This window comes from Gymnogyps californianus, chromosome 1 (assembly GCF_018139145.2).
Source record: "Gymnogyps californianus isolate 813 chromosome 1, ASM1813914v2, whole genome shotgun sequence".
NCBI classification, from domain to species: Eukaryota; Metazoa; Chordata; class Aves; order Accipitriformes; family Cathartidae; genus Gymnogyps; species Gymnogyps californianus.
In genome coordinates this window covers 72,513,304-72,633,213 of record NC_059471.1, presented here as the reverse complement: position 1 = coordinate 72,633,213, position 119,910 = coordinate 72,513,304, and the positions used below count along the sequence as shown (strand labels likewise).

Here is a 119,910-nt window from a genome sequence, read left to right as displayed (position 1 = left end):
CTGTTTCCCTTCATTAACAATAAGGTAAGCCCCAGTGACTACATATATTCATCTGAGCTAAAGCCAGGTAAAAATGAACCCTTCCATTACAAGAAAGCATTAACAGACACTAGCAACATAAATTTACTTATGACTCAGTGGCACTGCTTAAAATTTGCAGCAGCAGATTTTTATCAGAATCCATCCTTTAAAAGAATAAGAACTCTATATTTTAGTTAAAACCTTTATGCTACAAGGAATATTGTTTGCAACAAAATATGAGGGTTAAATAAATAATTGAGACTTAAGTGACCACTTTTGCAGCTTGCATTATGTAAACAAAATCTCTACAGTTGTCACATTTCTGTCTTCTTGCTGCCACCAGCAGAAGCTTGAAGATACAGATCTCTGAAATAGGAACCTGCTGGAACTCCTTTGTTCTTAAAATTTCTAGAACCAAGCAAGGTCATGAAATGTTCAACTTGGATTTGTATGCAATTTCCTTCTGAGTAACTGGGCAAACAAGTCTCTTCCTGCATGCAAACTAAAGAATAAGTAGTTAAGCTACTGACATGCCAGGGCCTGCTTCTTGGTAAATGGAACTTGGGAAGATAACTAGCAGTAACTTCAAGGTGAAAGGAGCTGCTTAAGGTACTGTGCCACCTCTTTTTCCCAGCAGGTGTTTGTATTAGAATTGGTTCCCTGGAGGATAGAAGCAGAAACAAATTCTGAGATACTAATAGTCCTCAGTGGTTTAAGCAGTTGTGAGGACAGGAAAAGTTTTCTGCTTTAAAAACATTTCCCTTTGAACAAGACAAGGCAACACACAAGTAATTTAGACTTTTTTCCCCCAAAATGCGAGCCATTCCCTTCTGTTAATGCAAATAACCTCTGCTGCCTTTAGAATATTGTCAGTTCTTGCTTTCGAAGTGTTTCCTCTTGAGCACGAATTAAATATTACTTAAGTTCCAGGGGTGAAACAACCTGAACTATCAAGATCTTTGACACACAGTTTTCAGTTTCCTAAGAGAGGAAAAAGCATGTCCTTTTCCCCAAATTTATAAGGAAAATGTCCTAGGCCTAAAGACTTTGTACTTCTGAGTGTCCTGTCTTCATTCCCTCTACTCAAAAGTTATTTTGGAGAGCACTTTGTTCTGCCTAGTTAAAGAAAGCAAAAGAGCTGCCTTAAAAAGAAGTCCTAATTGTAATTGACAGAATTTATGTGAAATAAAAGCTGGGCAAAAGTTAAGTATTTCTAAAGAAACCTCTGTGTATGGTAGGTACATGTACAACATGAGTTTTGCTGCCTTCTTCCTGAGGTGTCTACTTGCCAGCTTTTATGGTATAGTGACTCTTTACATGCATTGAAAATGCTTTTAAAATAGCTGAAAATTGGGGGGTGAGGGGTGGGGGGTGATGAGCCAGAAGCATCTGCAGACATCGCAGAGTAATAGGACAGGTCTCTTATGATGAGGTAAAAATAAAAGAAAGCAAGAGTTTTGGCAAAGCACATGTAAAGTCTTACATAAAAATCTAGATGGGGTTGAAAATGTTGCAGCCTGCTGGAAGGACAACTTAAGATAAAAGAACATGGGGAGAAGTAAGGTCAAAAGCTCGGAAGCAAGGGTGGACTGTGTTTTCAAAAGCAGAATGAACAAGACTGAAGCTCACACCACGAGGGAAGTTCCATCTTGAGTAAAAAGATCAGAGGAAAAAACAGCTTAAAGCACTCAGAAGATGGACTGTCCTGGAAACCGGGAAGCTCACAGCCCTTGGGATAATTTAAAACATTTCTTCAGAGCAGCATCAGGGCCAAACTACCATGAGTCAGCTCTTCTCTTCCAGACCTGGAAGCTACTGGGAATACAAAGTTCCCAGCAAGGAAGAGAAACAATTATTGTTAATTTTTGTAATTATTTTGGTGCTCCTAAAGGGCAGTTCTATTCTGCCAACTCTAACAAATAGACTTTAAAAGCCTGGAAAGTTTCTGGCCTGTTACTATAATCAGAAAGCCTGAAGTAGGTAAGTATGGCCCTAACATGTGAAATCAGTTTAATTAGCATGAGCTCTATTTCAAAAAGCTCTTGAAGGGCATTAGATATTTTGTTAAAGTATAAGACTGTATCAGAACAGGATATAAAATTCCAGCCAAAGGTCGGTTAGTGTTTATTTCAGGGATACAGACACTTGGAATGAACCAACATACCAATGAACAGGTCTGGGCCCAGCCCTGGCCACAGCTCTGTCAGCAGCAGTATGTACTGTAGCTTGGCCACTGCCCTGCGAGAGAAGTACCAAGCTGGGGAAAACTCTAGGACCGTGTAGGATGCAGAATATGAGTAAACAGCAGATTCTCAACACTGGAGCATCACAGTCAAATCGTACTGAAGTTGTCCACTGCACTCTAGCTGACCATGAACTGTCTGCCTGACCCAATGAGAGGTAAAATTAAGAGTGCACAAGTGTTTTACCTTCATGAGGTAAGAAGCTATCTTTCACTGAAACAATTTCACCCGGGGTGGTGTTTTACACTAAATACAGCTTTGACTGGGCCTTGTCTGTTTTCCCAAGCTGTAATTATGAGCAAGTTTTCTGAGCTTCAGTGTTTTGGCCTCATGAAACAATGACAACTTCAGCTCACGATGAGTCAGTTCGTTAGAAGAGAGCCACGCGCTGGGATTGGAAATAACCCAGCTTCTACTGTACGGTTGCTGCAACTGGAAGAGCGTTCAGTCACCTCATTTTAAACAGGTTCTGCTTCAAAACCGAGTCTTTTGCCCAGTGCCTGTTTTCATCTAACACCAGTCAAGGATGGACTTTATGTTCAACCGGTACTTTAGTCACATCAATACTAAAGCAGTCTTCAGGATGACTGGATGAGCACGCTCTTCAGCAGCCCTCTGAACATAACTGCTAGCCATACTTACTACTACTAGTTTGCTACTTAGATGTTGTGTGATCCAGCAGCAAGTGGAGCACGACTTTCTTTTTTATATATAGCAAAGAAGAAATCAAACAACTAGAAAGCAAAGCCACAAGCATCTGCAGGAGCCAGAGAAAATAGAATAAAGTGCTAGCCTAAACTCTGGGGGACTAATAAAAATTGAGAGTCTTAAGAAGCAACGAAAACCCTAATATCACTATATTTGCTGGAACATGAGGACTGTCCTGAACAAAACTTTTTTCAAGCAGAACTGTGTAAAGGTAGCTGCTAAGATCCAAAAGCATCAGTTGGCTCAGTTGACCTTAAACAGCAGATTACGTTGTACCAAGAGAAATGCAGAAAGTGGAAGGAAGTGTCAAGAAAGATTTTATGGCCACTTCCTAAGGAAACCCCCTTGAGATGTTTTTGTCAAGCTAGGATCACCAAATAGTGGTCCTTCAGGAAGGACCCTGTATCTGAGACCTGACTTCACTCTCTATCTGCCTACTGTGAAGCAAATGTTTGAGTGTCATTAACACTGGATAATATGGGATCTTCAGGAAGTATGCTCAGTCTCCCCTGAAGTGTTACAAGATAACACTCAAGTAGTCCTTGAGTGGCAGTGGGAAGTGAGTGGGCCCTTCTAGCACTGCGATAATGGGATTCACATGGGATACATGCCAGAGAGTACTTACAGGAGGTGAAGCAAACAGACTGTCCTGGAGTCTGAGCTGGACTCTCTTGCAAGCTGTGAAAAATCGCGGTTCAATTACTTGCCCTAAACAAGACAGGGGATCTGGAGTCTGGCATCCTACAAGAGACAAAAGGTACTGACTGGGGAGGAGGCGGGGGGGGGGGGGGGGGGGGGGGGGGGGGGGGGGGGGGGGGGGGGGAGGGGGGCAGGGAGAGATACCTCTAGGAAGGAGGTACAGGCTGTCCACTGTAACTCTGGGGCTAATAAAATATTCCCAAGGAAAAAAAATAACTTAGCTATTCTGGAAAGTTTCCTGGGCGTTTTTTGGTATGGGTCCATGGCAGGATGAAGTCACTTGTGGTGTTTTGGCTTAGTTACAAGGAACTTGCTGGGAAGCAAGTGTACCAGGAAAGCGAGCACCTGGAGCAGCTTCTGCCTTGCCCAGTATCACTCACGGGCCCATTCTGGAGTTATTGTCAGGGAAGACAATACTGGAGAGATGACGTTAACCTGCTTTATGGCAATGTAGAAGACAACAGAAGCTAGGGAGGATGGCTAACTTCCTCTCAAGAGGGAAATACACAGAAGCTGAAATCAGTCGAGAGACTAAAATGCTCCTTGGTATGCTCCTTCACTGGCTGCTGTTGGCTTTCTGAAAGGAAGGGGAAAGGACTTTTAGCCCCTTCAGCTTTACATCGCCCATCCTCCTGGTATAGCCTGTCCTTAGCAGTCAAGTTAGTTACCAGCAAAATTCTGCCAACACTGAAGAGTCTGGCAACAAAGAATGAAGAAAGTCCTGAAAAACTATGCAACATTCTGCATTAAACGAGTATGACAGCTTACGGCTTGCAGGGAAACTCCTGTTGTGCTGTATAAACTAGGAATCTTTCCGGACAACAGTAATTTCAAGGAATAATCACTTATGTCTCGTTCCAAACCAGCAACACAGAAGTTTCTTCCTATGAGCTTCTGGTGCAGGTCTAACTGCCAGACCTTGCTCACATTTGCCTGCCTGTCAAATTCTATTCTGTGGCTGAAGACTTGGCCTCCAATTCAAGGGAGAGGTGGGGTGTAAAAATCAACAGAGCTTAAGAAAACATCAATAATGCCTTAATGCGTCAGTCAGTTAGTTAAACTAAGCAAAGGCCATGGCAGAATGGCATATCTTAATACTTTGAAATACTGCAGGGGGGGGAAGACGCAAGGAATAAAACAGTTCAGCTACATTTAGAAAGTTAGTGACAAATTCAGATTTCATGTATGTGTGAGGAAGGGAGGGAGGAAAGGCAGGATAAAAGAGGGTTCCTTTCTTTGAAGCAGCTGAACTCAACGGTCTAAAGAAATGCTCCAAAAGGGTAACTCATCACAGCTCAAACAGAAAGCAAACATCCGTGCTACAAGCAGCACACAGAATGTCTCACTGTTATGCAGAGCTTAATTTCAGGTGTGCAAATGTGGGACCTGGGCACTGGCCATGAGTTTAACCCATGGTTCCAGGTACGTGGAATGAGACTGAGGCATGCTGTGTGCTGACTTAGTGTCCTTGCATCGATCAACTGCATGCAAAAATCCATATGATGCAGTTATTAGAACAATAAAAACTGAATATTGCTGAAGTCAGCAGGTTCAGCACCAGAGAGCTTCAGAAAATGGACAAGTATTTAACTGTGCTGGCTTTGTTTTTAAATGAAGCCTCCTTGTGAAAGAAGTCACTGATTTGGTCTATACAGCAATATTAACTCATGGGAAAAAAATCCCAGTAGGCTTTCAGGAATGCTGATTAAATCAGCAAACTGGAAAACACTTTCCCTAACTCAATAAATTTGAGTAATGCAATTTCCTCTCTCTGCACAGTGAATAATAAGAGTCCTACTACTTAGATAAACAGCACCCCTCTGTGGCTACAAACAGCATTCAGGTCATCACAGTGGTGCCAGCTGGCCATAAAATTTCCTCTCTGATTTCTCCTGAAACGTTGACAAAAAATCTCAGCTATAATAGTAGCATCTTGCTTTAACAAGTTGTACATTGGCAAAATTAACACTACTTTCTCCACCGCCAGTCTATACAACTATCATTCTCCAACAGGAATTTGCCAAAAATCCTAAACCAAGAGGAACTGGAAATTCTTGCAGTTCAATGGTGAAAGTCCACAAATTGGGGCACCCTGTTAGCCACATCAGGCTTTTACTTCCCTTCAAGCATAGTATAACAACATGCCAGACAAACCTAATGCAATCAAACTATTTATTTCCTACATTTAATATTGCTTTCATCAAACTATCAACAAATGAACCACTTTTCTTTCTTTCCCCTTCTACACGCTTTCAGTATCTTTTTTTCTCTATCATCATCTGTTCACCTAACAAAATTTTATTTCCCCAATATTGAGTCCTTTTAACCTGTGATGTTCTGTGTATGTTCAAGGCACTCAGCTCCTTCAATTCGAACAGAACTTTTTTTTACAACTCATTTCTACACCCCTACTTGAAGAATTCTATGCAGTTATTTTGTATTTTTGTTCAAATCCCCAACACATTGATTTCTGCCCTCTCCCCCGAGTCTTTCAGTCCAATTTATCCCTGTGAAAGACCTTAGCTGAGCTTTTTTCAAGGGCTCTGCGTTCTCTCCCCTTTTTGAGTATTATTTCAGTTCTTATTGTTCGTTCTGTCCCACTAACTAGTTCCAATATCAAAGCCCTGCCACAGCCCTGCTCTCTTCCAGGTTGTATTGGGAGCCTTGCAGAAGACGTTGTATTCGAGGAGTTAGTGATCTCGGGCAAGCCATGCCTGCCCTGCTGGGCCTCCTACTTCAGGCTTGAGAAGCCAGTACATTAGCACGAGTAACCGCTGTGTAACCCCAGGTACGCAGCACTGTAAGGGGACGTGCTGGAATGCCCTGTGCCCAACAGTGCTGCACTCTGGTGAACATCATGAAAGAGAGAACAGGACACTCCTACCTGTCAGGAGGAGATAGATGGGCCTGTTCCCTACACAAGACAAAAGGCACCACGGTGCGGGAGGGGACTGAACCTCGTCAGAGAAGGGATCTGCACAGCCTGCCATGGGAATCCATCTGGAGTCTGTCCGATGCTGCACGAAAGCAGGGTTCCCAGCACCTGACAGGACATGAGATTTACTTACTATCTGTATTCCTCTTTTTACTCTACATTATTAAAACCAGCAATGTTATTACACTATATGTGCCGTTGTGCCTTTCTTACTGAGATCCAAAAGACTCCCATGCAGAACTCAGGTCACCATAGGTCACCTACATATCAAGACTCATGAATAAATATTGATTAAAGAAAAGAGCAAATGTTTTAAAGCAAAACCCACCCTAGGTCTAAACGCCTTCAAAGCTTCCGCCCTTCTAAGTACCACTTCTGTACTCGGTTTTAGCCCTGACTCCCGGCTTAGCTCTTCAACCAACCGACAGCATTAACAGTGCTCTGCGTCTGCGAGACACTGAAGTGGCACTCGAGTATTAATACTGTGGATGACCCTGAACCGCCCCTGCATGCCCTCACATGGCCGTTCTCAAACTCTGCAAGTACAGACTTTGGGCTGCCACTGAATCTTTCATCAGGTTGGTAGAGTAAGTGGTGGGACCAGAACAGCAGTTGATTCCTCTCAGTCTTTTGAAACTACCACGAGTTCAAAAGTTTTCCTTCCTTGGAAAAGCTGCCCACTTTTTTAGTGTTGTGCTTTAGGCCCAGCTGGCAACAAAGCACCACGCAGCCACTCACTCACTCCTCCCCCCCCGGTGGGATGGGGAGGAGAAAATACAACGAAAGGCTCATGAGTCAAGACAAGGACAGGGAGGGATCACTCACCAATTATGGTCACAGGCAAAACAGACTCGACTTGGGAAAAAAAAAGAACTCCATTTAATTTTGTTACCAATAAAATCAGAGTAGGATAATGAGAAATAGAACCATACCTTAACAACGCACCTTCCTCCCACCCCTCCCTTCTTCCTGGGCTCAGCTTTGCTCCTGATTCCTCTACCTCCTCCCCCTCAGCAGTGCAGGGGGATGGGAATGGGGGTTGCCGTCAGTTCATCACACGCTGTTTCTACCACTCCTTCCTCCTTGGGGGGAGGACTCCTTACACTCTTCCCCTGCCCCAGCGTGGGGTCCCTCTCACGGGGGTCAGCCCTCCGCGATCTTCTCCAGTGCGAGTCCTTTCCACGGGCTGCAGTCCTCCATGAACTGCCCCAGTGTGGGCTTTCCCACAGAGTCACAGCCTTCTCCAGGCCCAGCCACCTGCTCCGGTGTGGGGTCCTCCATGGGCTGCAGGGGAATCCCTGCTCCGCCATTAACCTCCATGGGCTGCAGGGGGACAGCCTGCCGCCTCACCACGGGCTGCAGGGGAATCTCTGCTCCGGCGCACCTCCTCCCTCTCCTTCTTCACCGACCTCGGGGTCTGCATGGCTGTTTCTCTCACATCCCACCCCCCTCTTCGCTGCAGGTTTTTCAGCAGTTTTTCCCCCTTCTTAAATATGTTATCCCAGAGGCACTACCACCGTCGCTGATGGGCTCGGCCTTGGCCAGTGGTGGGTCCGTCTTGGAGCCAGGGAAGCTTCTAGCAGCTTTTCACAGGAGCCACCCCTGTAGCCCCTCTCCAGCTACCAAAACCCCGCCACACAAACCCAACACATTTAGTAACACTATTCAACAGTTCTGTATTCTTTAAATAACTATCAATCTTGATTTCCAATATGAAAACAAAAATAATGATCAGATTACTGTCTATCTAGATCCATAGTCTGACAGTAGACAGGAATGTATCAGTAAAATGCAAAAAAAAAAAAAAACCAGCTACAGTTTGTTGACAAGCCATCAACTTTCTAGTTAACTACCTCCACCATAAAGACAAACTCGTATTATAGGTTAATTCAGGTACTCCATGCACAACGTGCGTAAACCTCATAATCCTCATAATCCTCATTCTCTGAGGACTCAAATGATGAGAGCCCAAAAAGAAATAAAGAAATGAATACCCAGAGAAGGGGAAGTAGAGACGATGTGACACAATGGAAAGCACCATAACGGCACTATATAAATCGATTCAGAGCTAACACTTCTGACACAGACACTTCCGAAAATGCAAGTTGTAAAAAAAATTGTACAAACACACTTGGAAATCCCACACTATGTTTATTCTGTCCTTTCACAGTTACAAGGTTGAAGCCACTGTCAAAGACAGGACGAGGCTGGGCTGGTTTCTCCTATCACAAAGTACAGATGTTTTGAGGTTCCTAATTTAGGTTGGTAAGCCTCGAATCTTGCTTGCTGCCCAATCTTACCTATTAACTGCCTGTTTAATTAAGTAATTCTCAAGACACCTAGAACTACTTCTGTGTCTGCCCAAGCCCAAGCAGGACCCAGAAAACGCGCTTTTCTCTGGCCCCTGGGGAGCCCCACCAGTATGAGCATTCCCAGAGCAGACAAAACACCCGCAGAATGGCACTGCTCATGAAATGTAAGCCTAACTGTGAGAGCCCTGTACCCGGGGAACATTTGGGCCGTGGAATTACAAACAAGAGGCTGCTTCTTGCATTCACCCCAAACCGTGAAAAACAGGTAGCTAACCTAGGTTAAGTTCACTCCAGGAAACAGTTTGCACCTGGAAATGCCCCATGGCACTCGGCCTGCCTGCCACAGTGACAATCCCTCCTGGCGAGATGAGAAATCACTTTCCCATCTCTCCACTCAGTAAAATCCCCACCGAGTTGCCACAACCTAAACTAGCAGCACTTCACCACCTTACTGGAAAGGGCCATGCTGGATAACAACTCATGCACCAAAAAAACCATTTGGTGCTTCTGGAGTTGTCTTCTGAGGATGACTGGGGGAAAGGGAGAGAGGCACAGAAGAGAAAAAGAAGAAGAGCTCAGTTTCCAGCATCCTGTGCAACCAGCTTATGCAGTGGAGCTGCAACAGGGATCTGGAGGGGAAGAGCGGCGCACGCTGGTGACTGGGTTCCTCAGGGCTGCAAAGCAATGGAGAGCAGAGGGTGCAGGTGACAAACGAGGACCTTATCTACAAGCTGTGTTACTTAACTGGGTGTGACAAATGCAGCTGGGGTAAGGCTGTGGCTGTGCCTGCGAGGCTAGAGGTATAAAGCCCTGTCTCTTCTCCCAGCACTGGGGTAGGAGAAGGAGGCTCAGGCTGAGGTGAGTCTCAGTAGCAATTCCTACTATAGAAAGCCTCAGGAAGCTCAACACTGCATCAGGCAACAAAGAAGGATCCCTACAAGTTAGGCAAGCTATGGGTGGCAAGCATCCTTTGTAGAGTTAGTCTAAGTGGCTCTTGCAAAGCTTTGCTGATGGCAGCAGTGGAGACAGAATCTGTAATGTGTAACTCACTGCAGAACCAGCACACACAGCTGAGGATGAAATGTGGATTTTGCGTGCTGAGTCAGCCCACATTACAGTACAGAACCAATTTAGATACACATAGTAAAACCCAACATTGTCTGTTTTCCTTTTTTGCTCATGAGGGAAGAAGGCAGGACAAACAAATCTTCCATCCTCCTTTGACATGTCTTCCTCTTCCCCTTTGTAACATCTGATAGTTCTCATTTCCCTGCACTTGGCAGAGCGTCTTAAGACAAGTGTTCTCAAGTGCACAGGTACAAACACCTGGAGCTGAGTCACACTAGCCTGACACAGGGGGAAAACAAATCCCACACCTTCTCTTTGCATCAGCTCCTGGGGGCAAAAGTTGCAATCAATCAATATCAGCTCTGCAGGCAGCCTCTGACACTGTTGCCATGGACGAAGACAACTAAGGGGATGTCACTTTTCATGGTGACTTGGGAAATTCAACCAGTGCCTCGAGAAGCGGCTGCCAGTTGGCTGCACCACGCTGCTTTGCACCATGCCACAGGCTGCTCCTTCACGCTGACCTCCGGCAAGCGCTGCGGTGCTCACTGCCCCCCCCGGCAGATGAGGGAGTACGCCTGCGTTTTCTGAATTACTGCTGAGCTGATGAACCTTCTTAGAGGAAAGGGGCTGGGACTGAGGAAAATAAGCCAAATGAATTTTTAGTAGCACTGCTATATTTCAACTCAATAATTAAGCACTTCTACTGGCTGATATTTCTCAATAAGCTTTATTCTAGCTCCTGCCATGAGCCATGTCTCACAGTGGTGTTGCAGAGTTATCTACTTCCAGAGACTACTCCCACATAGGTATTGTAAAGCCTTATTTTTCATACAGAAAGTTCACTTTTTTGGAAGATCTAGAAGTTTCATGAAAGTATTCTAAATCTGACAAGGAACTGAGAAAAGTCAAAGATAGATACTCGTCTTCAGCCTTTTGCCTACAGATGATGAAGTTGTGGATACTGCCACGGCATTTCAAGGAATATCCACTCTCTCGTACAACATTTAAACTAAAGTTGATGATTGAAAATGTAACTTCGTGTGCTGTAACTGAAAGTCCTGTCAAGCTTAAGGGAAATTTGGTCAAAACACAATGTGAAGAACATGCAATAAAATCTCACAGTTAGAGGAACAAAATGGGGCAAGAATAACCCTGAATCAGAAAGTTCTGCAGTCAGAAAGAATTTCAGCGGCAATTTAATAAACAACACCTTGAAATATCTAAAAAAAGAGTAAATTATTTCAATCTTGCTTTTCAGGTCTGCTCAAATCTGCACTATTTGTGAACAGCAGTATTTCAAGACATGGCTACAATTTAAGCAATTTGTAGTCAAATATTAAAGGCACTAAGCTATCTTTCCTTCATATAAACATGTTTCATTGCTACAGTATTTTATGAACTCTAAAGATCAACTTGCCTCTATTTCAAAATGGAAGTTGCAAGTGTCACTAATATGCCAAGTCAATAGAAATCTAAAAGATAAGCATGCCTGACTATGATTTTTAGGAAGTTTCATTTAAGTGCAGGATCTAACAAATACTACAACAGGATTCTCAATCCTGCTGGATTAAAGAATACTACATTACTAGCATGTTTCTAAAAGAGATGCTGCAAACTGGGGAGAGGGGATCGTCCACACTGACGAGCAGTCCTTGCTTATGAGGAACAATAATTTGGAGTAACACGTATGTGAGGGGGGGACTCTACAACACCCGGCCGAAGGGATCAGCCAGGCTGCACCTTTCACAGCGGCCTCCCTCACTGGTGTCCTTCCCGAAAGGAAGACGGCAGCCACCACTGCGGGTCCCTTCGCTGGCTCTACCAACCGCCACCGCGGCCCAGCGGGGTATTTATTACCGCGCCGCAAACCAGCCGCCTCCGGCGACCCGCCCGCTGCTGCCTCCCGCTTAGCTCGGTCCCTTCGGGCCGCCCGTGGGGTCGCTCCCGCCGCCAACCCCACCTGAGGTAACTTCCTCCCTCCGCCCGGCTTCGGCCTCCTCGGGCGGGGAGTTACGAGCGGCCCCGGTACTGGGGTCTACCCCGCAGATGTCGGGAGAGCGTTCCCGTGAGGGCAGGGCCGCCGCCCCCGGGGCTCGCTGGGGCGCCAGGCGGCGGCCGTTGGGGCAGGGGGCTGACGCGCGCCCCTCCCGCCCCGTTCTAACCGGCCGCCGCGCGGGGGGAGGGTGGCGGTTGGGCGGGCGGGGCGCCTCGGGGGGCCGCGGCTGCTCTCGGGGCCCCCCCGTGGGGTGCGAGCGTGGCGGGGGTTGATGTACGTGGAAACGGGTGGCTGCGGGCGGAGCGGGCCCGGGAGGGGGCGGTTAGAAGGCCGCTGGCAGGGTAACGGCTCCTTCCACATGTTGAGTGCCACGGTGCTCCCAAACCTCCTGCGTGTGCCTGCCCGCACGCACACGCAGTTCCAGGGGAGTTTTCTGTGACTAACAGCGTTATGGTCGTTCCTGGCTTTGGGGAGGTGTAAAATACCCGCCAGGCCTCCCTGCTGCAGAAACTGCCTTTGGTCCCGGTTAATCATTTTGGTTATGTTAATCACTCCAGTTCTTGTTACTTACTCTTGTTATGCATGGATGGCTGGCTAATTACGTTATGAATAAATGGATAAGCTGGATCCATCCTGACTTGATTTAAATCATACGAGTTGGGCAGGCTTTCTCTGCATCATACTGGTACGTAAGCACAACTCGCGTAGGGCCTCGGCAGCAGCGAGGTTTTTATTGAGGCTTTGATGTGCATATTGAAAAAGCTTTATGAGCTTCTGTGAAGCAGCAGACTGAAGCAATTAAGCACACATTGTAGTTACCAGAATCAGGGCTGATCTGGAGGTCCTGTGGATAAGTAACTGCTTTATATTCCAGTTCTATATTCCTTATCATTAAAACTTCTATTTTAAATTAGGTTGAGAATTTTCTAAAACTTCCCCCCTTTTCCCCCCACCATCTGATTGGGACATACTTCCAAACTCCCTCCCAAAGTTTTTTGCCAGGAATCCCTGTGCAGTTTCAGCAGGAAAGGTTTCTAACGACCCCTGATGGGAGCCCTAAGCAAACAAAACCCTTCCCACCCCAGATCACTGACATCAGCCACAGTGTAATCCATTCATGTTCCAGGTAATGCCTTTCCCATTGGCCATTGTAATCTCTCTTCTTTTAACTTTTCAACTTTATGAATAATCAAACGGTCAGTGAGCCTGATGGGCAGTGACTGACTCCAGGCCTAGTGATCCAGTCTGGGGTTACAGCTGCTGTTACTGGTGGGGACGCTGGGAAGGCTTCTCCACCCTGCTCCCTCAGGAACAGTCAACAAGCATAGTGATTTGGGGTTAGGTACAAAATGATACACGTAAGTAATAAACAGCACATTATCACAAGTATTTTGACTGCAAGGACCAAAACTTGACAATAAATTACATAAGGGGATGTACAGTACCTTCCTTATGCTGTAAAATCTGTAAAATAGAGATTTGCAGAACTTTACATTCAGAATACTTTGGGTATATGCGCAAATACAATAGCCACCACAAAAACTAAGAACTTCTTCATGCTGAAGTCTGTGCGGAATACAGAAAACATCAGAAATTATAGGACCACACTGGCAAATAACATACAACTTAATATTGGCATGACTTAAGAAAAAAATGGTATGCTTGGCAGGGATACCAGGCTCTTAGAAACTGTGTTTTCATGCCATCAACCGATCATGTTGGACACTACTGAATAAAGTAGGACACAGCTCCACATGTCACCATCACACTGCCAAAGGGAGTCAGTTGCAACAGGAACTGTTTCATTAACTGGGAGCAGAAATTTTGCCTGACATTTAAAATAATGCGAGAAAGAGGTTGCTGTTAAGCCTTCCCATTCATAGCCTGAAAGTCTTGTCATTCATTAGGGAGAGCTATTTTAAACCCATATGCAGCTGGCAACAATAGATAGATACAAAATTTCTCAAGTGGGTCTTAGAAATGTTTAGGAATTCACAAACTGAAAAACACTGAAAAAGCTTACTCTTGGTCACCAAAATTACCTACAATTTCTTCTGATGAGGACTCTCTCTCTGGTTTGAACAAGTGTTTTGCTATTTTTTGTTGTATTCTTCTTGGTTTTCTATTTTCTCATGCATTTTTTGCGTTGCATCTATTAAAATTTCCCCTCTCTTGTCAGAGGACGTGTTTCAAACTTTACAACGTTACATTTGCGACATCAGGAAAGCCTTTCTGAGGCGCAGTTAGTGCCCGTACACAGAAGGGCTCTGTACCAGAGCTTCAAGTCCCGCCTGAAGGCTGTCGTACAGCAAAAGTCATGGCAAAGAGATGGAACGAGTTCTGGTTCCGCACCAAAGCCCGCAGTCATTGCTGCTCCCAGCAGCTCCCCGTAGCATCGTTTACAACCCGTGGACACGCGTATGCCCTTCATACGGCCACAGTTCCACAGGCAACCGGGGTTCATGGCCGCCTTGGGTTTTGCGTGCAGCAATCTTTATGGAGACATGTACGTCAGCTTCAAACAGGTGACGATTTCTCTAATAGCTCAGAATGCCTTTTAAAGATGTTAAACTTTCAACCATCTTTTAAACACCTCACCTTTTAAAATTAAAAAGAACACTGGTAGGTACTTTTTTGACACCAATTTAAAAATTTTGAAATACAGATATGCATATATACGCACATGTATGTATATGTATTTTGCATTTGCAATTTAGGAACTCCCACCTGTCAAGCATCTTCTCTTTCTGCATTTTGAATGAAAGCAGCATGGTTTTTTTCTGGTACTGTTTTTCTTTCTGTGTAACTAGAAAAACTAATTCATTGAGCTCCACCTGTGCTCCTCAATCTTCTTTCATGCAAATAAAATTGTATTTGGCAGTTCTCAAACATCCAGTGACAGCAGAATTACATTTCTATGTTCTATTCTTCGTATTTTATAGAAATCAGAATGCTCTGGATTATTGTCTGTTACACTATTATATAAAATTTATTTAATCTGAACTCAAAATGACAATCAACAATGACAACCTATCCCTGCTGAAAAGTAGCACAACTACTAAAGCTGCTGGAGGGATGAGTTGGCTGAAGGGGAAACAGCAGCAGAGAAGGAATTCTGTTAATGAAAGGAAGAGTGAAAAACAGAGAACAAAGCTCAGGAAGGTCTTACAGAAGATTCATGGAGAAGGTATATAAAATTAAGAAAAAAAAAAGATCCCATACTGCTGCTTTAACTGTTGTTGCTGAATGTATAGCACGTGGGACAAACTGGTGCCTGACTTAACTACAGAAAATTGATAGCAGCTGTACTTTAGCAGGGTTCAGGCATAACTACTTCCTGACTTGCATATCTGTGTAAAATATCTCCATCCACAACTTAGCTCCAACAGATAAAGCGTATCAAGTCAAGGAACCTGAAAATGTTTATTTTAATTTACCACAAACGCACTGAAAGTAAGCCAGCATTTGTTATTCTTGTCAGTTCTTTATTGGTTTTCATCCTAAAGACTAGCACATTTACAGCATACATGGATTGGATGAACTAGAATATATAAAAGAGTAGCCATATGTTTATGATATATTAATACTGCCCAAAAACAAATAAATAAAAATATTTCAATGCACAAAGCTTGGCAAATACAGTTGTGTTGGGACAAAACAGTGTTGTATTATACAATAATTTTACATGTATAAATGAAACAAAAGGCAACTGTGCTGTAGGTACTTTCACAGAACATACACAGAACATACTTGGCAACAGTTTTCTTTTTTCACCTCTGTATGTTTTATAATTTAAAAAATGTACTCAAAAAAGAACATTAGACAGAACTTCATTTTACAGTAATCCTTAAATTCGCCCCTCCTGTGCAACAGAAAAGCTTACTCCACCCTTGTGAAGCGTCCTATGTGGATTTCAAGTTTCACAGTTTTTCTTTTTTGATGAACTCCTCGAGATCTTACTGTTCATTACGCCCTTTAAACAAGCCTGTCGACGTGCATGTACTGACAATGGCGTATATATAAAATGTTAGCTGGACAACGATGTCTTACATGTAAGCATACTGAAATCAGAGTATTTTAAACAAAACAATGCAGTACTTGAGACCGGTATTCCACCACTTTAAAAAGGTGAGCAAAAACCATGCACATACAAAATTCGGCAATTTTTTCTGATTACATCGGTATACAAAATAAATAAAGGATTGCTAAGCTCTACAGTAGATCTAATGATTGTTGGCCACAGTCTAAGAGAGTGGCTCTGCTAATTGTTACAATAGACCTCTTGATATCTTCTTCTGAAGCTGAACATTGGAAGATTTTTAGTGTAACAATACAGGACTTAAAATATAATTAACTATGTTTGAAATATACAAAATAAAATTATCAACTCATAAAAACTAAGGGATATAAAGAGTATAGTTTATACAAAAATAAATGTAGCATTTAACAATGGGCCAGGGACTGAAGGTTGAGCAGAACTAATGGAATAACATGTCTAAAGAGATCCCATTGAAAAATTTTTCACCATACATTTGTTTACATATTAGCAATAAAATAAAAACAACACTAATTTATGAATTGGCGAACAGGGTTTGTAAAGTTTCCAAGGGACTGTTCTACTGTGGATGATTTGTTCAGACCTAGGATAGGTACTACAATACATTGATTTTGCACAGAATTCAGTGTTTTGTTATCCTAGAGAGACTGAAAGAATGGTAACAACCTAGTGCAGCAGAACTCTCTGACCTGGCTTTGTGACATGCTGCTCAGTGTTAAACTGCAAAAAGCAAAATGCAAAAACTGCTAGACCTGGAACCCCCAAACCTACATGGGAGCAGAATGAACATGACTGATTGATAGAGCAGTGACAGCACAGACAAACATCAGTGAGAGGGAGAAAGAAATCAGAAAACAGCCATATACTTACCTGGCTGTTGCTACTCTCACAAGAATAAATGAGCAGATTTTTCTATTCTAAAGCTTATATCCTTAGAAACCAAGAAGGAAAGGACATAGTGTGCTGAACGAAGCTAGCTAGAGATGACTTAATCCTGTTAAAATTTGGAAATTAATGTTTAGCTGCTTTATAAAAAGGTATCTTAGCTTCAAAGGCATTCTTTGGGAGATTATTTCTGAGGAGATCTGTTGAACATTTTTTCTCAAGTGCTATCAAACTGATCACCTTAGTCATAAGCTAGAACACATCTGCGATTCTCACACATCAGCAGTAGCACATGAGCAGTTCCTTTCTATCAGCATGGGGCATCGCTACCTTCCTCAGAAATACCCTGAAAACAGTCATACTTCCCCCCCACACACCCCCCCCGCCCCGGATTCTGAACATCTGCTCAGGTAAAATGCAAAGGTAAACAGAAACCAGTTTTGGTTATGGAGCAACGGGGATGCGTTGGGCACTTTGAGCATTTTTGTATTGACATACAAAATTGATATGGGAAAAAAAATCAAACACCAATCAAAAAAATGTAACCCCCCCCCCCGCGATGCTAATGCTTACAATCCAGAAGTGATATAAAAAGCCATGGGTAAAAATGTGTTAATTAATATACAATACCATGGAACATACTGAACATGTCACGTGCAACATCAGCAACTTGCTTGTTGCACTTGCCTTATAGTGGGGAAGGGCAGGGGGAACTGTTCCTGGCATTAATGGTTAGGCACCATTATGTTTCTGAAACACTTTTTAAAATCAGTTAAGATGTGTGCCCAAGTTCTTATCTGCCGAAGACGACAGGAATTCGTTTTATTTGGACAGAACTAGAAACTAGACCTCATATGCCTGGCCTTTTCTGTATTGTTAATTTCATATATGAAGATGGCATCCTATATGCAGTAAAACAATTTATACTCCTGGCTTTTATTGTGCTGATTTTTTTTTTAAAGTTAAACTTCTGTTTCTTGATTGTAACAATGCATTCTACAGTTATTAGACTGTCTAGGATCCATCCCTTTTTATTTACAACTTTTGAGTTTTACTCTCAGTTTTAAAAAGTTTATGAAAAGCTCAATCTCAAGTCAACTCAGTATAAAAAGATGTTATGTGAAACAGCTGCCTAAATGCCGTTCCTCGAGTCCTTGCCCATCCAGGAGGTACCTAGCTATTTGCATATAGGTAATTATTACGTAGCACAATATCTGTTCATCTTACATACACTGACGGCTATTTAAACGGGCAGAGAGTCATCACACTATTCTCAAGCTAAGGTGTCAGAATAATTGTTACTATAGATTCCAATTCTGTAAGTAACATGCTCTGTATAACCTAGCGAAACGTACAAAAAGGTTATTTATCTCTTCTGGATGACAAAATCATGTATTAATCTAGAGTGTATCCACATGTTTTAATGGAACAGCAATTAAAGGACATAGTATGCTTATGTTTCAACTTTTCCATAAGTTCCTTCTGGAGGCCTGTAATACTTTGGGAAAGCCTTCAGTTGCAGGGAATTAAATGCATACTTGCGACATCCAACATTCTTCATTGTATTTTCTCGCCGACAACCCTCACTGGGGAAAAAAAACAAGCACAAAAAATGACAGCAGTAAAAAGGAAAAAAAAAAAAAAAAGACTTAAACTAAGATGAAATGAACTGGTTACTTTATAGCATTAACAAAAAGTTGGTTATATTTAATGAGCGTTTAATTAATTTGCCACTGCAAATATTAAAAATGATGACTCATCATACAATGCTAGTAAGAAGCACACAGAATGGACACATGCTATGTCTGATTGCTAGTTTTGCATTTCTAAAAAGCAGCAGTGCATCTATTGAAAAAGTTCTTTCACGATGGTTTCATGTATTTCAGGGTACACTGTTGCGGAGTTCACATGCCGCTTCATTGCACAAGGGATCCCAAGAGATTGCTTAGAAGCAGTTCTGCTAATTTATTAGTATATTAAGCTGAAAAAGAAAAACTGCTGTTCTCTCAGTAAGAGCTTTAAAGTAATTTTATTGTTCCCTGTATGTCAGTATTATCAGTACTTACTTGAAGATTAGAGCTGATACAAAAATAATGACTTTCCAGTTATCTCTGCATGCATAAATTGACTTGAAAACCAACATAGTCTAAAAAAAAATCTTAATCATGAAATAGCAGCTTTGTGTGGGTGCAAAAAAGATTGGCTGCATTGACAGTCGTCACCCCAATGAACCAAAGCTGTGCAGAATTTAATTTTTACCCAATGTTTTGGTGCAACTGCCCCACATTACAAAGAGGTTCTGTGCTACAATAAAAAACTACTCCAGTTATAAGGCTTCTTTACACTTGTAAATCTACTTCAGAGTTCCTTTGATTATATCCAAAAACAGGCGTACAAAGAGGAAGCACTATCATTTAAATATATGTTATAAATCAATTTAGGCTTGCAGGAGAGTGTCTTTCCCTGATAGAGAACTGAAACCTAAACAACGAATACTAGAACTTCATGGCAAAGTGTACAGTACACCATCCTATGGTGGAAATGTCACGTTATTCCTGTCTTGGAGATGGCTGCAGCATTTACCAGGTAAACTGTGGTCATCTGATTCAAAAGGAGGGTTTGGATTCTGGTTCAGTTTGAAAGCTCTCTTGCTCTTACTGACCTCACCGTTCTTCTAATTTTTGTTAATTTGACTGTAACTGTGTTCTGTATATACCACCTAGTTTGACTTCATAAAACATTGCAACTTTTTGCTTTAAGAAACAGTTTAAGTAAGTTTGAAATTTGTCTCCAGAGCACATTCTGTGCCTGCCTTTTATAGAATGGATCATACATGATGACACTCTTTATGGCATTGGTTTGTATTTTACAGAACCCCCCCAAAGGCTGTTGCAGTCAAATAGATTCATCAAAAATTTGCACAAATTATAGTTCAGAGTACTAATAAAAACAATAACTTTAACTAGCAAATATGGGATGCCGGATGAGCATTTTCACTCCAAAGTGAATCATTCTCTTCATAATTCATTCCACTGCATCTGGTTATTGCACGTGTCCCTCTATGGCACAGGTGGGCCACAGAGATGGTGACAAAGGTGTATTTCACACACCATTTCATGTGCCATGTTTTCTTCTTCTGGAGGCACATAAGCAGTACGCACTACAGCATTTTAAATCTGAATGCCTGAACGAAAGCACAGACCAAGCGAAAAAAGGAAAAAAAGAAGAAAACTTGTCCCCACCAAAGTTTTAGGAAAAAAGAAAAAACCACCATCGTTTTCAAAGAACCTAGGCTTTCATTCTAGATGAATTTAAGGGTGGTCTTACTGCAACCCTAATGATAGTCATGAGCAAAGCCTTCACACTTTATTTAAACAGACTAATAATCTCAGGGAGTTCAGTGGAGATACACCTACTAAAGTTACTTTCACATCTTGTTAGACTGAACCCAGGACACTCATCACATTGCAAGAACAAGGCCACAGTCCAACCTGACATTTGTTCGCTCTGTAAAAAGGCAGATTTTGGTACCCATAGCAAATGAACCAGTGTTAATCGGAAAGAAGAGATGATTTGTACGGAGACACAGTGGTACTAGATATCAGCACAGGACATGGATATGTCCAATACCATCATACCATGATTTTAAATCTCATCAGCAGTAAGCATTTACCTAAATTCATTGCAACTAAAAATAAATAGGATATATGCTTAAATACATATATATCTATTAAAAATATATATATATATCTGTCTTTCTAGGTTCTTTTTCTTTTAAAAACAAAATTGGAAGAATAGTGAGGAAAAATACCAGGAGATAGTGTACTGTACAGTCTGATTTCATGAAGACACAAATATAACTACATACTTTTTTTTTAGTTAGAATATTCACCAAATTTAGGATTTTATTCTGATTTTTATTCTAACTGTGCTTTTTTCTTTTTTTAAGCTTACCTCTCTCAGAAGCTTTCAAATTCCATTAAAACTGATAATAAAAGCTATAGCTACCTATATTTTTTGAGCAAGTTAATAATAGTAGAAAATAGAAATCACAGTACTAGAAGAGTTCTCCTCATAAGCCCAATTTTCTGTCATCTCAGGCACCAAGCGAAGTAAATCCCTTCATGAATTTAGCAAACTACATTAAATGAGGTTAGGTTTTTTGATCAGCTATTGCTATTGACAAGCTCTGCCAGACCACTCCATCAACAAAATCGTTCAGTTTAAATAGGCCTCTCCCAGTTTGATGTTATATATAAATGATAAAATTTCATTTGCAATTATTCTGCGTGACTAAACTAGGCAAGACGCTTTAGTCTTACCATTTAAATAAATGTTAACTTACCATCATTCGTTTATCTCTAAGTCACTATCAACATCGTAATTTATTAAAGCTGTCCAACACTTAAAAATGCAAATAACAGTAATATTTAGTCTAGTGTAATTAAAACAAAGCCCAATGGAAAAACCTCAAACCCACCTACTAAAGGAGCTAACTGATACCTCCCTCTTCTTGCCTGAAATATTAAAGACCAATATCTTTAACTTCTCGGATGATAATGACCCTGTTTCAGAATAAGTTCTATAACAGAGCACCTGAAACAGATAATGGATCATTAGCAGGCTAATGCCAATTGCTTCTTCTTCCTACCCACAAGCCATTCTCTTTACGTCTTTAATACATTACAAAATGCAGATCTACAAATAGAATGAAATAATTCTGCATGCAGCGCACCGCAAGTTGTTTTCTGAGTGGGTACACTAGTCTATTAGAACATACTTAACCATGAGAAAGGAACAAGACTATGGTTCTACAAACTGTTCAGTAATGTAATTTGGATATTATGCTTTGAAATGAAGGTAGAAATTTGTTTATTTCTTTAAATAAATTTCTTACAATTTCTTATAAACCCCACCCGTGTTTTTATTTTTCTCTTCATACCTCGTAAAAATGAAAGGCAAGATTAGCATACACCTTAAATATACAAAAAGATACAAATTCTTTTCAGACAGAGTTCCTTTCTCTGGAATACACGAAACAAGTAACACAAAACTATATTTGGTAAGAGATCTTCAGGCCAGCTAAAGTAACGAGGTAACAGGCCAATGTCAGACTATGTTACAAGCACTGAAAGCAGAACAATAATTTAAAGTTTCAATACAATTCTTTTTGATAAAATAATTTGATGTATATTTACAGTTTAGTACAATAGAAACGTAAAATTGTAAGGCATAATAATAATTCTTGGCAGACAATGCTATGACACATTCCTTTGTCCAGCAGGTACCAAGTGGCAATACACATTCAAGCACGTTTTTGTTTTTTTTTAACCTTATCTTCACTTGCAACGTAATCTGGCCACCAGGTATGCTATGCTCAGAAACAGCCACACAATCAGTAAATTGGGGCTGAGAGCTAGTAAAGGAATAGAGTAGAGGAGGCTGGGATCTAGTCTGAAATCTCGGATGGGCACCAAGCCACTCAAGTTCTTCTGGGTGACTACCTCCCGTGTTCCAATGCTGTGAAAAGGAAGAAGGTTGGGAGGAGGGAAAATAAAACAGAAAGGAAGACGACATGCAAATGAATGTATAAAAAGAGATGGCAACACAAGGTGGTCAAGAAAATGAAAAAACATGGAAGAAAGCACAACAAAACCAGAAGATGAAGTAAAGAAAGAGTGGAAAAACATCTCAAAAATATGTATCAGCACAATTACAGAAATAAGGAGAGGGAAAGAGAATAAAAGAGAAAAATAAGAAAGAAGTACTGTAGTCTACTGAAAATAAACACATGTAGGTTGAACACAAATGGTTTTCCATGTTCATTCTTTCAGATTACCAAGCAATAATATCCCATGCAGCTCTGCCATGCTTCCGCATGCTGCAAAGAAGTGGAGCTCTGAAAAGCAAGCTGAACATGAATAACCATTGTAGTATTTGACCCTTTCAAACATCTTTCCATGTAGGCTGCAGTGAAATAATTTAACCTCTTAACTACCTGCTCAATATGTAAACAAAAAACCCCAAACCACCCACTTATTTTTCTGCTTCAACATGAATTCAAGTGTGTATCAATATACTTTCCAAAATGCATGTTTCTGAAGTGCCTCAAGAAATGCATGTGAGGGCAAGACATGCTGCACAGCCCATATCATTATGCCCCTGCTTCCTACATTGCTTTGAGCACCAAAGGCCTACAGTGGAGAACACCTCTTCAGGTAACCGGAGGCTTTGTAGTATGGTGTTTCATTTTGAATCACTTATACCCTGTGCAGTTCAACTCTATCTTTAGTTTACAAAGCAACAACTAAATGCAACCTGTGAGCCCGATCCTGTTAGAACAAGTGCACTCACTCCATCCATAAAAGGTGATACATAACCTTGCTGGTTGCGTAGCAAGGTTAGGTAACCAACAGACAATGTCTTGGAAGACATCAGAGATACCCTGGAGGTCGTGAAAGAGAAAAATAGCCTTCAGATGCTGGTGACACTTCAAGTCAAATGGAATTAGGCGGGCAGGGAACTAAACCAACTGTATTTCTGATCTAGATTAACACATCCAAATTGGTGATCAAAATATGTTTTCACTCCTGGTGGCTGCACTGGATAAGGGCAGATTGAATCTGTGATGCCTACAAATCCCAATTATCTTTGTAGCAGTTGGGAGGTGTGTATGTGTGATCAGGAGAATCAGTAAGTGGAAAGCTAATGTTGACTGGAAAGTGGTGGATAAAGGCTCAACAGAACAGTCTGGAGGAAGAAGTGTTTTAGGATATAGATAAGGAAGTAAAACAATGGGGGAGGTAAAGAAGGAAGAAAGGCTCAAAATGACAAGATGACGTTATGAACATCACATGCCACATCTCTACCATTAAAAATTAGTATCAAGCTACTCAATTTTACGCAAAGACATATGCACAGACACATACAGTGGAAAGGCAGGCAAGAGCTGGAAAGTGCTTTCCTTGTCACTGTTGGCCCATGTAGATGCTTCCACCCAAGGGGTGAAAAGTCACATTTTGGAAATACCAAATATACCAAATTGTACAGTGTCTTAAATCAAAACAGTCATCAGTAGACTACCTCTAGGAGAGGACCAGGGTAAAGAGACAAAGCAAATCCCCTGCTAATCCAGATTGCATATGGGAATCCTCTCTGTGAGGAGAGGCCAGGGCTGCTCTGTGCTGGACACAGCCGGTTCCAGCCGGCTCAAATGGACCCACTGCAGGCACAGCTGAGCCCCTCAGCCACGCTGGTGCTGCCTCGGGGAAAGCGCGTGTAACAAAGGGCAAAACACTGCATGTCAGTGAGGAGTGATGAGAAACGATGTGAGAAACAGCCCTGTGAACACCAAAGTCAGGGAAGGAGCGGAGGAGGTGCCCCAGGTGCTGGAGCAGGGATTCCCCTGCAGCTGTGGAGACGATCACGGTGGAGCAGATATCCACACTGCAGCCCATGGAGGACCCCATGGTGGAGCAGGTGAATACTTCCTGAAGGAAACTGAGCCCGTGGAAAGCCCATGCAGGAGCAGGTTTATCCTGAAGGACTGCAGCCCGTGGGAAGGACCCACGCTGGAGTTGGGGAAGAGTGCAAGGAGGAAGGAGCAGCAGAGAGGAGCTGTTATGGACTGACTGCAAACCCCTGTTCCCTATCCCCTGTGCACTGCTCAGTGTGGGGAGAAGGTAGAGGAACTGGGAACAAAGAAGTGAAGTACTTGGGCCTGGGACAAAAGGGGTTGTGGAAGGAAGGTGTTTTAATTTTTGTCTTTGTTTCTTACCATCCAAATCTACTGGCAATAAATTAATTTTCTCTAAGTTGAGTCTGTTTTGCATGTAACAGTAACTGGCAAGGGATCTCCCTGTCTTTATCTCAACCCATGAGCTTTTTCATCATATTTTCTCCCCCTGTCCTACTGAGGAGGGGGAGTGAGAGAGCAGCTGGGTGGGCGTCTGGCAGGTGGCTATGGTCAACTCACCATAATTTTATTCTTAAAGCAGGTTAACCAGTGAAGAAATCCAATCAAGCTTTTTATCATGGCTGTTTTATTGCAGTGAGTGGTCATATCTAAATGTGACCGTCAGGGCTTTATTATGTAGTCTTTTTAGTCAACACCGTGGCAACAGGAAGAGATTATTTCCCTCACCCCATTTCCAGCTGCTTCTCAAGAGCCCCTGTCAGAGACAGCTCTTCTCTGTTGGCTGAACTGCTTGTGTTGCAACTTCCTAATTAGTCTTACGAAAATGAGCTGGGCTACCTTAAACATGTAAAGAATTTTGCTACCCAGACTGATTTTGACTGAAACTGGATTGGAGCGTATTCACACAAAGAGCTCCGCTGGCGTATCTGACAGGACAGTAATCTGGCAGGGGGAGGGAGGGCAGGGAGTCATAGGTCTAGTGGGGAGTGTTGGCACTGCTGCGGATGGAAGAGGCTACGTGATCCAGTTGGACTTTGACTCTTGAGCTGCCTTTACTGGCCAGGTAGTCATTTCCTCTGTAACTGGATTTCCAGACATATCATCATGATTTTACTATTTGCAGGCTGTGAGTTACCATATATCTGATTTGGGACTGGAAAAGCTGCGACTTATTTACAGAAAAGTGAGTTTATTCTAACAGGATATTTGTTTCTAAGGTGAAAACCACGAACTTGTATCTGTGAATTTCTACAAGAATCTTCAATGAGCACCCAATGTTCTCTCCCTGATGTCCATGCTCACCGAACATAATTATCATGGATACATAATTATCACAGATACATAATTATCACAAGACGAGGAAGGAAAGGAAGTCCCTGAAGATGGGTAAGTGGGAACTAACACCTCTGAAGACCAACATCACATGGAAGAAGAGGGTGCTTTCTTAATTCTTCAAGAACAGTGTAAGCACAGATGCTTTTCTTCTCTGGAAAGTCACCAGTAGAGAAGAGATGAAATACTTTCTTTGAGTCCCACAACTTAATAGTACTTCCTACCCGTCCTTCCAACTGCCCCAGAAACTTCAGAAGTCTTCAAGACTGAACCAAGCCTTCCTTTTCCAGTACAGTTACACAAATAAAGGATCCAAGTTAAAAGAAAAAGCAAGTTTTCTGAATGCCCTGGAAGTAAGTTGCTACCCTTTCACTTCCTATGTCTGCCATCTAGGTCAGGTCATCCTGTCCAGGCTGAAATGGGTTTGGGCGGAGTTGGATTCCTACATATTTGTTCCATAATCCTATCTCTCTTGTTAAGCTTTGTTAACTCTGTGCCATTGTTCCTGAGCACAACTGGCAAATAATTTTAAAAAACACAACCACCTACCCCAAAGAACAATGAGATGTGAGGAAGAAAGAGTGATGGGCTTGAAGAATGGCCTAATCTTAGTATTCATTCAGGACTAGTCAGTATTTGTTCTGCACAATCTCTCTTAGTCAAAGATTTAACAGAAGAAGAGAAAGTCACGTTTTTCACCTGTCAGAGCAAGTCCCTGATGTTGCTAGAACACACGAGCCAAAGGTTTTGATTAAATTGGCCCTCTTTCAATAATCCTGTGTAGGTCAATATAAAGCAATGCGTTTCTTGGGTCAATTTTTTATCTGATTCTGTGTTATATTAAATTGATAGTCTGAAGGTCCAAAACAATGTTATTATTAACCTCTGTCTCTACTGTGTCCACAACTGCATTAAAAAAACCCATTAACTCAGTAACTAATTTAAAGAAAGTAACAAGATTCCTATATTATACTCGCTCAGTTTTTATTCTTACTAAATAAACTGTGCAACAAAGCTTTTTTTTCTTTCAGATGTCTAAGGTGACAAGTTGCATAATTTAAATAAAGATATTTGAGAGCCACTTTGCTCCATTTTAAGTTAATAACTTCTCCCTCACAAAGCTGTTCCAAGTTTTGTTTCTAATACCAAGGTTTAATTAGTCTCTGAGTGCAGTTTTCATGTACTGTACTAACTCTGTAACAAAGCAGCAAAAAGCGCAGCAAAAAAGTGAAAATAAAGAAGTCCAGTGACATCCAATTAGATGTAGATATAAAAACCAAATCATTAGTGTAAGAGGCTGCAAGTGTTATTTTCCTTCTAGGTAACTGAAGAGTAAGAAAGGGTCAAACAGCAAAAACATACAGAAAGGATAAGAGAATTGAACACTCTAGAGAATTTGGTGAGAAGACACACAGTACAGTACATTCAGTAAGAGTGAATGTTGAAAAACAGGACTGAACAGCATTGTTGAACTACATCGATAAAGACTAAAACTAGATTTCTTATCCTTTCTTTTGGTATGTGAGTTACGGAGTTTTCCAGCAGTGCTTGAAACAAGGCATTGAACAACAGTAAACAGATTTTCTTTTTTTTTTTTTTTTTTTTAGTACAGTATTTAAATCTGCAAACATCTCTGCTGCTTCAGAATACAGAACATCATTTTATTGATACGACAACAGCACACTGACACGTTGTGATGAAATTTGGTTGCTGTATTGTGAAACACTCATACTGACATTTCGCCCAGTGAGCAGTGTTTGACTGCTAAAGAATACACGTGGCACACCAGTGCAAACTGCAGGTGTCTATGTTTCCAAGAACAAAAGACACGTCATCCCTGAGAAATCTGCCTGATCTAGAACTAAGAAACCCAGTGCTATGACAGTTCAGGTAACCTCATCATTGAACAACTTTCAAAGAAGCACCAGTTTTCTGTTCTGTAAGCTCAGCATTAATTGAAAACACGTTTTTACATGCTTCTCTGAAAACTCCCGAGTCACTACTGAAAACTGAAGCCCATCAGATGCAAATCTGGTAACAATCAGCTTTAGCATATGCAACTCACTAATACATGCAAGGGAGGGATGAATTCTAGCAGTCAGTTTTGCAGTTTTCTGACTTTATTTTACTTTTTTTTTTCCTTTTGATAGAAACAGAGACCACTGCTCCTCTGCAGTTTGCATGGTTCCTCATTTAGGAATAAGTGACACAGTCAAACTCTTACCTCCTCATACACTCCAGAGCCTGGGTGAAGACCTGTGGAGCCATTCCATGTTCATGCTGTAGGATCAAACACTGCTCTAGGGTGACCGACATGGCAGTCCTATCCTTGGCACTTTTACAGCTTGTAAATCGAACACCATTTAGTCTGCGGCATATCTAGAAATGAGATATACAATTCATCATTCCTTCCTCATGCATAACCTTCTGTCAGAGAACACACCCGTACTTGTCCTTAGAGAGACACAAATGTTGTGTAGGACTTTGATGTCAAAAGTTGTCATCTTTGAGAGAGCAGAACTTCATTGCATGAGTTGTAGCGAAAATACTGACGTGGAAAATACATTTTATCTCCCCATGTCTCATTCTAGAGGAGGTTTAACCTGGCAGCATTTCCAAGTTACATGCAAGCAAATGAAGAAATTCGAACATATCAGTAATAAAAAAGGAGAAAACACATATGGATACAGAAAATCAGCTGAACTATGCGGAGATGCTTAGATTAATAAATACCTCAGCAGCTTGCCAAAGGATATCAACATTCTTATTTTTCCTTGCGTGTACATTTTGTCCCAGAAATCTTAACAGTTCAGGCAGGCACGTCTGACTACGAGATCGAGGTAGACCTATAAAACAGACAAATTCAACTCCACTTATTTATCTGTATTCAACACTTTTACAAAGATAAATTATGTGGAAAGTGTTCCTATATGCCTGTTGCAAACACAATCATGTTTTCTTGAAACTATCAAAGCTTACAACAATCCAATTCTTAATTACTTAGTACCACCAACAAAACAAATTCAAGTTTAATTAAACTCAACTGGAAATATACATTCAGGTTATTTAAAACTTCAGGGGCTCAGAATCTGACAGCAATATAAGAACAGAGTGAACAAAGGGAGCAAGACTGGTATAGTATCTTGGTTTGTGTGTCACAGATGTACTATCTTTCACACACTGTTCAGAACTGTATATAAACATGTAACCGCCTGTATTATCACCCCTCAGAGGTGACAGGATATCATGCATGTCTCCACAGAAACTCTGAAGATATTTTATATTCTGCTCACATGTTCAATTTTACATTTGCAAGCTGGCCAGTTTTCAGTTACAAGAAACACCCTCTGTGACAGGACACCCCACTGCCACTATCTGTTTATTAATACTTCACTAAGTGGAAATAAATCAGTTGAAATTTTTCAGTATTTCAGAATGCTTTCAGTAGTCATATGTTCAAAGTGTTACACATCATCTCTTACACATGTAGCAAGATACTCAAGACAATCAATGACAAGTATTAAATAGGTCATCTTTTTTGTTTTTTTTTTTTTTTAAAGGGGTAACTACAGAGGACACCAACTAAAGCTGTGACTGGATAAGTAAGGAGGTATGCACTGTTACAAAATGACTCTGTGACAAAAAGAACCCCACATGGGTGATATATGAGGTTTTATTTTTGGACCACATATCTTCTCACACCAAATAGTATGTTACACTAACCTGATTCCTTCTATGACAAGGTGACCCACTTAGTGGATGAGAGAAAGGCTGTGGATGTTGTTTACCTGGACTTTAGTAAAGCCTTTGACACCATTTCCCACAGCATGCTCCTGGAGAAACTGGCGGCTCATGGCTTGGACAGGCGTACTCTTTGCTGGGTAAAAAACTGGCTGGATGGCCAAGCCCAAAGAGTTGTGGTGAATGGAGTTAAATCCAGTTGGTGGCCGGTCACAAGTGGTATTCCCCAGGGCTCAGTATTGGGGCCAGTTCTGTTTAATATCTTTATCAACGATCTGGATGAGGGGATCGAGTGCACCCTCAGTAAGTTTGCAGATGACACCAAGTTGGGCGGGAGTGTTGATCTGCTTGAGGGTAGGAAGGCTCTACAGAGGGATCCGGACAGGCTGGATCGATGGGCCGAGGCCAACTGTATGAGATTTAACAAGGCTAAGTGCCGGGTCCTGCACTTGGGTCATAACAAGCCCATGCAACGCTACAGGCTTGGGGAAGAGTGGCTGGAAAGCTGCCTGGCGGAAAAGGACCTGGGGGTGTTGGTTGACAGCCGGCTGAATATGAGCCAGCAGAGTGCCCAGGTGGCCAAGAAGGTGACCAACAGCATCCTAGCTTGTATCAGAAATGGTGTGGCCAGCAGGACTAGGGAAGTGATCGTCCCCCTGTAATTGGCACTGGTGAGGCCGCACCTCGAATACTGTGTTCAGTTTTGGGCCCCTCACTACGAGAGAGACACTGAGGTGCTGGAGTGTGTCCAAAGAAGAGCAACGAAGCTGGTGAAGGGTCTGAAGAACAAGTCTTATGAGGAGCGGCTGAGGGAACTGGGGTTGTTTAGTCTGGAGAAAAGGAGGCTCAGGAGAGACCTTATCGCTCCCTACAAGTACCTGAAAGGAGGTTGTAGCGAGGTGGGTGTCAGTGTCTTCTCCCAAGTAACAAGTGATAGGATGACAGGAAATGGCCTCAAGTTGCACCAGGGGAGGTTTAGATTGGATATTAGGAAAAATTTCTTCACCGAAAGGGTTGTCAATCATTGGAACAGGCTGCCCAGGGAAGTGGTTGAGTCACCATCCCTGGAGGTATTTAAAAGATGTGTAGATGTGGCACTTAGGGACATGGTTTAGTGGTGGACTTGGCAGTGGTAGGTTTATGGTTGGACTCTATGATCTTAAAGGTCTTTTCCAACCTACATGATTCTATGGTTCTGTTTTATGATTAGCAATATTGTGCCTATCCTGGTCTGCTCTGCTTGAACTCTACACCTAGAAAGAAAGTAATAGCTGTAAACAAAAAGAGGGCACTAACCATCTCCCCAAGTATTTCTAAAGACAAAGAGAGCTAATGGAACAAGGACAAGGAGCTAATGAAGCTAAGACAGTAATTCACTTAGAAATTCTGCAGTGCTTCGAATTAAGAGCACAGGGACAAGGACAGTGGATCAGGAATCAACTTTCCTTGTGTATTGTTTTTGAAGGGAACATTTCCTACAAGCTCCCAGCAGATACTTCACTGGGCCTCTTGTCCCCTAGAATGACCTGTTTGGTTTTCCTTTTGCCTCTACTTACAACAGACTACACCACTGGCTGGCCATAACCACCACCTGGTTTACAGTTAAATGTAAAATGTTATTCTCTCTTGACAAGGGTTCATGGAAAAGTATGTTTCACTTTGTACATCCTAAATATCACCACAGAGGAGGTACAAAACACACCCTCAGACCCTCTTATGACAAGCACAGTCCCAGGTTTGTCCATATAGTCTCAGCTTTTCACAGAGCATCTCTAACACACCTGCTGGGACACCCGCAATATTTTTTTCACACTTCTAATAAAAACTTTTGCTTAATGTTTATAACCACAAACCATTTGTCCAAGCTGGATTGCAAAACCAGGTACAATATGTCTGCATTTACCCAGGACAAACAGTGAAGCAGAAGGAAGTTTTGGCAGAGGGCAGATTTTCCCCCTTTGTGGTATTCACTTCATGTGGCAGGAATCAATGTAATGACACGTAACCAGAGAAAGGGAGAAAAGGCAGGTGGACACAAGACTATTTCGCTTTCTTTCACTGTTAAGGTGCATGTTAATGCCACCTGTCCAACACTGCACACCAGCCTTATTCACAGCTTCAAGTTACTTGAAGAAAAACCTCTGGTATAAGGCATAAGTGTTACTGCTAAATAAGAAACTCAAGGTCGTGGCACTGGTGCTCTTTAAAAATAGAGAAGAATAAGTATAAAGTTAAAACAGAGTTCAAAAAACATGAAAAGAGAAGGAACAAATGACAGAACAGAAAACAGATTGCAGGATAAAAAAAAGTGTCAGGAAAAAAGGCAAAAGCTAAAAGATGATTGGATCAACATAAGAGGTTTGGGGATGAGGGAAGAGACTGAAGTAGTAAAAAAAGGAAGCAAAATCAAAGAGGAGAGGAAAGAGCTGAAAGGGAACTACTATGGAAGACTAGACAAAGACATGAAATAATAGGGAGAAAAGCAGAACAAAAATCACTTTAAATTGATTAACTTTTGAACTTTACAAGAAAGTCTGATGCTAGACTACTATATAACAAAAAATTAAAATTTTGCAGCTAAAATTCCAGAGAATTAATTATGCAGGATTATGAATGCCTGGAAGGAGGGAAACAGCTTCTGCTCTCAGCTGCATAAAAAAAAAAATCCAGGGTAACTAAAGTACCATAATGTACTTTAACAGACAGAATTCTTACTATCCTGTTACATGTTGCTGCATTTGTATTTCTGCAATAAAACTGCAATTGTGGGACCCATGAAATTAGCTTACAAGAGGTCTGATACTACTAATAATGAATCAATGAATTTTCACCATTTTTGTGGTCACATGTAAATAACATTTATGCCACTGCCTCCCCAAAAAACAGTAAAGCAAGAAATTTTCCTATACAACCAGTAAAATTCAAGCTTGTAGCTATTGTCTCTCTTCCAGGTGCTAGAATTCTTTGTTGGTGGCTGCAGATGCAACAATTATAGGAAAGTGCCAAAGGATAAACAGAGGGAAAGTGATGAAGTTCCTAAAAACTGGCAGTTGCTCTCTGTGCAGGTTATCATAAGTGCAGAGAACGTGACCAAAAACTGCACATAAAAGTGCTGCTGCTATAACCTGCCACTTTTATGCCTTCCCCTCATGGCAATCTAACTTCCTAGCTGCATGTTTATACAGTACATAAGGCCACTTAGAAAGAGATGTAAAGTAAAAGTAAATTAGAAAAGGAAAGTTAATCAGACTGACCTTTAAACCTCTTGAATCTGCTCTGCTTAGTAATAATGTATTAAAATAGAGTTGCATCATTTCTTGGAGGTTATTAATGCTGGTGTATCATCAACATTTAAAGAACTAACATGAAGCAAACACATGAAAAAATCAGCCTGAATTGTGCTGTTCAACCAAATTTGCTATTAATTACCAAATACTTACAATCATCAGGCAAAACTTCCTTGAACTGCTCAAAATACGAATTCAACCGCACTAAGCTTTCCATGTTAATTACTTCTTGCAGTGAGGTGTCTCCAAACCTTTAAAAGGTGAAGAAGGGAACAGTTAAGCCCAAGGTAAAAGGTTTCTCCTTTTCTTCAAAACAAGTGCACTTGGCAATATGACTACCAGAAAACAGTTTAAAGATTCATCCCATGAAATTCCTAACCACTCAAATGCAGAGTGAAGTGTAACCGAGAAGTGCTGTAGTGATTCATTACAGAAAAAGAAAATATATGTGAGGGGAACAGTGGGAAGGAAGGTGAAAGAAAAATCTTGTAGGAAATAGGATTTAAAATTTTTTGGCTTTTGTGTCTCTCTTTCAATATTAAATACCCATCTGGTAAATCATTTTGCCTGAATTCAAACTTTTAATAATGGATTTACTAGTTGAGTTCATAAGGTAATAATAACCATAACATCAGTAGATAGGCATTGAGAACTTTGACTTCAGATATGTAAATGAGAAATATGGATTTAGGAGTAACAAACCATGAATGTAATAAATATTGTCAACAATGCCATGATTCATCTCATCTAACTATATCTACATACATAGATACACACACACAGTGTTGACATCTGTAACTATGCTAGTCACCTTGGGCTTCCTTTATAGGCAACAGAGGACAACAGTAACTGCTGGAATGCCTTTGTTAGACTTTTTCTATCCACCATCATACTGTACACTCCAGTGTACTGTACACCCGGTACCAAGGCTGCTGTCACAACATGGATGTGCCTGACTCACTAGAGTTCTCTGTTACAGCAGTGCTTTGTCAAAGTATTCTTTACAGGATATGGCCATAACAGAGGGAAGCTCTGGTGGCTCTTCCAAAACTGAACAGTTTCCCTAGCAAATATAATTACATCATTATATTTTTCAGCTTTAGAAGAACAGTGTTGCATTACGGAAGTACTGCAAGGATACGTTAAAATGAAGGTCCGTCTAGCCCATTATCCTGGTTTTTGACAGTAGCCAGAAGAGGGAGTCTAGGGGACAGTGCAAAACCAAGAGGGCAAATACACAGCAATACTCAGAATGATCTCTCAGCCTCTAGTGATCTGTCACTCACAGAGGTCTCGAGTTACAAGCAGCACCTCTGTGTTAAATAGCCCATGACAGATTTCCTCTTCTGTAAATTCACTTCTGAACCACATAAACCTGCACTAGACTCAAACCCATGAGGTAAAGAGCTCCACAGCTACATGCCATATAAAGAAGGACCTCTTTTTTTGTTGTTTTGCATTTGACGGCTTCATTTAGTATTCCCTTGTCCGTGTTATTGGAGAAACTGAATCACTGTTAGTAATGCAACAGTGCAACTCCATAGAGACATACTTCCATCAGAACAGGAGATTGCTGAACTGCCATTAAGGTTGAGCTTGCATGACTGAATACATACTTCTCTGCTAGGGTTTGCTGCTCATTGATTCCCACATTGAAAAGAACAGGCTGAACCCTCAGTAACATGCCACTTTGAATCTCTCGCGGCAACAAATCAAACAAGGCGCTTGGCAAAGGTATTCTCACATTAAATCCATCACTGCAAAAAAATAAACAGCTATTAGACATAAAGATCAAAAAGCTACATTTCAAGAATGTGTTATTTATGTAAAGAGGGATAACATCTAGAACATAATACGACTATTAAAAAATAAGTATCAGTCAAAACTGAGGACTTTAAGGAACTGCCACAGCTTGCTCCTAATCAGAAAAGCTATTCCAGTTCAAAAAAAAAAACCTGCAGCAGCCTGTAATGTTGATTTTACATCCTTATGGACATTTCAATCAGATCTGCCAATTTCCTGACAAAAGCTGATTTTGCTCCAGTCATTAATACTGCAGCTCTTGTACAACTTGGGTAGAAAAAGCCAAATTTTGGCATGCCCCCATCTGATCAAGAGTAAAGTATATTTGATTTTAAAGTGATAAAGGCTAGTGATGATGCACATGCATAAAAGGATACATTTTTGGATACAGTAAGTAGTATTGACATATCTGAGCAGAATGATAGAGGCAATGACAGTAGCGACCCAAGCATAAATTGAAGGGGGACCTAACAAAAGCGCTTATACAGAAACTTATGACTCAGACCTACAAGCTGTTCCTGCAGCACAACAGGTTACCTTGGGTCAGCTGAGCTACAGCAAAGAGCACTGTGTATGCTTTATCTCATGGCAAATGTGAGGTAACGCAACTTATCTTATCCCCTAACATCAGTGCAGACTAAGGTATGTCATATTACCCTATGTTGGAACTGCCAAGACACAAGTTACTGTGGTTTGTGTGCTGTGCGTTAGCCTATTAGTAGCAATACCTTGGTGTTACATGCAAGTCTTTACAGTGCAGAACTCTCAAACACAGCATATACTCTCAAGTATAGCAAAAGAGCTCTGAGAAGTATATAATAAGGTAATCAAAATTGATCTGTCCCATATTTACATTGGATGGACATACAAATCCTATGCTATTTCTGGAAGCAAAAAACCTATTTTCACCTCTAAATGTAAAACTTCCAATAGTTTGCACCAAAATAAATACGCGTGACTCCTTTCTTCTCTTTCTTGACTAAAATCTAGACAGCAAAATAATAAGTAACACTATCAGACCCGAAGCTAATGAAAATTGGTTTCCTGCTGATTAGTGTCCTATAGCTGATTGGAATTTTCAACTAAAGATTTTCTTTTAAAGGAATTTTCTGTCAGCTGTCAGCCATTTCCAGAAGTCTCAGCAATTTCCATAACATACATGATTGTACTGCAGACCTCTTTCAGCCAAGGCACTTTTCATTGCATGTGAACTTTAACTTAACAAAGTTCCTCTAAATGTTTTTATCTTTGAGAATTCTAGCTCTTTTTCAGATGTAGATGAAGCTGGGGAAAGCTCCAGTGGAGCTTGGTACAGCACACTGTAATTGAATAAGACTTATCTCCTCCAGAAATCAGATTCGAAACGAAAAGATTCTAAAGACTCTGGAATACAGAAACATTAAAACACTGACTTTCGTGAGGCCTCTGTCCTTCCACAGCTTCATCCCCATCTGTGACCTGGCTCCCTCTGGGCAAGAACTCTAGTGCAGGGGCCCATCAGCCCCATGTCAGAAACCAGCGCAAGGCCAGCTGATAAGCAGGCTGAGGCACTGAAATTGAAGTGTGACTCTGTTGTAAATGCTTCCCATCGTAATAAAGCTGTAACAGATCACTCCCACTCCACTTTATGTGAGGATGTGAATGTTTGTTACTTCAGACTTTTAAAACAAAAATTGCTTTTAAGCTCAAACTTGAAAATATCTCTTTTCAGACAAGTGGCCAAACGACCAGCAGTCTGGTGTTTCACAAGCATCCATAAGTTAAAGCCAGCTTGGCCCTGATAGTTTGGAAATTGATCCTAAATAGGCCTCACCTCAGCAGCAGCCCAACTGCCTGATACATGTTCCGTGTCCCGTTGTGCTAACGGCGGCCCATTAGTCAATGGCATACAGTAAAGCACTGACCAACTGATCAGCAGCAGTGAATTTCAGACAATGAGATCAGCCTCAAAAGTCAGTCTGAGATTTAAAAAGAGCAGAAGTGCTTAAGAAAAGATTGAATACTTCTGGCTTATGATTGTGGAAGGCTAGGTCAAGATGATATTTATTCATAAACCAATACTGCCATGGTTTGAGCCTTGCCATATATCCCTTTTCAACTTAGCTCCCTGTAAAATGAAACATCATAAAAATGAGTAACTCCAAAACATTTCTTTGAAGCTCTGAGGAGAAAAACAGCACAGTACAAAAGCACATAATTCATTTCAAGTGCTGTATCACTGCTTCTCCCATCTGCAGTCCCACCCTAGTTCCTGCTCCCTCCCCTGCCTTTTTTTTTTTACCGATTTCCAGTGATGACTGGCAGCATGTCAGGAGATGTATTTGATGTGGCCTGAGTTACTTTAAAGGTTACATTCCTTAAGTCCATGATTCCCAAACTCATGTCCTCCAGCATTGCCAGCTCCTCACCTAAATCAAGGAGGAAAAAGTGAATCATAATTACTACTTGTTAGGTACGACTTCCCTTTATCAATTTGATGACAACCGTAGATCATTGCTCTCGTAAAGAAGTTCTATGGACGAAGAGAGTTTGGAGCCCAGGCCTTCACCTTGACCTACAGACCGCAGACAATGTCATGATTGACTTTATGAGTTTAGCAAGTTTAGAAAACACCAATTATCTAGCACAGTCCAAACTACTGTTCTTCAAGTAGATTATATGCTGATTTTCCAATTTAGACAATGCTAGTAAGTACTTCTCAGCATTGTCACAGCCATGATATCCTTTGTGTTGGAAAAGTGTGTTGGAAAAGTTACAAGGTATTCTGGATTTGTTCAGTAAAGCATTCTCTAACTGGCATCCAGATGGCTGTTCAGACAGAGGAGTGATACGCTTTCGAGTGAAGTACTTTCCCTTTTTGTATTCTCTCTTCAATCTCACTTTGTACTGTAGGATCACAGGAGGTCAAGAAAATTCAAAAAGCGTATTTTGGGCACAGTTTCTCCCAGCTTACCAGAACTTTAATCCATTTCTTTTCCGAAAAAATGATTGCTATGATACGTTTTGGCTTTTTTTAAACCTTTGACATTACATTATAAGGCAAGTACACTTTATATTTTAGAAGTAATTCAATTAAATGCGAAGAAATTCAGAGTTGTTAGCTAATTAAGTACTCCAGATATAATGTGGTTTTGCATTTCAGTTTTCAAAATCATTTTGTAGCTGTGCTGCAGATTGTCCCAAACACTCGTATTCTGCTGTAGTCAATTTAATGCAGAATTTGCTGACTCAACAGCTAATACCACCCACTTGTCCTGTGCTTTTACCGTAAGTGCTCAGCAGGCTCTCAAACTGCGCCAGCAAGCCAATGGTGTAGAGTTGTCTTAGAAATCCATCATCATGCAGGCAGTTCCTCAGCTTGATAATGAAACCACAAATGAGAGCTGTCAGCTGTGGGAGAGAAAACAGACAAGAGTGAAATGATTCAAGACAAAAAAGGCTCTTCAGCCCCAAACGGAAACAGTATCACATATAAAAGGTGCCATAAAATCTGTCAGACTGATGTTCTTTTCCCTTAAATGTCACTCTTTTTTTCCTTGCAGCTGAAGAGAGACAACCAACCAACAAAACCCCAAAACATTCACAAAATCAGATTTAGGGCACACTGCCTTCATCTTGCAAGCTCTTCCAAAATGGGACTGCTGTTGATCTTGCATCTATTTATTTTCTGGACACAATCACTTGTATTAGGGTCTACAACTTACGTATTACAAAAGAGTCTCCTTGGAGAATTGTTTTCCTTACAGATGGAAAAGCAACACAGCTAGTTCCAGCCCATGAATTTTGATAGTATGAATAAATGATTTTTTAAAAAACCCCAACATTTTAAGAAAGCTTAAAAATGCAATATCTGTTTGCATTATGCAAAGATTCAAACTCTAGTGTTACAAGATATTCAGGACAAGGTCCTGAAGACCTAGTACTAAGATCAGTACTAGTCTTAACTCACTCTGTCAACAAAGGAATTTCCCAGGTGATTGCCATATGCTATGTACACAGGTGTATGACTTACAGAATTAAACAGAAGGGAATAAAGTTCTGTTTATAATGGGTAAACATATTCAAAGCATTGAGTTTAAAAATTATCTGCAATATGAAGTGGGTTTTGTGAAGATAAATTCTCTGAATTTATCTCTATGAGATACTACATTTTGGTACAACAGCCCTACCAAGCAGTGTCCATGAGATAAGCTGTATGAAATAAATGAACGAGATACTGATTTCACAGGGAAGTAGACACACTACAGAAGTGTAGTGGACAGAAGAAATGTGGAAGGTTTTTTAGTGCAGACACCTGCTAGTCAGTGGCTGACACAAGCGACCCCAGCAGGCCCAGAAACAGAACTTCTGGGAAAAAAAACAGCACTCATTTCTCCCCCTGTAGCTGGACTTCTCTCCTTAGGTACCGCAGGTCCTGCTGGTTTTCTCAATGCAGAAAACAACAGAAGGTAACCGAGGGAGTACACTTTCTGCTCATGGGCTTTTTTTCCCCCCTCTTTCACATCCTTCTTCTGGTTTTATTTTGGTAGCATTGGAAGGCAAAGGTGGTTTCTGTAGACAGCAGTATATTTTCACTAATTCTGGAATATTTTTTTCTAAATAGTAAAATAATTTTTTTTTTTAAATAGTGAATGTATATCCAAGGGGACACTTATATATTGTCAAATGCATGTAAGTGACCAGTAAGGACAGGATAGCACAGCCTGTAAGAAGAGATCACAGTATTAAACCCGACAGTAGAATAGATCTGAAAAATTCTGAAAACAGTAATCTTTCATATTTCATATAAACCCCACCACATGTTGAAGTGCAATCAAATCACACATATTTGCTTGCTTACAGTTTGGCAGAAGACAACATCCCTGCGATACTGAAGGCTCAGGCAGAGCCCTATTGTCGGGGCGCTGTCCTGCATTAATAAAAACACCATGGCTTTCTTTGCCTTGTCACTCATCATGGCTACGCAGTCTGTGAGTGTTGTCAGCAAGGGATAAAGAGCTTCGCTCCATTCACCTGGTTAAAAGAAAAAAAATTAGCAGCACTGTAAGTACTTTATTTGAAACAAACAAACATGTATTAAGAAGAAACTTCTTGTTGCAAGTCAAAGTTGTTGATAATTCACATTTAGGGCTTGTTTTATTTTGGCTGGCTGGTTACTCCCTTCGTGTTATTAATTAAGTAATCTTACAGAGTGGTTATTGCATGAGAAAAATATGGAGAATTTTACTCTGTAAAGCTGTTATGACTTTCCCGACCATGTAATAGCTCCCAGATTTGTGCCCACAGAACACGCTATACAATAGCTGATTTGGAAAGTATAACAGAAAGACGAATATCTATATACACCACTGCACATATCACTGCATGTGCATGTTCAAACACACCCATTCACGGTGCATACATGGACAGACAGTATGGAGTCCGTATAACAGAAATAGTGAACATCTGCTTAGCCATTTCTGTCAATGAGATTTCTCCCAAATATCTTGCCTTTGAATCTTTTGTGGACTCATAGGTGTACCATTCAACTGCCTCACCATCTTATTGATCCTTGTTGCACCTCAGTGAGGTAAGACGATGCTTATCTCCCATTTGCAGCATAGGAATAACAAGGCAGAGAGGTGAAAAATTCATGTAGGTTTTTAAGTGTCCTCTGTCTGCTGAGTGGCTTTGAAGGCTTAGAGCTAGCTAGCAAGAAACAGTAAGTATAGTGATTTAGATGGGAGTCAGCCAGATCCTTGGAAGCAGTTCGGAGCTTCACTTCCACTGAAATACAGAAGATTTGTCCCAGAGGGACTCTGTTCAAGGTCCTACTCAGGAAGCACAAAAATGAAACTGGGTTGCCAAAGTCCTATTTTAGTAACCCAAACATTGTGCCTTCCTTCTCCCTAAGAGATTGCTCTGCCTTAAAATGGCCCATAAGCTCAGTTTCTTTTCTTTCCTTCTTCCATCTTTTGTCTTAATCAACCACCAATTTCAAAAACCCATTTCCATGACTGTATGAAAAATTATTCAGATGCTATACCAAAATCCATTCTCTCTGCAATATAAAAATAAAATAGAACAGTGCTTTGGTTTTGCCCTCCTTAATGTAAGGTTGAAACAGAAGAACACCCCTCTTTTTAAAGGGAAGGACAATGTGTTTTACTTTTAAAAAGCACGAGAGCTCACAAACGGAACACACACAACCTCCAGCCCAGTTGGCTGTATGGACAAGGCAACATACAGATCAGAATCTGCATGAATAGGGCACTTCAAGCCCCTGAAAGGAAGTTGTTTGGGATTTTGACTCAAAGGCAGGACTGAGAGCTAGTAGTAGTAAATGTTTCTTTGATAATCAGCCAAAGAGGGGAACTTTGGAATTCTGCTAACAGAAACATAACTGACAAGATTAACAGAACTATCCTTTTTGCTTTTGTTCTATGCGGTAGACAGATAACCTAATAAACTGCACAAAGGGGAAGTTGTTTGGCTCTGTTCCATTGCCATAAAAAAAGCAGGAAATGTCAAAAGAACAGGCAAGGAATTACAGCTTGTCTTTTATATTCCATTAAGTATTTTCTCTCAAAATAAATCAGATGCCATAACTGGCCCCGTGAACACTTAAAAAGCAAAACACAAATGATACTAACAGTGTTTCTCTTACTGCATTTAAGAGCTTTTCTATAAACAAATGAGAATGACAAAAAGAACTGAAAAGATCTTCCAGCACATCATCATCTCATTGCCTGGAAATACATACATGTATACAGTTATTAACTCAGCGGAGATTTAAAATTGTAGTGTGTCTGGCAGCACTTCATTTGAAAGATATGTTTATCTGTGGTAATCACAAAGTACACTTGTGGTATACCAGCCTGCCTGAAGATAAAGCAATTGTTAGATTTTTTTTTTTTTTTCTCCCAACACTCACATGCAATGCAGTGGCTTATCCAGGGTAATGAGCAAAAATCCTCCATGCTGTGTATTCTCTTGGTTTAAAATTTTGGCCATGAAAAAACAAACCCTTGTCAGTCTGCAAAATTCTAAAGGCTTTTTGCTACGTACTTCACAGAGGTGTCACCTGTGTTCTTTTAATTTTTTAGTAATGGTAGTTACTATTAACAGTAAACAGGAATAAAAGGAATTGCACTTCCAGGCTCAAATCAGGTTGGAATATTTCACTGGCAGCATTTAAATAAATGTGAAAGGACTGTAAGTGTTCAACTTTCACCTGGATTTTCCTGTCCTTCTGTCTTCCCCTCATTAATTTTCCTAACAGAACTTTATTACTGAAAGTATATTTTCTATCAAATCAATCAATGGCACCTTCAAACACCACGAGGCACTAATTCTAATGTGAAATCTACTCTGAGCTCTGCTGTTACCTTCTATGAGATGACCAGAACTTTTTAAAACTATTATAGACTGTTACAGATTTACAACAGCCGGAGACATAGTCCATCCTAGCTGTTGGTACGTCTGGGACACAAATCCCGCTTTTTAATCAGAGGTTTCTAGTTCATGTTAAAAGTTATTCCATTTAAAAACTGGCATTGTACAAACCAGCAGGATGCCTGGCATTTGCTTTAGGCGCTCTATATTGTACAGCAAGAGACAAATCCTGCAGTCTCCGCTCAGACAGCTACAACTGAATTCTGGCTGGTAAATAAGGGCCAGACTTGGCCCCATAAGTCTTTGCTATTTTACTTATGACTGCTGCCGACCAAAGTCATACCTTAATGTATGCTTTGAAATGTGTCATTTTGGAAGGGGGAGGGGGGAGAGGGGAACAGGGGGGAGGGAAGGGGGGAAGGAGGGAAGGATGCTGGGAAGGCCTATGAGTTCACATAGTGGATCTTCTCCGACTATACACTACCGACTATTTTATAAAAAAATAATGTCTTATTAAGAGAGCCTAATACATAAAGCCTGTATAAATCAAGGATGTAATGTCAGGTGGGAAAAGTTTTTGCTTTTTCCCCCCTAAGATTCTCTTTTCTCCAGAGCAATAAAAATATTATTAAAATAACTGTCATCCAGAGCCTTGAAAAGATATTTTTAGTCTTTTCATATTAAAAAACCCCTACCATCCATAAATCAAAGTACTGGGCACCCGCAGTTGCCCTTGGTTTAGGTCAGGGTTGCAAGGACTCATGATCTCTAAAAAAGAGATATATTAAATAAGTGGTAGTTGCTTAGCCCTGATCCAGTAAAGTATAATTGGCAACCCACTTAAGCACACAGCCATGTCACATTTGGCTTCAGAGGGAAGCAAGCATTAAGTGCTTCACTAAACTGCAGCTTCAGCCACTTAAGTTTAAGATGCAGTTTTGGGTATATCTGGGTACCCAGCTGGGGTGATCTGACTGCTGTTAATTACTCCCATCTTAAAAATAAATAAATAGCATTCATTTATGTACCACATCCATATTTTGCAAAAACTAAAGGGATGTTCCAAGAATTAAAAACTTGTGGAGTCTTCTATTGATTGAAAACATTTTCTCAGTGATAGAAGGAAACAGGGTGGATAGCTGAGAAAAACATTAATATATTTCTTGAATATGAAAATCAGACCTGCACTGGGGCTTTATTTCCCATTGGTTTCACTAAACCCAGGAGCCCATGCTGTAACAGTTCAAAGACTGAACCTTCACTGAACTCAGATTAAACTTCTCTCAAATGGGAGAAATTACAGCCATCTAGCTGGGAGAGAGTGGTATTACAGAGGCATATTATTCAGACTTTGTAAATGCAACACAAGTGCGCAGAAGTACAAGGACAAAGGAAAGAAGGCTAACAGTGGGATGAAAGTCTCCTAAATTCTGCATTCTGAAACATTAGATTTGCAGTGCCCAACACTGCTTGGTGTGTACCCACAACAGAGATTTTCCATCAGCCTTGTTGACTGCTCCATGTTCTGCTCGAGTTCTCATTCAGAAAGGCCAGCTCAACAGCACATATGAAAGGGCATGTCTGAAACGTCTGAAATGTCAGACTCCCACAGACTTCAACGACATTTGGAACAGGCCTCAAATCATTGTCACCTACAACAGTTTGCTAAAACACATCAACCGGAGAAACCAAAGAGACCATGAACAAGTGCTCTCCCATACCTGGACATGAGAAGTTACCAGATACCCCCTTGCACTATTATTTAGGAAATCGTAACTTCTTAATACGCTTGCGTAACTCACGTGATATTGCAGAGCATTACCATTTCAAAATCGTCAATCTTAACAGCAAGGCACTTGTTCAGTTGTTAATTATGAACAAACCCCTGCAATTTTCAGAAGAAGCAGAAGCCATGAATGCACATACCTGGGCCAGATTCTTCCGGAGCGGGGCTGCAATCTGCACAGAAATGGAGGGGCAACATGCATGATTAAGGAGCAGCAACACAGTCTAAACATAAGCAACTCAAATGCTCAATGCCAGGGTTCTCAAACACTTCCACTGAGAGAACAGGAGCTCAGCAGAGATACTCCTTTGCACCAAGGCCATGGGCCGTCTCCTCCACTCCACTGTTTCCGATCAGAGGAACACCTGGATGGGGACTTGGAGGAAAGCCAGTACCTGCTAGCTCAGGGGCTCTCTGTGGATTACCAGCGAGTGCACTGTCAATCCCCAGTGATCCACAGGGCACAATTTGAGAACCACTAGTTTAATGCAATTATAGATTAAGCTGGCAGTAAGGCTGCTAAACAGAATAGCAAAAGACTAGCAGTAAGTTCAATGCACTTAACAGAAAATGACATTAAGGCACCCACAAGGCAAGAGTAATAAAGAAACAGTACATTGCTATCTTAGACAAATTTCTGTTATATAATTTCTGAGATAGTTAACACAAGCATTAGGTTGTATATTAAGGGCTGAAACCTCACCAGTGAAGGCTGTGAGTGTTCCACACTCACTTCAGTGGGAGGAACAAGCTGTCAGATGAAAATACACTACAGTGCAGTGCAAACAGTAAAAAAATAATATACACCCTGTTATAGCAAGTCTTGCATTAATGAAAAGTAGTTTATTAAGCTAACAGGATTTAAACTTCTGTTGTTTATATCTAGATTCACTAGTCAATAAATTACAAATTTGAAAATAACAACAGAAAATATCAATTGTATGCATTAGGACAATCAGCTGAGCTAGACAATCCGAGATAAAAACCTCTCAGTAAATTGAAACTCATCATGTTCATTAAAGAAGCTATATGCCCCCATGCAATTTTAGTAATGAACACCTAAGTCTATAACAAAAATAAATTTTAAAATAATTTCTTAAGTCTCCCTCCTACTATTTCAGGCAGTATTTTCTTTCACAAACATTCATTTCTAGAGAGATTCTCTGAAGTCCTTCAATAACATTCTACTGTCTCTCTCTTACCAATTCTGGAACTATCTCGGTTTGCTGGGTTTTACATTGCTTTCAAAAAAATTTCTGGCCGCTGTCTGCTCAGTGTCATTTATTCAAAACTCAGAATTACTAACAGAAAAAGTACTAGTTCTTTGAATACATGACAAGGAAAAACTTTAAGATGTTGTGACTCTGAACTTAGAGAAAGGATCTTCTTTGTCCCTCAATTATTCCCGTGATCAGTTGCGGAAAGTGACAGTGAAAGGGAATTAATAGAATCATAGAATAGTTTGGGTTGGAAGGGACCTTTAAAGGTCATCTAGGCCAACCCCCCTGCAATGAGCAGGGACATCTTCAACTAGATCAGGTTGCTCAGAGCCCCATCCAACCTGACCTTGAATGTTTCCAGGGATGGGGCGTCTACCACCTCTCTGGGTAACCTGTTCCAGTGTTTTACCACCCTCAGCGTAAAAAATTTCTTCCTTATATGTAGTCTAAATCTACCCTCTTTTAGTTTGAAACCATTTAACAGGCCAGGTTTGGTGTGGAGTCAGGGAAAGTAACTCAATGGGAAAATTCCCACTGACTTCAGTAAGACCAGGTTTTTTTCATGGTATTGAACCTGTTCCTCTGTCAAAAATACTGACCATTACTTAGGAACTACATCTGATGAGAATGTGATCAAGTACTCAGCTTGCCCTGGCTTACAATAAATTTCCCAAGTGCAATTCAAATTGCTCATTAAGACCTACGAACAATGTTTGCACCAGATACCTAAGAAACAGGATTCCCTCTCCAGGATTTTTTAAGTTAAATTCACCCAACGCAACACTTCTTGATTTAATGTTTCTGTCCCAGGTTCTGTGGATTAAATGGAAAGATTTTTTTCCTATTTTGGAGGAACAGTAGGGAAAGGTTACAGAAACTCTTGGCACAACAAACCCTTTGGTAGGTAAATGAAGCTAATTCCTCTTTTATATGGCACAAGTGTCAAGATCCAGAGTAGATTCAAAAGATTGACTGAAAATGAAAAAAAATGATTGTTCTAAGATGCTTTCAGCATCAAATTGTCTTGGGAAAAGCTTCTGATATCACCCACCACAGATTTTTCCTATTCTTTTTAATATTAAAAATCCACAACTTTTAATCATTGATATGAAGGTGCATTGAATTTTACTGATAAAACTTTCATGTAAATACATATAAAAGTTCATGTAAACTAGCTAGCAAATAAAAACATTTAAAGGTATCAAACTGGTAGAAGAAATTTAGTCAAAGATCAATAGAGAACACATTCTGAAACAAGAACCAACTCTCCTGTTCCTTTATAATACACAAAAATGTCAGTCTAATCTAGAAAAACATGGTCATTTAAGATACTAAGCAAATCATATGTAACATGTACAAAGCTACACAAAAATATATTAACGTTTATTTTAAATTCCTTCTTGCTTTCTTTTTCTTAAGGTACTGCCTTCCACTGCAACATTAACAATGGGATGGACATGAAGTCACAGACACACGTAAGGGACAAAGGGCCATCAAACGATAAGACGGAACAGGAAAAAGGAAATGGAAACACAAATCAATCTTTCTAGAGCTTAGCTTGGCACACCTGCTCTACTAAGTGGCCAAATCATAGTGACCACATGTAAAGAATGTGAGAATAAGCCAAATAAGTACACATGTAAATGAAATAATTCTGAAATTTAATGCACAGCTGCAAAACTGTCAACCTAAACTGATAAGGATATCTTTCATTCACATGCTCATGGCATTATGCTGGATTCAATCCAGCACCCACTTTACCTCAAATTTTGATAGGATTATTCCACTGAGAGCTTGCACTGCCAATTCCTACCTTCCAGCTACAAGTCTAACTAATTGAGTGCCTCAGCACCACAGCTTTTGACAATTTGGATTAAAATTTGCTTTTAACTCCAGTAGGCTCATCCAAGTTCAGCTCAGTCTAATGGGACTGCTTGGCTCCCCTCCTATGCTTTGGCAGCCCAGCTGGGACCATTAGTGTTGCAGTAGTGCCTGCACTTCTCCCATGTTTTATTTATCTTTTATAGAGGTTCACTGTAATAAGTTTTGATTGCTGCAAAGAAGCTGAAGCCAACAGAAAAGCTACCAGAGGTGGTGTTTCACATATGCTAACCCAAACACCTGTTTTACCAGCTTAAAACACCCAGCGTGAAAACCAAATGCCACTGCCATCAATGGATTTGGCAATGATTTCAGTGGGAACAGGATTTCAAAATAAGTAATGGGCTTAGCAGCTCCCAGTACACCACCAGCCCTTTCTGCCTGACATCAGTGCTTAACACCACCACTGAACTAAAAACACATGGAAGGATGTAACGGAGGCTTAGGAATGATGCCAGCGCACAGCAAGAGAGCAGCAGTGAGAAGCAGTGTCTGGCATACGCACTTGTCCTTCTGAGAGAATGGCATGTACAGGATGGTGTGGATGAAGGTGGTGGTGAGGATGATGAAGGTGGTGAGGATGATGAGGTCTCATTTAAATCTTCTGGATTTATCCAGTAGGCACGAGTGTCTCGATTACCTTTCTTACTAGTACAGCTGATGTCGCACTGGAAAACATCTTCACAGCTGTCACTTTGCAAGCGCTCCTTCTGGAGAAGTTTGTCCACTCTCTGTATAATACACTCCAGACTTTTGTCAACATTCAACCAAACTTTCTCCTTAAAAGAAAACATTTCTTTCTCAATTTAAAAAGAAAAGAGACATTGGGTAACAAATCCCTTGGCAATATATTTCCTCCTGTGATTCTAGTCACAATTCCTCTGCAAAGTTTCCTCTGGGCTATGGCGTTTACATTTGTGCACACACAAACTCTGGATATATAAATAATGTATACCAGCATGTCAACAATATGTAGCCACATGACTTGTGTGGTAAATTGCAAAGCTATTTTCTAAGTAAATTTGCTGAACAATTTTAAGTGCCTCTTCCTGCACTATTATTCCAATTTCCAGTTGACACTATTGTTTATTCTTGACACTCATGTTTGACATAATAATTGTATACAATCACACATCTTTTTTCCTATATATCTCAGTGAATAACAGATAAAATTACTGTATTGTATTACTATCTAGATAACTGAATTGGCTTTATTCATATCTCATTACTGTGAGTTTGACTGTAAGCCAAAGTATGCCAAAACAGTTAAAACTACCAAGGATCCATTTCCAAAACGAATTGGATCTCATTTCTAAATTGATATTTCACAATATTAGTAATGGTTGTAATTAATCTTGACTATTTTTGAGATTTAATTCACTTCTGTTTATATTACACAATGACAGAATTTATACAGCCCAATTCTCATTTCAATTGGCTGTGTGGTAAGGAAAATCATTTAAATTCTTTGTGCAAACAGTTTTAAAATGCTGTTCATAATCAAAACAGAGATGAACTGCAAGTTCTAAATATTTAGATGAGAATAAAAGCCAGGAAGGCTGAATTGTATAGCTAACACATGCAAAATAAGCTTTATCTTGGAGAAGTGTAAGAGCCCTTCGTAGTATGGTCAGGTTTTTTACTTTAAAAGGTATTTACTTTCTGTTGGAACCAACTTCAGAAAAGCCATGCACCTACTGTAACGATCTCCGCTGTTTAGGAGATCTAGAAATATTTGTTAAGGCCCGTGTGTATCCCCATGCCAAGGAGTAACTGAGCATAGGATGGAGGGAGTGTCTTTGCTAGTTGACCAATACCTCTAAAATAGTCATCCTATGCATATATGGCAAGCAGTTACGGAGCTTATAAACAAAAGAACACAGCAAACAAAAACTAAAAAGAAAATATTCATTACTCCACTAAGCAAACGTACCCATTCCTCTTCATGCCAATCCACCTGCAGAGAAGATCGGCTATTTCTTCCTGTCCATCTAGCCACAAGTGTATCTTGATCATTCCTCAGCATCACTTGCTCGCCTTCTCCAGACGTTGGAGATGCTTTTGAAGCTATATAGTCTGGCCTTGCAGCATTCAGTCCATGTATTGAATTTGCCAACAGCTTGCAGTCACAGACTGTGACAAGTTGCCGGGTCTAAAAAGCAATAAACCCCCCACATTTTAACACCTTTTCATTATTCTGTACACAATTTATACTATATTCTTTCTCAGAAAGAACAAAAAACTAGTATTCTGTAAAAGAAACTAACCATTGTTTAGGAGTCTCTAAGGTGTCTTTAAAATCATTTTACAGAATGGCCTTAAAAAGCAATATAAGATACCAAAACACAAATGGTACATTTCCAAAGTCTGTACTACCATATTAGCCTTGCAGTTGTTGAAAACTTCACTAATATTTGTGTGATCCACCTTTATTTGCACTTCACTTTCCATTTGATGAAAGCTTAGAACAATGTGCAGAGATATTTATACCCAAAACAATAGCTGCCACACCAGAGAGACCATGCTTAACCTCCACCATCCTGTCTGAAATCGTAACAAGATTTAAAAGGACCGCTGAAGATACAATCCACTAATCAATGCAACTTGTCTTAGTTAGCGGTGTTGTAGTAAAGGATTTCTGTAAGTTATGTGAATATGGAAAGTATCTGGGCTGCGCGTCTATTAAAAAAAAAACCCAACAAACAAGCCCTTACTACATTCTATATATATGTTGTCCAGCTGTAGAAAATCCCACACATCAGTTATACACACTGTACTCATTTAGAGTGAATATTGTAATAAATAATACATTTATATGGGGTCACGTTATTTTTTGCACTCTACAAAGTTGTATGCATATCCCCTCTAGTGGGACAATTTATGGCAAGCTGATTGGCCATTACTGACATTTACAACCTTCAGATCTGCTTCAGGGACAGAAGAGGTCAGTAAAACTGTATTTGTTCTTTTGTCTGTAAATAAGATTGTGTTCAGCTGTGGGTCCAGTCTGGTTTCTGTTAGCACCCATCAAGAAATAACTGATTCACATCACTATAATTCAAGCAAAGGCTGTGGCACCATTATTGCTTATTTCACTAGTGCAAAAATACAGAATTGTTTCATTAACTGTTGCCCATTTGCTGCTATTGACAGATGACTCAGAGGAACATTAAAAAAACCCAGGTTGTTATGGAGAAAAGGGTAGAAAAGAAAGTGAAGAATGCACATTTCTGGAATATGATGAATGAATAGAGGGAACCAGAGGACATTGCTCTCCACTGCACTCTCAAGAGGAGGTGAAGGCAAGAATGTGAAAAGTATGAGACAACCTAAACAAAAAGCAGCAAATTTTAAAGGCTGGTCTGATTTTGCTTTTTCTTTAGGACTGTACACATTACAACACACTACTGAACAAGGTAAAATAGATGTTTCAAGAAAATCTGCTAAAGACAGAGACAGAGAAAAAAAAAATACACTGTGCTTCAGTGGGGAAATGTATTATTCTCCTACCTTGTCTGCTAGGATGGCAAGGGTTCTTTCAAGGCCATTAGCTGATCTATCCTTCGCAGCTCTTGAGAGCCTTTCTGCATAGTAACTGACTTGCGTTTTCAGAGTGTTGATTTGTGCAATAATTTCCTTTGCTCTAACAATGTCCTGTGGGATGTATATTATAGACTGGGAACTTGTTGAAGTGCTGCAAAAGAAAGACCGATTTTAGGGGGAGAATTGACCTAGAGGTACCTGCATTATAGTGGCATGCTGGGGAATTAATGACAGACAACAAAAATTTACCTAAGCTAGCAATCAACAGTGAAAGGCCAGTGGGCAATTGCACAGCAGGAACATGATCCTAGAGCCTTCTCTGCCTTTACTGAAAGCATTCAGTTGCAGATTTACTAATCCCTTATGGCAAGGGGCTGTGGGGAGAGCTTGTATACCAGAGGGACAGTTTTGCTGAGGAAAATGTGGGTGACAGATTTTGCCGTCAGATACAGAACCACTGTTTGCAGAGACAGCTTGCCCCTCTCTCCCTCTCCTTACGACACAGACACTTCACTGAGGCCTGGTTTACAAACCTGTTTTATCACATAGCTACCAGCACCATGAAAAGAAAATCTGCACTCCTAACACAGAAATGCCACCCAGATCGGTAATGCAAACACTGTGGTATTAACAAAAAAATCCTTCTGCTAGTATATCCTTTCCTCTATTGCAGGCCTGATTGTTCAAGTTACACCAGCAAAAGCAATCTTATTATATATAAAACCCACAATATATCTCCAGGCTAATCCAAGGACTCTGTCCTTGGTGTAGCTTCTGTTAGCATACACTTACTATACTGAACTAGGGACATGATGCAACTCTCCCTATTATAAACTCAGCTGTAACAATATAAAGCAATACAAAATTTTGGCCTTTTCCAAATAGTCATGGAAATAAACTATACCAATAAAACATATCTTTATATTGGGCTACTGCAGCTCCACTAAGACTGCTTACTTGGCAGTGGAGGAGAACAGTTTATGTCCTCTAAGTTTAGATGTCTACAGAACTTGCTTATCCAGTCCAAGACAGATGCCTGGACTCCCTCTGCAACTGCTGGAGAGAGTATACCACTTCTAAAGGGTGATTTAATCCTACCTGAGAAGAGCCATTCACAAAAGCTGCCTTTTAGCTTAGAAAAATACTTTAAGCTGAAGTTGTGCTCTCAGTTAACTATTTGGAACCAACCTACCGCTACTCCCTTTGCCAGGCAATATGCTGTTTTTAACTCCCAGCAGGAAAGCTATACAAAGATCAGGCCTTTACATCAGCTCCAGCTGTGACAAGTGTGATACTTGTTCATGACGTGGCATCAAGCATGAGGTGACACCAATTGTATATTATCTTAATTTTATTCATTTTTTCCAGTCATGAATGGCTTCAGCATAGTAACAACACAGAAGAACCTACTGTTTGCATCAATCTCAGCACCGTTTGATGGACATAGCTATGCTGAGAGACTACAGAGAGATGAGTTTCTTTTCCAGGCACAGTTACCGCAGATCATGACCTCCGAGGAGTGTGAATTCCTCTGCTAGAGCAATGCTGTTAATTTCTGCACCGTGTCTGTGAGGTAAGACAGGAGGGTTGCATGGGGTGTACTTTAAAATCATTGCCACAAATACCAATTCTTGTCCCTTAACTGATATTAAGGCAAGGGGGGAGCTTAATCACAGTATCTGTCTGAGCTCCATTACAAGAAAAGATGGGGAATTTGTTTTCAAAGGATATAATGCAGAAGTGATTCTTGAACGAGTTTCCTTATTTGTGTCCCTCTGGTCACCCACCTGAGTGGAGCAGAGAACAACCACTCCCCAGTAGTGCTACGCCATATAGTAAATTAATCTCAGCTTTTAGGACTTTCCCTGTACATGATTTGTGCTCTCTATTGACCGATGATCTTAGTGACAATTCCTCTGAGCAATTTCTTTCCACGACAGTGTGGTTAACATGCATAAAGACGTATTTGGCAGGAAAGGCCATGCAGCATATTGAGATCTGATTCAGAATTATTACATTTTTAATCACAAACATTTGCTGGGATGATTGGGGGAAAAATTTATGGTGTAAAGTTCACATATATTTACTTTCCAACCTGCAATTGCTTTTTCAAATGAACAGCTCTCATTGTACTATATTAGCAAACTGTAACACAGCCTTAAACTCTCAGTGAATTAGGGGTTCAACCTTTACTATGAGTAATTTAGAGCAGAACTTCTGCGCTGTTGAACCATCAAGTATTGTTTCCTTTTCATAGCACTGAGCACCACAACATGAAGAGAAATAAACAAAAGTTAAGTGAAAATGTTTAAATGAAGACATGGGTTACAAAAATATAAACCATGCCCAATCTATCACCATAAAGATTTAAAAACACATAGAGTTATCTTAATTATCTTCCACCTCTGGCAGAAAGTTTCTCTCTCCAGGCCGTTTTCACTGGAAATAACAGAGGAAAAGATATAAAATTCTTGTGTTCTGATCCTCAGGTTTCTAACTTCTCATGATCAGAGAGAGCCAGGAAGCTAGCTGTTCATTACAAACAAACATTGCAGATGAAATGAAATTAATTCACACATCATGTTCTACAAAGCAGCTACGATTACTTAGAGCACAATTAGGGATGCCATGATGCATGACATTAAAAAGCCCTGCACACTTTAAAACGCACCAGATCTTTGCCAAAGAAAAGAAAGAAAAGAAAAATAAAACAACCCAAAGAACAGAAACCCTCTCTACAGAACTCTCAGAAACAGAAAACTCACCAACACTCCTCATAACTGCTAAAAAAACAAAAAACCAAAATAAAATTAGCAGATTGTTAGCAAATACCAAAAGCAGAAAACAAAACAAAGGATGTTTGGGGAAATAACTTATTTGAGTCATCTTTTCAACAAGGCGGGTACATAACGATTAAACTTGTAAGCAAAAAACCACAGATTGCCAGATGCCCATGTGTTGTTCTGGGGAAACGTTGTGGATGCACCAAGCACAGTTTTGCCAATGAAAGGAGAAAGAATTGAATGATATCTATGTAACAGTGAAACTGAGGAGATGGATCTCAGTTCTACTATACTGGCTTTTATGATAACAGAAGTACTTAAAAGGAAAGTTATTCTTCAAATGTTGAACCTGCAGTTTTCATGGACCCAGAAGGAACAGTTCTGTAAAGTTTAGAGGAAAAGTACCGGATAGAAATTAAGCTCTCCGATCAGCTTAACTATTGGGGGTGGGGTGGGGTGGGGGTGTGTGGAGGGGGCGGGGGGGGGGCGGGGGAAGACACAGGAACTTGGATATTGCAGGAGTGAGGCCCACTTCAGTAGCTAAGCTGACAGAAGGAGGTTATTTCAGAGAGCAATAGTGGTATCAAAAGAACAGAAAGGGTGAGCCTAGCATACCAGTGTTTCCAGGTTTACAGTATCCTCTAGTCCCATCCTAGTGCACTCTGTAAGTCAGCAATAATTACACTAGGCATATTTTTGCACCAATCTTTTTATCAGTACATATCTGACTGATGTTCACAGGATGCTGCTATTCACTTCTCCACTGCCAAAATTAATTCCGCAGTTGGCAGAGCCTGGTTCCCACATCACTCCCTCCTCCCATCAGCTCCAAATCCTACAAATCCTTTCTTTGGAAGGGCATTATCAAGGTCTCTTTTTCCCTGGCTACAATCACTCCTTGTCCTGTTGCCCTCATTGTTCCTTAAATTCTCCATACTGCAGCAAAAGTAATGCAGACCCAGACAGCATTATCTCTTCCTTGGGAGCTGGAGTAGGTGCCATGCAGGTCTCTCCCTTTAGCATATGTGACCTTCCCAATTTCTGCCCCTTCCTCTAGTACATATGGTTGCACTTCCAGAGAGGTCACTAGACAGTCCCTGAAGATAGGACTGTGGAGGTCAAGTACCCTGCCTGTAGAGCAGAATGAGGCCAGATTCAGAAGCCTAATCTGTGCATAAACCTTCAGGCAATGCAGAAAAGCCTCCAGCAATAGTCCCAGAACTAAACCCAAGTTGTCAACAAGGAATTTGCCTATCAGGCACAGCTGTTCTGTACTAAAGAGAGTTCAGCAACAGGACCTGGAAGCTATGAGAGGAGTGAAAGTCTCCTGAAAATAATGGGTTGAAAGCATGACGTAGTGCAGCTGAGGAGGTTCTACAGACAAATTTTCTAATCCACACTTAGGCAGAACCCAAACCCAACACCTAAAACAGCTAAACTAAATGAACCAACAAGTATTCAGGAAAATTAAAGATTTCACTAAAAAGACTATTAGAAAGGGCCCATCAGTAAACAAACAAATATGGTAATATAAAGGGGAAACTGGTTTCCCTCTCCTTCTTTGGAAAAAAACACAGAATAATCTTCACATTGTATAGTAGAACTATTGAATGAAGAGCAACAAAAACATAGAATGGAGCGATTTTTCAAATCACTGAGCATGGACCAGGAGGAAAAGGCACAACAACAGCTGACACAACAACATTTCTACTTACTGTTTCTTTGCCTCTTCAAATTTATGCAGCTTTTTCCGCAAGCCACCTGATTTAAAGCCTTGACAATGAGCTGCTGGTGCTCCTATGGTGACTATGTCGTAGTTCTGATCTGGGATGGACAAAAAGGACTTACAAATGAAAGCCTGTCATCTTTAATGTGGACAAACAATTGTGGAAATTCAAAAACTACTCTGAAAGTAATTTTTGTAAAACTTTGTGCCAGTGTTTTGAAGGACATGGAAAACTGAATTGTTTTAGAGGCCCTGGAAATCCATCAAGTACTTTCGAGGTGAAAGAACCATACTTGAATGTAGGTCCTCTGTTTCTTAATCTGGAAGACTGACAGTGAAAAAGAAGCCTTGAACATTGGTCTTTACACAAAACCTGCCATTACTGGAATCCCTCACATGGATACATGGGACAAGTGTGTGTCCATGGTTAGTGGGAATTACTGTTAAAAGAAGGGAAAGCCTAGGTTATTTATGAAGAAACAAGCTTGATGAGAACAAACTGGTGTGATTTTGCATAACCATACACGATGGTTCCAGAGAAAAAGCACACAAGCTTAACAACAAACAACAGTCAGAACCTTTGCTATTCTGCTACAATTCAAAATGACTGGAAAGGACATAGCAGCTTAATTCAATATATTCCCTAGTACAAAGGCTGACTTGTGTCACCTAGGGTACAGTTAACTCCAGAACCTAGTTTTGCCACCTGTAGAATAGTGATAATTATACTTACACCTCTTCTTTTGCAAAGAGATTTAGAATCTGAGGACAGAAGGTGCTACAAAAATGCCAAGGAGCACTAGTACTACAGAGCCGTAGTTTGTAGAAACTTGGCTATATGGTTGAGGATGGAAACCAAAAAATGGAGAGAAAAGTAACAGAATAAGGTGAAGAAAGAGAGAAAGAAACAAATACCTGATCCTCCATCATCCTGGACTCTCATTCTCTGTATATGTAAATTCGTAGGAACAAATTCCAATTTTTTATCAGCTTTCAAGCTACTGGCTTTAAATGAAGGACCTGAGAAATGCAGGAGAAAAGTAAGCATAAAACCCCTCTGCTTCTGCTTATGCTAAAACATTCAAGGAGCTTCATTCATCATTTGCTATGTGCTGAAAGTAGAGCAGAGGAAAGAAAAAAAAAAAGATATATCTTTCTGTTACTTTTCATAATTGTTCTCTACTTTCAGGGTGAAATGAATAAAGCAGACAAATATTCCCAGATCATTAGCAAACTCACAATAAATGTTAATAAAGAAATCTAATAATAGTATTTTTTTACTCAACAAACTAAAACATTCTGGGTTCCCAATTTCAGAGAAGCACTAACAATCACAGTTGAGAAGTATCACATTATTATGAAAAAGAAATCACCTTTATACTGGTGCAGGTCAGTTAGATTTTCCTGATAAGTTAAAATAATTGTTTGGTACTGAGTAACTATTTGTCGACGAAGGCTTTCCCAACAAGGAGACAGTTCTCCCAGTTCTTCTAGTTCACAAACCCTGGCGGGGGGGGGGGGGGGGAGGAAAAAAGAGAGGTGTTTAGCTCCATTGTCCACTTGACCAAGAATGAGTTTCACATTGCATCAATGTAGCACCATCCTCAGCTGACGCATTCTCAATTCACTCTGGTCTAACCTACTCACTAGACTGGGAATGCTTCCAAACATTCGTCCCAAAGCACAGCTGTTGAGCTCTACTCCAAGGTACATAGGCTCCTCACAGGCAGAATATACTGTGTTCTCCCCAGGAGCCTCAGGTGTTGGTCAAAACCAAAGCTTCCCACCTTTCTGCAGGAGCTCTCAAACTATATGACGATTTACAAATGATGGGCACTGTCATCATGTCAGGTGACTTGGGACAATGAGGACCTTTTTAGGCCACTCCACTGAACTTTGGTGGCTCTCAAATTAAATCAGGACTGTGACAGAGGTTAGGTGGAAGATTAGCACCTATCTGACATTAGGTACAAGGAGTATCTGCGCTGGCCAGGTATCTACACAACAGTTTTCGAGGCCAGGCAGGGAAGGCCTAAGAAGCGTAAGCATTAATAAGGGTTTGGAGAGACAAAAGATGAGCCAACAAAACCTTCATCTGAGATTCAGGATTTTAGGCACTCAAGTTTCACTGTACGTGGAATAAAGGATGACTGGATATCCCTAGATATGAACAGGAAAAACCCTGGCTTTCCCATTGCACCCTGACTGCTAGGTTTTCAGTCACACATGGCAATCCTGTGTTACATACTGTTCCCCAACAGCGCTGCTGAGAAAATATTCAGTGTATTTCATGTCATGCTTGCACTACTGTCTTCTTGGATTACGATATTATTTGGAATAAAGGAAGAAGGGGAAAAGTAAACAAGCCAACACCAGACACAATTCAACAACACACTACCCTAGAAAAGGTAGAACAATCATCTGTCAAAAGGATCCAGCAGTTCTTTTTGCAGTTCTCTCAATATCCCTAATCCATAGTTTTAATCAATTGTCTGTATATATGTTAAGACAGCATTTCACAGAACAATTCCCACTCCACAGTATTTAGGATATTATCAAAAGGAAGCAAATTTCCAAGAAAAACATCAGACTGATTTGCCAATAGGCAACAGCGTAAACTATATTTATCAGTAACTTGGAAAAAGACGCTTCCAATTCCATCTTGTAAACTGCTTTACGTAAGATGCTATTATGACTACCTTGTCAAACTCCCTGCTCAAAACTAGCCATGCATCTGAGCCCAGGTCTTCCTGAAGTAAATTCACAGCTTAACACTTCAATTTTATTTGTTTGTCCCATAGGGCTAAGACAGCAGGGGATGTGCATGCCATAAATAATTAGGTAATCAAAATATCCCCCCGGTTAGATGTTTCCTTTCAAAGAGCTCTGGCCCAGAAGAGCTTTATGTAAAAGACAGCAGTTGTGATTATCCAAGGACATTTTAAAAGTCACCAGGATGTTAAGACAGAAGCAGCTGTGCTTGTGTCGCTGTCCGGCATTCCTCTGGGCTGCAGCACATGGAACGGAGAAAAAAGCACTTGGCCAAATCTGAGAGATCCTATGAATACGAAGCGTGATTGTGCATATCACAATGCGAGAGAAGGGAGTCTTTCTCGCTAATTACACAAAAGTCTTATTTACCTTTGAGCCACGCAATTCAGAGCATACAAAATCGTATTAGCAATCACCTGGGCTGTTATTAACCCGTAACTGTATACAATATGTATCCATCGATCTCTATATGATTTTAGCAAGAGCCTCTGAACAGTCACATTTCATGGATAACACCTTAAGAAATTTCACTGTGCACAGACTTACAGAAAGCCACATCTTTTTTCCCCATTCACCCTAAATTCTCCTCTTATTATCTTCAAGTCCTTAAACTACACCCATCACAGATGGCACCTTATGGGTAAGCTTGCCAACTCTTTACATTATTATGGCTGTACCTCATAATGAATAGGTGCTTTTAAATGTATTGTGAGGAAAGCTGTAGAGAAACAAAGATATAAAATAAACAATTAATAACCCATGTCTAAATGTGTAATGGCATATCCCAAGCCCCCTCCATCATGGTTGTAGCAGGACAGCTAGGCAAGATACAGCATTCACTCTCTAGAATCTAAGATCTGACTACTCTTATTACGTGCATGTCACTAAAAAACAAAACTCAACAGCAGAAAAAAAAAAATCAATGTGAACTTTGGAAACTCAGTCATGTCATGCATTAGTTTTTCCATACGTTACAAAAAGTCACTGCCATCTTCCTGTGAGAATTTATCATTTTTGCAAAATATGAAAATACTTGAAAGCACCATACACTACTTCTGCCTGCTTATATGGATTAATACATGATTTTCTTTCACAATATCCCAAAGGAATTGAAAGGTATTAATATAAGATAATGAGAGCACTAGATAGTTTTGCTTTTAATTAAGGTCAGGCTTAGTTAGGTCTCTAGGAGTGGATTCAAACACAGCCAAAATAAAAACCCAATACTCAAAAATACAGCTAAAATTCTTTTACCATTGCAATATTGGCTTTTATAAAGAATACACAAACCATTACGTTTGCAAACCACAGCCTACAAATGTAGGGAAGTAAAGCTCATAAATGGGTATGTTGCCTCGAAAAGAGTTAATTGCTTCAAAAAGAAGCAAATTCAGAATAAACCTACAAAATGCTTAACAGATTTCCTTCTCCCTCCCACCTCCTAAAATGAGAAAGTCATTACTGTCCTACAGTGTCTCATTTTACTTGCTTTTATTCTGTTTGTTTTCCATTCAAAGCTACTCTTCTGACTCTCAAAGCCATCTCTTAACTCACTGAGTGGAGTCAGTGCTCCTGTCATCTATCTTTGCTTTGCCTTCATAGCACAGAAGTCAACTGACTTTTTCAAAGTTCACCTTCAAAGTGATTTGGATTTTTCTTCTCTGTCTGCTACTCTAATTACTCATTCCACTCAGCTGGTTTCTCTGTTGTCTCTGTTCCTTACTCAAAATTCTCAGCAGTTGGAGTTATTACGCTTTCATTTATGCTGTCTCATCTATCCAGACTTCCCCCCATCTATGAAGCATTGAGATATGTTTTATTTTTAATTCAACTTCATTTTTCTCTTTATATTAAAAACAAACTATGTTTAAAAAACAAAGTGTATTGAAGTGTATAAATGTTTATATATATAAAAATATAATGTATTCTAATGTGCTGGTCCTAATACGGTCACACGACTATGGAATAATATATTCTGTGGCCTTATCAATACTTTTGTGAGACGAATAGATAACCCCTAAGTGCAGCTAACTGCACTATGATCCTAAGTATTCACTATGGCAACAGTTCTCTCCCATCAGCACCTCTGCATGTCCATGTTAGCATACACTCAAGCCCAAACTCTATACTCCAACATGAAATCTTATTCACCGTAACTGTACAGTCAGCAACTTGCCACTTTTACTATTTTTTCTTCAGTGCCTCTGTGCATTAACACAGATACATTCCTTGGTAACTCAGTAACAGCCGTATCACTGCTGTATTACTGCACATGTAAACCGGCCCGAACTCACCTTGCTGCATCTTCTTCTAGAAGAAGCTTCACAAATTGCCTAGGGATGTGCAGCGACAGGACGCTCTCAGCCATCTGCTCCAAGATTCTCAAGTGGTTTCCATCAGTGGTTGGGAAGCGATACATTCGGCAAATGGCGCCACCAAACACTAAAGAATTAAAATCATGTTATTTAAGCATAGGGTTTGAGTTAAAAGTGTACAAAGTCTCTCCTTTTTTAAAGTAAATGGCTTCAATTCACTAACGTGCTGTAACACACTGCTGTAAAGATCTGGTTTAACCAGGCATCAGTCTAGCTTTTCCAAGCACGGTCATTCTGCAATGACCATTCTTCCATTGTTTGCAGGAAAAGCCTCCAAATTATTTAAAACACTGCTAAGGAGATGAAATACATATTCAACTTTTGAAATACTTTTTTTTTTTTTTAAATGTACTGTGCATTTTCCTCTCATGCAATCATTTGCTGGAAAACTAACCTTTCTTCAAGAAATTTTTTTTTAAAGCAACTGCTTTCCTCTGTCCCTCCCCTCACCCCCCAACAATTGCTTAGGAATAGACTAGCAAATTGCATGGAAAATTTTATACTACAGTCAACTTAATGACAAAAGTTCGCTTCTGCTGTTTTTACTATACAAAATAGTGCAGATGATAAAATTATTCTTGTATGACCCTCAAAGGGCTGCTCAATCAGCAGCCTGTTCCTATTCAAATGAAACATCTGCTTAAATGCCCTGGGGCCAGAAGCAGACAGCAAGAGATTAGCTTTTACTGATGCCTAAAGCTTACTTGTTACAGCCCACAGCAGCTTACCAGATTTCAGTAGTGCATCTTTCCGTAATGAAGCATATTTGGATCTGATTCCTAAAGATTCTGTTAAACTTTCATCAACTGGCAACACAGTCTAAAGAAAACAAAAACCACAAATAGTAAAGAATAAAACCTCAGTGCCAGGGCAGTATGCAGTGATGACCCTATTACACAGGCTTGAAAGGAATATTCAACACAACGCATGGTTAAAATAAATATTTCAAATATGTTTACTGTGGACAAAAAATACTGCAGGCTGAAATAATAAATTCACTTAAACCCTCTAATCTAAGCATTCCTGTTTACTTCTACTGCACAGTTCAAAATGCTGTAAAAATTTTCATCCAGCCCTTCAACTACTTTATGTTAGCACAGCTCCAGAGTCCTTAAACGTACTGCACCAATATGTGGCAGCTACAGGTGTGGCTGGATACAAAGTGGTACTAATCCACATTGTGACTGTGATACACAGATATGAGTGCAATTATTACCAGGATATTCAGAACACAAGGTTTACAGAATTAAACATATGTCTAGGCTGAGAAAGCACTATAAATATCTGCTCTCAGACAAATATTTGGGGATCAGAAAAAAAAATAAAATCCAGTATTCAAGTAACCTGTTCAGTTTTATTAAAATCTTTTAAATTGCCTGTGAAAATTCTGGAAATTCCCTGAGCATCCCCATTACAGCTTTGCTTAATGCCACCTTCCAATTCACAATGTGAACTGGAATACCACATCTTTGTGAAACTGGTTATCAATGCACCAAGTGCACCAACGTACAGTACTGCAAGCCTGTTCTGATGAAGGGCATGAGCACTTGAAGCTAAAGCTTAATCACTGTAAACTAAAATTTTCCCCAAGACTTTTAACCCCAAACATGAGCATCAGGAGCTCTGCAAAATACGAAACTGTTTCATCATCATTAGGCTGCTCTTTACAGTATTTTGAAATTGTAAAGCACTACTAAATATCAAGATGGACAGGAAAGTTGACAGCAGATGTCAACCTAGCTTATTTCAATGGTGGCAATAAATCTGCGTTTTTCTGAATTTGATACAATGCTCATACTCACCCTTCCATTAATTGTATCAGGTGACCTTGTCACTGGAGGCCTTTGGTCAGTTTTTTCCTCCATTTGCCATCCAATAACTGTAATGTTACCTACACGGTCACTTTCAGCCGACCTGCAACAAACACTCTGCGTTGAGATTTTTTTGGAGGTGGACCTGTTTATCAACAAGGGAACACTTATAAAAGGCTATTAATCTTCAAACTTAATGAACATTTTAAATAGGAAGCTTTTCGACTTCATTTTACATATTTTTATAATGCATTATTCCAACAGGAAAACGCCCCCCTCATTCTGCAGGGATGCTGTACAGACCTCCTAATTGAAGGCAACCTAAAACCATGCATGTGTTTCAATACTTCTGAAAAACCAGAAAGAGTTCAGATTTTACAATTAGCCTGTTGTAGGCAAAAGCAGCTAAAATTGTGAACGTTAACAGGGAGAAGATAATTGGATGTACGTGCACACACGTGTGTGTGCCTGTGCGTGTGAATGTCTGAAACTGAACTTTTTAACTCTCAATCAGAAGTCTGCTACTTGCTAGCTACAACTGGTACAGTTGCAACTGGTAAATTTTGATAATACATGGACCAAACAGAAGTAGCACATCCCAAATCTTCCACTTAATAGAGAAGTCAGTCAAGGCCACCAGTTAGGAGGCTGATCACATCTTGTGCTTCTGCAGATAGACTACTTAGATTGGGAAAACTGGGGGCCTGACATTCCAGAAAGAAAAGCTGATGCTAAAAAGAAGGATCTTGAAAAGAAGTAGTCTAGGGAAGAAGAAGGTGAAGATTCTCACTGGAGGAAAGATCCCTGAGGTGGAGGAAGATCCTGGAGATCAGGGAGTTGCATGGAAACAAATGCCAGAGGTCCCCAGGGACCTGGCCACTAACAGCTGAGACAGGTCACTAACAGCTGAGGAGCTGCACAGCACAGCTGCCACAACTTTCTGTCCCACCTTCCCAGACCAGCAGCCATCTCCTTGCTGGGGAGGGAAGCTGACATTGCATGAACACATGACTGAGGAGGGAGGAAGGGAGAGAGAGACAGAGAATCAAGCGGGATAAAAGCTCTAATCTTGCTGGTTTTTAAATACACACCAGTACCCAGATCTACCATGGCTGTCTTTTATTCTGTCTCACCCATGACACACGGTAATTTTGGCAGAGACTTTATTTTATTATTTTAAGATAGATTCTAAATGGTATTTTAAGATTGTTGTTTACATGTAAAAATATGCTGGGACAATGAAGACAAAAAAAAAAGTCTCTGGAACAGACAATACTGGGGAGGCAAAAGAAATAAGCACACAAGATGACCACAAGAAAAGGTTTAAGTATCCAAATCATGCAGCATGTTTATAGACATTGCTCAGCATCCAGCTTATACATCCGAGGGGTAACATGACAATGAGAAGACATGCATGTATTCACACACTTTGACAATCAGAATATACTTGATATCAAAACAAGAGAGTTTAATAAAATCCATTTTCAACTTAGTCATAAAAGAATAAACCTAACAGTGCCCATTGTGTGTGTCTAACACACAACCATGGAACTCCTGCCATCACATTCCTCCTCTTTTTCATCTCCCTCAAAACACCCTCATCTTCACACCCATGATAAATTAGACTATTTTACCCACCATCAATGTCATACCTTTGGTGCCTTTTCTGACTCATTTCCCTCATCTGCTCCTCCCTGTTAAATCATGTCAATTTTTTCTTTACAACACATTGTGGAAAAGCCAAAAACCTTACCCATCTCTTCTCTTAGCATGAAAAGCTTTGCCCATGTTTTGTTAGTTGTGTCTGGGCTAAGAAATTTCTGCAAGTTTATCACAGTCACTGTTTCTAGTGCTGATTATGCCAATACTACCAACACCATCTTCCTCAGTCTCTCTGATTATGCTTCCCCCCTTCAACTGACTTCCCCTTGCCTTCTCTGACAGGGATGCCTGTCCTACATACTACTACAATGTGCATTTACACATCAGAGCTCTCTTTCCTTAATCTCACTTTGCTTTCTTCATTCTTCCCCAACCCTCTACTTTACTTTGTCCCACACTGGCTTTCAAGAGTGTGGTTTGATTGGTATGATTAGAACTACTACCTTAACGATTGGTATTAGACTCACACCGTCTTTTTAATTCCCTCCTGAGTCACATTCCTTCCACGAAAGTTTCCAATATGAATTAAACTAGAAAACTACATCAATCAATGTTGCTGTAATGTGACTCCTCCTACTCCTAGTGCATTATATTGATAAACACACTATTTGGCAAAAAATACACAATTTAGCAACAGGTAGGTGTTGAAATAGTAAATAGAGCCTAGATTTATCTAAGCCAAGGTATTCCAAACAGCTAAGATAACCCTCTGTTTCAATGGGTTTCACTCTCCCCATCACAGGCTCTTTACACACCAGCACAGTTAAAAATACTTTATTTTGCCACTCTCCACAGACACGCTGAGGTGATAGGATGAAATGCACAAAAATGAAATTGGTCTTGACGATACTTTCTTGACTTGTACAACTAGAACCAACGTCTAATATTATTCACCACGTTGGAAAGGTCTTGTTCTACACGCTTTAATTATCATGCAATATAAAATAGTTTTTCCTTAATAGTGGCCTGGAACTAAAAAAAACCAACCAACCAAACAAAAGGTTTTTCATCACATCTCACAGGCAGTTTTCATCACATCTTAAGCATTCTTTCAAGAATTAAGAATTAATTCCTAAATGGAGGAGAATATTACAAACCTTAGTGTTAAGTGCAACCTGTGATTCTTCTCCTGAAGAAGTTCTTTTACAGTGAACATCCCGGAACCCAACAAATACATCTGAAAGAAGATGAGTACCAGAATTGTAATTATTTACCTTTACAACGAACAAAGGCTTTGTCAACAGCACTAAAGCCCAAAATACAATTATTATGCACAAAAGTCTGAGAACAAAAATATAATTACATATGGCCATATATAACTAATTAAAACCCTTTAGAATTTAATAGATTCGGTAATTTATCAAAAACCCTTTTTCTACTGGAGGACAATAAGCATTTTTCTTTCTCTAGGATTTGAGTGGAGGCACCTCAATACATAAAAGCTTAGGCCCAGCAATATAGGAACACTGAAACCAATGACTGAATGTGGCTCAGACTGACTAGGTCAACACTTCATAGTCCCTCCCTGACCCAAACTTAGCTCCTCCTGAAGAACTTACCCCCTCCAGAGGTATTCCTTTTTCCCCAGAGCCTCCCCATGAAGCACTGTACAGAGAGGGACAGCTCTGCTGCCCCTGAATAAGCCATGGAAAAGCAGACACGTGGGGCTGGAAACAGCATTCTGGGCAACAGTTTGAGAACAAATGGCCTGAGCTGCCCACAGATCCAAGTAGTTACATGGGAGGGCTGGCACTTAAACTTTTTTCAGTAAGGGAACAAATCTTACCCCTGAACAAAATCACTAAGGTATCAGGGCAGGGTGATTTCTGGAATTTAGCAGCTCTGTTCAAAAGGACTGTTTCATTATGGACCCAACAGGCCCAACATTTTGGCACAGGTTAGAGGCCTCAGTTAGGGGTGTTGGATCCCGTTCATTATCTAGTTCAGTAAAGAGGTCCACAACGTAAGAGAACAAGTGACAGGACCTCTTAATTTAAATCAGTAGTTCCCAAACTTGCTGCAGACAAGCCTTATTTCAGAAAACTGGCAATGCTCCCTACTCTGCCAAATCCATCTCATGGTATTTGTCCCTCCTTCCCCTACCCATCTTGCCTTCTCTAGGATCAATGCTGCTACCCCTTTGCTTTCTTCCACAAAAGTTAGTAGTTTTATCTCCTTGCCTCTCGTTTCCTTGCTCCATACTGACTGGGCAGGCAAGAGAATAAAGAAAACTTACTGTTCCCTGAGATCTATCTTTGACGTCGTACACGGAGAGTTTGATTTGTGTCATTTGATTGATCAGAGAGTCTTGGAAAAAGGCAATGCTGCTTAGAAAGATAGGATTACTTGTTCCCTGCAATCATAAACAAAAAAGGCAAAAATTAATGCAAGGTGATATTTGTTAGGAAGAAATGCTTCCAGTATTAGCTTCGATTTTAAATCTAATCCAGGAGTACCTCACCACTTACCTCAATAATTTCTGTCTGTGCATGCTTCGTCCAGAATGCCTGAGGAGGTGTAGTTACACTCACTGCTACAAAACTATTTGGTTTTCGATCTAGCGATGGAGTTAGCAGCTCACTGCAAGCTTTAGGTATGCAACAGATAAATAAATTTAGATTCAGGATCTTTTTCATATTGCTGTAAGAATCTACGTTTTTATAAAAGCATATTACATACCCTGAGCAATAAAGCCATGAAGGGCCTAATACTCATTCTACCGCCACACTATAAAGGCAGACATCACTCACCTTTGTGCATGCAAACAGTAAATGTGCAATCAGATCAGTTTGGCTCCAAGCTGTAGAGTTGTAATTTAAACTTGTTCTCTTCTAACACCTGCCTATCCACCCCCCCCGGCACAGCTCATTAGAACAGCATACATGTGTAGGTTTTCCTCTGGGAATCTCATGAGCATGGCTGCATTTGATTTGAAGTCACGCTCCATTAAGCCCATAACCAAACGGCATTTTGCCATGGAGAACCAATAAAAATGCTTGAATGTTGATCAAGCAGCACTACTATGAGAACTAGCTTGTAATTGTAAAAGGACAGCAATTTATTTCCTCCAAAATGCTATTGTGAGTTTAACTGCTGGGAAGGGACTATGGTGAGTAGGAAACAACTACCAAAAATTTCAGTGAGTGACTCTACACAACTACATTAAACTTCAGAGCCAAATTCTATCTAGCTAGATACAGGTAACTACAGTGTGGTCCAACTCTGCTTCAGCTAGATGCAGAAAGTTAATTCTGAAATTTACCTGGGCAAGCAAAATGTTCAAATGTACACTAAACAGCTTTGCAGTTCTAGATATTTTTAATTTATCTGAAAATATTTGAAGTACTTTATTCAGCTCTAAGGAGTTCTTAACATCATTATTCATAATACAATTACATACATGTGAGAAAATTTTCTGATTTTTCATTTCAAACATATTGTTAGGAGCATAACCTTCCAAACATTAGTCCACTATTAAGCCAAGAAAATTATGCTGCAGTTGAAAATGTGGACTGAATTTTCATGAAGAAAATATTTTTTTACTTGTTCAAGTGAGGTCACAAGCTTCTTGTCCAAATTTAAGCATCCCAGAAACTAGGTCACTTCCATTTCACATTATCACTTGACAGCAAAGACCACAGGAAAGAAGGTATGTGTAATAGTTAGTAACTCTTAGAAAATATTCTGTCCTAAAATGGTGTTTCCAGCAAATCTTCAGTTTGCTTGAAGTCCTGAACTGCTGGTATACTGAGACTGAAGACAGTTTCACTGTATCTTCACATAAACAAACATTTAAAAATAACATTCACATAGTAAACATTTAAAATTTTATAGGACAGATGTTTTAATTACAGACTTTTAAAAACATGGCAAAATCAAACTGCTGGCTGGTTATCAAAAGATACTGTACAGGCAGCAAGAAAACTGTACCACATCTCTACAAAAATCAAAGCAAAGTTTCAATCCTTACTATATGAAAGGCACTTCAAAATCAACAATTAAAAAAACGCACATACTCAATAGCATGTATCATCAAAATCAGCATAAAAATCACTAAGCCTACCTAAACTGAACTCTAAAATCGGCTCATCTGGATCCTGAATGTTTCCTGTAAATCAGAAAAATTAACACAAGATTAGCCAAACATTGCTGTCACGTGAATCCCTTCCTGAAACTGCAGTCATACAGAGAAAGAAATTAAATTTTATAGAAAAAATCAGTATTTTTAATTCAATGAGCCATGACTGGTATTTAAAATATTTATTAGCTAATCTTTGGTATCTAAAAATTATTTGAAAAACCTGAGATGATCTCATTTCATAGAACACGTTAAAATATGTAGAACTATGCAAGATTATATAGAATATGGGGATATAAAATGCCCAATCTCAGTAGAAAACAACAGGATTAAAGCCACTGAGTGTCTGAGCCACTATTAACCCTAAATTATTAAATCAGATAAGTCTCATCTGTGATCAGTAAATAGGGAGAAGTTTGAAAGTACCTGTCTCTCACTAATCAAAGAAAGCCTCTGGGGGTTACAATCCTAATTTATTCACCATAAAAGATGAACGAGATAATTCTCAGCTCCCTGAACTCTCTTGAAAATTTTATACAATGTCAAACAAGGAGGTTGCCAAGACTCTTCCTAGACCTTGACATTCTTTTGTTGTTTTCTCCCCCTCTTGCTTATTTTTGACTGATAAACATAACTGCACAAAATCTAGTTTAACTTCTTTTTCTTCTTCTGTCTCCATTTTTAATGTTTTGTCTATTTTAAAAATAGTAAGTTTAAGATTTTTTAATTTTTTAGTATAATTCCTTTATCTCATTCCCTCCAGACAACCAGACACATCTAAATCTTCTAGCAACTAAAAGAAAGAAACAATGTTAGTACAAGGTAGATTCCGAAAGGAGCAACAGAGCAACAGCTGACATGAAGGTACATACCTGCTAGAGAAAGGCCTAGCATGTCAGAGGTGACATCAATTGTGGAGGCCCGTTGCACGGTGCGGGATTTTGCACCATGGCGGGGACTGTGTTCTCTTGCTGTCATTTTGTCATGAAGAACCCTTCTTTCCTTGCTGCTTGGTTTTACTGATGTTTGTCTTACAGAGTAGCTGCGTGCAGCAGGTTGTCTCCAATTGCTATTCCTCTAACATTACCACGCTAAGCAATAAAGAGAGCAAAAACATACACCAAAAATTTAGGCCACTGTCAGCTACTGTTCTTTTTAACAGCAGCAAATCTACTGCCATAAAATTGCCTCAGGTCATACAAATAAAACGCTCAAGGCAGATCCAATGCACAGTAACTCAATTTGCATGAACCGTACATCTGTAGCATTTTACTGTAAATTGTTGAAGACTGTACCACATGCAAGAAAGGCTCTTCTGTCAGAGAATGGGGGTTGAGACTCGTTAACAGACCAGCTGCTCTTCTCCTTTGTCTAAGTTATTAAACCGTCCTTAATGAAGTTTCCTGGTTTTCATAATCCCTGGGGAGCACAAGTAAATTTGTCAGATGGGGCCTCTGTCTGCAGAGGTAGGACAAGGGATAAGGACAAAGGGACAATGGGTCAGCAGAACGCAGAACAAAAGGGCAGGAAATGTTGTTAGTGTCAGCACACCATGTCATTCCAGGCTCTACTGCTATGTGAAAGGCATATTGAAAACTATAAATAAAACCTACTGAGCCAGAGCGAGGCTGAAATTCTGGGATGGTGATGGAAAGAAAAAACGAAAGGGGATGCCTGCTGATGTGGCACATGGCAGCGTCTGTGCTTTTCCTTCACCCTACACTTTATTGGTCTACAGACATCCATGACAGTTGTTCTTCCCCTCACAATGCCTACAAAGTGAAACATTATGGTAGGAAAGAAACACACAGCCTATAGAAAATTTGGTTACATTGTCAAATGTGGTGCTTTTGGTTTGGCTGATAAATTTGAATGTTCCTTCCGTCAGCCACGTTAGCACTGCAGTTATGGAACTTTTGCATTCATTTCAACTATTATGACAAACTCCATTCATTTAGGAAGTGAGATGAGGAGTAAAATCTGATAAACCTGAAAGGTAGTAATACAGTGACTAATACCTTCACAGCAGCCCCTCATTCATTTTACAAAACATTTGAACCACATTGCATAATGAGAGCATATTTTTTTTCCTTTTAGGTTGACGGACCTAACAATGGGCAAGATGCATTCTAATTAAATAAAGCACCTAGCTTTTACTTGTGCTTTAAATAGGCATTTTAAAGCTGTCTGAAGGCCTCCAAAGGAACATTCAACCTGCCTAACTTAAGTCTCTGAATTTAACTAGTCAGCGTCTCCCTCTGAAGGATTTCAAAAGAATCTCCGTCTCTCCACAGGGAATGCAAGCATCTTCTTAACTAGCACTGGTTCACTGGACATCTAAAATTCAGATGCAAGTTAAGCATCTAAGACAACTGAATTGAACACAACCCTGGCCATCTACATGAACTTAGGAATGAGATTTTAAATGGGGAGCTCATTCTAGGCAGGAAGGAATTTCGGTCGTGTCCACCAGATGGGCCAGTCTGTTGCCACTCAGAACTAATAATTTGCCTTGGCGATTCAACTCAGGTTTATACAATATAATGTCATAAGCCAATTTCAAATAGGAAAAAAGGGAATTCTTGAGTAGAAGAAGCAGAAATTGAGAGCTCTGAACATCCCATCCCCAAAACCTTTGAAACTCAGTGACAGCATACAAAACAACACTCTGCTTATAATTTATGACAGCCAAAAATTAAAGCAGGTAGTTTTCCAATTCATACAGAATCACAGAATAGTTGAGGTTGGAAGGGATCTCTGGAGTTCATTTAATCCAACCCCTCTGCTCAAAAGCAGGGTCACCTAGAGCAAGTTGCTCAGGACTGTGTCCAGTTGGTTTTGGACAAGAATAGACCTCTCTGGCCAACCTGCTTGTTCCAAAGTTTGATCACTCACAGTAAAAAAGCTTTTTTTTTTTCCCCCCTTCCTTTTTTTTTTTTTTTTATGTTTAAGTGGTTAAGTGGCTAGTGAACCACCAGTCTTTCTCAAATAGTACTGAATGTCCTAAGATTTGGTCACATAAAACTTCCATCAAAATTCTTTCCCAGTTTCCAAGTCTTTCCATTCTCCTAATTTTTTTTCCCGTCTTTCAGCAATAGGTTTTCCTTGGTTTGTTCTTTATGTAATGTGACGTTTAATGGTTTATAAGTCCATTAAACCTAACTGCCTAATGAAACACACCACCTACAAAATGTGCTTGCAGAGATTTAGACAGGATGCCATAGCCCCTTCCCCCAAATCTTGCAAATACCTTATTAGAGAGTAACTAACATGTTCGCATAGGTACAGGTCAGACAGCAGTTAGGTTAAAGAGTCCAGTTGTTTTTCACATAAAATCTCTGTAGTTGCTGACATTCTTAAAAAGGACCAATCCTTGAGAAGTTTAAATAGGGTCAGGTATTTTCTTTGTTTTGAAACTATTTCTATTGAAATATTACTGAGCATAATAATTTTCCAAGGCTAAGTTCTCAAATATTCATTTAAATTGCAATATTAATTTCTCACCTAATGATACATTTTTAATTTACTTACTTACACTGATCATACTTATAGAGGGCTCTTTTCCTCATGTGTGGAGGGATTTTGCATATTGTAACATCAGTTAAGTCCACATCTAAAAAATTAACAAAATAATCAGCATAAATAATCCTTTTATATAGCATAAATCACAACCAACAAGCAGGTACCATTCTCAGATTAACTGTAAATTTAACTTCTGATTACTAGCTCTCACATTAAAGTTTACTGAAAATAGAAAAAGAGTATGATCCTCTGCTGGACCTCACCCAGCACTAGTCATAGCAATAGCCAGTCAGAGCAGGAGCACAAAGAAATAAGCTTATGCTGAAAAGGACTGACTTCAGGTCAGCATTTGGTGAGTGGGCAGAATAGTTGAAGAAACATATGTTAACATGTTTATTGAAAGGTTTGGTGCTATTAAGAAAAAGGTATGTATATGATATGTTGAGTACGAGACAGCATTTGTTACTACGCTTGCTTTTCTATAGTTAAACTTTGAAAATTTTGCTGTTTGGAAGAGTTATAACTGCCACTATCAGGAGAAAAGATCCTGTGTCAAAACACAGAACTTCAAAAGATCAGGACATAGGGCTCTTTTTCCATTGGGTGAAATGACTATGCAAGGTAGGCTTCTATGAACAGCTAGCAAAAAGCATATAGGAAAAGTGAATTGTTTTTAAAACTGCTACAGGTTAACTGAAGGTTTGTATTTGCTAGTGATACCATCTCATTCAAGTACATTTGCATTAACAGGATATGCCTTTTAAGACCTCCCATGTATGCCATACTACAATAAAAGAGATGGGGAAGGCCAGTCTAAGCTTTTTGATTTAATCGCCAGCCCTACCAATTACCCAAGACTGCTTAAGAACATAGGTATGAGCTCTTACCACTTATGGAAAGGGTTTTGTCTCACCTAAACTGCATAGGAGACATGTATCTGACCTCAACTCACTGTCCAGGTTCTCTACATAGTCAATGGTGAGACACAGGCACTTCCAGAGAATGAGTCACCATTTTCCAAGGTAGGTGGGATGAATCACCCTATGAAGATACCTCTCTCTCTCTCTCTCTCTCTAATTATAGAAAGAATTTAGATGACTAGCTTAGGCCTGATGCTGCAGCTGGGCAAACTGGATCCCTCCCACAGTTGTGCTAGCTCAGGCAGGGATGACTTCCCTCTATTCACTGCATAGCCTGACAGACCCAAATGACAGCTGCTCTGATCACTCTCTTTACAACCGTTTCAACAATTACAACTTTGCAATCATGTTTTTGATAAAAATCAATGGAGGTAGGATTCCTACCAAATTAAAGGTAGTATTAACACACCAGATAGTTTCCTTAGATGGTACCAAAGACTGGTACCACTCCTGCAGCCAGCAATCCCAAAGGCTGATGTAATTCATTTCCAAGCAGACCCTATCCTGAAGGTGGCATGATGCATCTACACATAGCCTTGGCTTTGCCCTTACTAATACTGCAGACAGTGGATGTTGGCAATACATGCAGCTTTGCATTTCATGAAGTTTTGCTGCAAGCCCAGTTTTCAACTGTGGCTTCAATAGAAGTATTAAAAGCTATTGTTGACCCCCAATACCAGCAATGGTCATTTCCACCATGCAGAAAAGGCTTCTGAACAAGCCTCCCTTCTGTTATGGGAATATTTATTTGGTGCTCTATTAGCACAAAAGCACATGACCAGAAGAAAAGATCTTCATCAGATGCCACTTCTGGCCTGCTGCCTTCAGTCCTGGCAGTTGGCCGTGGGACGCAAATGCCACTCTGCTGAGCTGCATGGCCTCACATCCTGTGGGCTTGAAACTTTCGGACATTTGGTCTCACTCTGACTGCTTGCAAGATCCCAAGCAAAAACGATGATCATCTCAGCCCCAAAGTAATCCTTTGATGATTAGCTTGTACAACTACAAGCTAATATTCTCCTTATCTCCACAATTGTTTTGGCAAAGTGCTTTGGTCTGTTCCCTTCTTGGGGAAAAAAAAAAAAAAAAATTGCCTACCAAACTACCCCTTGAAACAAACACGTGTCAGGTGAGATCAAGCCTTCTTTCACCCTAACACCTACTTTTTCACACTCATTACACAACTGTAAGAAACAGGATTTTTCCAATTCACACATCAATAAGCAGGAGAAAGAGGCTACTCCAATTATAGACTAAATCAAAATCTACTTTGAGACTGTACTTTTCTACAGCCGTAGTGCTCTGGGCTTATGGCATTTGATCGGGTAAAGAGGCGTGTAAGGCTAAATGTTACTGATATATCTACATGAAGAGAATAATAGAGAAGGGGAGAGTGTGACAGCTTCTTTAATGCTTTAAAAAAATGAGGATGCAATCCTACTAAAAGTTTACCACCATCTCCAAGAGGGAGTGAAAAAGTAGTTGTGGGGTAGTTACTGAACTGCAGTTAGTTCTACCACTCTCTGGAGTCTCTGCACTGTAAGGTCGACTCTCTGAACCTTACAAATTTGGGTTCATGTTCCTGAACAATCCGTTTTGAAACATGAAGAGGGCTCCTTCAGCCAACTGCATTCTTCAGATAACATCTTAGTAAAAAGTTTCTCTGGTTGAAAATGTTTTAGCAATACACAAAAAAGTGGAAATGAATACTGCCTGAAACAGTAAGTATTTTGGATCTGCAACATGGCCAGGTTTCCAAGTAACATCCTATTAACTGTATCATTATGGAAAAAATAATGGAAAGGATGAAATGCCAGACTATGCTAAGTTATGACTATGTTGCCTTCCATGTAAGAGCACCATCTCTAGTATAACTAGCATACAGAGAGATTTTTTATTTTTTTTTTTTTTTTTTTTACCTCCAACCATAGAAAACCTTGGTAGTGCAACAAGATTTGCCATGTTGGCTCAAGACCAATCTTCCAGCAACTCCAGCATTCCATCTCCAACAGCTGTTTCAAAGAAGATGCAAGGAACTTTATTAACCATGCTTCAGGGTCTGAGGTGAAGGTCTGGATCAACCCCATCACTCATGGCTGCAGAGGGAGCCCAAGAGCAGAACATCGGCTCCAAGGACAGCAGCTCCCAGTGAAAGCCTGCTAAGACCGACACCGACTAAGGGCTCTTTTTTTTTACAGTCTCACAAGCACTTCGCTCTTCTGTCTCATTTAATGAGACACTGAATGTCCTGAATCTCACACAGATCACAACAACAGGAAAAGTCAGAGCCATGAGCTTGACACCTTGAGTCAGATCCTCCCGTCTGGACAAATTTGTGGGGGCGGCAACACAGACTATGTCTATTGCAGATCCACAGGTTGACAACAGTTTCACTCCACTCACTCCATGATCTAGGACATCCCCCTTACCATGCTCCTTGGGAAGGCAAAAGAAAGCAAGTGGTGCCAGCATCCAATATGGACCTTTGCCTCCCACTGAAATTACTTCCCCACCAAAAACATACTCAGCAGGTGCTAGTCTGTCAGCTCCACAAAGAGGTTGTATTTCCCCCTCTCAGTCTACTCCTTAAGTCTAGGTTCCCATCACAAGCTGGTTCAATGTCCTCCTCTCCCACTGACCAGAATCTTGATTACCAAGGACAAAAAAATAAGTTTGCCCTGAAGAGTCTTCTTGTCACTCTCTGAAGCTCTCCTGAGGATTCTGAGCAAGTGGGTGACCTCAGCAAGAACAGGGAAAAGTCTTCCACAAGAAAATTAAATAAACGACTGCAAGATACAATGAATGCATTTGTGCAGTGTGGAAACCCCCCAAAATGCAACCTTTCAGTGATACTTAGATAAAAGGCCATTTCAGCAGCAGAAAGTAGTTTGCTTTCTCTTTGCTTTCCTGTCCACCCTCTCCCACTTACTTACAGGCAAATCTGTAAGTCACAAACTTTCTTCTTGATCCTTCCCCGCTATGAACTTCAGCAAACTCAATTAATCTAAAAACCTAATTTTATATCTTTAATATATTTGAGTACTTTTAATAGAAAACTGCAATTTAGGCCACTTAGTTCTTTGTGCAAATTAAGGCTATTTGTCTATATTCACAACTGAAATACAATTAGCAGTCTTCTTAACTTAATGAGATATTGTTTTAATTTCACTTGTCATCACAACACTTCTATTTCTTCAGTACTCCTTCTATGAGCCCAAAAATATGCACACCCACAGGTGGAAGTGAGCACTTGTAACACACACGTTTGCTAACTAAAAAGGAAAAAGCACAGCTCTGTTTCACTTTGCAGAACAGCTTTTATCAAGCTGAGCACAGCACAATGCCATGGAAAATGATGAGTCTTGCTACAGAGCAGTTTGAAGTCCAACCCTCTCAGCCTCCTCCGTTGTTTTACCAACAGAAACTGAAACGGCTTACATACGGTCTTTACCCTAAATTAGTCTTTACCCTCTTCACAAGAAATGTGCTGGGTACATTGTGGTCAAATTTCCTGTGCATGGGATGACTTCTCTCCTCATGACCCGGGGTTCTCGCACTACCTATACAGGCATGGAAAAGCCCATGAGAACAGGGGACATATTTTCTGTTGAGGAGTTTGGACTGGAAACACATTTCTGAATTTGATGGTCCTTTGGACACCCTCCTAAAGCCTGCCTCTTCTAAAGCAGTCTTTCATCATAACCATGACGCTCACAATGCAGAAGCAGCATTGCTCTAACTGGAAAAAACAAAGAGCTTAACCCCCTCTCTGAGCTCCTCCTGCTGCAGGAAAGGGTAGGGTAGGGGAACAAAGTCAGAAAAAAAACAAAAAAACCCCAACAGTTTATGACCTGAAATGGAGATGAACCAGACACACCTTAACATTTGCTTAGAGATTTCATATTGCTGTTGATTACAGACAGATGGCAGTAAAATATCCTCCAACTAACAGGCAATGAGAGGGGGGGACCGCAGAAGACACAGAGGGATAATAGCACTGAAACTAGATCTGTAATCAGAAGTTTTGGTCAAGCTTATCCAAGCTTATACAACAAAAAGTCTAGGGAACTATCTGATCTATCTGCCTATAATACTCATCCACTTCACAGACTAAAGTAGCACTAATTAAAGCTAGTGTATTCTGGTCAAAACAACCCAGGAATCACAGGCTACTGTTAGCACTGTCCTCTACGTGTTTGATGGGATCTCACATTCTGCTCTGAAACCATTGAGCTTCACCTGTGCAATGGGACTGCACTCCAGGGTCACAGTCTAAATGTCTGTTTACTTTCCCGACACTACGTTTTCCCACATGGAAGGAATGCTCCGTTAGGTCACAGGCACACAAGAAAAATCTCCCAAGCACTCTTCATTTTTACATGGCATTGCTCTGACTTGCTGTGACTCCTACGCTTACTGTTTAAAACATTTATATAAATTAAAAATACATAGCAGCATCCGAGGACAAACCAGAAATGCATGAATTCTTTCGCTAACATACAAGTTTTCAATAAGGCATAACTAATTGACTCAGGAAATGAAACAGTGGCAAGTATTTAGAAAATTTAAAATAAAGGTTAGTGTGGGAGTAATATTCTACAAAGGTTATTACCAGGATTTAGGCAGCATAGCAAAACCGGAGTCTTATGCTACTAATACAAATCTGCTGATGCATATTTTTCCATCAACATTTGTTTTGCACTCCTGAACTGTGTTTTGTGCGTGTATTTCTGATCCATGTATCTTTTTTTCTTGCACAGTGAATGCCTAGTCTATGCCTAATGGCCACGATACTGGATGTCTTTTCAAATGAAATAATTATTTTTTGGTTCCAGATATCTGATTCCTTTGTGCTGCTTTCATTTCTTCTTCCTGGAAAATAAAATGATTTGTTTGTTTACACTGATCTTTCTAAATCAATGGGAGAGAGGGTTGTTGTGGACCAAGATGCTGACTGCAAGGCTCTTTCCTGGATTCCTTTCTGGAGTCATGTAAACAAGTGGTGGGATGCTGGCAGTTTGGAAGCATAAGCATCCAACTCCACACAGGCCAACAACAGTCTATGCTTCCCACCACTGCTCCCATTTCAACGCCTCAGTGGGACAGCTGTCCCAGTGAAAGGAATCCTTTTTCATGCCAATCCTACCCTGTGGGTTAACAGTAAGATCACCCTGTAAGATATGATGGGGGGTGGGGGGGGTACTGCTTCAGTGTCTTGCCAGTTTCTGAAAATATTTTCCTTGACAGTCTATTTAGACAGCATGCAGACCCCACTTTGCTGGCCTTGTCAAAGACTTCAAACTCATCCAGAAAACCCTGTCCAGATTCCTAGGATCTGGGCCAAAGGCCCTCAACATTTGGTTTGCTTTCTTGCCCAAACTGTGAGGAGAAACTATGGAGTTTCACACAGGGTTCTCCACCAGCCAGATAAAGGCAGATGTGAGCTGAGACAACAGCCAAAAGGGAGTAGGGCTGGTAGGTTTGAGGAAGGATGGATTGCTGAGCTGCTCCTCAAGAAGTGGTAGGACTCAGGACTAAACGGAGCAAAAGGTACTGCTCATCATCTGTCAGCCATTAGCTATGCCTCAAGACAGACACTGAAAGAAGAAATAAACCTATTTCTGAGTGGGCCTTGAGCAAGATACAGCCTTTATACACTCAAAAATGTTTATACATTCAAAAATGATTCAGGAGCACAAGCACTGAGAAGGAGCAAGAGGAGACTCAGGGATGACTAAAGGGACCGTGTTATCCTGTGTTTGCATTACCCAATGCAGCAGGCACACTCTGGGTTGGTGGATGCACACGTGCTATCCCAGTTCCTCCCTGCGCCCCATGCCTCCCTCCCACAGGCACACACAAAACACATACACATCCTCCCTGCCCTTCACAACGCGGTTATGGCAGCTGTATTCTGATCAAGGCCAACGAGAAGGGGAAGTGGGAAATGAAGTGACAGGGTCTCAGATACACTAATTTGTCGAAGCTTTTCTGCTATAGGCAAGGAACTGCTGCAGACACCTCTCTTTCAGAAAAGGAAGCCACAATTTCATTTCCCAACAAAGCTAGAAAACATTAAAAAGTAATTTTTCAGAGGTCTCAGAATGTCACCATCTGCCCATTGCAGGTGACAAGGAAGGACACTGCTGATGCTCTGCAGAAAAAACAGGTTAAGGCAGTAACTTCAGAGAAATCAACATTTCTACACTTCAACATCAACAACAGTTTCATTTTAGTGACTGTGCTGATGAGAATTATCAGCAGTAGACAGTAGACTTAGAATTTACGTAAGAAAAAACAAATAGGAAGATGTAAGCAAGGCCCAGTGAAATAGTTCATAGAAAGCTGTAATTGTACCAGGAACATAATTAACTCTGCTGACCAACATATTTGCTTATGTGTTTTTAATATGGAATAAACTGCACCTTGATTTTAAGGGAAGGTACATTTCACCACATTTGCAAAAAGCAAAGTCCACGTCAAGTATAAACTGAACTGCTGCTAATAGGACCTGACAATATAATTTACTAAATGGATTCTTAACTTGTAGCAGAGCTACTGAAACACAACTGTGTGGGAAAGATTACATGTACTGACAGACATGGGTCATTCTAAAACATAGTGGAAAAATATGTGGAATATATTGAAACTTGCCATACTTGATTGCTGAATTTAAAAGGTCTAAATCAGTAGCACAAAACTGGAATAAATAAAGTATGCAACCCACAAAAAAAATAGGTAAGTGGCTTGCGTGTCTTTGAAGTGACCTCATAAGAGGAAATCAGACCAAATATCACTGAAATCTTTCTACGAATTTGATTACAAATCATTCTCTGACGTAAGATCAGCAGCTTTCTATTAGAATATCATATTTCAACAATTGTCCCCTACTTGTGAAAATTCCCCTGAGGTTTCCCAGCTTTGACTATCAGCCTTACTGAAATACTATATTCTTTGTTGAGGTGTGATTGAACAAAGGAGCTATTATAGAAAACGTATATCTTGTAGTGGATATTATGATGCTAGCTCTAAGACAGAAAAGACAAAGATAAAATAAAGTTTGGAAAGAGTAAGTAAAGGCATTTCTATTACTCTGATTGGTTTAATGTGTAAAATGAGCAAACATATGAACACCCATGGACAAATAAAAATGTTGCGGGTACTTACTTAGAAGGTTCATGTCCCCTCACTCCAACATATTACAGATTAAAAAGTGGTCTGTTCAGACAAAGAAGGTAGCAAGTACCTGTGTAGCTGCAGTATACGTTGTGCAACACTTTATTCTGCTACAACAACATTCTTTTCTTTTACTCTCATCTACTAACAGATGAAATGTAATAAACATTTCAGTCCAAAATTCAGAGAAAAATTAAGACTCCTATAGGGTATGGCCATGGATTTCTGCAGTCCAGGGCTTTTAAAAACAATTTTCAAATAATTGTAACTACAATCTACTAGTTTGTTTTCAGCAAATAGTACTGATCAGTCTTTAGAACTGATGTAGTTTAGTGGGCTTCAAAAATTTATTTAAAAAAATAACAACTGCAGCAGGGATGGTAGCAATGATCACAAAAAGATATAAATGCTATGCAAGGACAAAGGGCATATATTAGTGCTGAGTTCCTTGCAGCACTCAGTGCTCAAAAATATGAGCTTAAATGTCAGAGTTTTGTCAATTCTCCAAGCAGTAACATGCCTTATGAAACTGGCGTGTTACTACAGGCCAAGTTTATCTGTATCTCACTTTTTTTAAAAGCAAATTTCACATGGATACAGAAAAGCCTGAAAATGTGAAGGATGCATCCCAAATTACTTTCCTTTCTTAAAGTTAATGACTAACTCACTCTCACGACTCATACATTTGACTCTTAATTTTTGCATGCTAAAGGCAGGCAACAGTGACACCGGCTTCTCCTGCTAACTCCTGGTGCCTCCCACCACACCTTATCAGAAATTCATAAGCATGCTGCCTACCTCAGTAGTCAAACCTCCAAGGCAAGGCAGCAGAGATGATGTTTCTGCCCACAACTTGCTCTTCTGGCCCACATGAGAACAGGTACCTGCATTTCAGCCACACAAGTTTAAAGTCCACCATCTCGTCAAAGCCACTTTCAGCAACAGGTTAAACTAAGATACTGAACTGCATCTCAGTGTGGGCACACATTCCTTCATCCGCTGTCTGTGCTAGAGAGGCAGTACCTTCTGGAAAAAGGGCGGGACCAAAGGCTGAATATAAAGACTGGGTCAGAGCAAAAGGTTAATCAAGCCTGGGGTCCCCTCTGAGAGCAGGCAGCGCTAGAGACGGAGAAAAACAGTATAATGAGCAGTATGGGTATTTTGTGAGGCATCTCCAGGTTTGTACTCCCAGATTCAGCTGACAAGCACCCTAGGAACTTTCTGAGCTGGGCATCATGCCCAGACCTCCGTATTTAACGGTTGGTGGTAACATGACAGCTAATGTGTTACCAGAGTTCATTGTTGGCCCTGGCAGCACCATTACCCTGTAGCCCTGTAATACCGCATTGCCATCACTAGCGACTGGCCATGAGCCTTGTAGGGGGCCTTGCAAACTCTGAGGACTTCGGCTTTTCAGGCTTGCTTTGTCTGATCTTTTTTTGACCTGCCTGCAACTTTGTTTTAGCCTGCAATTAAACTTGGTTTAGTTGTAACAACAATTTTTCCAACTGCCCAGATGTCTGTGGCTAATTTGTTTTTACTTTTGTTGAACTTTGCATGGTACCATCATCATTTTATAACTCTAACACAATGATGTTGTGCAGAAAAATACAGGCCTGGTATGATAGCAGAGGCCTTGAGAAGTGGAGACACAGGATGGAGAGGAGTACAAGCATGGGATAAAAAGAGATAGGATACAGAGTTGACACTTGGACACATTGTGGCTATAGACAGCTCACCCATTGTCACTTAAAGAACTGCAGACTTGAGGCTGGACAAAACTGGTTTTAGGGGTAATAAACAGAACAAAGAAATAGTATCTAACATGTATGTAAGGTACCACATATAGTAAATTTGGATGTAACATGGTGCTGCAGACCAATGAAGAAAGAGCCAAGTTTAAAAGCTTGTTAGCAAACATAAAAATGACCCCAAGTGGATCCTAGAGTGGAGAAGAAGAAACTATCAACACAAACATCATATTCTTCCTGTCAGCATCTGAAGTCCCTTAGATGCTGACAACTGCTGAAACACCCTCACATCCCCACCACCAGAATGAAACCACCTTAGGACCCAGAGGAGCAGGGGAAGGGTGAGATTACAGCAGGATAAAGAGGTAGACACTTTGTGTGTTGAATGATTTTAACTGTATTGTTACTTACTGAGACTTTCCCCTGTACAGAAGCATTCTTTCTTTTCCTGTAATTATTAGATCCGAACAAGTAGATTCCTGGATTAGACCATAAAGACTTTAATTATAATAAAAACAATAACTTCTTGCCTTTAGATATAAGGTGTTTCATCTTTGCACGTAAAAAAGATTTTGAGTGTAATTCCACAGATGTGGAATGATTCTTCACTGTTTACTTGTACCAGCAGATGCTGTTGTCATCCAGTGTTTTAGGAGAGACATTTTTGAACAGTTGGGAGCACTAATTTTACTGTTTCCAGCTTTTTAAGGTCATGGAGATCTCATCTCTACAGCTTCATTTAGAGAGTTTTTATAGACTAAAGATGCAAGAATGAGAGCTAGACATAACATTATCAGGACAGTTTGTGATCACTGGGATAACATCTATGCTCCAAGCACAATCTATTTGCTTCCACTGAAAACATAAAATGATTGCCCACAGTGATATCACTGTGAATCACAGACATCAGGGTAATGCAACTTTGTCAAATAATTATTTTAAAACAGTACATGTCATAAAACTAAACTTTTTAACTGTTTGAAGTGAAAAAAGCTAGACCTATGACAAAATGAAATGGGACATTATTAAGCTTTTATATCAACAGGTTTCAATCTTTTCTGATTTGAAAACTCCCTGAAAATTTTCCAGTGGAAGAACCCTTTGGTACAAGCTAATTTAAAGCTACTGATCGTAGGCTTGCTTTCCTCAGTCACTTCCCACCACTTATTTGCATAGTTCATGGACAATTTAAAGCCACTGACTTAAACATTATAAGAACCAAACAGCTATGATTGTCAAGACTAATTTTTTTTCATTTTACATTGTTTCCATCTGCTCAGAACTACACAAATTATTCACCTAACATTCTAAATTTTTCCATGTTTGGTCTCAATTTAGAAGTAAATTTGTATTCGGAAAGTGTGAGCTAAAGCCTTTCTGGACATTTTCCAGTTCTGAAAAGGGAAAGTCTAATAATAACTTCTTTATCCAATTAAGAACAAAAAAAAAAAGAAAGTAATCTTTTTCAACAAAGAAAATAAAAACAAACTGTAACTGAAACTCTACATGGCAAATAGTTCTTTATGAGGTATACATTTACCAGAAAAACCCAAACAAGCAATTTGCTAACCCCAATAAAAGTGAGTTAATGAAAAATCAGAGTCTGGCATTACCTATGGGGAATGAAGCCAGGGACCACTGGTTGAAATGCAGGAGACTAGCACTCAACCCAAGCCCTGCGGATCTTTTAATACTGAAGCAACAACAGTGTCAAATCCTTATGAAAATTCAGGCTACTAAAGGATGATGCAGAAACAGCGGTATTAGTGTGCATTCAACAAGCACTTCGTTTAGTCTTCCATTCTGAACAGCTCTGCGGCTAAGTATCCGAGGGATGGCTCTGTGGTAATACAGACCCAGATTTTAAGGAGAACTCCACATGCAACGAGCTACTGAATCACATCCTTATCTTGGCTATGAAATTATCCAAGTGCTAGACAACCTCAGGTATGCAGCTTTCATTCACAATAAAGACTGTTAAAGCCACAAAAATTCTGTTCTCTACACTTCTGCTGTACTACAAGTTTTTACATGACCTAAGCCCCACAAGCAGTTTACCTAATTTAAATGATTGGTACTGTAAACTCCAATCTTACAAATGGATGAGTGTTTTCAGAGATCCAGAGGGGGTGAGAAGGTATAGAAGTTTGACTGTACAGTCAGGTAGAAGATGCAAAAGTTAACATATTTATTAACATTTCTGTCTCTAAAATATGACCACTACACAAATGGACAGTTTTGCTTGCAGTTAAACTGTCGTAAAAGCAAATGTCATGAAACTGCAGCTATATCTGCCTTTTAAAACTGTAGATAAAATGACATTGTCTAGGAGTGGACAATGGTGGCATCCAAATAACTGGTGTTAAAACATAGTCTGTCTGCCTCCCCAGTGACACCCCCAGGTCACTCCTGCATAAGTGAGAACAGAGTTTGCAAACACTTAACCAAATGGATTTTCCTAATGTGATCTGTCATATTATAAAAGGACTCTTTAATCTGCCAAGATTACAAATCAGACTGCAGGAGTCAATAGTGAAAAACAGACTATGAATTTCTCCTCAGTTCTGGGAAAGCCGTGACCATGTGGTAATTGCTGTGTCTGTTTTTCAGGTGCCTTTACAACCACAATCTTTTCAGCTCCCACGTTCAGATTTTCCTTTTTGATCACTAATATGGAAACTGACCTCAGGACAGAAGATATCTCACTCCTTTTGTGCTACACGATTTCAAAGCCAAAACATTAAGTTACAATATGCCAGTGCCATCTCTGTAGTGATAGATGCAGCTGGACATAGAAGGGATCTTTCCTATTCTGTGAGGCTCCTATTTAGCATACTGATTTTGTCTAGTCTAATTAAAGATGTTTTATAACGGCTGCCAAATACTTATTGGTACTTATTGGTGCTCCTGGGGAAGGGGAAAAATGACAGTTTTTAAACAAGACCCAGAAGAGCAGCTCCAGATGACTGGAGCTGCACTGGGAAATTACAAGCTGCTTTTACTTTAAGACTCAAAGAAAATCCATGAGAAATTTTTTGTCTGTGCTTGCCTCTTCCTTTCACTGCATAGCAAGATATCCAAGCTCTCAATTACAGAGAATCTTGAGTACCAACAAGTGCATTTCTCCATAAAGCTGAATAAATATCAGCAAACATATATGGTAAAATACAGTCACTTGGGACCGCTCATACCCAATGCTCTGGGCGTCTGTTTTGTCCATGGGGATCCATAACCACTGCTCCCCGAGTCACTTCTGCTTCCAGCTGTGTCTTCTGGAAAAATCAGTCATCAAGAATTTTTTCTTTCCATTTTTTCTCCTTCTGCATCAAATACTATCTGAAAGCATTGCTCTCCCAACTTTCCTTCTCAAAGAAATAAAAGACTGTGTGACAGGGTTATTTGACTTTATAAATCTTACTTAACCCATCAAAGCAAACGGGTTAACACATATAACCCATTGTTTGTCTGAGGATAAAATGCACCAACAGGCACCACACAAAACAAAGCCGATTTGTCATACTTATGAATCCAAAATAGAAAAGGCTTTTCTTCCTGTTATAGTATATGGATTTCAAAGCTGTTTCATACAGAAGCATCAGAGAAATAAACCAGAAAATATTAAAGTCTGTAATTCAGAAACGAAATGCTACCTTTCAAGCTATTACTAAGTGCTACATATGTCTGAAATGTTTACAAAAGACATTTTTTCAGAATTGCTCTTCAACAGTCGTTGAAGTATACTGTTAAAGAACTCACCCTTGAACTAGCAAAGAACTCATCTGTTTGAGAGTGCATCAGTTAACCTAGAATATTTTGTATTATCTCCTATCCTATTGTTCAAGAGATTAAAAATCTCCCAAAACTCTAATTTCTCTTTTTACTTGGTTCCTATTTATATAGCCTATGAACTATAAGACAATAACAAACAAAAGCAACAATAACATTTTTTTGTTCACTAACAATGAAAACATGAGAATCACTTATATTGATAAATAACTGCAATTCTATGCCAAGCTTAAACCTCTGTAGACTGGCATGTGAAAATACTCATAGCTTTTCTGCTAAAATGTTCAAAAAACATCAAAAAAATTCCAGAGAACTAAACTAAACTATTTTTATATATATACATATGTAATTAGAAAGCAAGAAACTCCTCTCCCAGTAACAATGGATAGAAGGAGGATTACATTAAAAATTGGCTTTTGCTGCAGAATATGGTATTGAGCCAAACAGAATGGAGTCTGATTATCATCTTTTCTCTATTCCCATTATCAACAGATTCTTACCATGATATTCCAATCACTAATTTGACACGCTTTCAACTTGGTTTTTACCAGTCTTCTTTCCTAACACTGTTACTTTATTTCTGTAAGGAAGGTGTTAATTTTTTTCCTTTCCTAAACGTTACTCATTTTCTTCATAGTAAAATCACAGACTTCCTTTATTAACCCGGGCTCATGCATTAAAAGAAACAGAATACAGGGAATCCCAGTTACTTAAGGGATAAAGGTGTTGAAAATATTTCAGCGAGTGTTTTCCTTTAGTTTCTGTGGCAGTTTAGCTAGAGAAAGTTTCCCCTGTCTCTATACTGAAGACAAGACCTTTACCCCACACCTTAAAGCACAATGACGACCTTTAAAAAAGGAAAATCAACAAAAGGTAGCTCATGGTGGCTGCTTTCCCTCCCACCACCCATAAAAATCACAGTTAGTGCCTTGGTTCAAACAGGTTTAGTTTCTAAAGTCAGGCCTTGTTCATCTAGTGCTAACAGTCTTCACTGAAGACTAAGGTACCTGTCTCTATTAACAGGCATGTTTATTAAATGGAGCCTGGCTCCACATGAGAGTGTCAGCTGAATAACAGAAAAAAACCAAACCAAACCAAAACCCAACACCTCAAGGTGGAGATCTCCAAGTTTATGGAATGAAGCTCCCAACCAAAGCAGTGGAAACCCCACTATCCAAGATGTTTCCAGGACACTATACCAAACCTGTAGGTTTACACAGCTGGAGTTTCCTCCATACAACCATTTTTCTCTACACCTCCACTTTGAATGTTTGAGAATATTTGGCAGCTGCCTGGGACAGCTCCAAAAATCACCTTATCACAAATCACAGCGGATTTGCCTAAAGGAAAGTTGCCAATGTGAACATGCACAACCACAGTGAAAATGCCCCCTTTCAGAAACACCAGATCAATGTTCAAATGTCCCACTAAAAATAGCTCAGTGTTAACAGCTGAGCAGCACTTTTTTATTCTTTTTCTTTGTTTGCTCATGTTAACATGGGCAAAAAGTCAACAATAAAGTACAATTTCAGACAGCTTATTTTTTAAATGCTTTCAAGGAGAGTAAGCTCTCACAAGGGCCTGAGCCACAATACATCTTTTAGACTATCTCATCTTTGTGTTCTAGGCATTTCTGGGGTTAAACTCTAGCAGGAGCTGCACTACGATTTTTTTTAATATGGAAATTACAGAAAAATCTGGAACATAAATATTCCCAAATGGATATATTTTTGTTTCAAAGCAAAATTAGCATAAACACATTTGAAGAAGAAATTAATATTCTCTCTGTCATGCTTGCCTACAAACCCCCAAAATACCTTGGCACATTTTATTTTTAGTTTTTATAGCATATAATCTATTCAAGCAGAAAACATACTATTAAAAGTATCATGACAGAAAGATCCAAATAAGTTGGAACAACCTTCTCTCTTGAACTGCATACAGTTCAGCAGAGATACAGTTCAAAAAGATGCCTTTTTCCTGAAGCTTACAGGCAGAAGTCCCTCAGACCTGATCATCTTATCTCCTCCAGAAACCTCTTCAAGTGATGTTCTTCCAGTTTTTCTGGGCATCCTTATAAGTGACAGCCATGCAGGCCTGAGATGCTGCAAGTGCTGTCTCTCAGGAAGAGGCTTACACAGATTTTCAAATTAAAAGCCCAGTTTACTAGCCAGAAAAACATGACTTGGTGCTAAATAAAACCCAGAATATAGAAAAAAGGCCAAACCTAAACTAGGACAGATTCTAAATCTAAGGGTGTTGACCATGACTCTAATAAACCTGGAAAAGCACTCACACATTTTCACTCTTATCTTCTCAGTCCTCCCTCCATGCCGTCCATCCTCTTGGACTGTCATTCAAAGCACTGTGTTTCCAACAGAACACCCCCCTTCCAAACTATTGACAATTCAGTCCATAAACAGTGTTTTTTCTTTACTGTGGCAATTTTCCAAGTAAGGACTGTGAGATCATCACACAATTGTTTTTACCACAGAACAATAACGACTTAGTACCACTATGTAATGATTAATTAGGAAGCAGGAAAAAGAAAAGAGAAGCCATACTATTCTCTCCTGATACTCTTCTAGGCACTTAAAAACCTCAGAAACACAGGCTAAGCACTTATTAATAAACAAATAACTAGGGAACTAAACATAGCATTGCCAGAAGTACATTAAAAAGGTTTCTTGCTGTGGCATTTTTCTCCTGCTATTTTATGGATAATTCTGCTAAAGAATGACCTGATCAATGTCTTAATAGCTGCTAAAGCCACTTAGAGCAACTCAGGATTTGCAACAGAGCAGAAAGCACACTACTCACCCTTGCTCAAAGAATTCAGCTCCTTTTTGAACCTGGTGTTGGGACAAACCAGCATCTAGGCAAAGGGCAGTTCTTCACCAACATACAGTTACAAGCTTAAGCATTTGTCAAACTAAGGAGATATCTGGGGCAAGGGCTGTCACTGACTGTAAGTACTGCACCCGTCATTTGTCACTACAGGCACATCAGGGATCTTCAACCACAATTTTCACTTCAGAGCAAGCTTTTCTCACACTGGTCATGAGTTTGCTGCTCAGCAGTCTGATTCTAAATGTATCTCTGTCACAGGCTAAACTTAACACACCTTTGTCCAGCCCTACAAATTCACTTGATGCCTGATTTACCACACAGCTTTCCCTGTGCAGTGCAGGGAAACTGCAGGGCAATACAGTAGAAAGCAAGTATCACACTGTATAGGAATGATCAAAAAGCACAAGCTGCCAAACGGCCCAAGTCCAAAGAATCCAAGCAATCATTGCCCTTCATAAATCTTTAAGCTCTTCCTCAAATGTACATCAAGCATTCTCCTACTGACTACTACCATATATTATGGGATTATCACTATGCATTTCTATGTTGGTTAAATATTTTACACATATGCTAGGTACACACACAAACTCCAATCACTAAGAAGCGCAATATATTCAGTTCACATCACCTCTAAATCATACGTCTGGACGTTTCTGTATCATAACCTTCCTACACTACCACACTGTTACGTGTAGACTTTCATTAGTCCTCTGATGGACTAGAGGCATCCTGTTTGTTAGGTATCACCTAGCTGGTATCAGCCACATTCCAAAGCTCCCCATGACTCCAGCAGCATAGCTGCAGCAATTATATTTCCCATTTTGCTAGTCTTCCTGACATATCCAACATAGCTGTTGAGACTCCTCTTGTAACATCATTCCTTTGGTCATCTCTGCAGCTTTTCTCTGTATCTGTTACATACCGAGCTGAGGTTTCTTAGATATTGCAAGAAGTGTTGCACACTTATTCCAGATCAGGTCCCAGCCCAGATGCACCCAACCCTGAGTTGCCCTCCCTCAACTGGAAACACCTCTCCTGACACTTTCCTGGATCCCATCCATCACTTTCATGGCGTCAAATTGACAGACTAGAGACAAACTTGAACCCACTCACCCTCACATAGGCCTTTCTCCTTCAAAGTCTTCCATTGTTGAACTCCCTGTTCACAGGAAAAGTTGTTGAACTACTTCCTAAGCTGAGGCTGTAGCACCATTCAATTTCAGGCATTCAGCACAGATGCCAGAGTCAGGTGCCTATGCTCTGTTAAGAGTCAAGAGAGAAAGGCAGGAGTTGGGTGCCTAATTAAAAATCTGCCTCTTTCTACTGATTATATAAGAGCTTAGACTGCTAATTTTGACACCAAGGTTAAACTCAGTAAGTGAATTCCTGCCAGTGTGTGGCCTGACACTTTGCTGCGTTGAATTCCATCCCTTTAGTATTACCTAATTGTACAATTAATTGTATAGTCATTCCATCTAAAACTGTGTACTGGAAATTAACATCCTCCTCCCATCAGCAAGTTTCAACAGCCTGCTTTCAATACAACATGACAACAAAATCAACTCAACAACAACAAAAAAAAGCCTCAAGAAAACTAGGCAACTCCCAAAGAATAGTTAATCTCCTATATCTACCTCCTGTTGTCTCCCCTTGCGCCAGTTCTTTGCGTGAGTTTACAGTTCTTACACTAATCTAATCCTCCTCCACCTTGAACAGTAATTTTGATGCAGCACCATGTTAAATGGTTCAGTAGAATCCAGAGAGACAAGATCTAGCACATTTTTTCTTTTTCCAGAAAACCTACTTTCTTATTAAAAAAAGATACTAGGTCAGTCTGACATGACCTATCTTAGCAAAACAGATCGTGTTTCATCCTCCTTCTGCTCAACTGCCGTGTCTTTAATTATTCATTCCTTCAAAAAATTTTCTAAGGTTATTAAGGTCAAATTAACAAGCCTGAAGTTGCCTAGATCACATTTTCCGTTTCCTTAGAGATATATATAATATTCAATAGTATCAAGTAACAAAAATCCTCTAAAAAATCTTAGTAACAGATCTATATTTTAATTACACGTTAAAAAAAGGTGCCTTTAAGAAATTCCCAATTTGGGAATTCCCAATACAGCAACTTAAAAAGTCACTCTGACAGCCAGAAAGTCTGATTGCTTTTAAAATGAGAGATGCAAAAACTGGATGCTTCTTCTGAGACTACAAAAAGCTATGTGAAATGATGAGTAAAATACCCAAGACTTCCTGAAAGCTCCTGAGACCCCAAAATCACAAGATATACAGGAAGATATAGCTAGGGCCCTTGTTTAACTTGATATGGGAAATCCCAGTGCGAATCTGAGATGCTTCTGGGTTCTCTGTTACACAAGCCTTTTTAAGAGCTGCACGTTACCTTAGATTCCCACCATTCAGTACAATTTCTTACAGTCACAAACTGTTGAATATGTTCATGTAGACTTTCTGATTTGTTGGGTCACTCAAGCATGCTACATCTGGAAAAGTTTTTGTGCTGAGGCATGATTTTCTTGATAGAATTTGAAGGCTTTTTAAAAGGATAAATACGTTATCCTGTTCAAGAAAACTGTTCAATAGGATGTAAGAACCTTTTTTCTTTTTTCCTTTTCTTGTTGTTTTAGCACTTTCGTATCTCTACCAACTTGCCATACACATGCAAAAAATTTGCAAAACATACCTTAAAACCACACGAAACATTCCCTTAGTCTGCAATTTTAAGCTTTTTTTTTGACCCAAATTGGCATTTCTATGCCTTGAGCTGAAAGCAATCATCTTGTTAGAAGGTGATATTTGTGTATGTTGCCTCCTTCAGACAAATTGGGCCTGAATTTTAAGACACCTACTTATTGATTCATTCTTCAAACAGCAGAAGTGTGAGTTGTGCATCCTGGTGCTTTAGAAGTAGGTTTGTAGCTGTCTGTACATGTCACACAATGTTCAAACAGGCAGCCAGTTAAGAGTTCTTCTGAATATCACGACTAAAGACTTCTACTTGGGCTCTGCCTAAATTAACACTTATGGGGCACCTCAGTAAACTCTGGTTCAGCAAGGCAACTCAGCTTAGGGGCAGCACACGAGCACATGCGTAACTATAAGCTTCAGTCCTACTGAAATGAGCAGAAAAGTTAAGATTTCTCCTGATGTAGACTTTAAGACTGACCTGACTTCCTGGGAGACCTCGGATCACTGACAACTGCTCCTGACTTCACCAAGGGCTGCAGGTGCTCAGTGTCTACAAAGGACTTTTATTAAGATGTCTGAGTTCAGATTAGAGATACGTATTTGAAAATTTGACCTCAGGCATTTAAAGCCCATCTGCCCTGCCCTCCCAAAAGTTGTGAAAAATCATGCACTAAAGCTAAAAATAACTAGGAGCCTTTTCTGCTACTTATTCTGCAGAGACTAGCATGCTAGCAATGCCCCAGTCTGAGGCATACTACCACTGCAGATTTTTGTCTTTTATTACAGTGCTTCAAGTTATTTTATTCCACCTAGACTTGGAGACCATATAGAGAGTTGGCAAGTGTTTGTACTGCACAGTCCAGACCTTTTGATGTATGGAGGTCTGGACTTGAGCACCCCCATGGTCACTTCCTATCTTATCTTCCTAGCTATATGGAAAATACCATTGGAAGTAGGAAACGATCCATATGCAAAGTTTCTAAGAACAAAAGTACTATGGTAGGCAGCTGATTTTGAGGGTTGGTTTAGATGGTTCAGATTAAGTGTTAATCCTCTCAGTATGTTTTAGTGAAACAATTATTCCCGAAATCCTCATAATGATTCTGTGGTAGTTCATCTATGTATCTCCCAAGGATAATGCTGAGATTATTAACAATTAGGTACTGGACATTTTGTAATTTAAACACTGTAACAGCTTTATAATTAAAATGCAAACACAGGAGTAAAATGAATATGTTATTGAATTGAATGTAAGCTTGGACAGGATAATGTTCCAAACACTTTAAATGCCTTGATGTAAGAGTAGCATTTAATTCCAGAAAACCCTTAATTTATTTTTGTGCTTGCGCAGAACATAATGTAGGTTAAATACCTGCAAAAAGAGACAGAAGTCATCATAGTAAAGAAACAAAGTAATAACCCACAGATCATTGTAGTCTCCAGACACTTAAAGCATCTGAAATTCTGCTGCCGCCTTCTCCCTGACTCTATGCCCTCTACAGCCGTCCTCATTAGCCATGTATCATCATGTCCTCTTACCCTTCTTTCTGTCCCTCTCCTTGCATTCAGGCTCTACTCAATCTGATTATGCCTTCATTTAAGATATTATTCAAACCCAGTCCTTCATCTCTGTCTTCACTGCTAAAAGTCATGGTTACCTCTGCAGACTAGAATCAGCAGAGTCAGAAAAACACCTAATGGAATATAGAACATTATTGAAAGGCCAAGTGCCTCACATTATGCAATAACTGCACATGTAGTTACTGCAATTATACATACCAGTCCAGCATGGTGCATGCAATCAATCTAGCACTAACAAGAGGATGATGAACATGATGGTCTAAGAAACAGGATCACTGCACATTTAACACAGCCGTGCATTCACACATGGCCTGCTCTGCATTTTAATATACTTTACAAACTGGCAAGAAGGGAAAAGCAAGAGGGGAAGGAACAAACTAGCAAATGCTGGTTTTTGTTAAAAAACTAACTGTAAAAGCAGATAGTAAACTTGCAGTAAAAGCTAACAACAGCAGCAATCATAAAGCAGCTTGCTGTGCTAATAACAATTACCTCTCCTTAGTCAGTCACTCATGCAGTTTGTCTGTTCGTCACCTATACCAGTATGTGCTTTAGCAGGGCATGTTTTATGGAGATGTCACCCAGAGAACTGACTGAAGAGAAAGCAGGGACTGCTACTTAAAAAGGATGCCACTGGAGATTAACTCTGTTTTATAAACACACATTAAGGAGCCTTAACCAAAAAAGCTATGCGGGGCTTTACATATTCAACACTGAGTTTGACTTGTAATGAAGAAGCCACTAAATCTAAATCAGTTGAAAGAAAACATGCACCAAAATACCAAGCAAGCAGGCAAACAGAAGTGGGTGGCATTCTCTTTTCTTTCTTTCCTATCTTCTCTCCAGACCTAATGTAACACAAAGCTTCAAATGAGTAGTGGGATCTGTCTATATGGAGTTGATTGCACAGCCAGGGCCATATTTGAGAAACACTTAATTAGGATGATATGCTGTCCCTGGGGGGGAGCCCCAAATGCTGGTTTTTAACTCTATTGTTATGGATTTCTTTGAAAGTGTGGAGACAGACCCCACAGGGGAGAAGACATAGCTGTCTTGGAGAAGAATGACAATTCTTTTTTAATTTCTTCAGCAAGAAGCAGCACTGAACTGGATGGAGATGCAGGATTGCCCCAGGCATATCTTTTCCAATGCAGACTGATTAATAGAAGAAAGCAAGCTGATACAAATGACTAGTATTACTGCAATTCTTTTTAAGTCACAGTAAAGCTAGCTACAGGGTCTGGCAATGCTAATTTGCTGCTGGCAACTTCATCCCTGCCTTCTTGGGATCGAGAAAGATCTGTAAGTGCATGCCTGATTCCCAAGTTATTCTTCACTGAATGGTTCAAAATAGTGAAAGGAAAAAATTACACATAAGCCCCTGGAGCATCCCGTTGTGCACTGTACTCCATTCTGCCCCAGTTAAACAACCCAGTCCATGGTATCGACCACTTGCTTTAATTCTAGATGTAGGCACAATCATGGCAGCACACCTCTCTAGACTTTTCAGTAATTGATCCTCAGTCTGCATTAAGACACACATCTGATACAAGAAAAGCAATGCTGCATGAAAAAGTGCATTTGCTGACTCTGTCTGCTTGATCTTACAAATGAGCTTGTTCTCCCTTAGCAGGAGTTGGGGAAAAAGATCTCTGAGAAGTCACTACTGTTCACCACTGACTCTACTCCAACATTCATTCTTTGCTGAACTCTGTAAAAGGGCACTGAGGGCATTACATGAGAGACGAGGAGACTGAGGGTTCCCCCTCAATTTCTGCACATGATTACCCATGTGACCGTGAGCATCACGTGACCATGAGCATCACATCTGACCGTGAGCATCACATTTGACCGTGAGCATCACATTTCACCTCTCGCTGCCTCCTATTCCCAGACCACCAAAACCTCCAGCCTCTACCAGAAGACTCAGACGATTGGCATCTGCTTCATACTGCCTCGCAGTTAAGGCCATATCCCACACATCACCAGCACGTGTGCCACAACTTCTCTTACTCTCTGAAATCCCAGAAGCCGGGTGCAGCTGGTCAGCCCAACACACAGCCCACCAACAGCTGCTCTGGCCCACAGGAAGCAAGAGGAGTCCTGTTACTGAACTTTGCTTGGAAACGAGTCGGGAAGAGTCTTCTCACAAGAGTCTTCTGCTAACAGGAACCCCACCAGGACACACATTCACTCTCAGGGCCTAGTAATGTGACCATCAGCCTCTGCACCTTGCCACGTCACAGGACATAAAGTAGCTCTTTCACTGTGGAGAACTAAATACTTGACAAATGTTTGTGAAGTGCCCAACAGGATTCAGTTCCCATCCTGAAGGATATTGCTCTATGCTACAGCAATATTCAATGACAACAGAGGCAGATCTGCCTTCCTCCATCTCTGTTGACCCAGGATGTTCAAGTGAGGAAAATTAAAGAACCACTAGTTTGTTCTTATGGTGGAAACAGGTGACAAATATCGGCCTTTCAGCACAGGCTGTACTTTGTATCTCACAAATCTCCAGAAACACATCACTTGTTCAAAGATGAACAAATCACACTGTCACTAGCTAATGACCCACCTGAGCTTCTGTGGACAATGCACCCAATGATAACAGAAAACCTCTGGCCACAGCGCAAAACATAGGGTAAGCATGCCACTGATGCCAGAATGTAGGATCTTGTCAGCACTTCATTATTTCTGAGGCTGAAGTTCCCTTTGCTTTGTCTGCCTCTAATTTATTTAATCTTTGAACCTTTGCATTCAGTGTCCACAGATCATCACACATTATAGTAGCAATCACTAAAATTATATTACCTTACTCCATCTTTCACAGATGAAATTCGGCATGTGTATCCAGTTCTTTTTTAATAAAGCCTGAAAGACACAAAAAGGACAAACTGTTTCTGACTGAATGGATCCAAATAAACAGGCTAGTAGCATAGGAAAAAAAATTCGGGGGAAAGCAATAAATACAGGAACAATTAAAAAAAAAAAATCACTAAAAACTTGTAAAAAATGCAGAGTGTTAACATTTTATAACATAGCTCCTTTACCATTTGAAACAGAATCCGGACTGTGGATCAGTTCTGAGGAAAGAGAACATAAGAATAAAGCCAAAAGAGAAATTTCAGAATTAGGTACTGTTACTGTAACATTTTACACTTAAGGACTGTGATGTATATCTCCCTTCCACTATATTAATGAAAATACAATGCATTTAACTACTTTTCTATTACGTCTGTAAAAGACTCAATGCAGTTACAGTATAAGAAGCTCAACAAAGTAGCTACTTCATGTCACTAGCAACAATCGAGCTCTCCCAGCATAGCTTCTTAACTCGGCTACCTTGTTCACTCTGCTCATTCCAGCTGCAGTCAGCATTGGGGTCACTACATGGCACTGCAACCACTCCCCCAAGAAGATGCTCCGCGAAACAGAAATGCTGAACCCAGCCCCCCAAGCAATTTTTACTTCCTGCAGGTCCAGACTGAATTCAAATGCTACTGGCAGAGAGATTCAAGAGTTTCATTTCTTGCTGCCAACACCCACAACTCTTCCACTGTGACAAGGAACATACTGTCCTTGGCCATACCAAGATCACTCACCACACCTAAGCAATAGGCATCTTAATGGGGTTTTTTCCCTTCCAGAAGTACAATCAAGACATTTCCTAGCACGTTTTATCCCATAAATCAGTCAGTCCAGAATCCTTATCCAAGTTCATTGTCAAACAGATACACAATCCACATGGCAGGAAAGTAAGGCAGCTAGACATGAAAGTTAACTTTAACCTGAGAAAGACACAGCCTTCCTAGGCTCCCTCTGTAGCCAGCCGAATCTAACATCTACATCGCTTAATCCACCAGCTATTGGGGTTAGCCCCTGAGCGAGGCCCCGAGGTGCAGGGGAGGCTCCCCATCACACTGCCTAGGGTTGCTTCTGTTCTGCCTAACACAGTTGTCACACACTATCCTAACATTTCACCCATGGTCTCTTCTCAGCCCCCATGGTGATCTTAAGACACGATCATTATTTTGTGAGGGTACTGTTCTGAATTTTCAGGTTTACAGTTTCCGAAATGATGCAAGGGCTGTGTTGCAACCTAACAGAATGGTGCTTTATAGCAGTAAACAAGGAGCAGGTGCCTCGCATCCTGGCATGAGGGCAGCTGGGGTGTTGGACAGTGCAAAACCTGCTGGGATGGAGAGCAAGGTGAGGTACATAGACAAACCTGACACAGTGCTGTCCATATGGGGAGCAGCCCATGGAGTGAATTATCTCTACCAACTCACTCACTCCAGAAGCAAACCCAGAAGCAAAGTAACACGCAGTATAAAAAAGTGGGGGATGAGGATGAGGGAGCAAACTGGAGAGCGAAATGTGGATGAATCTGATGGGAAATGGGCTGGGCTACAGGACAGTCCAAGACAGCAGCCAGTTGAATACTCTAGCTCACCTTCTCAGCCTTCGACCTTGAAGGCAAGAGACAGGTTTCCTCTAATGCCGTCCTACTGAAGTTACTATCTCCTGCTATAGCCCAGACATGACCACCTCAGATATATCCTTTTTTTTTCTTCTTCTTTTTTTCTAATGACAGGAAAATCCTGTCAGAATGAAAGAGAATTTATGCGAATCCATGCAGGCTAGCTGCACGATTGCCCCTTTGCAGCGTCACAGCATCTTGCAGGCTGAAACATTACAGAAGAGCAGAAGCCACACCCAGCAAAGCAACACCAGTGTGTTCAGCGCACACTGCTGAATGATTACTCCACTGCACATCTCTTTCCAAGAGGGAACCCGTTCCTTAGATGGTGGAATCTGACTTTACAGAATAATTCAGGCTGGAAAGGATAGTCCAGCTTTCTGCTCCAAGCACGGTCACCTCTCAGCTCAGACAAGGTTGCTCAGGGCTTTATCCAGTTGGGTCTTAAAAACCTCCAAGGACGGAAACTGTTCAACCTCTCTTGGCAAACTGTTCCACTGCTGGACTACCTGTTGTTACAGGTGCCACTGGAACCACTAGTACAGTTATTTCATGTTTCCAAAAGCATTACAGAAGGAAAACAATAATTTATAACCAATTACTTACTGCGCAACTGATGCACCACACAAATTGATCTTTCAGTTTCACACCTTCACCTGTCTATTTACGCTCAGAATTACAGAACAAAGACATTAATTGTGTACCAGGGAGTTAGCAAATGACTCTACGGATCACATTTTTTATCGTAAGGCCAAAACAAAAGCTCTGGAGAGCATACTAGTTGAAGGACAAGAACAAGTATGATTTTAAATCTGAAATATCTGCCATTTTGCTACAACAGTGCATGTTAGAAATCTGTGACCGTGGTAGCACAAAACTGTGGCAAGGCAACAGGTTCCTATGTGGAGAAGATACTTCTCTAGTAAAATATATAGATGGGGCAAATATATAAATATATACAGTAGGATGAAGAAAGCTAAAACTTTAATTCACAGAAAAATACACTGATCAGTTTAAGCAGTTTTAGTGCTTAAAACATTAAATTCAGGGAAGATTCATACATAAAGTAAACAGCGTTCAGATTTGTGATGCAGTAATTAAGACGCAATTCATCAGTTTACACTGCTATATGTAAATATTAGGCAAATCAAAACTATCAAAGAAGAGCCAGGACTGAAGTAAAAGAAATAAGATGAAGTTAAAAAGCACTAAGACAAAATGACACACTACAGGCTAACAAGAAGAACTTCCGCTACAAATTGGGATTTTATCAGCTGAGAGAAACCAAGAAGAAGGAAGACCTCAGTGTCAGACAATGCAGTCACAAAAAGGGCAGATACTGTGTTAGGTTGCACCAGCCAATGTGCTCTTGTCACTACAAAAAGCAGCAATGAGACTGAGTCAGGAACACTGGCTACAACAAGTTAAACACTGCCCACCTCAGTCTGTAATATGTCTAGGGAAAGGCTTATAAGGACAATGGAGAGTCAGCCTCCCCAGAGCAAACCAAAAAATTGTTAAGCTTGGCAAAGCAGAGGCTGAGATGAGTTACAATTTGCTCTCCAGAAACACATGACAAGGGCTAAACAGAAAGGTGAAAAAAACATTAAGATAAATAGGACATTAACATAATAACTAACCTAACTTGAATAATAGCAACCAAGAAAGCTAGTTTAGCCAAGGAAAAACTTGGTTTCCATATAAAAGGAGCATTATGCCACTGTTAAGACTAGACTCAACAACTCAGGAAATTCCATCCAGCCCTATGCTTCTATGCACTCATCAGCAAAGCACCTAAAATTTCTTACAAAATTATACCTCTTCACAGAAGTGGCCTATAAGGTGGCTCAAGTTTTCTTCTCTTTTTGTTGTTGAAGGTGAAGGCAGAACAAACTTGAGGTTCACTTCTACAACTGTCAGTTCAGATGAGAAGTTACAAAGCATTTTACTTACCCTGGCTTTTGGAGAGTTCCTCTATGAGGACAGAGACATCTGACATTATGTGGAGCTCTTTTCAGGGACAAATGTGATATGCAATAGTTTTTGGCAAAGTCATTTACTATTTTAAATCATTTTTATTTCGGTAAATTCAGTGCAGGCACACAAAGTTCCAATTTGGTATCCTTTATAACTTCCACTGTATTTATTTAGTATAGTTATTTTTTCTTTTTCCATTCGAAAAGCAGGGCACATACTGTGAAAGCTCCTAGACACCATGAAAGCTACTCACAAAGCAAGTCACAGCCAACCAGAGTCACAAGATCAAGGGCTGATACAATAGACCTGCTACATTATAACCCTGTAATGTACTGTACCACCATTCACTTTCAGGACATTTAATATAAATACTTGAACCTGGTCAGTTACTATTCATTTCACTTAAAATGAAGAAATGAAAACGGCAGAGATGATAAAGGAATCTAAAAATCCCATTTACAATACTACGACAAAAAATGACTAGTTCTGTGGCCACAGGCAAATCCCTTTCATCTCTGTGGCTTAGCTCACACATCGGTAAAATAGAGACAATGCGACCTAGTAACTACATCGAGTTTCTCTGCTGGCAAGTTATATTCATACCTTGCTCACTACCATCAGGAAGTCACACCCGTTTTGCAGAGCAACACTGGAAATCACACATTCTAGAGTGACATGTTTTAAAATCAGTCCGTCAGTGAGATTTTTAGACAAAGTTGCAACTTCTGCAGAGAAGGCAAGTCCTACCTACTGATCTCCCAGCAAGTTCTGACCTCCTGCAGGTGCCCTCCTGCTCTGCACCCTATTCTAAAAGCAACTTTGGTTCTTCAACCACATTTCTAGAGTCTGCCTGTAAGTTCTCCTTGACATAATCACATTTTATAATTGCACTCCAATTCTGTTGCGCTTTGTACCTGATTAAGAACCACTGAAGTGCTAGCTTTAGCCATAACAACTAAATCGAACACCAGTAGTACATGCCCAGGTAGTAAGCCCAGAGAGTCCAATGTCACTTGCATATGAAAAATTCTAACTGGGCACCCACTCAAGCCCCTCTTTTTCACATCCTACATTGTACAGTTTTCAAATTACATTGCCCTGTAATAGCAGTAAGACCACGGCAGAGCGTGGTAATGCGCTACTGCAGACCACACCACAGCACCAGTTTCTTGGCATGTTCTGCCTCTGGCCTTCTGCATTAAGAAATTATGATGATGGAAAAAAAGATTCTTCAAAGACAGCAGCATGTTTTTGCTTAATTAAAACCATATAGAAATTGTTTTGCAATCGACTGATGACGGCAGTTCAAGCCTTAGTGCTTGCTGCCAGATTTTAAAAGCCATTCAGATCCTTCACTGTAAAGAAATGATATATAGTGAGATTTTTTTCCTCCCCAATTGCTTGTACTTGAAACCAGCGCTACCACAAAAACTGAGGAGAACACCAGTTCTCAATTAATTCTGCCACACCATTATTCCTAAATACTGCAGAAAGTGAAGCATATGACACCATTCCCTGTGCAGAAACCTAAAAGTGTGGTATAAAACAAACACAAAAACAAAAGGGAGTGTACGTGCTCCTATTGAAAATCCCTCACTTTCTCCTCTTCCTTCCCTTCTTCCCTCTTTCTAACTCACTGGACAGCAGCTAAATCACTCCAGGGAGGAACGAAACTAATGCTTTTCCTTTGCAATTAAATGTGGTGTCAACATCTCTGAAGGGTACCGGCAACCCATGACACCAGGTTTGATTTTGTCCGTTAGTTAAACAGAGAAAAACAGAGCTACTTTCCCCAGAGGCTAGCTTTGATAGCTTTTATCTGGGCACAGTCCAACAGACATGCTATTCCGATGGGAGTTGAGCCAATCTAAGCTACTGCCTCCTATTGCTCATACTCACTTTTCCCCTCCTCCACTGCTCGTACTCGCTTTTCCCCTCCTCCTTCAGCAAAACTACACATGTTGGTACAACCTAAACTTTAAAAAAAAAAAAAAAGAATACTTGGACAGAAAAAAAGAGCAAAACAGAACAGTCTGCAAAAGGTACAATTTAAACCAAAGCACTTTGACAGAACCAAGCTGGTGAATGACTATATTTGCTGTTTATGGTGGCAAATTTGAGGAGCAGGAACCTCTGCAGTAGACAAGCAGCTGAGGATGAACCACATGACACTAGAGCTGCAAACAAATGCTCAGTCAAAGCAAGTTGTCGGACCCAATGCAGCTCAGAAGACACTTCCTGTAAACATATTTTAAAGGCTCAAGTTTCCAATAATCAGCCTACAAACCCAGGCAGCACGTTCTTTTTCTAGGTCAAGATAGTTATGACCTCTGCTGCAGACCTCAAGCAGACAGAAGGTAGAATATACTGTGTGTCCTGCTGTGCTCTGTCTGATCTTCTCCTTTGCCTTGTGGCAAATAAAATGCAGCGTTCTTTAAACTCTTTTATAAACTATGTATGATTTCCTGAAGTCTTCCCTCATATTCCCCGTCTTGAAATATCAGTCTTCAGGATTTTAAAGAACATCAACTCTCTTCATTCTGAGCAAATTATTATTGTGATCACTGTGGCAGTGCTTTCTGCAGCACTAACTTACACAAGATGCTATCACCGTCATATCAAAATATGCCTTACATAAAAAGAGGAAACTTGCCTTGTCTTGATCTGACTTCCCCAGAATTATTTCAGATTTGCTTGCATTATGTATGCAACCTTTACTTTCACAGCATTAAAGTTTCAGCCATTTTCAGCTCCCGGTTGGGAAGAAATAAAACACACATCTGTGACTGTATCTGTATCACTGGTTGCAGCAGTGCTTTAGCATTCCTAATGCTAGGGCTGTGTTCCTGAACGAGTCACAACTTCTTGTCAGGCAGAAACACAGTCACAATTTACCTTGCTCTGCACCTGATTTTCATGGAAAGGAAATCATAATACATGCCAATACCTCCCCAGGTTGAACAAACATGGAGCCAGAACCCACAGGATGCCCTGACATTAGGTCTGTTCCTCAACATCATCACATACACACCTCCACAAGTCAGTGCTGTCCTGCAAAATGGGAAGTGAGGAAAAGAAGATTACAAAATACAGTCTCAAGGTCAAACTGGTTTGCACGAATGGATCCTGTATTTCACATTCTATTTTAAATATTAAGGAGGAGCCCTGGTTTGCTATTACAAGCATGATCAATCCAACCATTTACTACGTGCTTATGCAGCAGAGACGAGGTGTATGAAGAACACCCAGGACCATGGTGAATCAACCTGAACAGTTTTGTAATACTGATGACAATAAATGAATGGTGGTCAATACCTCACTCCCTTCTTTCATTTATTATATTAGTGTCACAGTAAGACACATTTTTCTTAGCTACCAGATGCCCACACGCCTGTCTCTCTTTTTATCACAGGAGGCTATGCTTTCAGGCTAAATAATATTCCATTGTAAAACTAAACATCCAAGTAGTAATGGGTGGAAATTATCTTCATGCAGTGTAACCAAATGATAATTTTCTGAGGGTGTTCAGTTTTACACAAATCCCTGAGATGTCAACATTAAGACTGGTTTTCCTTCTAGGGTAATCCATTGCACTGACCTTGTCATGCAGACGTATTTTATGGACCCCCAAATGCAACTTGAGAGCTGACGCAAATTGGAACATTGGGCACTCCAGCCATGAAATGTGCAGCACAATATGGGGGGTTGGCCTAGATGACCTTTAAAGGTCCCTTCCAACCCAAACTATTCTATGATTCTATGAAATCTAGGCTGCATTATTAATTTTTGCAACTAAATAGTCACATGTTTACTGTGAAGACATTGTTTTCTTGGGTCCCAGAAATATGAATCACAGAGGAATGGGGAAAAAAAGTGCAAGTTGTAGGGAAGTTGGGAAAGATGTCATACTTTCCAAAAAAAACCCCCAAAATGCTGCAAAATATTACACTCTCCATCAGCTACCACAGCCCTCCCAAATGCCTATTTGCCACCTCCCTTCTTTCTTTTAGAAGCCTTTTAGAGGTTTGCAAATGTTGTTAGTGACAAGTAAGCACTGTACTAGGAAGGAACTACTCTTCCCATTTATCCTGGATGTCTTGCTCATGACAGGAAGGGGTATCGAATCTTCACAGAAATTGAGTGAAATTACTAGCACGTTCCTGTCTGCTACTTATCACAAGTATAACATCAGCTAAGCAGATCTTCACTGATAAGTGTTAAGCCCTCCATTTGTCTTTCTGCTAAATTTTATGTAAAATTGGTATTTAAAGACACCCCCAGTTTTTAAAGAGACAATTGTTATGTGTGCGAAATTGTTTCTAGCCCTCAATAAAATCTTACCAGTGACCCCTTAGGACATTTTTTGATTTTCCATGAAATTAAAGGCTGTGGAGATGCCTACATATCTGAAATATAAATCCCACTAACAAGCACAGAAAAGAACGTTCAGTTCTTCTTGAGCTATTAGGAAATACTTGCATCCCACAAAAAAGGCAAAGCATTTACAAGGTAGTCAAAATTCAGACACCATGGGTGTTGAAGCCAAGCCCCTCCCTTCCTCAGTTCACGCACACACAAGCTGGCAGCCTCCCGTCACTTCCAAGCACAAAAGGAGCCGCTTCCCTCAAGCGCTCCCTGTGCAAATGGAAGTTTATCCTTCCACGTACCCAACCAGGTCCCCTCTCCCACTGCTCTCTGTACCCTGAAGGTGCTCAGCCCTTTCTGCTACTCCCATGCACTGAAATGACATGGCGTCTTCAAAAGGATCCTGTGAGAGAGCTCTTCTTCAAGGGGAAAAACAAAACACACCAACTGCCCCATGCAAACTGCCCCCACCTCCACCTCCCTCTCTGAGGCACAGAGCGGCTGGCAGAAATCGGGCTTTCACGGCAGAAGGGGAGGAGAAGGGGGCTGGATGGCAGGAGCCAGGAGGACGGCTGCTGCCTCAGCCTCCCGCCCGCAGGCATCTCTGCCCTTTGCAATCCAGTCTGCCCCACAGGCAGCAAAGCCACGTCTCACTCTGCCCATTCAGGCCCACCGAAGCTGACTGCTGGGCGGCATTTGCAGTTTCACTACGGAGAAGCCCTCAGATAACTGATTTGGTCTCTCTCAGGCCATATCAGCTAAAAGGGCAATAATACTCGTGTGCATTCAATTGCAAAAGATGCTGGTAAAAGGGAGGCAACAATAAAGGACGTAATTTCACCATACAGCAATAAGTGTGACAAATTAAGGTCATGGCATGGGAGACAATTCTGACTGTATTTCACCCTGATCCCTCCAGCCGTGGCTTTGTGGCGCTCACCAAAATAAGCCTCTTTAGCACCTCTTGCAATGGTAGTGGCGGTTTCGCTCCAGAGACCACAGGTCTGGATCCTCGGAGCATGGATTAAACACTGTCAAACACTATTCCCTTCAATTCAACTCCCATTTCTTACTTTAATCTATAACATTGCCCACACCCTTAAGTGGCTACTTCCATTCACCGTGCATTTTAGTGAAAGTGCTATAGATAAACTGATTGTACAAACTGTTTGTGAACATTCAGTAAAGATGGCAAAGCCCTGCAGGGCCTCTCATAGGATCCTGTATAAGACACCACATCGCTTCAAGACAAACTTAGGACTAAAACTTCATTTAATTTGCTTCTGCCCAGTAACAAGCAATACTAGTGTTGGGAAAAAGCAAATTACATGACAGTATGAATGCTTACTCACACAATGTTATAAATTCTAAATGGCCAATCTGCAAACATAAGCACTCGCAACTTACTTTCTGATATAAGATCACAAGCAATTTCTCTGAAATTCATAAATTTGAGATCAAACTTGACCCGGTTTCCTTGTATTCCCCAGTTGAACTGCAGACTTCATAGGACGGCAGCCAAGAAGAATCCCCTCTAATTCCCCATTAGTCTTTCTTTCCAAAGTCAATTTCTGGTCCAGCTTGCAAGTCTGTCTCACTGCATACGTACCGGCAAGAGAGTAGTCACTTTTCCATGCAAATTTTCTGTGTAAAAATCATTGTCCTGTAGAAGTATCAGTGTTTTTAATATCATGTTCTCACCAATGAGTCTACAAAGCTATGGGACAATAATTAGAAATCTTTCTTATGTAGGCAAAACCACAAAGGCCACATTCTTCCTATTACTCACTACCTCCTGTTTACCAAAATACAATTGAAAGTCATCCACTTATCTCAGGAACAGAGAATAATTTAATGAACTTTTCCCAGGCACCCACATTTGAGAGAGTTTACAACAGAAAGACCTCATTCTAGCCAGCTCAGCGGCATGCATTTTTATGTCATGTATTCACAGCCACAATACTAATATTTAGTGATAGTAATACTCAGGATGCAATCCTTTTCATACAAATCCTCCATATTAACATATAGAGCTCAAAAGAGCTCTTCTTGCAAGCTTTCCTGAAACAACAGAAGACACTGTCAGCATGGTATTATTTTTTTCACGTCCTTCTATGTGCATTAAAAGAATCAACATTTTACCATGTTTCTCCATATGTCCTCAGGAGAAGCCCTCCCAGTTGCCCAACAGAACTAACATCGATGCCAGGGAAAAAAATAAATCTTTTGCTTTAAAGTCAGACCATTAGTGTCTATTTCTGAAATGAGACAGAACAAATCTTTTATAACAGCTTGTATTTCAGGAATCTGGGGCTTAAAATACACTTACCTATCACACACAGGAACCCTGGTGAAGTTACCGGCTTTTTAGTGCAATCTAGAATATTGCAGTGTTGTCATCTTTTTTTTTTTTTTTTTAAATCAGATTTGCTGCCCAAATAACCTGCAGAAATGGACATGCTCTGTTATTCACCTCTGCCTGTAGCAGCTCTGCCATCTGGCACTAGCAAGGATTTATCTAAAAAGTAAACGTGAATTAAGGATCATGAACCCACTCCTTTTAAACTGTGTTTCACCTGAACACAGAAGGTCAATTCACAGCCATGTGAGACACCAAACCTACCTATTCATTACCGTTTATTTAAGCCCGCACGGCAGACTCAGAGGTACTCTGCTGCTTTAAAAGATGAAGCATCAAACTGAAACGAAAACTGAGCTAATCCCAGATTTCTGCGTCCCTATAAAATACAAGGAGAATTCAGCACAGAAATAACGTACCATCGCAGTCCAGACCATCATCTCATTTAACCAGAGCAAAATGAACTATACTCATCCTTACACTGGCTCCAACTCCAGAGCAGCGCAGGGGGATTATAGTCATGAAGGACTAGTCAAGTGGAAACTCAGACCCTGAAGGCAAATGAAAGGACCATCATTGCTATATTCACAGTATAGGCTGCACCCTTCACTCTTTACTTAAACTAGCACATGCTCAAGAATACACAAAGGTTTCAACAGGCAAAAATTGAGACTGTGACTTTTCCTGTGTGATACAAAACCTCACGCAATGCAATGAGGTGGGAGCCCCTCTAACAGTTTGGGCCTCCCAGGGCAAACAGGACGTGTTCACCGCCTCCCTCTGTGTCCCCCTGCTTGAACTGCTCCAAGATTAAGCGAAGAGCTTTTCAGGACACAGTATAAACAAAGATTTAACAGTGCTTCCCCCTTCCTCTTTAAAACCAGGCAAAAAATCTAATCCGAACAAGAAGACTTATTCAGAAAACAGGAAAAGGGACAAAGCAGATGCCCTCTAGATGCATACACATATACAAATAAAAGACCCTCAAAACAACTGATGTAAAAATTGTCATTTCTAAAAATTACACAAATAAAAAGATGAGTTCTCCAACAAACAAGATGGTTCAGTATTGCAAACAGTGCTATTCATACTGCTCACATGCAAAGATTTTATTCCAATATAACTCCAGTTTCCAGGGGCTTATTTCTAATATGCAAAAAAAGAAACAAAAACTTGTAAAAAAACCAACTCAAACTTTTTCCCTCCCTCCTTTTCAAATCTAATTTGAAAACAGAAATGCTGTGCTGTTCTGTGACACAAGGACATACTACACAAACACCGATATACTGCTGCTTTTTCATATACTGCAGAGTCCTCTTTCAGGAAGCCTAATGTCAAGTAGCAAATCATCATAGAAAATATGGCAACCATTTTTTGTGGGGGGGGGGGGAAATCATTATTCAGTACATGGACGATCTTCTACTCTGTGTAAAACTCAGCATCTGATACAGCAGTGTTCCAGTTTGGGTTGATCATTAGGTAAAACTGTAATACAACCAAAAAATCACCCATATTACAGATGATTCACGTAAATCCATTTCAGTAACATGACTGGATTTCCCCTAAGTTCTTCACTAGCCATTTAGCAAGGCTAGCTATAAATCATTGCTGACGTAGCTTTTGTGTAAAATAAGAGAGTAAATGCTTCCTCCCACTAAAGGTCTCAGAGCTTCAAGAATTTTGGAGAAATGCTTTATTTTCTCCATGCCCCTCATTTCTCCACTTACTACCCACAGCAACAGCTGTGTTTCCTGCAGAGTCATTTCCCCCTACCACAGCAAGGAGAGGTAGAACAGGATGCACAAGGACGATGCCACTGCCCATTTCGAAACTTCTGCTCAAGGACTGAGGAAGCAGAACATGTAAGAGATCAGAGCCAATCCAGCAGCATTGCTTCCCAAGTGCCAGGAAAGCAGATGAAGGGCTCAGAATAACGTGGTTAGGGCATGGCCACAAAGGAAGCCACAGAAAAAAGCAGCAGGTTTTACAAAGGAAGAAACAAATAAAAGGACAGCTGAACACCCCACCTGTCGTTCTCAACACAAGCGGCACAGGAGCAAAAGGGAAGAGCTGAATTACATGAGCTTTGCAGCTTTGCATCATTTAAGGTTTGCCTAAATGGAAAACCTACCAAGGGGAGAGAATCATTAATCAGGTTACAGCAGAGCAGCTGAAGTGAGAATCAAAAAAGGGGGCTTAAATTTCAGCAGGAAGTCCACAAAAGCTTCAGTGAGGGCAGAGATAACAAAACATGGCTCTAGAGTAATGCAGAGACGAGAAAACCAGCCATGCAAGTACCGGTGATGTCCTGTAGGTTAGGAACAGGAGGGGAGAAGAGTGAGCTGGGATCTTCTGCTTGTGTTCACTGGAGATAAATCTTTACTACAGAAAAGAAAGGCCAAGGAGATCATGAACTCTCACACTTCAACCCCTGCCAAAAGTACAGGTGAAATGGTCCCAACAGCTTCTGCCATTTGTTGCCTTTACAGCCTGATGCAAAGCCAACTTAAAGCAACAAAAACCAACTTTCAGGGTGCCTAGAGGGCAGACTTTGACAAGCCCTATTATACTTATTACAAAATCCCTGCATAGAAGGATCAAATGCAGCTGCTTCCTTCCCACTTACCACAAAGTTATGATCACTTCCTTGCACAAATCTCTCCTACCTTGGATATTTACGTTTTAGTTGTGACTTGTTAATATATCCAAAAGAAGGCATGTAATTATCAAGATAGTATCAAAACAAACAGCACTAAAATTGCTTTAGTTCTTCCCAGAAGCTTTCCAACTCACATAAAGCAAACTGCCTAGCTATCTTGTGAGGCTGGGCTTTTTGTTCTTTTTCAGCTGATGCTCTTTTTCACTTAGTGGCATTCCAGCGGCAGACAGAGGGACATAGCAGGCAGCACGAGAACGAGATGAATCGGAGGGAGTTCTCTCTGGTGGTCAGCACTTGCACAAAGAGTTTATGGACAAGTAGGATGGAGAGGCTGTCTTCAGGGCTGTGTTGACTCAGGGGCTGTCATCCTGTCTTTCAGATGTTAAGCATGTTCTTGAAATTTCTTTTCAAAATGTTAACTGTTAATTATTTAACTGCACCCACAATGCATCAATAAAGAAATTATGTAAACTCCATTGAAGATAATTGAGTTTTATTATAATAAATTATTTGTTCTGGTTTGACATAATACAGAATTCGTACTCTAAATGCATACATAAAGGCAGACACGAAGGCAAACACAACTCTGACACACAATCTCAGAAAACAATAATTCAGATACAAATCAGTGGAAAAAATTAAGACTGTAAAGACTGTTTTATTTGGACTTGCTTGGATTTGGGAGGGGAAGGAAAGACTGCCATGTGCTAGAACTTTGTTAGCGAGTACTCCTAAAACCAACCCCAACATTGTTTAAAGTAGCTTGCATTTATAATGCTGTAACATGAGAAATATTTTATATCAGAAACATAAATCATTAAAATTAGTCACCAAAATTTTGCTCTGGGAGATGGGTGTCCATGAGTGACATTGTTTTAAAAGCTTCTCTCACCCTATAGTTTTCTGAGTTGGATGCCACAAGAAGTGTAAAGATACTACAAATGCACTAACAAACCTTACTTTCCGTTTTATTAAGAAACCTAATCTTTTTTAAAAGAGGAAGTAACACCAAATCTAGTTAATTCATAGCAATGAAAACACTGGGCATCAGCAAATGCTATAAATTAGCAAATAGAAGAAGAACCTAAAGTATGCTGTCGTTTTTAAATGACCTTACTACAGCACCATATTTCTTTGACAGGAGAAGACAGTGGTTATTTATATGTAAATTCTACAAGGAAATGAGTGGTAGTTTCAAGCAGCTGAAAGTAAGCTAGTAAATGATCAGTTTTCAAAAACATCCTCATTCTCTCATTCTGAAAATAATACACAGAAGTGACCAGGCTCCCTTGTTACTAACAGCAGCTGCCAACCTCACTGTAAGATGCACTTTAAAAGGACACTGCCTTGCAAATCCAAAATAAATGGGGGGGCGGGGAAGGGAAAAAAAAAAAGGAAAGGAAAGAAAAGAAAAAAGAAATTAAGATAAATTCATTATTGCAGTTCAAAAACAGAGTCCCTAACTTAGAAAATCTCATGTGGGGAGTACAGCAAAGGCTGAAGACTCAGTGGATTCCACATGAGGATAATTAGCGATTCCAGTCTAGACTACATTAAAATTATAGCACCAGAGTGAATAAAATAGCAGCAAAGCCACTACAAAAAACTGTTTTACCCACTCTTCATATGTCAACACTAACTAGAATATGTCCCACTTTTTGCATATAACCAATTGTCAGGACAGGACATGTATATATACATGAGCTTTTAGTGGCACAAAATGAAAACCACCCCAATATCTGGAAGTATCATTTAAAGTATTTGAAGAAACTGTTTACATCCAGGCACTGCACGGATCACAGCGTGCACACACTCCCAGCCTGAATGCTGAAGGCAAAACAACACTGTGATTCTAAAGGTAAACAATTATTTTGCTATTTCTAATGCCACTGTTTTTTATTCTATTAACACAGAAATTCAGAAGTCAGTAAATTTAGTTTTAAGCAAGAACTACAGAAATTGCAGTGCTCTCCAAAGAACAGAGGGCTGCTTAAAAACTAGTTGTTTTCCTTGCCCTACCATCTAGCAGCACTTTTTCTTCGAAAGAGGTCTCCTGTCCTTAACATGGCTGCCATGCCTTACATAACATCAATGAATGAGAATATAGTTATTTTGTTTCCTAGGACATGCACTGCCCATTAGCCATATGATTCTCCATATGGCACTGCAAACAGTTGAGACAAAGCTTTGCAGCAACGCAGCTCCAAAGATCAGCATCCTCCGAGAATAAGCAGCAGCAGAAAGAGACTCAGCCTTCACAAGCTCTAAATTCCCTTTCATATCTTTCTCTAGTAAATAACAGGCATTCTTACCTTAAGAAAACAATAATAACGGTGCTCAGTACAGCCTCCTCTGTTTCATCTGTGCTCGTAAAAAAAAATCTTGGCGCAACTGTCTGCTGCAGCAGGTAATCAATAATATAACCTGCTTCTTCTGTTGCCAGAGCTGCTCCATCTGAACGCTAGCTAACGTGAACACTGTCAGTGTGAGTCATACCAGTGACTCAGAGCAGATGCAGAGCTGCAGGAGGAGTTTAAGTTTCAGGGCTTCCTCTCGCTCGCTCGCTCCTGCTCTCTGTCGCACAGGCACGCACACACTCGGCGCCCGTGTGCGTCTGTCTGTGCCTGCAGACTGCCCCAGCTTTTTCTTCAGCAGCAAGTTTGATTTCACCCTCTACATAATCGTTTGGATTTTTTTTTTCCAGGATGGCAATTCTGCTTCTTTCTTTACTGTAAACACATTTACCTTGAATGCAAAAGCTTGCTCTGCAAGCCAGGTCAATACTACAAGGTATCTGTGGGCTCACACCTCTCATCAAGACTAGGGGAAGAACTCGAATACCCAAGGAAAGATTCTAAAACAAAAGTATTGAGTTAGGGCAATATCCATTTATTCGTAATAAGTTTATAGCAAAGTGTCTCTGATTTCATTAAGTACTCTGGGGCGGACAAATTTGGTCTCAAATGCAGTGAGATAAAAGAACCATAGGAAGGATTATGGGATGCACATGAGCAGAACACCAGTGTGCCTGACACCAGTTTAGCAGGGAGAAGTGCCTATAGGAAAAGAGCACAGCTGCATTATAGAGAGGAGCAGCACATTTGGGTTTAGGGTTGAATTCTGGCAGCCTCCCCCAGAGCTATCCATCCCACTAGGCACCGATCACCACAGTCAAAGAAACAATTTGATCACCTATTTATTTCCCAGGCCTGCCAGACTCCCCACCACATACAACTGAGAACAGGCATCATGAAGCCAAAGTTAGGCACTTAAAGCTAGACAGTGTTGATATGCATTGCTGTATTGATTACTCTTTATTTCCGAAAGGCACATTATACTAATATATAATACAGTTGCAGTGTTGAGCAAATCCAGCCTTCAAAAGAGGCAGATGAAGCCCTCTACTACTGAGCCAGCAGGTCAACCACATGGAAACAAATTATGGTGGGATGAATCAAGAGAGTATTGTCAAAAGAAGCTGCTGGCCCAAGGAACAATGCCATTAAAATGGGTAGACCTGCTTAACAGCCATTCATATAAACATCCCAGATAGTTTGGGAAAAAGGCACTTGGTTTATGTCAAAGCATTTACAGCAGAACATCGTTCCTCATCCTTAGCAAATGTCCAGCTGGCTATCACCCAGATAAACAGATTTGTGTGGAGATTTCTCATGTAAAAGCTAATACCAAAGCATGACTTTCATGGTTCTGTGGTTTTTGTCTTTTTAAAGAAGTCCTTCTTTTGCAAAGCCCAATCAAATGAAAGGTACACCCACCCATCCAATCCAAGTATGTGCATGGCACTGTTCAGTACTGTATCTGGTTGTTATTAAAGCCACTGAACAAACATCATACTATTGATGGCAAATGTTTACTCTCTCCATGTATCTCAAAGCAGCCAAGAACACTGGCTTGGCAGGGATCAAGAGATGAGAAGGAATCAAGCTGAGCAAAACAATCCTTGAAGCATGGTCATAGAAATAACATAAACAAGGGGGATAAAGAATAGCTGGTGTCTATGAAGATACACTGAACTAAACTCTTTCCCCTAAAACCACTAGTATTCTATCTATCACTTGGAAAATCTTGTGTTGAATCCCATCCTCTCCCCCAATTTACTAATGACAGTGAAGCTTTGCTCCTGTCAAGCTTTCAAGGCTTTATTTTCGTGTCTTAAATGGCTGAATAGGCAAAAGAATGCTAAAATCCACAGCATGCCTGGGGGAAAAAAAAGAACAGCAGCAGCAACAAAAAAGCAAACCAAGACCCCTGAGATTTTAAACAGGAAAACTAACAGCAAGGCCGTGGTCCAAGTGGCATCTATGACACAGGCAGGGAGGAAGACAAAACTGAAGACAAAACTGGAAGGTACTTCAAATGTCTGGGGGTTTTGGAGATTTTTTTGGGAGGTGGTGGTGGTGTTTTTTGTTTGTCTGGTTTTAAATGTATGGCACACAATTGCATATCTACATTCAATTTTGTGCTGCTATCCACCTAAAAGCATAGATTTGGATCAAAGAGGAGTCAAAGAAAAGAGCTGTTAGAGGCCTCAGAGATAAAACACACCAAGAGCAAGCATGCACTGTGTAAAATGCACATACTTGCCTCAGCTGCAAATGACCTCAGCTACAAATCAGAAGTGATCTAGCTGCTGTAGGTAGCAGTTCCGTGTTGCCTAATTTATCAGTCTCCTTAACTGGACCTTCTGCAGTAGAAAGGGTTTGGATCGTGGGTCTAAAAGTGCAAAAACCTGAAGCTTCTTACCCCAGCAGAGGTAAAACCCCAAAAACTTACACTGATGTGGATGAAATCTTGAAAAGGAATTTAGTACAGCCTGCTAAACTAAACACTGCTGCAAGAGATTTTGCATTAAAAGGCAGTGTAGACTATTATACACTCTTTAAGGACTAGAGACAATAGTTTTTCCTTTTTCTCCTTTAGGAAATAAGCAAGCAAAGGCTTTTCTATAGTACCTATTCAACACGGTACCCCAGAACATGGTAGGCTAAAGAATCCTGTTCCTCCTCATCATCTCCCTGTCTCTGGGAATTTGTTTGTTTGGGATTTTTTTTTTAAAAGTCATCATTACGGCAACAATGGTGGAAATGGTTTCCCACAGCCTCTTCCAGGTTGTCAGATTCCATAATAAGCTGCTTTCTCGTGAAAGCTCAGTCTACAGTCAGATTGTCCTCACTGAGAACACCAACCTCTACTCCTGTTCTTGAACTTTTTTTTCTTCTCAGCTATACTGTCCCAGGGGAGAAAAAAAAAAAAAAAGCATTCATTTTCTTCAAGGACAGAGCTGGCTCCCAATGCAATAGAGTAACAGAAGCACACTGAGAACCACTGCCAGTATCCACAGTGATGCCTCCCCTCCTCCTTCCCCCTTCCCCCTCCTAGCCTTCCAGTCATCCTTCCATCAGCTGCATACTCTGCTGCATCCTAATGTTTTGTAGCCTTGTTTTTCTGAGCCCTGTGGAAAGGTGGGAGTTCAGAGATACTAATTTTTAAGGAGCACTGACACACGTTTTCAAGACGAAAAGCAGAGCTCATTTTCTGAACAGGCTCACACTCCTTTTATCGTTGTTATGGGCATTACAGTACTTTCCAAAGGTCCGCACCAGTGAGCAACCACACATGGAGGTGAGCATTATGCACACACACACAGCAGAAGAGACCACTGCAGGAGCACATATTTTGAAAAGACATATAGGCAAAAAGTTGAGAAGAGAAATATTTTTTACATCATCTTACAAAGCACAGCTAACTGACTTGACCAAGGTTGTTCCACATGTCCACATCAAAGCCAAATGCAGAAACTAGATTTCAGTGTCTTGCTCACTAGACCATCAGACTTCGCTTTCAGTGCATCTCAGTAGTAGGTTCATTTCTTCCAGCTAAGTACCTTTCATAGGTATTTTGATATGCTATGACAAAAGCACTGTTCGCTTCTCAGGAAAATTAAAGCTCCTGCTGGGAAAAGCATCAGCACCAGAAACTTTATCCTGCACAGAAAATGAGCAGAGGAAGCCACACATGAAAGCAGAGCTTTAGTGATTGGATATGGGAGGAAGGAAGGGGATGCACTTATTCATCACATTTATCTCAAGGCTTCTGAAGATAAATAACAGGACACATTACAGCGGTTGAACTTTTTACTGTCACTACATCATCCACCAATGTCTCAGTAGCATCTCGCACCCATCTCTACAAAAGCAGTTAGCAAAGCAACCTGCAGGAGGCTGTGGGAAACCGTTTCCACCACACCACACAAATACATCTCTTCACTGAGATCACCTCCTCAAGTTACTGCTATAGCTATGACCCAAGTAAAATATATTTTTTATTTCTCTCATAACAATCCAAAGTGACATATCCTGCACTGGAAACAGACTATAAAGTGCCAAGCTGCCTGTAACACACTGCACGCAGATCTCAGAGGGAAGTACTTCTGCGCATCTAGTGAAAATGCACAAGACGACCTAAATGCCCATTTCCTCTTTATGGTCTGTTCTCAGCAGATGAAACAAGAGACTCTGAGAGACTAAGATCAGAGAAATCAGCCAAAACAAGACAAGAAAAATATATCTCATAGCAACAAAGATGTACTGACCAGATGAGAGACTAGTTTACAGACACTGCTGCGGCTCCTGCGTATGCAAGACATTGATACATCTACTGCATGCAAAGGCTTGCTTGGATAAGGAGGACTCCCCAGATTGCACTTGATGTCAGCATAGGATCAGCTGATCTTTTGGCAGCTGGCCTGCTCTTATCTATCCACTTCTGTTCTCTTTTTCTCTTTAATGTCAACATCTGCCCATGTTTTGCACTGACAGAAAAGGTCAGCAAGATCCTAATGGTACATCAAACCTGATAATAATAAGTGATGCACCATTTGCAATTACTGCGTGCCCAATCTCACTCCCCTTATATTCAGAGCTCTGCTTTTTCCTAAAAAAACCTATACAGTGCAAGTGCGGAAGCATCTGTAATCTCAAATCTTACGTACATGCCGTAGAGATCACTTTGGATAACAGAGAAAGCATCTCAGAAAATACCTGGTCTCTCCAGGCTGTTCTATCAACAAGACACAAATTTCTTATTCCAAACAATCTTTATTTTTCTCTACAACACACAACTACCTCTCTGTTTCAAACCACTGTGCCCCATTTTCTGCACTCATACAATAATTTCAATTGAATATTGATCTGTGAATCCTAACAAAAGAGACACCCAAACCCAGATGTAAACTCATTTTGAGGCAAGCATATGTTACTGCGTGACTTAAACATCATGGTTCCTTGCATTGTCTAACAAAATGCTATACTCTGGTGGGAATTGTCTACAGCCATTCATTTTGCTCATTCAATACACTCTATACATTTTCTGAGTGACTTTTTTCCTGTTGTCTTCACAATGCAGGACTTGCAGATCTCATGCTGGTCTTCATGACCTATGACTGGTACGTTCTTCAAATGCCTCAGAAAGAACAATTGTCAATGCTGGAGAAAGTCGATGCAAAGACTTATTGTTTTCTCAGTACCATCTGCTGCACTGGGTAAACTAAATAAAAAAATAGTAAAACTGAATGTAAATCTGGACAATTTTGATGACTATTCTGCAACATTTCTTATAAAATTTACTCCTCGTGCATGAAGAAAGAACAGCTGTAATGGAAGACTTCTGTGTTTGCACAAAAGATTTCTAATGCTTTGTCTTGTTTTCTCAACTAATCTGTACTCCTTTGCAAGTTAACCAGCTGCTACTTTTAGCAGGGAAATAATTTTCTGATATGTTCCTCATTCGTAAGGTCATGAAAAGGAACTGCCTACCTAAACACGTTTAAGGGCCTCGTTCTCTTATTCCTATTCTTGGCATTCTTTGCCTTTGCCATGCAAAAAAAGTCCTCTTGTTAGTATAGTGTAATACAGCACTTCACAAAAAGCTAAGAGGGGCCCCAAATGTATGTTGACCAGTAAAAGATCTAATAAAAAGAAAAGCTGTAGTTAAACCATTTTTCTTCTTTCTCTCTCAAAATTCTTTACTTCTTCTTTCAAAATAAATTATGTAACAACCCAATCAGAAAGAGTTATCTACAAGCTCACAAATCTTAAGTCGCTGCGTGTCAATCCAACCTTTATTTGTGGTGCGCTGTAAATTATTCCCCAGATTAATGCCACCAAATATCAATGGGACCATTCGAAGATTTAGGTATTGTACACATTGGATTGTGTATCAGAATTCAGACCAGTGGGAGCCCAAGGTGGAAAAGCTTATTAAAAGTGTTGATAATGGAAGTGTTTCGTTCATGATTAATTTAAATTTTGACATTCAGAACTTAATTGACTTCAGATCATTTGGGATTTTTCCTAAAATTAGGCCATGGAAAAGGCTCACAAAAAGTAGCACCTCAGTGTTTTTAATGTGGTTTCAAAAAATCTTAATGTCAAAGGCTACATGTCTTATTCTAAGAACAGTCAACTACAAACCAGCAAACCTACACAGATAATAAGAGAAGGCAAAGAATAAAAAAAAAAAAAAAAAAAAAAAGAATAGGTTCAGAATCTCCTTATTAAATAAACCATTTTCTTTTTCTTCAGGTACATAAAAATACAGACTGCCCCAAACAGACCCCTGTGCACCATTTGCTGGCACTTCCACCAGTTATGACATCTTTTTCCATGTATCTGTTGGAAGATCAGGTGGTATATCAGAGCTGTGAGTGGTTGCTTTGGGTTTTTTTAATCAGTTTCATTTGTTTATGTATAATCCAGAAGTATGCATTGATATACTGCTATATATATTTCTAGATTATTTTCACTTCCTAGTATCGTAAAAGGTCTCATTGCATGGGATGTCTTGGGGACTAAAGGGAGACCAGAGATTACAGATGTTTGCATCATATAGTGGTTTGGGAAAAGACTTTGAGTCCTTGAATTTAAAGGGAATTAGACTGGGCAGATAATCATTGAAGACACTGCATCATTTGATTATCAGGTTTAATGCATTATTAGAGTCTCATCAACCTTCTCTAACAATGTTTGTGTGTATTAAGGAAGCATGATTAAGGAATTATGATTAAATGGAAAACATTGGTAACTGTGCTACTTAAAGGTAATTTTTTGACATCTATATCCTATGATTCTACAAAGCCTTCATCCCTCAGTTTCCCATCAAATGTACGGCATATATTCATTCAGTTGTTGAATGGATCCATCTAAGTCACCAAACAATTCCAGGTATGAAGAAAAGTGATGTGCATAGCTCCACATAAAACCTCTTGTTTATAGTTCAGTTCCACCAGCCTAAACTGGTAAGATTACTGGCATCAGCCTTTTATATTATAAAGGCAGTAAAACATATATTTTCTATTACCCTGCCCTCCCCTACTTCGACCTTCTTCTGTCTGTGATGTACTTCAGCTGTCTGGAATTGATGGCTACTCCTGCACCTGCCTGATGAGGCTCGCAGTGGTCACACACCACTGGTCCTGCAGCCCTGCACCACTGGGAGCTGCAGCTGTCCTTCCCAGCCTTGCCTGGGCCACAGACCCAAGGTTTCTTTGACATGGAGATTAGTTTGGTGAAAAACACAGGTCTGTTGGCATGCGTTTTGCATCTGAGACAGAGACAACGTGTGTACCCAGAGATCTGAGAAAGAACAGGTCATGTTATCCTCATTACCTGTTCTCCAGATCACCTCACAGTTTTTAACCCAAAACAGAGGAAGGCAAGGTTTCCCTCCTCCTCAGCTCATCAGTTCTGGGTTTTTTGGGGGGCGGGGGACTGGATGGTTGTGTTTTGTTGTTTTGGGTTTTTTTCAAATGGAAGAATAAAGCAGATAGAGTCTGAGGCTGAGAGGCACAAGTTTCTAGGGCCCACCTCACTTAGCTTGTAATGATTTTATTCATTACTTGCCTGACATTACCCAAAGAGTCTTGGGAACTGAATCTTAAGCTCTGATTAGTGCACTAAATATTGCACAAGCTTTCTTTCGAGGTATTATTAAGTAATTTTGGGATAATGCTTAGTTTTGGAAGGAAGATATCCATTTATCCCCCATTCAAATCTTGTGAGGTTGATTCTAATCAATGTAGAACTGTTTAAAGAACTATTTAATAAATGACAGTCACATTTCTAGAAAGGTGAACTCCAAAATACATTCACTTTTGCAAGCTGAGGATTTCAAACGCTCATGAAATCATTTTAGAGATAAAGAAGACATACTGGAAAGAGCTGGCTATAAATACGAAATCACCAATACAGGCGTAAGTCAGCAAGAGCCATAAAGACAGGTAGTGTAAAAATACTTTATCGATTGCTGTAGTCCAAAATAGCATTAATTCTCTGTTAATTTCTCTTGGGAAAAACAATTCTAATAACCCTCCATGAAAGGGCTTCTGAAGTAGAATACAGTTTATTAATCTTTGCTGATTATATCAAGATTGAACAGAGACACCAAGCTGAGCAAAGAGAAAGAAGACAGAGCATTTATCTGTGTCAGTGCTTCAACACAATCCGAATAAGAAATTCTCTAATACAAAGAATAGTAATTTACAGCTTCAGAACCATCCATTTCGCCTGAGAAGCACTGAACTATCTCCAGCTTGGTTAACTACTGCACAGTACTGGTTCAGTGAGGAAATCACAAGGGCAAATACCAGCACGGAGCTGCAGTTGCCTTGAGCCATGCAGAGCAGAGTATGGAAACTATGGGATCCACACCCATAACTATGGAAGGACTCTTAAAATACACAGGCTGTAATTCAGTGTAACAGCTGTAGTTAAGATGGAAAAGGAAACAGACACATTAAAATTAAAGGAAGACAAGTAAAAGCTATCCTCACATTAAACCAGTTTCAAAAGTATGGGTGTCTTTCTTTTCACAGTGGGTCTAAAAAAAGGGTAATATGCAAGCAGCACCTGTTAGGCAGTGTTTCTAAATAGCCTGCCTTTTTTAGGAATTCATATAATAGGCTGAAACCACACAAATACTGGCCAAACACTATTTCAAAAGGACCTGATGCTTTGTCAGCTTCATATAAATGAGCATAAAGTTTACTTTTATAGACCGTAATTTAGATAGCAGCTAATCAGTACAAGCCTTTTTTTGTACAAAAATGGTGCACATTTCTTCTACCCACTCTTTCCCCCCCCAGTTCTTCCTCGCCAAAAATAATTGATTGCAGGTTCAAAAAATATCATGGAGACCTGCCTGAGCTTTTTTACAAATAGTAACAAACTTTGCATGAAATTGGTAGCAATTATAGCTTATGTAAGAGAGTGAGAAGGAAATAATAATTTTTTAACCTGCATAAAAAGCTTTCCACACAGGAAAGCAAGATATTTTTGGTATCTTACTTGTGATCTTTTGGTTTGTTTGTTTTTAAGAAAAGCCTTTTCAGCTTTATTACTCCCATGTTTCATATCACTATGGGCTAAAAACCTGTAATTTAGGTACTAAAAAGAGGAAATGCATTGTCTGTAGAGTTAAGTTTTTCATTGAAAAATCTCCCATTAAGGGAAAAAAAAGGAAAAGGAAAAGGAAAAGTGGGAACTTCAAAAATTTCATTAAAGAAACAAATCTATTGATTCCTCCTACAGATGCAGCCTGCTAACCAGGAATAAAGGAATATTTAAGAACATAAATTAAAAAGTCGTGGCTTAAACTTCTGTAATGCCTCTGATCTCTTTAATAGGTTGAAAATTACTACAATCCATGCATATCCCTTATAGGCAATGTGGAGGCTGAAGAGACTATATTAACAAGAACGTCCAGAAGAGTCAGAAAATGCACTGAATTCCCTACTTTCTCAGAAACAAGACAGGCAGAGTGTGATTCAGAGCACCTAAGCTAAGCAGGGGCTAAGTTGCTAACTTAGGTGTCAGGAATCACCTCTCTGAAGGCACTCACTTCCCTCTAAAACCACAGAGGGGATTGAAGTCTGCTGGTGCTAATATGTCCCGATCAGGCCTACCAACAAATAAAAACATCCGCAGAAGATATACAGAAATGTTGCAGCGGCTTAAGTGCTACAGTTAAACAGGGAGACTATCCAGTAAAAGCAGAGCTCAAAATAGAACATAGATGAGAAGAATTTGGGTGTGAGGTATGAGATGTTTTTAGAAGATGACAGACAGAAACAGAGGAAATGTCAGAGCTGGGGAATCAAGACTCTCAGCAAAGTAAAGATTGATGTTACCATCAAGAGGATACGAGTTCCAGTTAATATACCAACCTGAGAGCAATTGCTA

General features: G+C 40.2%; 1 protein-coding gene across 1 annotated transcript; it reads right to left on the bottom strand.

The window, feature by feature from the left end:
* Nucleotides 1-17,485: 17,485 nt before the first annotated feature.
* INPP4A (inositol polyphosphate-4-phosphatase type I A) lies at nt 17,486-110,028 on the bottom strand. Its single transcript, XM_050891001.1, has 27 exons — nt 109,966-110,028; nt 94,625-94,684; nt 71,050-71,131; nt 68,391-68,609; nt 67,504-67,548; nt 65,909-66,027; nt 65,677-65,793; nt 64,538-64,617; nt 61,770-61,881; nt 60,696-60,786; nt 59,887-60,034; nt 56,194-56,324; nt 55,736-55,840; nt 54,810-54,918; nt 53,077-53,094; nt 50,279-50,462; nt 48,702-48,920; nt 47,274-47,547; nt 43,808-43,840; nt 39,348-39,520; nt 37,774-37,897; nt 36,789-36,915; nt 34,321-34,461; nt 32,858-32,955; nt 28,410-28,522; nt 27,901-28,055; nt 17,486-18,513 (listed from the first exon to the last, which is right to left on the bottom strand). The coding sequence occupies exons 4-27, from the start codon at nt 68,494-68,496 to the stop codon at nt 18,381-18,383; spliced, it is 2,955 nt and encodes a 984-aa protein (XP_050746958.1). The 5' UTR covers nt 68,497-68,609; nt 71,050-71,131; nt 94,625-94,684; nt 109,966-110,028; the 3' UTR covers nt 17,486-18,380.
* Between the last annotated feature and the right edge of the window lie 9,882 nt (nt 110,029-119,910).

Excerpts from the sequence above, each read along its gene's own strand:
- INPP4A (XM_050891001.1), bottom strand. The coding sequence starts at position 68,496 with ATGACAGCAAGAGAACACAGTCCCCGCCATGGTGCAAAATCCCGCACC. Across the intron at positions 67,549-68,390 it reads GCTAGGCCTTTCTCTAGCAG|GAAACATTCAGGATCCAGAT; the intron begins GTATGTACCTTC and ends TCTGATTTACAG. Across the intron at positions 28,523-32,857 it reads GGAAGTTTTGCCTGATGATT|GTCTACCTCGATCTCGTAGT; the intron begins GTAAGTATTTGG and ends TCTGTTTTATAG.